Here is a 139,520-nt window from a genome sequence, read left to right on the forward strand (position 1 = left end):
AAGACTTGACATCAAACTTCCGGAAGCCTACACTGGTCAACGCAATCGCCGAACAGTTGACCAATGGCTCGCAAAATTGCGCATGTATTTTGATACTGTTGACCTCACTGAAGGCAAAAAGATCGCCTTGGTAGCCTCCCTCCTCAAGGATACAGCTTTTCTATGGTGGCAAAGAGGCTTAAAGGACGGCAAAAGTGTGTTAACCTGGGAACGTTTTGAACACGTGCTCCGTAAGCAGTTCATACCTGCCAATGCGGACTTCCAAGCACGTTCAAAACTTTGACAGTTGGAGCAAACAGGCTCCCTCTCTTCCTACATCTCTCAGTTCACCACATTGGTGCTGGAGATTAATGGTTTAACTGAGGATGATCGCCTTCATGCTTTCATCTCAGGCCGAAATCCCTCGTTACGCATTGATGTCCTTAAAGCAAACATCACCACCACAGCTGGCACTATTGCTTACGCAGAGCACATAACAGATTTCCAAAACACAGGGAAGCAGAGTGCTAATCGAACACAGAACTCTACTATGGCCAAAGGTGCTCGCCCTTAAGATAACCCCAAGTTTAGAAAAAAATCGGGTAATCAAGGTCAGCGACAGTCTCAAGATCCCCACAAGTCTCAGAAATCGTATGCTGGATTCCAACAGAAGCACTCCTCCAAGGATCACGCCTCTTCTTCTTCACAAAGTCATTACCGTCATCCCCAACATAAAGGTGCGGCCACTGACAAGAAGAACAACTCCAGCACAAAAGGACTTTGCACCATTTGCACAGGCGACCATAGATGGTTCGATTGTCCCAAGCGACCAAAGCAAAATTTCAATATGGAACCTAGCACTTCTCAAACAGAAGATGCTACCTCAACACAAGACAAGAAAGGCAAAGCTGTTCGAATGGCAAATACCATCCACATGAGCCTTGCTAGCAACCCCGAACCTTCCCTGGCCACTCAAGTACTTTGTGTTCAAGGATCGATTCGTGGAACAACGGTCACTATCCTCATCGACAGTGGCTGCTCTCATAACTTCCTAGCTAGTTCTATGGTCGACAAACTTCGGTTGACCACCAGTCCTAGTCTCATGGACTATCAGATTGAACTCGCAAATGGAACTACCTTCTTGTGCAACACCAGGATAAAAAACTTGTCTTTTCGCATCCAACATTATACAGACAAGTTGAACTTCGACATCATGTCTCTTTCTCGGTACGATGTCATACTTGGACAACAGTGGCTCTACGACTATGATCCATCAATCAGTTTTCGCAGCCATACTATCCAATTTGTCCACCAGGGAAAACTTATTGAGCTAACTGGTTCTAGGGACTCTCCTTTAATCCCAGTTGCCTCTGCCCTACAAGTAAAGAAGTGGGTTCGTAAACATCAAGTCAAGACTTCACTTCTGTTGGTTACGGCAGTAGAGGAGACACCAACAAAGGATCCTCCTGAATACCTCAACCAACCTTTTTTCCAGCCCTACCTGGATATTTTTCCACAGGAATTGCCAAAGCAGTTACCACCTCGACGACCAGTGAATCACCCAATCGAACTTATTCCCGACAGTAATCCACCGTCAAAACCTCCTTATCGGGTTTCTTACACTCAAAATGGAGAAATCCAAAGACAAGTGACCGAACTACTCGACAAAGGTCACATTCGGCCCAGTCGTAGCCCTTTCGGATCTCCTGTACTACTTGTGGAAAAAAAGAATAAGTCAGTGCGCCTCTGCATCGACTACCGAGCCCTCAACAAGCTCACTATCAAAAACAAGTATCCATTGCCTCGCATCGATGACCTCTTCGATCAACTTCTACACGTAACACAATTCTCAAAGATTGATCTTCGTTCAGGTTATCATCAAATTCACATACGAGAAGGCGATGAGTACAAGACAGCTTTTCGAACAAAGTATGGACACTATGAATGTTTGGTCATGCCTTTTGGGTTAAACAATGCCCCGGCCACATTCATGACACTAATGAACGACATCTTCAGGCCTTTCCTCAATAAGTTCGTCACCGTTTACCTCGATGACATCCTCGTTTTCAGCAGATCCCTACATGAGCACAAACAACATCTTCACCAAGTTTTTGAAGTTCTCCGCGCAAATTCTCTCTACATCAACATTGAGAAGAGTGAGTTCTTCAAGACCCAACTCGAATATTTGGGACACGTTATTTCAGCTCAAGGCATCTCTGTGGATCCCAAGAAGGTCGAGGTAATCCAAAACTGGCCTACTCCTAAGAATGTTCATGATGTCCGCTCTTTTCTCGGATTAGCAAACTTCTACCATACAAAGGTCTATCAGTTTTCCAAAATCGCAGCTCCTATGTCCGAATTATTGAAAAGCACAGCAGTTTTTCAGTGGCTTTCCGAAACCGAGTTTAGTTTCCAACAACTCAAGCAAGCACTCACTACCACACCAATTATGGCTATTGCTGACCAAAACCTTCCATTTGAGGTCATGACCGACGCTTCTGACATCGCTACAGGAGCAGTCTTGATGCAAGAAGGCAGAGTTATTGCTTTTGCCAGCCATAAACATTCTGATATCCAAAGCCGATACCCGATTTATGATAAGGAGTTTCTTGCTGTTGTACATGCTTATCGCTCTTGGAAACATTATCTCATGGGAGCCGACTCGGTGGTCAAGACAGACCATCACTCTCTAAATGAGATCTGGACGACTCCGACGCTACTTGGCAATCTAATGAAGACTTACAGCAGTACCCTGACATTTTACAGCAGTATTTTCAAAATTTACCGTGATATTTTCTACATCAGTTCATTATCTCCACCAAGGTCTTATTTTGAGTGGGAGGGGATGTCACGATCTGTGACGTATTCCTTTCTCTATATCTAGACTTATGGATGGTTTGATGAATGGACACTTGTGGAAGGGTATGCCCTTTCGACTGGACACTTCCTATGAGGCACAACCCTTCACAAGAGACATTCTATGGAAGAGACACTCCTATTGTAATGTACCCTCTCATCAAGGGTCACACCCTTCACAAGGGGTACACACCTCTTCATGCACATACACTTTGGAGTACACACCTTTTCATGTGTGACTCTTCACTCTCTATATAAGAGAGGCCCAATTGTATGGATGACACACTACAGCTACACTACAGACACTCAAGCAATACAATTATTCCTTGTTCTCTGCTACTTCAGTCTCCTTTCTGTTCCTTAGCACATTTCTAAATATAGTAAATCTAGGATTTCTTACATGGGTCAGGGTTGTCACTAACCTGTTGAAACTCGTTAGAAGTTTACACAACATTAACGCTCGGACCTTGACCAGATGATCACTCACCTCATCACCTTCTTTTATCTTTAGCATGAATAGCTGATTTTTGGAACATACAACGTGACCCATATCTGTCGTCTATACAAGGCCTTCAAGATCGTCCATGGCTCATTCAAAGTCACTGCCAATCAGAAGCACTAAATCTGCAGCTGTCTTGATGATCTTTGCTAATGTATCAACATCTTTCTGCATCCCTTCTTTGACATCATCTGGATCTACCACCCGAATCGCCTTCCCTGATGCATCCCTCTGATTCTCTAGTTTCAATTCCCATCCTTCAGTTATCTCCCATACTCCACGTGCAACCATGTGACTCCAAATCTTGATCTTCCAGATCTGATAGTTGTCCCACCTAGCATCTCCGTCACACCAAAGTTTGGAACTGGCATAGGCATGTGGGACATGATCTGCAACCGTGAGATTTACTGGAAAGGGAATTTCACACTCATTGACCTTCTTGCCCCACCTCTACATTCAAAAGTCCCCTTCCTCTTTCAGTTGTTGAAATCGAAGTCTTACTAGATGGCTTGATCACCAAGGCAACACCTCTCGCCTCAATCTCAGCTTCCTATAAAACCACGGTCTCTCAAATTTCTCTTCCAAGCACACCACTGTCTCATGGCTCTCCAAATATGCAGCTTGGCTTTGATACCATGTTAGAAACTAGACTCTTGGTTAGTTTCTCCACACAGTGAAAATAAGGTGTATACAACGCAAGAATCTTGAGAGAAGAGAAGGGAATTCTTTAATTCAAACATCAAACTTTTTGTGTCCACGAGAGAACTCACGAGTACCAAATTCACGAGAATACAGTGCAAATATCTGAGAGTCTATTGCACAAAACTGAGTCAAGCACTCCTCCTAGAAAGCTCAACCAGATATCCCAAAATATGCAGCAATCCGCTGCCCTGGATGCTCTATGGTGAGCAGAATTTGTTACGCTCAAGTTGAGGCAACATAACCTCGGAAGGGTCAGTCGACATTTTCCTTTAAAGGATCAGTGTTTGTATTATATTTGTTTGAGCTTCACGTAAATGATCACAAAGGAATCAAGGTCAAGGTCCTTGGTGAGGGTGACATGGCACAAGACTAGGTGGATCTAAGGCTAAAGGGTCTAAAATGCATTAAATGTGCCAAGGGGCAAATGATTTCAATGATATCCCAAGAGAGGGGTAAATGATGCATTTAGGAGGTACCTTAGAATGAAGACATGTGGCATACTAGATCCATCTAGGGAATTGGGGCTCGGTGGTACTTTGCAAGCAGGAGCTTTCACGTAAATTGGGTATTCCGAGTTTGCGACCACCGAGGTTGGCTGGGAGGATAATCTCTGTGCCTATGCCCGTGATTGGTGTGAAAATTAGGCGTTAACAGTTTTGGTCCTATCATTTTGGTATCAAAGCGCAGTGTTTGGTGATTGTCGTGGTTTGAAGCTGTACGCCGAGTTGACAGACTAACGATGAATTGAGGAAGGATTTGGTGTTATCTCTCGTCGTTGATTTGAAGTGCGTGGAAGACACAAGCAGATAACATGACGTCGTCTCACTCGCCCACGCTATTCGAGAACATGCATTACACCGCAGGGTAGTTTGCTAGTAAAAGGATTGTGCGACGCCCAAATTTGCCGACGGACAATACGGAGCACAGATCGCTCTAGTTTCAGCAGTAGCTCGTCAACGTTGGAGCTGCATTGAGCATCAGGGTGGCACACGCACTGGTCACGGCTTATTGACTTCAGGACTCCTTGGCATCGCGGGGGCTAGCTGTTGTTATATTTCAGTATCAGATGGAGCGCACGTCATATTGAGCGGACGTAGTAACTAGCTGACGGAACTTTGGTTAATACCAAAGATTGCCTAGTTTATTTGCCTTTGGTTTTTGAGTTATTTGAGATTGTAGATATTTCCCTAGTATAGGGAAAAGATATTCATCTTGGTTCTCAGTTATTTTCAATTTATGGTTACGCCTATTTAGACACCTTTTGTGGTTATGAGATTGAAAAGCAGTTTGTAAATACAGTTTTAGGCGGTGTTTTATTTATTTATTTATTTATTAAACACCCATTGACCTAAATGGAAGTAGAAGAAGAAGCTTCTAGGGTGGATCCCGTAGAGTCGGGAGTCCGGCCGACCCCGCAGGTGTCGCGCCCAGTAGGCCATACACTATCTGGTAGAATTGCATTATTGGAGGATGCCTTGCAACAGATTTTAGTGCAACAGTTACAAGCAAATGTAGGGCAATCTGAGCTCAAGAAAATGGTACATAGTATGTCTAGCAGACCATCTCGTGAAGAGAAAGGTAAAGCTCCAATGAAGCCTGAATCCAGTGTTCATACGGTCGAGCCTAGGAGGGCTAAGGTGCCTAATATTGCCAATTATAGGCCAAAAAAGTATTCTGGTTGGATGTCTGACCATAGTTCCGATATCATAGAGACCTGGTTACAAAAATGGGACGAGGCCTTCGCCATTTGTAAAATCATAAATGATATGAAGAAAATCCACGAGGCCACCCATATGTTTAATGAGGCAGCGGATCAGTGGTGGATAAAACAGCAGAAAGATGGAGTGGCATCCACTACTTGGGAGGGGGTTAAAAAAGAATTTAGAAAGCACTTCTTACCTCGTGACGAAGCATCCCGAGCTTGGAATCAATATCGAAACCTTCGTCAGAGAAATTTATCAGTGGCAGAATACACTAATAAGTTCAAAGAAAGTGTAATGAAAGTTTATGACCCTCTACCTCAATCAATCCAGGTAAAAGATTTTATCTTTGGACTGAATGATCGGATCAAGATGGAAGTTCGGACTAAGTATGCGAACACGCTAGATGAAGCAATTGCCATACGATAGCCCTGAACTATGAGGATGCAAAAGGGAACAGACCAAGTGGGTTTGTGCAGGTTGGAACTCGGTATGAGTACCCAAAGAAAACTAGGTTTAAGAAGAAGTGAATTAGCAAAGGGAGTGCCTCACAGCCTAGTGGTCAAGCCAAGCAGGCGAAGCCAGTTGAGACTCCTAAACCAAGTACCACCATTGGGATGAAAAGAAAAGTAACACCAATGGCAGCCCGGGCTTGGTCGAAGTCTTCTTTGAATCCAAAGCAAAGAGAAAAAGCGAGAGCTTGTGTTTTGGATGCCTTCAGCCTCATTAATGGAAAGATTATCCACGGAACAAGGATTGTCGGATGGCTGAGATGGTAATCTCATAATGCGACATGGAAATGGAGGGAAGTCCCAGAGCAGAGCAGATGCAAATTCAGCTAGCGGGATCTTCTCAAAGGTCAGTACCTGTTTTGTTATGTGTGTGTTGCTAAGCTGGTAACTAGTGCACCTGACAATGTCCTGTCAAAACCCGCAACAATGGGGTATACAGCCTTTAACGATACGGAGTTAATTAAGATGAAAGGGCAAGTAGCCAATCATGATGTCATTGTGTTGTTTGACTCAGCGTCAATGCACAATGTAATTAACTCCAAGCTTGTAAAGAGGCTAAAATTAAAGACTAGCCCATCTGACTATGCATATACAGTCAGAATGGCAAACAGAAGTTCAACTGAAGTATGGGACCAAAGGGTTACCCAGTTGAAACTTCGAATTCAAGACTATGCTGAGAAACTTGATTTTGAAATGACAAAGCTTGCTCGCGCTGACATAGCCCTGGGTAAGGCTTAGCATTCTAGGAAGAATCCAACCATAGATTGAAAAAAGCACATTTATCAATTCAAGATGAATGATGTGATGTATGTCTTACGAGGTGAAAAAGATATACCTCAAGGACCGTTGGTTTTCATAATGGAAGTTCGAAAAGCTCAAGAAGAGTTTTTGTTTCTTTGTACAGCATCGATAGAGTCGATTGATGATCCTTCGACTAGCACTGATGTTACCCAAAATGGAGAAATGGCCAAGCTGGCTGATCAAATAGCAGAGGAGTTCTCTGATTGTTTTAGAGATGAGTTACCTTATGGGTTACCTCCAGAGCTAATCCCGGGGGCAGAACCTCTGAATAGACCTCCCTATAGGTTAAGTTTTACCGAAGAAGCGGAGGTACAAAGACAACTGGAAGAATACCTCAAGCTAGGGCAGATTCAAACCAGTTTCTCACCTTTTGCTTCGCCAGTGATATTTAAAAAAAAGAAAGATGATACTTTTCGCCTCTGTATAGATTACAGAGCATTGAATAATATCATTGTTAAGCACAGGTATCCGATGGCTCGGATCGATGATTTGCTAGATGCATTACATGGGGCCGTAATTTTCAGTAAGATAGATCTTAAATGTGGCTACCATCAAATCCGTATTAGAGCCGAGGATGTGCATAAAACCGCTTTTAGAAGCAGGTTTGGACATTATCAGTTTTTGGTAATGCCGTTTGGACTTACTAATGCTCCAGCTACATTCGTCATGCTTATGAACGATTTACTACGTCCGTATATCGAGAAGTTTGTAATACATTTTATTGATGATATTCTTGTGTTCAGCAAAAGTATTGCTGAGCATCACGAACACTTAAGAATAGTGTTCAATACTTTGAGGAAAGCCAGTCTTATGTAAATAAAAAGAAAACTATACTGTGTATGGTAAGACTTAAATATTTAGGATTCATTATTACTCCTAAGGGGGTAGAAATGGATCCAAAGAAAGTGGTTGCGATACTCACTTGGCCAATCCCTCAGAGTTTAACCGCCTTGCGATCATTCTTGGAATTTGTCCAATTTTATCAAAGGCATATCAAAGGATATTCCGAACGGTATCGCCATTAACTGATCTGACCTCAGATAAAGTACCTTTTATATGGAGACAGAATCAACATGAGAGTTTTAACACCATAAAACAAGCTATGGTCTCAGGACCGGTGTTAAAAATAGTTGATCCCCAGAAACCGTTTTTCCTTGAAACTGATGCAAGTTGCATTGCGGTAGGAGCAGTTCTCCTCCAAGAGGCAAGGCCAGTAGCCTTTGAAAGCAAGAAGCTTTCTCCCTCTCAACGAAATTGACCAACTCATGAATTAGAGTTGTATGCTGTTGTCCATGCTCTGAAAACATGGAGACATTATTTATATGGGTCAAAGTTTTATGTTGATGTTGATCATGATACTTTGAAACATTTTTGTAAACAACCTGACTTAAGAGGCCGCCAAGCTAGGTGGGCAAAACTCATGCAGGAGTTTAACTTGACAATTCGGTACCGAAGAGGGAAGGATAATAAAGTTGCTGATGCGTTGTCACGCATTATGCATAATATGAGTTTCACGGTATTAGAAAGTGCTCTAATAACCGAGATAAGAGAAACTCAAAAGGTGGACGAGTTCGTCCAGAGTCTTTGGCCTAAGGCTCATGTATTCAAACCCGGGAAAAGGGTGACGTGGCATCCAGAAAAGGCTAAACTTATGCAAGATATACCATAAGAGATGGTATGCTAAAAAGAAATGGCAAGGTAGTACTACCTAATCAGAATGATCTTAGGCAGAGAATCGTTCAACAATGCCATGATAGCCCATGTGCGGGACATCCAGGAGTCGAGAAAACGTATGATCTCGTGAAGCGAGATTTCTTTTGGCCAAAAATGCAAAAACATATTCATGAATATGTGACACGTTGTTTTTCGTGTCAAGTAAGGTAGAGCGGGTGAAGCCACCCGGAGTTTTACAGCCTCTGGAAATACCACTAGGTGGGAGAGCATTTCCATGGACTTTATTGTAGGTCTGCCTACGACACAAGGTGGATATGATTCTATCCTTGTGATAGTTGATCATCTTACCAAGATGGCTCACTTCATTCCAACTAGAGAGTCTGTTAGTGCCCCGCAAGTGGCGGATTTGTTTATTAAACATATATTTTGCTTGCATGGATTACCCAAATCCATAGTATCAGATAGGGATGTCAAATTTACAAGTCATTTTTGGACTGCGGTGTTTGACACACTAAGGACTGAGTTGGGAATGAGTAGTGGAAACGGATGGTCAGACAGAAAGAATCAACCAAATTTTAGAAGATATGCTTAGAGCATATGTGTCATTGAGGCAACATACATGGGACAAGTGGTTGCCATTGTAAGAATTTGCCTACAATGATAGAAAACATTCCTCTACAGGGTTCAGTCCGTTTGAGCTGAACTATGGTTATAGACCAGCGAATCCAACCACAGTTGGAGTATCTCAGAAAGTGCCCAGTGCCGTGAACTTTGTGGTTCAGATGCGGGAGATGCTAGCACTTGCGAGAGCTAACATCCGCCAAGCTATGGATAGAGCTAAGGCGTATGCTAATGAAAACAAATCCGTTAGAGAATTTAAGGAAGGAGAAAAAGTTTTTCTCATAATTCCTTCGCACTCAAAGTCTTTGACTGTAGGAGAGTGTGCTAAGCTATCACCCCGATATTGTGGGCTGTAGTTAATTCTAAAAAGAATAGGCAAGGTAGCCTATAAATTAGAATTACCACAGGGTTGTAAGGTGCACCCAGTGTTTCATGTTTCTCGTTTAAATAAATTTTTGCATACAAGTGACTCACTAATCGAGGGTGTTGTTTTGTTTCAGGAGATAGAGGATAATGCAAGACGCAAACCAACAAGAATCCTCGACCGAGGAACAATGCAAGTACGCAATCGGAAGATACCCATGGTGTTGGTTGTATGGCATGGTTTACCTCTATCAGAAGCTACCTGGGAATCCGTATACCAATTACGGAGAGTATTCCCAGACTTTATCATCGAGGACGCTGATGCCTGAAGAGGGAAGGAATGTTACGCTCAAGTTGAGGCAACGTGACCTCGGAAGGGTCAGTCGACATTTTCCTTTAAAGGATCAATGTTTGCATTATATTTGTTTGAGCTTCACGTAAATGATCACAAAGGAATCAAGGTCAAGGTCCTTGGTGAGGGTGACATGGCACAAGACTAGGTGGATCTAAGGCTAAAGGATCTAAATACATTAAATGTGCCAAGGATTTCAATGATATCCCAAGAGAGGGGTAAATGATGCATTTAGGAGGTACCTTAGAATGAAGACATGTGGCATACTAGATCCATCTAGGGAATTGGGGCTCAGTGGTACTTTGCAGGCAGGAGCTTTCACGTAAATTGGGTATTCCAAGTTTGCAACCACCGAGGTTGGCTGGGAGGATAATCTGTGTGCCTATGCCCATGATTGGTGTGCAAATTAGGCGTTAACAGTTTTGGTCATATCAGAATTACTGCTCCTACTTCAGTCCTTGCACTCCTCGGGTTGCATGCTCCTTAGTGAGCTTCAGTCATCCATAGTGTGAGTTCCTTGGACAACACCCCCCAGCAAACATGTGTCCTCCTACTGGCTGTAGGTGTGCACCAACTATTGCTCCTGAGTGGATGAGGCTTGCCTCCAATCTGAAGTACAAACAGCCTCCACAATGAGGCCTATTTATAGGGCTGCCCTCTGGACTGGTCGACCAGTGTGTAAATCAGCTGACCAGTCTGTAAAAAAGACAGAGTCGGCCCAATCTGTGCTGATTCTGCTGACTTGTCAGGCCTTCATAAGGCCCCTTTCTGCAGTTATTTGCTGCTGGATCCTGGTCCAACCCGGCTGTAGCCCCCAGGCAACCTCCTACAGCTGCTGCCAGCCTTGCTGTACCCGATCTGCGCATCTGCCGACCGTATGTTCTCTTCCATATTGTTATTGTACTGACTACTGCACTTGAAGTACCAGCCTATGGCCCTCTTTCAGAGCTCCTGTCCACCTTTGTCAGTGAATTGCGCAGCAGCCCATTTGGCAATCTATAGTGCTGCCCACATGTGGATACCTCCCTCGACCTAGATCTGCCCATGTGGCATCCAAAACATTCACACACAGTTGACTCTCATGCCCCCCATTCCTATACTGGTACTATGCCCTTGTGCTCTCATCATATGGAGGCCTATAGGTGGGACAATGGACCCTACTTTCCAACAGTTACCTGCATCCATCCAAAAACACAGACAAAGTGAGAACCACACAGTGTGCATGCGTCTAGACAAGTGTCATGAGGCCGGACTACTCTCGCTGTGAGGAGTACAACAAGGACACAGCTGAAAACTTTGAAGAAGAGTTGCGATAAAAAAACATGGATGGATGGTGGTGATTGGAATTTTGGGCTAAGCTATTTTGCATATCCTGCCATTAGTTGACAGTATGCCTCCGAATAAAGGGCACTCTTCAAGCATTGCGAATTGCAAGCAGACTCACAATCAGAATCAAGCAAAAAGACAACTTTGGACGTGCTGACTTGGGAGCCAAGCCCGATTCATGCTATTACCCTAGTACATGCAGTCATATCAGGAAAAACATGGAATGCATGGCTGTCCAGCATGTCTTACAAATTGGCCTGAAACTGTAATGATATATCTCTCTCTTGAAAATTGGAATAATACAGTCAAACTACAATAGTAGTCACATTTTCTCTCTTAATGCGGACAGGCATACTGTCCAATGCCAGCATAAACCCCAAATCAGAGAGTTGATTACATCATGCCCCATACTGCATTCAGATGCTTTGGGCCATTGCCCCTCTCAATTACATACAAGCGTCTGTCTTCATTGGACTGCTATTGTAAATCCATTAACATTGGATTTTAAGCATTCATGTTTTTATCACTCATAAACACAGTTGCTTACAGCGCATCTCTCAGTCTTCTTTGCATGCTGTGAAAGTTGCACGATGCTTGAGCTCTGTTTTTTTCCACTTTACGGTGAGAGCTATTAAAGTTATCAAGCTGTTTACCTACAATTTCAAAACAAACAACAAAATAATTAGGTGTCTAAGTTGGATCAGCTCCAGAAAAAGGTAAATTCTTTTTTATATCCATTACCATCAAGTGAACTGATCACATCTCACCAGGATCACACATGAGATGCAAAGAAGCGGCCCTGACCAAATTGTTGACAGCAATACACCTTGATGGTCAAAATAAGGGTGACGTGCAAAAGTTGCCCAATTATGAGTTAGTAGCATATTCAACCTCTCCGCAAAGTATACACCGAAAACTGGACACAAAATATCAGTTCGTTCAGATAACCTTGACCTTCTAATGAGAATTTGGATTGTACAGCAAATATAAGCTTTTTACTTTTGAAATTGAAAAATGCAGATCCTTATCAATTGACAATAACATGACAAGCCACATGCCTTGGTCACACAAATCTCGTCTGTGAAACCCATAAAGAATGAGATCACAGGAGGGCCCTGGTTGGTGAATTGTCCCTTCGTATCTCCTTGGAGAAACTGAAAAGGCCTGGACTGATATGTACCAAACTTACAAAAGACTGGCTACAAGAAGCCAAATGTTTGAGGAATACCAGTCTTCTCGAGATGATTGCAATAATTTATGTGGTGTTGCAACTTGCCAAAGCTACTTCTAAGGCTTATCTCCAGGAGTGAAACTCCATGTACGCAAATTGCATAAGAATGTGCGACCCTGCATCTTTGGATCTATCAGACAAAACCTTGCTTTAAGTTGAAAATATGATAGTGTGCATATTTATTTGTGCCCTGATGCCACCTGCAGTCAGCCCGTGAATCTACTTGAGGACCACCAATGGAAAGACACCTGATGGTCGCCAATGGCACCGCCGCACCTGTTGGCTCTCCTTTCTCAAGAGAGATTCATGGAAGCTCGATAAGAAGCTCCCTACGAATACTCTTCACAGCAGCAAAATGATTAAGCCCAAATATATCGATGCCCATGTAGCATCCCAGTAAAACATACAAATTAGCCCTTCCACATCCAATTGAAGCCAACAATATTATCCCAAGCATGCGCATCCAAAACACCAACCAAGGTGCACCCATTGATTTCGGCTACCAATGCAAAGCAGAAAGTCATATGGGTTGCTCTAAAAGGCCACTTCATGTTCCATGTTGTGCCCTTCAAAAGGAATAGCTCTGCAACTAGAAGATCCTCTCATGAAGGTAAGAAGAGCATACAACCCATCTTGGAGGAAAGTTAACTTCCCGTAACCCTGCCGACAAAAGGACAAGGTTAAGAGCTAAAGAGCTGCACTCTTCAATCTGAATTAAAAAACAAACGATGTCATCTTGGACCCCTTTAATGATCACCTTGCTACACTTGAGAATACAAAACTGAGCAGCCCTGATCCAAGCATCTAAGAAACCTGTTCCTTTAGACTCTTTGGCCCATCTTTTTACATCTAAATGTGTTATTCATACCACACATGTTTAAATTTATGTATAGCCTCTTATTTCTGGCATCCTTTAGGTATCTTGAACATTATCATGCGGACTCTTTAGTCCATCTTTTTACATCTAAATGTGTTATTCATACCACCCATGTTGTTTAAATTTATGTGTGGTCCCCCTCCAGAGAATGCCATTGGCTAGAGCAGGGGTTTATTCCCATTTCTGGCCTTGGACGAGCTTGCGCCGGCGCAAGGTTTTCTATTTCTTCTAGTTGATGGCTCACGGGGGTCTGCCCATTGGCCCCTGGCTGGAACAGATGCGGGTAGATGGCAGATGCATTGGCTGCGCGGAAGGAGCTTTGGAGACGATTTCCCATTGCCTATAGGGCTTCCTAGTCGCACAACGGATATAGTTGGCAATGGGCATCTCTTAAGATTGTGGCTAGCAAACAAAGGATGAGGAGGGACTTCACTTGCGGGATGGCGGCCTGGTTCACGGAGGGAGGACATGCCTTCTCGATTGATCTTGTCTCACCAGCATACAGGATACATGGATAGCAGATCTCTCGGATAGAGATCCATGATGCATCTCAGCCCTCCAGATGACGCCCACCACCTCTACCGGAGGAGTGTGTGGGAGACAGTATCCAGCATTACTGGTGATTTCAAGTGTTATTAGAGTTTACCTTTTTCTAGACTTTTTTTTTTTTAATGTGTAGCATATTATCCTTTAGGTAGCTTGAACATTATTCATGGTTTGTTTTCAAGAGCAATTAAAGAAGCTAGGCAAGTCCATGAGAAAGATATCATTTTACTGGTGGCAACTTGAAACTCTCAATACGCAGCAATGGACAGCAATCCTTTCAAGTTTTTTTTATTGAAGCATAAAGGACAATTGTTTACTCTAGAGGCATGAACTTTCAGACCTTCCTTACAACCTCTTGCCTCCTTTATCCCTCATGCACCCCCTAGCTAGCTGCACCTACCCTCTGTAGCCCTTACCTCCAAGTTGTGGCATGACCTCTCACCTCAGAACAGCTCTTCCCTACGTGCCATTGGCCTAGGAGTACACCAACCGTCTCCTACCAATCTGCCCTTCATTTGCCCTCTCTTCCATGGACTCACTCCTACATACACAAGCCACATGACGTAAATCCATTCAAGCATCTGATGGCAGTGTGTATCTTAAGGGATTCTTATAATTCAAGTCCAGTTCTGCGATCTGCTCCAAAGTGACTGATGAGCACTCCCCTCTGTGCACGGCCTTGCTTTACCCGCCTCAGCCCCTTTCCCCTCGCTTCCGCTCTTCTCCCTTTCTGCCCTTCCTCATGCCTCTCCCTTCTCCTTTTCAACCTCTTTTCGAGCCTCATTTCGCCTTTTTCTGTTTCACCAGCAGCTCGTTTCTTGGGCGCCTGGCTTTCTTGGTTATCTGGAGCAGTTGAGGTGCACAAGCACACCCAGGAGCCTCCCTTCAGGCCATTCTCTGGTTCGTGGTCTCTTCTGAGCAGTCCACCTGCTCAAATGCCCTCTTCAGCCTGTCGCACCAGCTCTTGGTCTGTGGACGCAGCTCCAAAAGGCCCTTTGGATCGCTTCTCCAACCTCAGCAGCTCCAGGAGGTCTCTCTGCTCAGTTTGCGCCTGGCCCTCAGTGTTTGCAGGTGCTTTTTCGGTTTGGGTGTCCCTGGAACAGCCCTATAGCTGCTGGTTGTGGTCGCCCCTTTCTTTGGCTTGTTTGGTGGTGGCTATAGCCTTCTTTCCAGCCCACTGCTGCAAGCTTATTGGCTCACCTAGACCCAATTCCAGTGAGTTTTTTGGTCAGCCATTTCAGTACTTGGAGCGGCCTTTTTCCTGAGCCCTTGGCTAGTCCTTTTGAAGGGACCCTTGTCCTCGTCCCCCCCAGTTTATTCCTTTTTCCCTCCTTGTTTTGCACTTTTGCTTTGGCCTCAAAGAAAAGAAGCTTGGTGGTGACCTTTAGTCTAGCAAGAGGGGCTCTTATGGCAGCAGCATCAAAGCCCTGGAGCCAGTTTTTCCAAATGTTTTAGATACATGGGGATGCGCTTCTGAAAGCAAGAGCTGAAAACCTATATGAGCCGTCACTGACATTGAGATTATTCTTCTAACAACCATTCACATCATGATTTCTATTACTTACCAGGTTTTATTGCTAAAAATATCTCTCAAGAGAGCTTGGAAATTGAGCATTGTTGTGTTCAAAGAATACATGATATTCCACTTACGTGTAAAGATGAAAAGACCCATTTGCACATTGTTATTCTTCCTTGTATATATTGCTAATAGAAGCAATATGAAGTGGAAGGCCATTAGTGATATCAACCATGGCTCCTGCCAAAAAAACCAGGGCCCTAAAAATTTATCAATCTTCATACAGATCCTTAGCAAGGACATTCAGTGAAATAGTTCTTAAGAAAGATAACAAAGCTCAAATATTCAAAATGAAATTCAAGGCTTCTAACAACATCAACTCAAAGGACATAGGCATCATAGTACAGCCAAGGTCATCAGTATATGTTAACATGCAAATGAGATATATTCAAATTTGCAAGTCTGAACTTTATGAGGGAAATTAAAATCAGGGGTGTAAAAATAATATCATGATCAAAAACCCCCGTTAATTTCAAAATAGTTACGAGAGGCTAAGAATGTAAACAAATTTTAGAATTTGTATGTCCTCAATCAATGTAAGATGTTAATAGTGGGTTAAGTACCATGTTTTGTTTCAACCCTGCTCACTGAACTCTCTATCCTTCCACCTTTCTATCATTTGGTATCAGAGCAAATTGCTCTTGCCCACACTCGGGGAGCACTTCTATCACACAAAGAACTTCACTTCGTCATCAAGAAACCTTGTTGCACAGCACGTTTGAGCTCAGCTGCCACCTCTACAGGCATGGTCACGTCCCCTATTGTGAAGAAAACCTGTTTCAGAACAGGCTGCTCTGTTTCAATGATAGTTTGGAGCTCATTTCAAAGTCAAACAGTGCTCGTCAACTGCTTTTTGATGGCTGAGAGCTTGGTTGCTGCTGTTTTCATTGGGCAACCATTAATTGCAAAGAGTCTTTTGGGCTTTGTCACAGGTGACGAGGTCTGCCAAGCAGATACAATTACTGCTTCTGCTACACCTCAGCAACAGTTCCACTTACGCTTCAAGTGCTAGTGGGACTGTTATTGCAAAACATACACTCCCCCATCTATCTGTGAGTTTGCACTTTGTGCACTGACTCATTCTCAACCATAGCCACAACTTGCTGGAAGCATTGGAAGACATTGGACTTAACTTTTAGGCAGTCCTGCAGACATCTGCAGGCCCTCCAGTACCTGCTGTGCCACATGTCCACCCTGTACCTGCAGTACCATTTGTACGTGCTGTTGTACCAGCCCAGGTACCTTCATAATCTTGACCCTAACGGTAGATCTATGTGCTGCCCATGTGGCAGCCAGTGCCCTTATCTCTCCGTCTGTCCCATATAGTATAGTACGTCATCCTCCCCCCTCATATGAGAGGTCACAAGTGGGGAGGTGAACCTCGTATTCCAACATAAACCTCTTCCGTTACCATTCTCTATGCCTTTTTAACCCTCATAAATAACCTTAAATTCCTTCAAGCTCAAGATTCTGTGATGACAAGACTTGATGCTCAATTAGACTCTCACCAACCTCCATCATTCCTAAAATTCTTAGAAGGCATCCTTTATTTTCATAAACCCCCATTTCGGTGAGACTTTATGATCCAAAATCAGTCCAACGTCTTTACCTTCACTCTTTTCAATACCATCTATTTGACGGTCCTTTGGGTTTTGCCAAACTCAGATCTATACATTCATATCTACATGAAGTCAGAGTCCATTACAGCCACCGAACTCTTCGAGCTCCTTGCCTATGAGACTACTGGTCCATTTCCAGTTTCAGATGCAGGTAGTTCTTACATCATCGTGCTTACTATGTCACTAGAAGGACAATTGCTCAAACATCAGCATCAAATCGGGCCTCCAATGTTGCCAAGTTCCTCGTCCAAAGTACACCCTAGCTATTCAGGGTTCTAATTTCAAGTCCAAAGTCATGAAGATTGTGGCAGACAAGCTCAATGTGAAACAGCAGTTCACCATTCTGCTCCATCTGGATTACAATGGATTAACTGAGCGCTTAAATCAAACAAGTGAGCTTATGTTCGACATGAAAATTGACTCGCAACATATCGCAATGGGATGTTTGTCCACCTTATGTTCTGGCCGCACATAATACAGCTCTGCAAGAATCTGCACAGCTTTACACAGATGCCCATTCAAAGCCTTGTATAAGCAACTTCCCAGGTTTCCGGCAGAAACAGGAAGAGTGAACTAAAAGATGCAAAGAGCCTGGACGCAATACAATGGTCGCTGTACATGGCAGATGCATTGCTATTCATGAGACAAATTGCAGCCTCACATCTTCAGAAGGCACAGAACAGAATAAAGACACAAATTCATAGGGAATTTGGCGATGTTGTATTGCTCAAGCAGAAGACATGCCTCGCAGAAAAAAATCATTGCTAAGAGCGTTGGCCCGTGTCAGATCACAGCAAGAATTGGCAACACATCTTATGCATTGATCAGATGTTCACTTGGCCGAACGACCAAGACTACTGCCCATATCTCCCGCATCAAGCCTTTCCGTTCCCGCACAGTAATTTTCTCGCAGGGTAGACGTGACATAAATGTACACGTGGATCATTCGCAACCTGCTATATGGCCAGCTCATTAAGTAGATTGAGGGCCCTAATGTAAATGGGAATGATGAGAACGGTTGTTTACCGTTAGATGTAACCGCCTCAGAAGGGGATACATTAGTCGAGGTCGCGCGGTCTTGCCTGGACGCTCGTCTCTCATTCTTGGTGTTGACTCATGCACTGCATTCTGTACTCAACGTTTGTCGTTGTTAGCATCGTAGTTTGTTACGATATCGAAGGTTTTACGAATAGTGCCAGTGAAGCATTATCGGAAGGAGGCAAGCATCAAAATGTAGCTTAAAATGCTCTGCGGTCGCCTTCTAGTTTTGACGACCGTGATTATCGACCGGCATTAGTTTAAGCCAAAGATTGTATTAAATGTGGAATCTGCTCTGTACAATGCCGACAAATGATCTTAAAACTGATTCGCACACGAAACAAACCAGGAAAGCCTCCTACGCATGATGTGAAAGAAAATGCAGATGAGTGGATTGGATGTGGAGAGCAAAGAGATGGACGTACCGTCCAATCAAGGGCACCGAGATTGAAGGCGGCGATGGTTGATGAGAGAAATTTGTTGGCGATGGATGATGCGTGGTGGCAGAAAGCGGGCAGGTGATGAGGCAGACGCTCCAAGGCGTCGGAAGTGAAGCGCTTTACAAGATGCACAAGATGATGATGATGATGATCCATGCGAAGAATGCGGCGGGAACTGCGGTGCCACCAGAATTCAAAGAGCGTAGTACAACAACAACAACAACCAGTTTGCATGAAAATTGCGTTTATCCTTGTCAACCCCAACAGCGTACACCCTTACACTCTCTCCCCACCAGATTGCTGACACGCTGTCCGCACCCACGAACGGGTGGCGACGGATTCCTGCCGTTTGAGCATCGGTGGCCAATCCTATCAAGCATCACGAGCAGGGATTCGTTTTCGCACCCTCTTGCACATCCGAGCTGTCCATCTCTCGGGACCGAGCAGTCGCGCCTACTTGTTGGTCCCACAAATCCAATTTGCTACTGCGGTGAGAGCAACCACTTGACATTTCTCTTGTGGTGTAGATGCCACTCATGCCATCCCGTGGCGCTCTCCATACTCGAGGAGTACTACTCGCATCTCCCAGTTTCTCTCACCTAAAAGGAATGCATTAATGCACAAATTTCTGGTTCTGAGCATCACCCCTCCTCCAAAGAAGGGGCAAGACCTTCGCGTATTGTATTAATGTTGCAATCAAAGATTCAAACATCACAAATTTGAGAAGCACGGGGATGGTGTAACTGCTCTCTTACCAATGCCACTACCTCGCATGTGTGCTTTTTCCCCTTCGTGACACTTTTTCGGATGTTTTTCATGACATAGGAACCAAGTGAAGTGGAGAAGGAAGTACAGATCTCTCTCTCTCTCTCTCTCTCTCTCTCTCATATGTATTATTTGTAGATCCTCCACATAAATTGCTATCGATATTAGGTCTGTCATCATGATCTTGATTCTCCATAATTCTATATGTTGTGGTATTGCTTTTGCAACTAGTTTAGGCTCATTATTGATATTATTTGGTTTTATGATAATTTTTATGTCTTGTTTTACTTTTATAATTTACTTGTCTCCCCTTGTTGAGCTAGCAATTAATGTAGAATGTGATTAATGTCTGCTAATCCATTTAAGAGAGAGTGAGCAAAAAGAAATGCTATGGAAAAAGAAGTGGTCAGGTTTTGATAGGGAGTTAGGTTTTGTTAGGGTTAGATAAAGGAAAATGAAAAATAGTTTTGAAAAAATGGAAAAAAATGGAAAATTTTAGGACAACTAGGAGGAATTATGAAAAAATAAGGGAGATTGAGGAAAATTACAAAGAAAATTAGAGACAAATTAGGGGTAAATAAGGAAATCGAGGGGGGAATTTTAGGAAAATTAAGGGGGAAAAGAAAAAGATTAAGGGAAACTAAGGGGAATTTAGGGGAAATAAGATAAAATTAAGGAAAATTAAAATAAGAATACAGTCAAAAAGGAAGAAGTTAAGGGAGATTAATAAAAAGAAGAGAGATAATAAATAAATAAATAAATAAAAAGAAATTAAGTGGATGCAAAAGAAAAAGGAGAATAGTAAGTGTGTGTGTGTGTGTGTGTGTGTGTGTGTGTACCCACCTTTGCCCTACTGTCTACCCAAAAAGGACTAGTAATGTTTTAGAAGTGTCAAATAAGCAGTAGAAAAAGAGAAAGAGAAGTGCTTGAGTAAGACATACTATTTTGGAGCAATGGGAGCTGTTCGCTTTGCAAGTAACCAGGGAAAAAAGAGTTTAAATGATAGCCATAACAGGGATGGAGTGGGCTATCTAGAATTGTTTGGGGTGGAAGACTTCTTAGAAAGAAGAAAAAGACAAAAGAAAGAGAAAATTGCTCAGCGAGCAATGACGTGAGTCAACAGGCAACACCATGATGACTTAAATGTAATAACTACAACCATCCAAAGATGCCTGGGATGAGGAAGAAGGAGTCAGAAGAGGCTTGTTGAGAGCTTCTAATTGGAACGAAACATCCCATGGAAATTACTGGTAAAAAAAAACACAACACAAGTTAGAGAAAGGAGTCAAGATGCCAAAAAAGGCCTTAATAACTTAATTGTACTATGTGCGGACAGTCCAGAGTTGCAGGGAAAAGGACGTGTGTGTGAAAGGCAAGACAACAACTCCTTTTGCATACTGAAAAGACAAAAGAGTAAGTGTAAAGGCTGGAAAGAGAATGTTATAGAATTAAGGAAGAGTTTAAGTATGTAGGTAAAGCACCCACGAAATTGCATAAAAAGGTATATAAGAACTTTGATAAGAAATGACAATAATGTTTTTGCAAAAAACATTTTTGCAAACAAAAATGGATTGATGACATCTTGATAAGCATCTCTTTCTGTGGGGATGAGCTTAATAACCCCCCCATTAATATGTGGAGGTAAAGTTCCATTGTCTAAGCTTTCTTGCCATAATAGGAGCAAGTAAGGACTAACCACATCCCAAAAGGCTTTGTAGAATTCAATGGGCAGTCCATCCTCACTTGGAGTTTTCCCCTTTGCCATAGCTGAGACATCTTCCTTAAGCTCTTCTAGTGAGAGAGGCCTCTCTAAATATACCATATCAAGAGGAGAGTTTGCATACCTGCCACCATCCAACAAGAAAACATGCTTAACTTTAGTTGGGAAGACAGGTGTCATAACACTCCTCCCGTGTTATCGGGGTCACAATAAATTAGAAGCTTAGCCATAAACTTAACCAGCACGATGTAAAATATTAATTGTAAAAGATGGGTTTTTCAAGTGTGGATTAGGTTGAGTGGTTAGATAAAAGGTTAGGTCAGGAGTGTTTTCCTATATAAATAGGGAGAGACAAAGGGGGAAATTATAGGAAAAATAGGGAGAGAAAGGATTTTTTAAGGATGAAGGTAAATAAAGTATATTAAAAAAAGTAATGAGAAGAAGGGTGAAGGATGCAAAAAGAACCTAAATGAGAGTTTAAAATACGGCACTTGAACAATGAAAAGAAGTGAAAAAAGAAAAAAACAAAATGTAAATAATCTGTTTGAGGGAGCATAATGGGGAAAAAGAGAAACATTAGGGGGAAGGAGGGGAAGAAGGAATAGAAAGTTATAAGGGAAATTGCTAGGTAAGGGCCATAGCAAATTAGAGGGGGAAATGAGGAAATTAGGGAGGGATTTGAGCAAAAATAAAGGGAGGATAAAAAGTGGGAATGCTAATAGTGATGTGAAGGTCTTAAACAAATGTGAGGGGAATTAGTAAAGAACTTAACCAAATGTGATCAATAAATTAATTAGTAAGGAGATAAGGGCTAAATAAAGTGAGGGTAATAAGCAAGAATGTCTATGGGAAAAATAAAAGAGTTAAGGGGATGGAGGAAAAACAATTTTGGTTAAGAGTTGGAACGAGATGAATTAAAAGATAAAGAAATTACAGGGGAACAAAGGAATTATGCTGATGTGGGGAAGTGAAGGGAAATAAGGGGAGGGGGGGGGGGGGAGAAAAAGGGGGAAAAGAGGAAAAAATGGGGGGAAATGTAATAAATTTAATGATATTAAATATGAATGTAAAGAAGAAATAAAAAATGAAGAAAGTAAAAAATAACTTAATTGAAAAAGGAGGGTAAAAGCATATAGAAATAAGTTTATTAGTAAGGGGAGAGGATCTTTTAAATGACTAAAGCAATGGGAGGAAGTGCTAGAGAGAGAGAGAGGGGTTTGGGAGAGGATAAGAAAAGAGGGGATAACTGGAGAGAGAGAGAGAGAGAGACAGACAGAGAGACAGAGACAGAGAGAGGGGGGGGGAGGGGGAGGGAGGGAGGGAGAGGGAAAAAAAGGGGGGTTTTGACAAGCGGCTAATAAATTAGCTGATAGGAATAAAATGAAAATTAAAAAAAGGGGAGGGGGGTAGATAAGAGAGTAAGAATAAAGGATAGATTAAGAAAATTGGAAAAAAGGGTGAAAAGAAGTGTGGGCAAGGGGGGTTAATGAGACAACAGAGGGTTTAAAGGTTTGAGAGGTCGTAGTTAATGCACAAGGGGGTAGCAGCACACATACGGGGAGGTAGTGAGCAAGATGAGTAAGTGAAAGGCAATAGGCAAAGTGCCCGTGTAAAGCCAGTCAATTCCACCAATTAGTTTGATTGAAAAGGGAGAAAGGGGGAGGAAGGACCTTGGAATCCATGATGCATGTAGTACACGTGTGGACAGAGAGGGCATAAGAACGGGGTAGAGAAGTGGGGATGAGGAGACTGTGTGCAGTGAGTTTGTGCAATCAGTGTAATCCGAGTGGCGAACCAAGAGTTGGTGCGATAAGTGAGGTCTGTGCAATGGTGAGGCATTCGAGGTAGAGCTAGAGGCAAGCCACTATGCGTAGAGAGGTTGGGAGCTGCAGGCCGCAGCAGCAGTGGCAGAGTAGTAGAAGGCAAGGGGAGGAGGTGTCTTTAAATAAGGGAAGTACTCAGTTGGGAGAAGAAGGTGATAGGTCAAGGTAGGGAGGGTTGGTTTAGTCGGGTTAGGAAGGGAAAGGTGATACGTCAAGGTAGGGAGGGTAGGAAAAAATTTGATGTAGGTAAAAAAATTAAGGAAAATAGTGAAAAAATAAATTTAATTACTAAGAAAATTAGGGGAAAGAGAAAAGAAAAGGAAAACTAAGTGACAATTAAGCAAAACACTAAATAATTACGAAAAATAAGGGAATTTTAGAGGGATTAACAAACGAAGGTCATTAAAAACTTGAAAAAGGAAAATTTGGGAAGAATTTATTAATTTTATTTTATAAAAAAAGAAATTAGGGAGAAATTCAGAGAAAAAAAGGAAATTAAGGAAAAATAGGATTGGGAACCCAAACATGGAACAAGAGAGTCATGGGTCGGGTAGGTCAGGTTTTGATAGGGAGTCGAGTTTTGTTAGGGGGTAGTTAGGGTTAGATAAAGGAGTAAATTAAATGAAAAATAGTTTTTAAAAATAGTTAAAATATGATAAAATTTAGGACAACTAGGAGGAATTAGGAAAAAATAAGGGAGATTGAGGAAAATTACAGAGAAAATTAGAGATAAATTAGGGGGAACATAAGGAAATTTGAGGGGGAAATTTTAGGAAATTTAAGGGGAAAAAGAAAAAGATTAAGGGAAACTAAGGGGAGATTAGGGAAAATAAGATAAAATTTAAGGAAATTAAAATAAGAATACAGTCAAAAAGGAAGAAATTAAGGGAGATTAATAAAAAGAAGAGAGAAAAAATCTACGGAAAAAATGAAACTTAAGAGATTAAGTGGATGCAAAAGAAAAAGGAGAATAGTAAGAGTGTGTGTGTGTGTACATATATATGTATGTATATATGTGTGTGTATATGTATATATATATATATATATATATATATACATATACACACACATATATACATACATATATATGTACACACACACACACACACACACATATATATATATATAATTTATATATTTATATTGTATATATATATATATATAAATATACAATATTTACTTGTATTGTTTTTTCCATGTGCTCAAGTCATCCATGGCCATTTAGTTCAAGGGAAGATGCTCATCGATCATTCTTTTTGTGAAGGAAGCATTTTGTTATATGTCTTGGTTCTTCAAATTTTCTCTTATCACATTGGTTACTTGTCTCCTTAGCTTTGCTTTTACTGACGCCATGCTTCGATTCACCATTATGTTAGTTTTCTTGTATGTCTCTCTATTTCTATTTGATATAGTCATGGATGTTAGCTATCTTAATCGGTTTCATGCTGAAGCAAAGGTGAAGGAAGATACTTTAAATTGTTAATCGTTCTCTTAGTGAAGGGTTTGCTATGTTAAGGCATTTCGTTGCATCCCTCGAGTCTTCGATAGCGCTATATGCACACACAAGCACACACATGCGCATGCATGCATGCACACACACATCCCTTCAACTACATGGCCATTGATGACCTGAGCGCATTTGGGGGGGGGGAGGGGACACACACACACACACACACACACACACGAGAGGGGACACACACACACACACACACACACATCACACACACACATCCGCTCCCCCCCCCCAATGCGCTCACGTCATCAATGGCCATGTAGTTGAAGGGAAGATGTTTGTCAATCATTCTCTTGGTGGAGGAAGCATTTTTTTGTATGTCTCAAGTCTTCAATTGTTCTCTTGTGTCATTGGTTGCTTGTCTCCTTAGCTCTCTTTTATTGATGCCAAGGCTTGGATTCCTCATTTTGTTAGTTCTCATGTATGTGTCTCTATTTTTATTTGACAAATTCATGGATGTTGGCTACCTTAATAGATTTCATGTTTGATCATTCTCTTGGTGAAGAAAGGTCGTGTTAAGGCATTTTTTATTATATCCCTTGAGTATTCACCAGCTATGTTGTTGAAGGGTCGTTTTGTAGGTCGTGTGTATCTAAGATGGATAGGTGCCCGCTCAACAAATGAGATAAGTATGGGATGGGCTACATCGCTTGTTGATGCGATAGGTTATGTTCCTGTATGTGCTTAAAATGTCACTTGTCTTCTTGTCGACTTCTTTAGTGACCATTTTTATTATGCGGTTTGACTTTTTTTCTCTATTGGGTTTGTTTTTGTCTTGTTGCATTTATTCTAGGCCAATTTTGTTTCATTGATGGATTGGGCAAGTGAGGAGTGATAGTCATCAATTAAGAGAATTTCTTTTAGGTACACTTTTTATGCTTTGATGTTGGATTTCAGGGTATGTTGTTTGTTCTCTACACCATGCAACTTCTCAGTGCTAGTGAGGACTTCCATCCTAGCTTCTACTATTTCCTTCTATAATTCATATGGACTTTTGCTATGTAATTTCATCTTATTCGTATAGAGTTTGGTGCTGGGTGTATAGAGGTTTTGTCATCTACATACTTTGTTTCAGTCTTCTTCTAAGATCCACATCTCTACTAGGAAAGTACCATCTAGTATAGTTAAGGTGTTACTTCTTTGCTCCAATATGCCTATCTTTTGTGCAACATACATTGTTGTACCTCTTTCTTGGAAATCATTCACAATGCAGTGGTATTTAGGGCAACGTTCAGCCCAAATGACAACCTCAAGACATTAAAAAAAAGGATTTAATGGTATCAATGCCAATAATTGCTCAATCTATCCTCCATTCGCTTTTGAGATTATGTAGGTTGAGTATGTAGGTACAATATGTAGCTTGCAAATTAGTGTGTAGGTTGAGTATGTCTCTACAGTGAATGCAAAAGAACTAGTTGAGTTGGCAAGGATTGCATCAATTCTACCATGAATGCTCTTAGCGAACCTACTTTCCAAGCAAGAATTACTTTGCGTGATAACACATAGACAAATGTATTGCTTTATGGTCCGAATGTGGACAAAGTTCTCTACCTGGAGGATCCTTTTCTATCTATTTATTCCAAAAGTACTATGAATGCTAAGGCTATCTTGGTTTGACATAAGAAAAGATGGTGCATTCTCCATTAGCCATGATGTGTACTTTTAGTTCGATCAAGGAAGCTAGATCTATTACAACGTATGCTTCAGATATCTAAGTCAATAGGAAATGCAAATATCTAAGTCATGCAGAGTTACAATTAGAAAATCTTTTGTAGCCAACGTCTGCTTCAGATATCTAAGTCATGCACAGTTGCAATTAGAAAATCTTTTGTAGCCAATATTTTATTTTTGTAATATGTATAAACCTTCTTGAACACTATCATGTTTTTAGCTTGATCAAGCAAACTAGAATTGTTATGCTGTATGCTTCTTGTATGTAGCTCAGATCTGTAGCAACTACAACCACATCCATAATGAGAGCTCAAAAAACCTTTGTAGCCACATTTTTGTTGATACAATATGGAATATCTTTTATTATTTTCATTACAATCATGCTCTTATTTGAAAATAGCTATAATATGAAGTCATGTGATCCAAATTGTTGAATACAGTCACCATTTTATGGCAATGTTGATTATTGAAGGAGTTGGCACTTTACACATCGAATGTAATGTTTTTCAGTCATTCTCTTATAATAGAAACATATTCTTAGCTCTGACACACCTCATGGATGATCAATATTGTGTAGATAGACTAGAACGAATGGTTGTTTCAAATAGACTTGACGTATTCAAACTTAGACTGAATGTTTTAAATAGACTTGATGGTAATTTCAAATAGACTTGAAGCGTTCAAACTTAGACTCTATGATACCAAGCTTGTTTGGTATTCTTTTCTCCAAGAATCAACAATAAGACAAAGAATTTTTGTGTTGCTTCAATCAACTACCAACTCTAAAATGTCAATCCATCATATCTTTGATCTTACTACGAAGCTCATGAATTGGGCTTTGTTAGTAATACTTACAAGAAACTTGAGAGGATACAAGATCTAACTCATAGTGTTGATGCTAGTGAATTGATCCCAAGGTGATTCTAATGCTTGATGGTAATTTCCTGTATTCCTAGCTCAAGTAATGTTAAATGCCACAAAAAACGTGCATAGTGGGTTGTAGAAGAAAATGATCCAAAGGCTATAAAAACATTTATTGCACGAAAAGTTTTCACTCAAATCAAAATACTTTTTCCAATGCCAACAATGTCATACAAACATATCCAAGATAACATATATAGACTATGCAAAAAATAAAGAAAATTAGAATTTGCTTCAAAAACACATGAGCCAGGTGAAACAACTATTCAAACGGCTCCAGGAAAGAAGCTGAAATATTTCACTAGAACAACCCGATACACCTTACAATGCATGCTCCCACTAGTATGGATGCTTAATCACTTAAGAACCATAGTAATGCTTGTTGTGCATCTTCTACATTGCCATCCCATTTATCCCACAATTTCGAGCAGTCCATATTGCTACTCATACCAATAGTGCCTCAACTAGATTAATCTTTTGAATGTATTCACTAGAACTATTCGTTTGCAATATGGAACTTGTAGAACAACTTTGGCATTCTACTAAGATTGAAGGATTGGGTGCATTTCTTGCATATACATATGCTTTCTAGACTAGAGTTTTGATTATTGCAATCACGTACAATATTGAATGTAGCGAGTCCAATTTCATTTAGTTTTTGGAATTGCTTCTTGAAGACTAAATTTTTGCAAGACACTTTATAGAGAGAGCAATGTAAATCCTAATCATGCATGGATTAAACACATCACTTCGCTGTAGCAAAACCAACAACTAATTCCTATATCTGTTGGAGTTACTGAGGAACCTTCTAATGAGGACGACAACTTGCAAACATACATATTACTTCATGGATTCTATACTTCACAACAAGTTGTTAACCACAATTATTCTATCACACATCTCGTGCCATTTGGAGGTTCTTGCTGCTCAGTCTATACAAGGATGTCTTTTGTGAAGAATTGTCATTCCAACATCATTCTTTGGACAATGAAGAATATACCATAAGCTATGTCATCACGGTTACCAAGCAATTGCAAAGTGGTAATTAATGAATGAAGGGAGAAAAGTTGCAAGAAACATAGAGAACCTCTCTTCAAAACAATGAAAACAATGATCTTAAACATCCACATGGGTGCGTCTACAAAAAGTACAATTTCATGGAAAACAACTTAATACAAAAGATGTCGAGGAGGATTAAAAAATTGATCAATTGCTAAATTCAAAGATAAGATGAAAGAACTTTCAAGCTTTCTAAACATCAAGAGACTACAAAGCAAAATTGAGGAAGAATGTGTTTGCAGTTTTGACCCCCTACATTCTGTCACATTCTCATGCACTAAAACACGCTGGCTTATCCTCTTAGAATGTATTTAAAAAATCAATCCAGATATCGAGTATTCAATACATAAAGTAGAGGCATCATATATTCACCATCTTTTTCGTTAAAGGAGAGGCGTCATATATTCAATAGATGATATATTCACCATCTTTTTCATTAAAATCCCATCACAACAAACAAATATTATGTCCATCATCTTCAAGCAATCAAACAAGAATTATGACGAGTTATCATGATTTTAAGAAGATGATTAGCTTCCTTCTTTGTCAAAATTTCCAACACAATCATTTCTTATTATGGATTGAAGATGCAGAAACTTAGGCAATGTTCAAACATAGAGATAATCAACTTCATTGCCATATATATATCTGTCTATAGTGATGACCTACATGGAATGCTATGCGATGCACAAGTGCACCACCATTGGAGAGGTTGCAAAAAAGCAACAAAACATGCTTTTCGAAGCCACCTTCATGAAAAACTTGCATTTTGCAGCCAATTGACAAAGATAAAACTTCGCCAACTAAATCTTAAAGTACTAGCAAACAAAAATTGCAAAATGTCTACGTGATCTTTAATATGACACAATAATTTCCTTTGACAAATGGCTTGAACTATTAGACATAAAAGAAGAGAAGTACATATAAGCATTGATAACCAAAGAACATTTCTTGCTTGTGGGATGCAAACATAGACATACAATTCATTTTGAATGCACAAGCTATCCACCTCTTCTTGATTAAGAGCACTAGTATAGGAAAAACATAAACACTATGCATTATAGTCCAAGGGCTCATTCGAAATTATGCATAAACGGTTGAGAACGACATCAGCCTACCAATAGCTCTACTCATGACCTACACAAGAAAAACTGTATTCAATGTAGGCAGCACAACAATCCAATCGGCTCTACACCTTCCACTAGTAACATCCACACACAAACATACTGATGGGTGAGGAACTCGACAACCTCAACACGTTGGTAGTTGTTTTTTATGAGGCATCACTTGTTGGCCGAAACATGTTAATTTGATCAATACTCGTCTTTGATAGCCATGCAAAAGGATTTGGTAGATTAGATGTAATATTTGTGGTGACCTTCACCAAGCAAGTCCAATTAAAGATAATTGGATTTTCAAAGACCCAACGCACTCAACTAGTCTTATTGAGCAATCATATAAGCAAAATAAAATTTGATACTATGAGTTGAAGTCAACAATGCAACAAAGAGATAATAAACTAATAGACGTCCTAAACAAGATCAAAATTGAACAACAAACCAATGAAGACTCGGACGATATAAATAGATGTCCTAAACAGGATCCTAAACTAACTAATAGACGTCCTAAACAGGATCAGAATTGAACAACAAACCAATAAAGACTCGGATGATATAAATGACACGCTCCATAGCAAACTAGACCCAAAGCATAAGACAAGTAATAGACAAATCAAGACTCCCAAAGATACACAAGCAACAGCTGGACTACATGAAACATTAGCATTGAAGAAAGGAATGATAGTAGAAATATGTGGAGTATTGGTATTCTTTATGGACTAGTTAACGGTGCACTAAAGAATGACAATCTGTAGTCGACATTCATTTTCAAAACAACATGATGGTTCAAAAACTCAATATGAGAATCAACACTTACATGACAAAATAATACCACCAACATGGACACCACCACACCCGCCAAGGAATTTTAAGGAGGGAAAATTCCTTAAACATAATCACACGAAAAAAATTCCCCATACAACTAGTCAATGCAAGAACGATGCACAAATCCCAAGGACTAACAATGGCAAGTGTAGCATTCGATCCAACAAAATATTCCAACTCATGGATTCACAACAAACTAGAAAAAAACGCATCAAATTTGATAACATTGTTCGCAAAGGATACACGCCTAAAAACAACAAGAGAGAATGCTTCTAAAAGAAAGTACCAATATATAACAAATCCCAAATAATCATAGAGTCTTTAGACATTGTCTAATTTAATGCACACAAAGACGATATACTAGAGGACAACAATCTTTTTGGTTGCCAATATTTTATGTTTGTAAGAAACAAGGAATAAAAGAACAACACAAGCTCTCCTACCTAGCTTCAATGAACTATCTTGCTTTGACAACTACAGACAAACGGACGACAAAACGTATGTAACTAGAGCATACAAATCACCTAAAACAAAGATGAAAGACTTCATAAGTATTCTCAAAGAAGTTTTGGTAAGACTAGACAATAGTCAACCAATGATCATCATCAAGGACTTGAACATCAACTGGAAAGATACAACACATCCATCCAACATTCTCTCACTAGCACTTTAAATTAATATCATGCATTCAAGCAATCATCAAACGAACAATATTTATCAATCAACATTGGATCAAATTTGGACAAACATTAACATAGAAAAAAGCATGTAACCCTATTTATCAATGGCTACATAGTTTCATCATCGAGAACTACATCAATTTCAAATAGCCACATCAATTTTATGCTATCCCTATGATTCCCCTTAGCAGGCCCTGTCAAACTTTTCATTGTGCCTTAGCATAAGGTGGCATCTCTTAGTTATGCAACAAAAAACCTATAATATCTTTGTCCTCAACAAAAGAAGAATATAGAGCTCTCACAAAAAGAGTATATGAAGCTACATGACTTACAAAAGAATATTGTTAAGTGATATTATATAAGTTTGCTAAGATAGAGCCAACTATTATATGTAGTGATAACTACTCAGTTCAAGCCCTAGCACAAAACTAGGTAAATCACATAAGGGCAAAGCATATTGATGTCAGAGAGTATCTCATATACCAATGGAGATATCACACTATAATGCTATGCATGCAAAGATAATGTAGCAAAGATATTTACCAAACTGCTTTGAAAAGAGCTTTCTAAGAAACATTGACAAGCTCTTGATTTTTCTCAGAGGAAGGACCTTCCCATTAAGGGGATATGAAAGAGCAGTAAAGGTTAATCCACCTTCAAACATCATCTTGAGAAAAGGCCTACTTCACGATGCTGATCTTTGAGGGAATACTTAATCCCATCATGTTTTAGAGTATCACCAAGTTTCATCCCAACTTGATTCACTAAATCCATTCAATCAAACCAAGCAGAAGACTCCTTTGCCTTAGCCTAAACGTGAGCAAGAGCATAGGCAAGCATCACCATCAAGAAAGCCAAACCACCACCACCAAATGTCAAAGCAAAGCAACTGAACCACACAACTAGCGTACATCAGTTAGCAAATCAATGCCTACTTCTCCCAAAGTCCTATATTTCCAAGCACATTACCAAAATTATCATGAGCATCCTTAAAGGCTCAGTAAAACCTTGCACATTTCCAATAGAACATGAAAAACCATACCCAAATGCTTAGGCCAACCCCAGTTTAGCCGAACATGCTAATGATACACCCATGTCTAGTGCCTAAGTAGGATTAGGATTTTAAAAATGGCGACATACATTGAAAGTTGGGTGTGTCTAAATCCTAGTAGGACCAAACTTAGTACTGCACTAGGTTCAATCATGTTATACATTCCCATCAAGTTTTGTCTCACTTTAGTTCCTCTAACCCAACATGGCAATAGCACACCCTTGTTTAATGTCTGGATGAATATTATCATCAATGTAACCATAAAAAATGTGCATACAAAGTGTTGATATGATCATTAAAAATTTGCACACAAAGTCTTCAAAACATGGCACAAAAGGTGTTGATATAAGTGAACAAATTTCCCAAAATGTGTTCCAATGTTTGTTTTATTGCTACTATGCAAAATTTTGACATTCATATTGACGCTATGTTTAAAAATACCTAATTTGCAAGAACCCCTCTTTTCTAGACACCGCAACTCTTCCTCCTAGCTTTCTTCACACATCCTCCCACACACCATCCTACCATTTTTGTTTGTAAAGGAAGAGAAAACCTAAGTGGAGAGACAAACAAGGTATGCTTGCTTCTCATCTCTGATCTTGTCATGGTCTTCAAGCATATTTGGAAATTTCCCTCGTCAAACAACTTTACACATATCTTGCATTCGAGATGAATGCTAGGCATATTTTTATAAAAGCTAGCATATATATTTGTGTGCGTGTTTTAGTTTTCAAGTTTTGAGTTTGTTTTAAGTCTCAAGTTTGGGAAAAAAAGTTTTTGAGATTTGCAAGAGGCTCTCTTCAATTACAAATTTGTAAAATTTAACGTATTAAGAGTGCATGGAGCAAGGCGTGTGTTGATGCACACATGCGCTCCACAAGTTCAATAGATTTGTGCATCCCATGCATATCTTTCAAAAATGCACAACCCTTTAATGTATAATACTTATATAGTTAATTTACACCTTGAACTTGTTTACTAAAGAATCACTTGTAAATACGGATATTATAAATTTTATAATAGGTATCCATTTTCTTGCTAGTATATGAGTAGTTAAAACTTAGCAATTTTGTTGGAAAAAATCTCAAACTACTTGAAGTCTATACCACAAGCATGCCAATAGCATTCAAATTCTATTGTATGTTTTAAGATCATCAAATATTAGAAGTAAATTTAAGCATAAACAACTAGAGTTTCAATCTTCAAATTGCAAATTTATAAAATCCATCACTTTTAATAATATTACTTTCAATCTTAAAATTGAGAAGTTATAAAATCCATCATTTTTAATAATATTATAGATCAAAGACTAGCTATTAAAATGTCTTTTTACTGAGACCTAGCTATTTATATATGATTGTGTGTGTGTGTGTGCACATGTAAACATGCATATGTGTGTACACGCATCGCATCGTATGCTATTTATATATAATTGTGTGAGTGTGTGTGTGTACATGTAAACATGCATATGTGTGCACACGCATCGCATGGTATGTACATTTGACATTGACTCAAAAGAGGCGACTCCTTGTTATAGCTTCAAATATTTTTATATAAGACGTTTTGTGGTTTGAAGTATGTCACCCAAATACCACGAAGAGAATTGACATTGGACTTCAGTGCTTTTAAACTTCCTTAACCCTATGCCAAAGTAGGCCAAACTCTATTTCAATTGGAATTGGTGTTCTTCTCAATGGAAGGAGTTCATTTGCAACGTATTGATGGATCAACCATTCTTACAATTGTAATCTCTTCCTCCAACCTTTCTTTATGTAATGCTTATCATTGTTCATAGCTTCCGGGATTGAATGTATATTATCAATGCAAGCTTGTACAATGGAATTTATGTTTGTATGTACCCATGCATGCACATTAGGGTGGGGTTTTTTTTTGGGGGGAGGGAATATGTATGCATGCATATACCTAGATGAATCCAGGAACATTCCCAAACTCATCCTCTAAAAACACAACATAGTGCAGTTTCAATCTCATGATAGTCACTCACAAGGTTGAAAACCATAAACTCCATCATGCATAGCAAGGACTAGCTACTATGACATCCCCACTGACGTCATCAGCGCCCAGCAGTGGGTGTAGACCATAGTATAAAAATATGCTCTCACACATACAAATCCACACACCCACACATACTTAAGCATCCATTTATACAAAGTCTTCGTACTGAGTTTCTGTCGGCACTCCGGAGGTGAAGGGCAGACTCAACCATGATGAAGGCTAGCACTAAAGGAGAAGGCTAATCAAAAGGTAGTCCAAAATCTCTTCATTCAAGCTACAACTGCTTGTGAAGTCTAAACATTTTCATTTTAGTCTCTCCCCAACGAGCATCTAAATCTAAATCTAGCTGATAGGGCAACGCACCATGTAAGATAGAAAGAATTATCACAATACCAGCGGCCGCAACTTGGACGAAAACTTCACAGGGTGAAATCTGCATGTCCGCTAATACGGCAGAAGCATATACCTAGATGAATCCAAGAACATTCCCAAACTCATCCTCTAAAAACACAACATAGTGCAGTTTCAATCTCATGATAGTCACTCACAAGGTTGAAAACCATAAACTCCATCATGCATAGCAGGGACTAGCTACTATGACATCCCCACTGACGTCATCAACGCCCAACAGTGGGGTGTAGACCATAGTATAAAAATATGCTCTCACATACAAATCCACACACCCACACATACTTGAGCATCCATTTATATAAAGTCTTCGTACTGAGTTTCTGTCAAGAGCATCCATTTTATACAAAGTCTTCGTACTGAGTTTCTGTCAACACTCCGGAGGTGAAGGGCAGACTCAGCCATGATGAAGGCTAGCACTAAAGGAGAAGGCTAATCAAAAGGTAGTCCAAAATCTCTTCATTCAAGCTACAACTGCTTGTGAAGTCTAAACATTTTCATTTTAGTCTCTCCCCAACGAGCATCTAAATCTAAATCTAGCTGATAGGGCAACGCACCATGTAAGATAGAAAGAATTATCACAATACCAGCAGGCCGCAACTTGGACGAAAACTTCACAAGGTGAAATCTGCATGTCCGCTAATACGGCAGAAGCATATACCTAGATGAATCCAGGAACATTCCCAAACTCATCCTCTAAAAACACAACATAGTGCAGTTTCAATCTCACGATAGTCACTCACAAGGTTGAAAACCATAAACTCCATCATGCATAGCAGGGACTAGCTACTATGACATCCCCACTGACGTCATCAGCGCCCAACAGTGGGTGTAGACCATAGTATAAAAATATGCTCTCACACATACAAATCCACACACCCACACATACTTGAGCATCCATTTATACAAAGTCTTCGTACTGAGTTTCTGTCGGCACTCCGGAGGTGAAGGGCAGACTCAACCATGATGAAGGCTAGCACTAAAGGAGAAGGCTAATCAAAAGGTAGTCCAAAATCTCTTCATTCAAGCTACAACTGCTTGTGAAGTCTAAACATTTTCATTTTAGTCTCTCCCCAACGAGCATCTAAATCTAAATCTAGCTGATAGGGCAACGCACCATGTAAGATAGAAAGAATTATCACAATACCAGCAGACCGCAACTTGGACGAAAACTTCACAAGGTGAAATCTGCATGTCCGCTAATACGGCAGAAGCATATACCTAGATGAATCCAAGAACATTCCCAAACTCATCCTCTAAAAACACAACATAGTGCAGTTTCAATCTCATGATAGTCACTCACAAGGTTGAAAACCATAAACTCCATCATGCATAGCAGGGACTAGCTACTATGACATCCCCACTGACGTCATTAGCGCCCAACAGTGGGTGTAGACCATAGTATAAAAATATGCTCTCACACATACAAATCCACACACCCACACATACTTGAGCATCCATTTATACAAAGTCTTCGTACTGAGTTTCTGTCGGCACTCCGGAGGTGAAGGGCATGCATGTACATAGGTTACATGCATGCATTCACACACCTATGTGATGAATTTGAGAAGTTTAGAACACAGAAACTGGCACTTTAGTTGCAGAATCCGCTAAGCCTACCTAGGGATGTCAACAATGACTACTGCTAAAGATTTCTGGTAAGAACGTGTGTTTAAGCACCTGAATAAAAGGGGCAACAACCATAATTGTCTGAAGGAAAATTTCTGCCAAACCATTTCAAAATTTCAGATTAATACACTGAAGCTTGCACAGAATTTCAACAAAATGATACTGCTTTAAATGCCATACTTGAAGCATTGCTCGCAATTTACAAGCAGAAAATCCTGTAAAATATACCTGCTTTGCAACAAATGCTACTACATGTCTTGCTTAGAGCCAACAGTTTATTCAATATATGGAGTGAGCCGAGCCAGACGTATATCATGCAACAACATGCGCGTGTAAAAGGCAGTCTCTTCTGGATTTGCAACCCATCTGGCCAGCCAATCAAAGGAGTGTCAACAGCATTAGAAAAAACAAAAACATCATATCTAATTCAGGCTGCTCGTGAATCCTGAAAAACTATAGAAACAGGTACAAGTATAGTAATTCAGATAACCTGTACGCAAAGAGACCCATTAATCAAGGTGCCCAGCCTTGATGGAGCCAGCAATTGCCTGAATTTCAACTTGAGAGTATAATTTGGTCTTGTTGGTTAAACTAACTTATGTACCTGCACCTAGCAGCCTCAGGTACCATGCACAGTGGCCACTAGTTGTGGGAGGGCTGTCCACATTGGGGGATCCTGGAGAGTGGTTTTGTCATACACATCAGTAGACAATTCAATTAAGCAGCAGGTCCCAATTGTCTTTCCCCAGGTTCGACATGGTTTTGATCCAATCATAGGCCACAGAAGCTTCTGGCGTGCAGCGCATGGGGGGCTCCCCATGATCTGTGGCTGGGATAGATAAGGAGAGATGGTACTTTTCAATACAGCACAACAGGTGTTCAGGAGCCAATCCAGTACTATGGTAATGCCTTGCAGTCCTAGATAGTTGAGATGCACACTTAGGACATCTGGAGGTTCACACACAGGATCATCTCTTGGGCAGTGATATAGATGTCGAGTTCCAAAAAAACAGAAAGGGCCAGAAGGGGGAAGAAAAGGGGTGGAGAGGGGGGGGATTTGCATACTACACATAGGGCTGCATTTCTAAATCTTTCATCTCCACCCATTACCCTTGGCATACACCAACTCACAAAGACATGGCCAGGTGATAGACCTTAGCATATTTTCTTCTGATTCCCTTGTTCCTCAAAATAAAGATGGACTTGGAAATAGCTGATCCATATATATGCCTTTATCCCTAACGTTTTAATTTAGTCTCCAAAGCGGCACACAAACACGTAAGCGTCACAAAATAGACATGTACGCCCCTGGTCTTCATTCAAATAACCAAAGTGTGCATACAGGGAGAATCACCTCACTGAATTAATCTTCTTGAAGCACCAAATTTTGAAAGAAGCAGGATGAAGATTACTTTTAGTTACTTCATTCCAAATATTCAATACCAGCGCACAAGAGAATGATTAATAGGAAATTTGGTTGCCGTGCGTACTTACAATATGGGACATTTTGACCTTGTTGCAGAATCATTTCCACTCACAGTGAATCTATCCCCCACATGCAGTGTCTCATTTGGCTGTTTTTCCAGGTAGGTCATAAGTGCTCCCAATCCAATGGATTTGTTTCCTATTACACAGAGAAAAGCCTTTACATCAATGCACATGTCTTAACAAAATTTAAACTATGGGCACATCTGCAAATATTGATATAATCCTGGGACAATAAATCTTCCACAACAAGAAAGAATAGACACAGATATTTCATGCGCTTTCAAATGAAAGAAGTAATGTCCAGCCTATCTGCCACCTCTTTAGGCATCTCAGCTATTTTCATATTGACATTTCACTCTCCAATGTCCAACCATAACCTTTCGTTTGCACTAGCATTGCTAAGATCTTCATCAGAATTACAAAATATTAAGTTGTTCACTCAGCTGACAGTAACTCTCTTCAGAGGCTACAAAACAATTTCTTTGTGCATTTTGAGTTCACACTCCCATAAGAAATAGACCTTTCCTATTTGCACTATGTTTTAAAGCAGTATTACTCCATCCTTTACATGATATTTTAGTGCACCGAACCGGCAAGGATGTAAACATTGGCATCGATATCCACTACTTCATCTGCAGAAATCGTAGGGTGCCACAAAATAGAACCTTCTGTGGGTATGCAAACCTTTGGTGACCATATTGCATCAGTCTCCATCATTTCTTTATGTTCTTCCTGGGGTAGTGGAGAATAGATGTTCTCTTGATCCACAAACCTAGGGTAGAAAAAATGCAATACAACTTGTGACCAAAGATGGTCATAGCAACCTAGAGTACAAAATCTTAAAATGAGGCCTACAATCATAGGGGGGAAACACACCCAAGACAGATAATATACATTGCTAATCTTGAGCGGCTAAGGAGTCACAATTTTCGTCGAATACCACAAAGGACCAGAGTGAACCAGGTGGACCTCACAAATTCTTGAGTGGAGTATGCCATCCTCTTGCAGCTGAGAGCAGCTGAGAGCAGCAGCTGGCAACAATACCTACATAGTGTCTATGGCTTAAGCAGGAGAAAATGTCAGGTGAAGCAATGGATCCTCACAAATCTTATATCCTCTACCTTCGTATAGGCACGAGGCTATCCCTCCGCTAGTACCCACTGCTATCCTCTGGGTCATCAACCACTGATAGAATGGAATGTATGGAGACAAACATGGGCCGAATTCTGCATTTCCTTACCTAAACCTATTGTCCCATCGGGGAGCTGCTGGATACACAGTACTTTCAACGCTCTGCTTCGTGGGCAGTTCTCTTTCCTTCCCTAAGTTCCAACTCTTGGCCTACCCATACACCAACGTGAGGGCAAAGCCAGAACAGAGAGACTCAACAAGATCACCTGCTCTTCCTTAAATGTCACCAACAGCATGCCCACAAAGCATCCTTTGCAATAGTTTCCCCTCAACTGAGAAGGAATTACACGATCAATCTCCATATGTTGCATTTCAATACTAAAGGTTACATATACACAAAGAAAGCAAGAGAGCTTTGGAGGAGACAACACACCTAACTGAACGAAATCAAGCACAATAAAAGCTTATATAGTAAGCCCTCAAATAGTAAAGCAATACAAGTACTACTATAGGTGCATGTGAAGGCCCACCATGATGTCCTACCCTTCCATTATGCATCATTCATGTCTGGAAATGACTAGTAAAATCAGTGGTTGCAATGTACAAAGAAACCTTGCTGGTTACTGCTAGTGGTTGCGTGCTGCTATGACGCTGCTCGAAAAGTTATTTTCTGCTCTTCATAACCAGTGTAACATATGTGCCCATACGTGTTGTAAGAGGAAGTAGACAATGGTGTAATAGCCATCCTAGATGTGGCCCAATCTGTCTCGGCCTCCAACACAAAGCCCTTCCTCCCATGGTATGCGCTCTTGTCTCTATATATGCTGATGGATCATCTCACATCTTAGGTGGCGTGAGTCCAAATGAAGGCCACCACACTCTCTATCTCCTGGCTGCATCCCCCTTGGGGTGTGGTCTATGAAGTTCAGCAGCTACTTGATTCTCTTGGCTTTGATAAGGTAAAACATCGCTGATACGCTGCAAGCAATCAGAGGATGGCTCGCAGGTTGGATTGTGTGCTCCCTAAAAGAAAACAAGAGAGGCCTGCTAGGAATGTTGCCTTGTATACACAAACTATGGGCAAAGGCGCTTTGGGCTTTGATGGATCTCTATGTAGAAGACTATATCTAGTCTTGTGTTGGTCCTAGAAACTCCCTAGATCTGACTATAAGGTACCATTACAGTTCCAAACAGTGCAGGTCAGCATCTCAATACCTTGAGTCTCATAGACCCGGTCCCCTTATGTCGGAGTCTGTGGGATCTTGAACCACCCACTTCACCTCCTTGGGGCTGATGTCGAGCTGGCATAGGATGGTACACCTCTCCTCTACCTAAACGAGCATCATCACCCATGCCAAATGCTAAAATGTCACATACTCATAGAAGGTAACAATACTACACAGTCCTCACATCAAAATCTACATCATCGTCACCATCATTGTGTCAAATCAAATCCAATTCCAAGTCTGGTTTGGTGTATATGGAAGTAATTGGGAGTCTCCTAGACGGGAGGTCATGAGGGACCCAATGACTAGCGTGGCTATGGTGGTAGAAGATTAGAGATAGAGCGCTGATGGCTATCTATGTGTGTGGGTTGGCGTATCCTCCTGGTTATGCCTCTACATCTAACTAGGTTGCGGTAGGCAGCCTTTTTGTCATGGCTCTAACTCCAAATTGGACCTGAATCCTCACTATTATCCAATTGGAGTTTCAGTAGCAAGGTCGTGAGCTTTGTCCAACAATTACGCAATCAAGTGATGGCAAGAAAGAAAACATGCAATTATCTCCCTCCTTATATAATAGATTTGCAGGAAGAATGAATAAAAAGTATGCTTTTGGGTCAAATTTGGAAGGAGTGTTTCAGTCATTTAGTACAATCTAAAATCAAGGGCCTAAAATTGTACACGTGGCTTAAGGAAAGCTCACAAAAGTTTTGCTTTTTTAGAAAGCGCGTTTCAAACCCTTGGATCTTCATAAAGATCAACGCCTATAATCACGACACATGGCTTAACGAGGGCTTAGAAAAAAAAAAAACTTCCTTCTAGGCTGCCTACCGTAACAAGGGCCACTGTGGGCCTTCCTTGCCGACTACTCATGGAACCGTGATCTGTGCGATGTGGCTCGCAAAACTCTATGATCACGCTCTGTAATGACTCCTGTGTCCCCTGTCCCTGACTCTGTCTCTGTTGTCTGAGTAGATGCTCCCGATGCTTAACTGCCTCATGAATGAAAGTAGCTAAGCATCTGATCTGGATAGGAGAGGATGTGGGCGAAGCTATCTCTAAAGAGACAATAGTAGCGGCCTCGGATCTCATAGTACATTGGGAACCTAAAGATGAAATGCTCCTTTGACTTGATCTCCTGTAGATCACACAAGGTACGAATGCGCCTCTCTCTGGGTACTACCTCAACTCGTCCACTCTCAATATAGAGTAAATGGCATGAAATCCAAATCTGCCCATTACAGATCCTCAATGAGTGGGGGAGATGAATTTAAGTATATATCGGAGGATCAATGAAGCCCTCATCGGAAATGTGCTAGCAGTGATCGAGCTCACTCGGTGCCAACTAGGTCTTGAATGTGTATAACTATAGGAGATCCTCGCGTATGACTTGGTACCTCATGGTACCCGAGCAGGAGAAATGGTGCATCGATGTATACTGAAAAGGAGATGTCCATGTGGAGCTCCAATAACCACCTGCATGTGTGTGCATACCAGAATCTCTAGTCACCCTCGACTGCTAAGGTCATGGAAGAGGATAGTGCTAACCATGGTAGTCTGCATCACCCTGAAGTGTAGTCATCGTATCCGCTAACCCGGTATAGATAAGTGATGACCTCGAATGCTGCATCGAGCTACAGTGGATATGACCCAAACTCTTGATGGATTATTGAATGGGAACCGATGACTTACTGTGTATCATCCTTGATAGCATGAGAACGTTGAGACGCTCCACTCCAACCCACTTTGCATCAGAGAGATCCGGTCCCAAACCTGGGCTACCATACATGCCTGCTGGCCTGACCAAGGAGTCGAAGAGGAGAGACCTAGTCCAAGGGTCCTGAAAATGTGAATGGAAGCATTGTCTCTCTAGTCTGGCTAACAAGGCATATCCTTTGCTCAAAACAGGCCTACATCGCCAGCCTCATCATGAAAATAGGACCGAAGAATAGAACCCCTGGATAGGTGTATGACGAAACAATCTCAACCGGTAATCCATCAAAGGTGAACTGAACACTCTATGCATAGCTGCTCGTGATGTATTGAAGATCATGACCTTGGTTTTACCAAGGTTGACCTTCAAATCATGCGACTCGCAAAACGAGTGTAATGCATCTAAATGTCTCTGGAGGCCCTCTATAGAGGCGGACAACAAAAGAATGTCATCTGTGTACAACAAGATCTAGATCAAGGAACTAGCAAGAGAACATCTTGCCTCCCCTAATGTCTCGAGCTCGTCTATATAGAGGCTAAACATGGTTGGTGAGAGGAGACACCCTTGTTTCTCCACGATAGTGCTCATGTTCTCCTCTGTCCACCCAGATAATGTCTGGACTCTGCTTAAAACCCTCTCGTAGAGTGCCATAATAGCCCACATGATCTCCTAGTCATAACCCAACTACTCTTAGCCGTCTAAAAAGGCGGGCCCTCGTGGATTATATAACGCCTTCGACAACTCTTTCTTAAGGCTTTTGCTATAGATTTGCTTGTGGGTAATGCACATCATGGCATCATTTTACCAGCCCACCTATCATTGATGACCGTTGCCAAAACAAATTTTCTCTATGCTTTGTGTTGCCTATCTATAGATTCCTTGGGATGCAACACGTGTCTGCACCTATGTGTTGTGCGCCTTCAATTTGTAGGTGACTCTTCTATTGCAGATCTGCAACAAAGTCCGTAATTGATCTGTCCATATTGCAGATCGTTGCTTGCAAATCTTGTTGAAGGAGCTTGTCGCCATTTGTCTTTTGTTTACTTGTAAATAATGCTATGCCTTGTACATGTGTCACTTCTCTACTCTATGCATGCGGCCTATGCATTTGCCCTTGTATAGAATTCTGCTTGTGCAAATGCTCTGTCAATCGACAATGAAATTGTCAACAAAAAAATGTACCGCCCTTTCTCTGCTTCTTTCCTTGCAGGCCTTCAAGCTGATCATCAAGCTTCTGAAGTAGAAGCCTGCGCCTAGATTTCCTGCTGTCTTTGTTGGAAAGGTCACCTCCCCATCTGTAAGCCCGCATATGAGGAGAGCTTGGGGGTGGGGGGGGGGGGGGGGGAAACTAGGGTTTGAGAGACTGACACATGAGCAGCAGCATGGCTGCCATGTGGGCAGGAATCAAAGAGAGAAATAAGAACAGTACGGAGCTGTTATGGGCAGATCAGAGGGCCAAAATAGTACGGAAGCATGGCAGATCTGTACAGATTCCAGGCGCCTGCTGTACGGCTGGTTTCAGGGATATGTAAGGACCTTGGGCAGGTGCCCTAGAGCTGGAACAAGCCTGGAGCAGAGGTGAGATAGTCTGGGACAGATTACGATGGATCTAGTACATGAAGGCGCACTGTTTGCAGCAGGTTGGGGGGGGGGGGGGCTGGACCCTGAATATATAGGAGGGAATCTGCCCTTGAAGTGAGGGCCAAAGCCCTAGCGTTGTGGGCCAGGGGCCCTTGTTATGAGAGCCCTGTAAGGGCAGTTTTTTCAGCAGACTGGTCAGCCTGTTTGGGTCGGCCAGAATGATGCTGCTGGTCGGTTTTTTGGAGCAGGCCTTGGGCCTATATAAAGAGGCGAGTGGGCCTCATTCATTCATTCAACAGCTCGGCCATCAGAGGAGCAGCAGGAGCAGCTATACTCACGCCCTCAGGCCTAAATCCAGGAGGCAGAGGAGACTAGGAGTTGCTGCAGACTGAGTTCATCTAGGGCTGGATCTTGGCTGTCTTCTAGGGCAGCAAGGTGTTTGGATCTTTGGACGGAAAGTCTACTTGCGCTCAAGGTGGAGCACGAGATAGCCGGCAAATAGGAGGAGGAACTTGTGGTAAGATCAGAGGACCACACCATTGGTGGGACTAGGGATCTATTGTGTCCATAGCTTTGGACGGAAATAGATTTTGGTGTCTTCTATATCTGGCTGATTCATTGTCTATTGATGAGTCTGTACATCTATGCTATGCACATAAGTTTAAGAAGTATGTGATTCCACTCCCACACCAAACTGTGTGAGCTCCAGGGCTATTCTATTAGTCTTCCACTGTGCATACCCTCTATTGACCCATTTCTAACATGGTATTAGAGCCCAAGTAGGAGGCTCTTGGGTGTGGGAGCTTGAAGGCAAGGACCTTGCTGAAGGACGACCCTGATTCTGAAGCTCTAGGGAATCGACTTCCACGACTAGAGGATAGTGCCCTTGCGAGAAGAAGGGTGACTCAGGTTCAATCGGGTGCGTTCAGATTTCTGGTCTACTGAATGTTGAGTTTGTTCGACTTTGCTGTGTGGTTTAGTAGCACAGATCTTCAGCCTCTTCGGCCCTTGCTCTCCCTTCCTCCTCCCCCAAATTTCTTTCTTTCACTACCCCTAACTTTGGAGAGTCTGGGAAACTGGATGGGTCAAATTACCCAATCTGGAAGGTGAAGATACGGAGTCATTTAGTGGCTCGGAAGCTATGGAAATTGAGAACGGGAGTGGAGGCGAAGCCGAAGGATATGGTGAACAAAGAGAGGAAGATACTCATGCCAATAGATGGAGAGGAGCTCGAAGCTTGGGAAGAGAGAGATGCCCATGCCCTGGCATGGATCATAGGGATTACGGTGGGCTCCCTGCTTCCTCACATCTAGATGGCCAAGACGTCAATAGAGACGTGGGTTACTCTGAAGGATCTGTACGAGACAGACAACACATCCCGGATCTTGCTTCTTCAGCATCAGCTCTACAATCTTGATATGGATGAGGGAGATTTGGTACATGACCACTTTGACGAAGCTCAAGGTGGTGAGGGATCAACTAACATCAGTTGGTCAGAAGGTGGATTCGTGCCATTTGGCCTTGATGGTACTAAGGAGGCTACCTCGGAGTTTCAAAAGCTTTGTTACGACTATGACAGCAAGACAAAGCACCAAGCCTCTGACTTTTGAGGAGTTGGGTCCATTACTGCTACAAGAAGAAGCTAGGGAGAAGCTCTACCAACGACAAAGATGGCAAGGCGTTGTTGACGAAGGATTACGTTGGCAAAGGAAAGGGCAAGCCTAACGATGGCAAGTCCGAGAAAGACGACTCTGATGACGAGGACACTTCCAAGAGGAAGCAGCAGAAGTGCTTCTATTGTGACATGCCAGGTCATTTTGCAAAGGACTACACAAAGAAGAAGGCGGATCAGAAAAACAAAAGGAAGGAGTCCGACTCAAATTCAAAGGGTGATACAAAAGCCAAAGCAAATGTGACCTCCCCATCTATAAGCTGCCATATGAGGAGAGCTTGGGGGGGGGGGGGGGTTGAACCTAGGGTTTGAGAGACTAACACATGAGCAGCAGCATGGCTGCCATGTGGGCAGGAATCAAAGAGAGAAACAAGAACAGTACGGAGTTGTTATGGGCAGATCAAAGGGCCAGAATAGTACGGAAGCACGGCATATCAGATTACAAGCACCCGCTGTACGGCTGGTTTCACGGATATGTACGGAGCTTAAGGGGTGCCCTAGAGCTGGAACAAGCTTGGAGCAGAGGCGAGATAGTCTGGGTCAGATTACGATGGATCTAGTACATGGAGGCGCACTGTTTGCAGCAGGTTTGGGGGGGGGGGGGGCTGGACCCTGAATATGTAGGAGGGCATCTACCCTTGAAGTGAGGGCCAAAGCTATGAGAGCCCTTTAAGGGCACTTTTTTCAGCAAACTGGTCAGCCTGTTTGGGTCGGCCAGAATGATGCTGCTGGCCTCATTCATTCTCAGCCATCAGAAGAGCAGCAGGAGCAGCTATACTCACACCCTCAGGCCTACATCCAGGAGGCAAAGGAGACTAGGAGTTGCTGCAGACAGAGTTCATCTAGGGCTGGATCTTGGCTGTCTTCTAGGGCTAGGGCTGGATCTTGGCTGTCTTCTAGGGCAGCAAGGTGTTTGACTTTGGACAGAAAGTCTACTTACGCTCGAGGTGGAGCACGCCAGCTGGAGTCTAGAGATAGCCGGCAAATAGGAGAAGGACCTTGTGGTAAGATCACAGGACCACACCATTGGTGGGACTCTGGATCTATCTCCTTTGTATTGTGTCCAGAGTTTTGGACGGAAATATATTTTGGTGTCTTCTATATCTCGCTGGTTCATTGTCTATTGATGAGTCTACACATCTATGCTATGCACATAAGTTTAAGAAGTCTGTGATTCCACTCCCACACAGACACACTATGAGCTCCTAGGCTATTCTATCAGTCTTCTAGTTTCTAACTACTTGCCAATGATAGGAAACCATTAGGTCGCCTAACCTAGCACCTAAGGTCTAACTACCACTCTCTTGGAACCATTAATAATTCTAACCACCAAATAACTCCAAGGATGGGTCAATGAACTAAACCCATGGTTACATTTCTCATTTATCCAGCACGCTGGTGATGGTGATCTGGCACTGTGCTTTCTACCCATATAATGAACCTTTATTCGGAACGGCTAAGATGATGTGGAATTTCTTTGGGTCCATCCATGGCAAGGGGGAACAAAATAGATTCCAAAAGCTGATTTAAATTGAGAGGAAGTGCCATCTAACCACACACAATATTGTTTTATTGTTTCTTTTACTTCGGGATCACCTTTGGTTAACCAATCCCAAATGCAAGCATGCTAGCAGCTAGACAAATAGTGTGTCACGTTCATTGTCGTGTTCGTTATTATGCGAAGAGTTCCTTTTGTTTTCAGACCATCCCATTTAGCATGCTATGCAAGGGGTCCATGTCCATCCATGGCAGGTGCCTACCCATTGGCTAATCTCCTCTGACCATTCTCATTTTTGTCCGCCACTATGATCTCATTCTTGGCCTTATCGTCTATCCTATCTCTTCAATAAATGCTCTTCAACATGCTCCCCTGTCTGATACTTTATTGCATGGAAGCTTTTGGAGAATTTCTTTGGTTATAGCTAGAGGAATTTGTTGAAACTTGAAAAGCAATCATTGGACTGGACAGTACAGGTGGGTTGAGGATGATGAAATGGAATGCTAGGAGGAAGACGAAGAAGATCACACCTAGCAGGAAGAAGTTGAAGATCTAGCAAAGAGGAAGCTCGCTAGCTCCAAGAGGGACTTATAAGGACTTAAGGAAATGACACGAAACCGAAGATAACAAGCGGTTACAAGTGCAAAACATATTTATCATAGGAGCTTGAACATCTGATATTATCAAGCCTTGACATCCTGAATCTCTCAAGTATGTCTGCATATCTTCAAATAATCCTAAAACAAAAAAGATCTTTGATGTCAATTTTTCTGCAACTACAAGAAGAAAATACATTCATTGCTGCGCATTAGCCAAATAAAACGAAACCCAAAAAAATCACTAACCCTAATAATGGAATATGATTTACTCAAATACATGTCACTTCGTGGGCCAAAGTACCTCAAAGCCACGATATGAGATGCCTATGACATCCAAATATATTCATTTTGTAATATTTAAAGAAACTGTGCAATGAAAAGTTTGAATGCATGCACACAAAACTCCCCAAATTACAGAGAAATTCATAAACCATTATTTACAGCATAAAAACTAAAGACAGAAATCAACATTTTTACACGTGCAGGATATATTTGCTTCAAAACTTGGATGACATACCCACGTCCACGAACACGTCTGCAAAACAACGATACAATAAAGCTGTCAAAGCTATGCAGTTTGAAAAGTACGAATATTAACATTCCCATTTGATTACAAACTTCTAGAATTTGCAACAAAGCGGACTTTCAAAATGTTTCCATGGGGCATGAAGTACAAGCAAGCAAGTAACATTAGTCTTAAAATAAAAAACAATTTTAGCTACTGCCTTCTAAAGGCCAAACCAAAAAAGAAGAGAGAATTTAAAAAAAGGGCATAGCCAGGTTCTCTAGGGGTTTTCAATGCATGAACTGGATCAATGCAAGGCATCATAACAACGGAGGGGAGAGACCCCATGTGGAAGGATGAAGTGGAAGAAGATAATGAAGAAAGAAAAGGATGGAAAAAAACATCGAGGGAAGTCACTCATATGGGAAGACAACTATTCACTTTGTGTGGATGCTTTGGGCTAATGGTACAACAAATTGTCAAAACACGGAAGGTACACATGCAAGACAGCTCAAGGGTCAAGTGTAGGCAATTATGTGATCACAAGCTCACATGCAAAACAACATCAAGATTGAGGATGAGACTCTTGAATCAGGCCATAGAGCACATGTCCATAGGCATAATAGGGACAAGCAATGCTGTGAAAAAACAGAAAATGATTGCACATCCCATGCTAAGAATGGACTACAAAAAAGCGCATAGTTATGAAAAGGAGCTAGGGGAGGCAATGGCACAAGGGCAAATGCCTTCCACATAGCAAGAAATCAGCAAATACATAAGAAATATGCTGCTCTCAACAGCCCATACATGTTTCACTAAAAGCAAGGGGAGAAGTGCCCGGATGCCATGTAATCATTGGTACGACATCGATTGCAAGGATGCAAATAGGGCTTGGAAAACAACAAATCCAAGAGAAGAGGAGGACAAAGCCCGAAACATATAAACACGTAGTAAGGCAAAAAAAAAAGAATATATCTCAAAAGCAAGCCGCTTGAGAGCTTTAAGGAGTTGAAACAAAATCCCAGAAAGTTTTTCTAGAAACTACATGGCAACAAACCCCAAGAGAGGAAGGCATAATGGGACGAGATGATATGACTTGTCAAAAGCCTCTATGAAAAAATACAAGGAAGAAAAGATCAACCACAGCTATACTATCAAAGCAACAAATGGAATCATAACAGAGGAAGACATGGACAACGGCCCAAAAAATCTAGCTAATGGGAAAGCTCTAGACACACGAGGGCTAGGGGCAGAAATGTTAACATGGGGAGGTGAGAAAACAAAGAAAATTCTTACCAAGCTTATGAATATGGCTCTAGAGGAAGGGTTTCCATTAGATTGGCAGATAAGCAAGATTGTACCGATTCATAAGGGGGGAAAAAGCAAGATGACAAATCAGCAAATGGGCAGAGGAACAAGTAGTAAGGGCACCTGCCGCCATCGCAGGCAAGGTTTCACCCCAAGTACTCACGGTTGATCATTTGATTGCCATAAAGGCTGCAACTGAAGGAGTCAAAGGAAAAAAAGAGGCTGTCTACTGTTGTTTCATACATTTCAAGAAAGCCTTCGACACAGTGCTGCGTAAGAGGTTATGGGAAAGACTGGAAAAGCTCAAAGTTCCTTAAGAACTCAGAGAAGCCACATACCGACTCTATGAGAAGGTACTAGCTGAGTTAGCACAGCCACTAGTGGACGAGTTGTGCTCCAAGGGGGAAGTTATAATAAAGAGTGACATACGGGTTAAACAAGACTGCCCCCTCTCACTGACATAGCCATTGTGAACCTTTGGGAAGGGTGTGAATATGCCAAGGACTCTCACCAAGACATCTGTTCTTGAAATGCCTTTGACAAGGCTTATGATAGGTTGGATGGCAAGGCTTGCAGGTTGGAATGGGTCAACATTCAGACTTTGCAAGACATGGGGCTGGGACAAGGATTTGTCTCTTTTGTTGAACTACTGTTGACCAATGCCTCAGTTAAAGTCTATGTATGGGCAGATGATAGAACCCCTTGCCCTCAAAAGGTCAATAAGGCAAGGTTGCCCTCTAGCTCTCCTGCCTTTTGCCATTGCAGTTGACTCTTTAGGGTGGGAAGAGGGTGAAACCGGCCTCTAGATAACTTAAGGCCAGTAATCCATTATAGGTTTGTCATCCACATTCATCACAACCATAATGCATCCCTTTCGACCACTTCCTTTAGTTAAAAACCACTGAGAGATAAACTTTAAAAACACTGGAAGGGAGGCTAGAAATCGAGGGCCCAAAAGATCACAGGGTAGGAGAGAAGAGCCGCTCATCCAAGAGAGAACCTCAAAATGTGTGCTAGAGAGAGAGGACCAAAATTTGCTATAAAAAAGGTCACGCAATAGGGAGAAGCAGCTACTCAGCCAAGAAGGAGCCTCGAAATGGGTGCTAGAGAGAGAAGGAATGCATGCAAGCACATGCGAACGCCTGGACTGCCACGTGGCAATTTACCTTGCCACCTCCTTAATGCTTCTAACCCTCTCTTTTTAGCTCACACTTTTCCTTGCCTTGGGCCCAACATTTGGTCACACTTATTCCTTGTGCGCAAGTCCATCCATCTGCCAATGCATCATCTGCGTGGAGTGACTAGTACACTCATCATAGAGGTCCCGTGGCACAAATACTGTCAACAATCAGTACCTTGGGTGAGACATGCAATGTCACCACGTGACCTCTAGATACCTGAGCCTGTCTATCCTGAGGGAGTGGAGGTGCTAACCCCCTTTGAGCATCAAGCAATGCTCTAGACCTTTGCTCTACTAAGCCTGAACGAGCCTCAACCGCAGTCGGCTCAAGCCAAAAATGCTTCCAGGTAGTGTTGCAATAACCCAAGTGAATCTGTCGGTTCACCTTTCTCCATCCACTTGGCATCCAATGCAGAATAATTCTGGAACATCAACAGATAGCATCCGGAAACTCTACCTCTAATCTTTCGTGCCAAGATCTGCTCTAGGACCAAGATCTCATCCTATTCTTCCACTTTGGGCTGTTTCTCATCAGGCATCTCTTCAGGAACATCCCCATGAAAAGGTTTCAATAAACTCACATGAAGAGCATTGTGAATTGTCAAGAGTTGTGATATGCAATTGTGACAGCTGAAACTTGTGGTTTTGTAGATATTGCATCGGATATTGGCTTCCTTGAAAGTGCATCAGCAACAACATTTTTCTTGCCAGGCACATGCACAATCTGAAAATGGAACATTGAAAGGAAGTTTGCCTACCGCATATGTTTTACTAACAGCTTTCTCTGATTGAGAAAGTAACTCAAGGATTGATAATCTATTTGCACATGAAATTCAGCACCTAAAAGATATGTTTCCAAGTGGAAAGAGCATGTATGATAGCCAACATCTTTTTTTTTTTTGTGCAAAACTAGACTTCCATAATATGAATAAACTTGCCAGAGCAAGCTCAATGCGATAATACATCATGGTGTGCATGAAAAAAAACTTCTCAAGAAGAGGTACAAAATAACCAAGGTTGAGGCTGAAAGTGCCATCTCAACCCTGTGGAAGACTCAGAGAAGAAGGGAGAGCCCCTCCATTCCCTGAGGAAAGCAGCCCTCCTAGTAGAAGCTGCTAAGAGGACCCCTACATGCCCATCCAGATGGCCATCAGTGTATGTATAGTGTCTATCCATATACTCGCCATAGTCTCAGAGGGGTGAACATGGGATCCATCCAATGCCTCTGTGCAGCTGGCTCTCCATATATGCCACGCTGATATACTCGCTAGTATCTCCCAAGAAGAGTACACTGAGGTACGCACAACCCTGAAGGGTGAGGCAGGAACATCGTCCAGAGAACATGGCTGAATCAAGTATCGTCTGATAGCTATAGCCCGTGATGAGTTATGTCTCTCAAAGAAGACCTTAGGCCCTGAAAGGGAAAGTCAAGCAACTGAGCCCCAAGTCATGAAGAAGGGGAAATGTGCAAAAGAATTGAAAATCCTGGCAACCCCCTTTCATATAGCCCTTGCATGTCTGTAATCCCATAAACAATGCTGAATAGTCTCCACAGCAACATGGCAAGGGGGGCAAGTAGGATCAGCCCCGAACCTAGATCTCCATAGGTCCATTGCAATCCCACCACAAATAGAAAGCCTGAAAACAAGTGATTTTTCTGAAAACTGTGGGATTCCCAGAGTCTCCTCCATTTTATTTTTTTGCAGATCAGCAGAAATATTGAAGGCATCCCAATGAAGAGCTCTAAAGGACCTCCAATCTCTACAACCGAGCTGAAATCTCTATCTTCTCACCCTGCACCTTCGACGCGCACTACCAGACCACCTCCAACGTCACATTCTGCTTCAGCAACGCGCCCAAGACCCTCAATAGCAGTGCGTCTTGGACCCTCAGCTAGGCCCGCACTGGTTTCCTATTGGGCACCGATCACGGTTTCGGATCCTCCATCCTCACAGAAGGACCCCCCCCTCCCCCCCCCTCTTCAGACTCAAGAGGGTGATGCTATGGGTGCCTCTGCCCCCGTCCCACCAGCTGTAGATCAGGAGGGGCCTTCCGATGCTTCACTCCCTGCCAGAGATACTCCGGATCCACCACAAGACAGGACCAGCGATGATGCTCATTCTGATTTTCAAACTCCCGGTTCCTCTCAAGTGTAGACTCTTGCAAGTTGCCTCTATTGCTCCTCATTCCACCTCCATTGATAGAGGCAAGGGGATTGTCCCCCTGTCACCCTCACCATCCTCGAGTGTAGGCATTCTTTGTACTCCTAAGCTAGGCTTGATTTACAAAAACTCTTTCTCTGTACTGATAGATTTGGCGAACATCGAGGAGGATCCCTCCACCTTTGGAAATGCTTTTTTGGGAATCCCTAATGAATAGCATCCCCCTCCGCAGGTGTAATGACAGCCACACCTCTTTCTCAAAAATCTGAAAATACATTTCAGCATCTCTGAGCACCCTACTCTCATATGCAACCACTCTTCCGTTCTGCATAAGCGCTCCTCCTATCCTATTTCCACAAGCATCACATTGGACAGCAAAGGGTTTGCGTAGATCTGGCAAGATAATGACGGGATGGGAGCCTAGCTTTCCCTTAAGCTCTTCAAAGGCTGCAATTTCCTTGTCACCTCATCTGAATGGCACTCCTTTCTTCTGTAAGGCATGAAGGGGCGATGCTATCTCAACAAAATAGCAGATGAACCGCTGTAGTACGAGCATAACCCAAAAAGCTACGTACTTCACGAATATTCTTCAATGGTGGCCACTTCCTAATTGCTTCAACCTTTGGTGGGGTTCATCCTCACTCCATCTTTGGACACTTTGTGTCCCAGAAAGTGGATCTCATGCATGAAGAACTCACACATCTTAGCATTGATAAACAACTTGTGCTTCCTAAGCTCTACAAAGACATTGTCTCTTAGACTCTTACCAAAGTAGGAGTACAGTTGCCATATTTCTCCCACCAGGAGACAGGTTGCAACTGTGTCTCTCGGAGCCTAGCCGTAGGTCGACCAAAGGAGAGGCTGTGATTGCGGAACAATAGAAGTTCATCCTCAAGTCTTCGTTGCATCTCCAAGTCACCACCCGTCCAATTTTGTAGATACTGTTGCATCCCCTCCTCCAACTCGTCATTCTCATATTGCTCTTGACTGTGCCAGAGCGGATGCAATACATGTGCCACCGCATGGATTGGGCGGTGGAACCAATTCCACCGCTTATTCCATATAGCACGGATGGACTCAACCCTAAATCATGCCACAAGAAATTAGAATGCATTATGCATGCAAAATTCATAGACTATAGATAATAGTACATACATAATATATATCTGCAAATTCCACGCTTCATGATAACAAATTGCCATTTAGTAACTGCAATAATTATACATATTACAAAAGTAAAAAGTCTTACTTATCAGGCGATAGGGAAGTGTTTCTGTTGAGGGCCTCTCCAATCTTGTCCACAAACTCGTACAAGAGCCCTAATGTGCTTCCCTCCATGTCTGTGATGCGAAGCACCGTGTAGATAGGATAAATCGATTTGATTAATGCCTCCGCCTGATTCCACCAAGACTCATCCATGATCATGCGAAAAAATTTGATAGACTTTGCTTGGCCTCTATCATCCCAATCTCCCCACTCCCGAGACACAACCGTGCGCAACAAGCCCTGGCGCACTCGCACAAGCCTCTCCACCACTATGAACATGTAAGCAAACCTTGTGGTTGGAGGTTTCAATAGCTCAAGGTCACTGTAAGCCCGATAGATGCTGAGGACTTTGGGTCTCTTCGTGACAAACTTCACGATACTGCAGGTTGTGGAGAAGATGGCATCAATCCAAGGTATCTTCGCTAGGTCCTCGATCAAAAGATCAAGGCAATGTGAGGCACAGGGTGTCCACACAATCTTAGGGAACTCATCTTCTAATATGGCACCCATTGACACACAATTGCTGTCATTATCTATCACCACCTGCACCACATACTCAACACCTATCTCCATAATGGCTGCCCGTAAATGCTCCCAAATATACAGCCCTGTAATCACTGTACCTGCAGTGGAAGCGTCTATGGCTCTCAAGAACATGGTTCCCTTGCAAGAAGATACTAAAATATTGTACACATTCCTCTTGCGTGCATCTGACCATCCATCGCATAAGAGTGTGCATCCATATTTTTTCCAAGTCTCTTTCAAGGGCTTCATTTGGTCTTCCACACATTCCCTCTCTCTTCTTAGCTCTCTTGTCCGCAAGGCCTCATATGTAGGCCCTTCCCATTCATACCCAATGCGGCTTACGGCTCTCATGGCCTTCCTCCATCGTGTAGTCTTCGCCACATGAAAGGGTATTGCACATTGTATGAAGAGCTTTGTGAGCTCACTAGTGGCCTCCTTCACTGCTTGCTTTTGCAAGCGTGCTTGAATGCTAGACCTTTGCAATGATCCTCTTTTCCCCGCACTAGCATCCACACTAATTGATCCATGTGGCAAGGGTGTTCTTGTGGCACTAGGACCCGCGCTCGATGTAGTTGATGCCCCTCTACTTCTCTTTGCAGAACCCAATGTGCTGGCATCATCCAATGGCTCAGTGTCAGCAGCCTCTTCTTCATCTTGCAGCCCTTGTCCTCCACTTTTTGCAACCAAGGCTGCCATACGCGCACGCTTCCATTCTATTAGGCCACCTTTCACTGCAATAGGCACGAACTCACAAGGTCCTACATCCTTGCAGGGAACACCTGCTAGATGGTCTTTCACCCGTGTGACTGACCCCGTCTTGCTTATGCCGCAATAGTTGCATCTCCACTTCTTGGAGCCACCGCCTCCTTTATAACTATCCAGGAGGGAGACATGGACCCAATAAGCATCTCTCGGCATTGAGGAGGATGGAGAGGTGAGAAGGAGGATGGAGAGGTCACAAGCGACTCGTGAGAAAGGATGGGAGGTAGACCGTAGAAGGAGGATGGAGAGATAGAGGTAAAAGAGGATGGAGAGGATGGAGAGGTAGAAGTGAAGGAGAATGGAGAGGAGGAGGATGGAGAGGTAGAAGGTAAGATTAAAGAGAGAATGGAGAGAAGAAGGATGGAGGGATGGAGTCAGGAGAGCAGGCTGCCAAGCTGCAGGCTGCAGCTTGCAGGATGGAGAAGATGGAGCAAAGGATGAAGAGGATGGAGAGAGCTTTGGAGCTGTTCGCATGCTCAGACAGTGTGGAAGGGAGCCATGGTGATCTTAGCGAGGGCGGCACCCGAGCTAGGACCGGTCACTTGGGGAGCTTTTTGTTGGTGCAGCACCGAGATGGGACATCACCTCGCCTACGAGTTCTCTCGGCAGGATCCAGTTTTCTTCATCATGCAGGCCACCTGGGCACACATGGAAAGCTTCCCTTGGCACCTGACAAAGACAGATGCAAGAGCGATGACTCGGCACCTAGTTTGGGAGCTCATTGGGAGTATCGTAGGCTGGCACATCTGGACCTCCAGATGCGCGCAGACCCTAGGAGATCAGGCTTCTTCTGCTACCCAGACCTTCGCGGACATCTGGAGCACAATCATTCACACACTCAAGGGTCAGTGGGATCAGATTCAGGGGGACTCCCAGGCAGGGAAGGAGAATAGACAGCGCTTCCTTCGCGATTGGGACCATCAGGAGCTCTTCTTCCAGTACTTTGCTCAAAGTCTTCAGTGGCATTACTCGCCCCCACTGTGGTTGTTTGTCCACACTCAGATGATTATGCCCTGAGAGGCTTGTAATTTAATTTTTGTTTACCCCGGGCTGCATCCGTTTCGTGATTGCAGCCCGCTGGCCTTTAGGCCTTCTTGTACTCTCGTTTTTCAAGTAATATAACAAGCACTACTTTTTGCCAAAAAAAAAAAAGTTTTGAACGAATACATCCTTGAATTATTCACACGCTTTTTACAAGACTCTACAAAATATGTGCTATAGCTGTGGTCTCATTCAAAAAAGAAAATAAAAAGAAATCATAACACATGGAGTATCAAGACGATCACCTTTTCCTCCATTGAATGCACAAAACGGAAGTTTTGCATCAATTAGTTGTACTTGCACCGTTAAAGCCATTTCTTCCAAAACCTAAATTTAGGGATGAGTTGTATGAGGTCTAAAAACATGCCTCTCTCTCTCTCTCTCTCTCTCTCAACCCAACTCAAACAAAGAGCCGTTGAACTTACCAAAGTGAACGAATCCAAGAAAGCAAGCAAATGGGCGGTCTATAGGGAGGGACAAGCACTGATTAGGGGATCCAAATCTAAGCCTAAAGACTCTCAATCTTAAAATTGATGTAATGACGGCCATCTTATGATTGAACCTAGAAGATAGCTATGTTTTATAAATATTTTAGAGTGCTTTATGCACTCAACAAGAGCATCCATGTGCGCTCCCCAACTCTCTGGTGCCCACATGTATTAGCTACTTCTTTTTTGTTGTACTTAGTCTTATAGGTCCATGAGGCCTCTTGAAGACATTAACATCTCTTAGGCCCTTGAGGCCCCTGAAGACGTTAACAACTCTCTCTCTCTCAAGAAGGAAATACCACAAGTAGAGTGGGATGAAAATGATGTCAACTGTGTCTCTCAAACGGGAATGCAAGTACAAGTGTTTTTCATAGAGAGGGAAAGAACTAAGATCCTTTGACAGACAAACAAGTTGAAGCACACAGATTTGGATCTCCGAGGAACTCACCCCAACTCAGCTGAAACAAAGGAATGTCAAGCTTACCGAAGTGAAAGATGCACGCAAAGCTAGAAAATTGGCTCTGTATTGAGATGGAATAGCTTTAATTAGAGATTTCAAATCTAAACCCAAAGACTCTTAGTCTTAAACTGATGTTATGAAGGCCTTTTTTATAGATTTAGCCGTGTTATAATAATCAAGCTGAGATGCCATGTGGACTCTTCGTCTCTCTGGTTTATCCAGATGATGTAGACCATTTTGACATTCTGTCTTTTGTCCCATAGGCCCGTGAGGCCTCCCGCAGACGTTAATATGTCTGCCAAGTCTACCATGAGATTCAAGGTGGGTATCACTACCTCTTTCAAGAGGGGCATGGCTTTGGTCCGCTTACACGGTTGATCCATTTTCCCGACCAAGTTTGTGTTGGGCTCTATTTGATTGAGATGCGACGTCAGAGAGATACACTGATGCGACAGACCAAAGAGCAACAGGAAGCGATGCCACAAGTCCCCGAGATCGACAGAGCACAAACACGTGTTACAGATTTCTATGCATCTGAGTTGGCCATCCTTCCTCCCAACCCTCGGTCCCAACCCCCACCCTTCTCCGAGCCCCCTGCCCTAGCTCCTAGCCCCCCTCCGAACCATCTCAATGTTGTAAACCATTTTGAAGGGGGGGAGGCCAATGGCGACTTTGTATGAGGTACGGAGGCCCAGAGGGCGGAATATACATTTTGATCCCAGTCGGTTCGGTTCTCATTTACTACCTTCTAGATGAGCTTATTGGATAATTCCGCCTAACCATTGGCTTCAGCATAGTAGATATGAAGAGCTTATGGTCAACCATGTGCCATTATCTTGCCTTTTCCATTGTTGCTTATTTGTTGTAATTTGCAGCAGCAAACGAGATTGTTTGCTGTCTCAAGAGGGAGGTATGTCACGGGGACATGAATTTCATGTGCATCTAAACCTATGGCTACTCCCGTGGATATTTTGGCCGCGAGGGATTGGCCTAGCGGAAGTGTTTACTTCCTAGAATTCCCTACCGGCCATAGGGATAGGCCTAAAGGAAGTGTCAACTTCCTAGAAGTCCCTAGTTCGATTTCTAGAGCACCCACTAGGCCCAAGTGGTGAGTCAAGGCAAGGCTAAGAGGGGTCTAAATGTGGGCCCAAGGAAAAACCAATGTTTCATTGGTTGGAGAGGGTTAGAGCTTTAATGTGGCGGAAAGCCAATGTTGCCATTGGATTTGGGGGTTAGACTTTAATGAGGAGCCACGTGGCAATTCCTCATGCAAGCCTCCTCTCCTTCCAAGCAAAAGTACGGACTTTTGGACGTCTTTTTAACTGCTCTCTTTTTCTTTTTCTTTCTCACGTATCCCGAGGCCTTTTCCCTCCACCTTTGTCTCTAAGGTTCACGCTTTCCAAAGCTTTCGTACGGCTGTACGGAAGCATTAATTGCTGTGGTGCGGGCAAACCTGATTGTACAGCTGTTGCACGCTTTCCAAGGCGAATTGCACGACTGATTTCCATTGCATTCGACCTGTTTTTGTTGCTGTCACACATCCCAGGCAGCTCTCCTGCACCAAACTGCTGGCACGCAGTCCAAGACCTGTTCCCCGGTTGGTACAGCACGTTTTCCTGATTGTTTGGACTATTCTGCATCTCCATAGATCCTGTTGCAGATGTTTTAGCCTTTCTCTCACTGGTTTCTGGCTTCTACACCCTGCTCTTCCTTCTCTTTTCAGCTCTCAGAATCTTTATCCTCACTTTCTCTCTTTTTTCCCCTTGATTGGAAGCCATATTTACACCCCTAGGGGCCTCGAGAGAGGATAGGTGCAAGACAGAGCTTGCCCCTCTGCCATGGACAGCGGATATGGATATTTTGACTTCCTTTTGGAGTTCATTTGTCCTCTTTAAAGTTTATTATTGCTCTTTTGTTGTTGGAAGCCCCCTGTTGGCCATTTAGGCTGTGAATGGACACCCAGTTACAGAGGGTGTAACCAAATTGGAGCTAGAGGGGCAGTGTGTGGATTTCTTCTTGTATTGAGGTCATTTGCTTAGTGTGATGATGCATTGTCGCCTTGAGAGGCCGGTTAGAAAATTGTGGGATCGCCAAACCCTTAGAGGGACAATTTGGATGCATTTCAAGCCTTGAGGCTGTTTGAGCATTTGTTTTGGACTTGTGGAATATATTGCCACTCTTGGTTGGACACAAATGTGAGAAATGCCTTAGCCTGGCCTGGCAGTTGGGTGCTAGTGGGTGCACTAGAATTGGATGCATTTTGAAGCCATGTGCTGGCTTGGGCAGTTGACTGCTAGTGTAGCAAAGTGCAAGGGTGAGCCCTTGGTGTAAGAGCACTATTTCCCATTGCCAAAGGAATTAAATAAATACCAAAAGGGGCGCCAAAGTATTTGGGGCCAATCAGTGTCTCTGTGTTTGGTTGCTTTGAGCAGGGGCACTCTAGCCTCCATCCAATTTCTTTTCAAAGTTGTTTCTAAGTGGTTTTGTGTTTAAAGAAGTGGTTGAAAGATATGCAATGCGGCTGTAGATGGCATGGATGCTAAGTTAGTTACAGTTTACTGCCCTTTAGTTAACTGAAGGCAAACTATAATAGGAGCATAACAATAAACTAGTATGATATCAGCCTACACAGAAGTATTATGCACGTTATTCATCCGTTCAAAATTCACACACGCGAATGCCCATAAGTTGATTATCCATCCTGCCAAACTAGATCGTAACAATATATTTTTTCTAAAGCGTGAGCATGACCAACCCGCTTAAGATCCCTGAATATTAACAAGTAAAAGCAAAGCAAGGCACGCATGATTATTCAAAGACAAAAGCAGCCATCTTTTTGTATGTCAACCCCATAAAACACCATCATGTACCTCGTAAATGGTGGGCTCTTTAGGAACAGCGCCAACAGCCTTTGGTTTTCTAATAATTTCCACAGGAATGCGCAGGCGAGCTGCAGCAGACTTTAATGCACATTCTGCATCACTTAAGAGTGTCTGTACTTCCATCTCTGACCATTCCAGCATGTCCTGAGACTTCCATAGTTCATCCGGAATAAACTCAAGCCGGTATCTTTGATTGACTTTTAAAAGATAGTTGCATTCACCGCCCATTATATGAAACAGAGATGTAACTACTTGTGGTAGCTGCATTTCCTCAAAAGCTGCAAGCAAACCAGCCAGCCTATTCTCAAATCTCTCTGGCTCTCCTGGATAGCCTGCAACCAAGCACTGCTCATGTCATCAAGGTAAACAATGCCACACTTAATTGTCCCTGTTGTCTTCCCATGTACTCCAACTATTCTATCTTTACAGACTACAGATGCATGTGCACAATAACATGACAAAAAGTAATTTAACAAAAGGTCAACCCCCCCCCCCAAACTTAGAAATAAGAAAGACACTAGAAAAAGTGATTAGGGAGCCCACTTCTGCAACTGGGGATATGTGTTGTGTTCTTTAGACAACTGCTTCAATTTTCAAAGGTAGGTAAGACATACCCTGAGGGTTTCTATGTACCAAAAGCCCTAATACTAAAGAAAACCAAACAGGATCAAAAGCTAATAGAGGCAGACTACTATTGGTTCACATAAAACACTCGAGAATAAAAGAAAGTATAATAGGAGGTTAGCACTTGCCTATATGATAAGAAGAGGTTCTTTGTTTGACATACAAAACCACAACTTGGCAAGAGGCTCCAACAACTTACATTAGAATAATTCACATTTTCCATTGGCAACACTTCCGGGTGAGAAATCGATAGTACAAAGTGGGGCTGTCCACTGAAAACCTAGGCGACTAATTTCTAGATTAGATTGCAATAAACACTCTGTCATGCTCATGAAATTAATTAAATTATGATGTCGATTAACAATTCGACTACATTATGTTAAGCTATAGAAGCACTTTTTTTAACCTTTGTTGCTCAATCTGACCGGAGAAGACACTCTTTAGCCCTTTGTTGGTAAAGCAAGACGTTTTCTATGGATTTGCTGCTACAACCTAGTAATATGCCCACCAGAGAAAACAGAGTTGCCATATAGCGCATCTCCAAAGTATTCAAAACTCCTGAAGGCATTGCAAAATACTTTAAGTGGTCACCTCCCCATTTGTGAGCCCCCCAATGAGGAGTGTGGTGGAGGTGGACCAGGTTAAGATAGTCAACATATGGGCAGTGTTTGAGCCTGCCACATGCACAAAACTAACAGAGAAAGCAAGGCTGCCACATGGACAGCACCTGAGCTGCCATGTGAATCACACAGAATAAACAGGAAACAGGGCTGCCACATGGGCAGCACATAGGCTTTCATGTGGGCAGCACCCAAAGATGTACTTGGCTGCCTGGAGAGTCTGGAACAGATTAGGAAAAGCAGCAGTACATGGAACCCTGCCAGCAAGTGCTGCAATGACACATGACAGGCTCTGGAGGATGCTCAACAGTTGTACAGGCCTGGAAAACTCCTGGAACAGATCGCCCATTGGGAATAGTACGGAAAGGTGGCGCCTGTGTACAGAATAGTATGGGTGCTTGGAGAGTGTACCGAGCTCACCCAGGAGCAGCAGATCTGGATCAGGTCTAGCAGACGGGCAGGGTGCAAGGGGCATATATGAGACTACAAGGCATGGAGGTTTGGCCAGGGAAAAAGCCTGGAAACAGGCTGGAACTGCGTCAAATCACTCTGGGCGAGTCGCAGGCTGCCACGTGGCCAGAATCCTGCAGACCAAGTCGGTTTTACAGACTGAGAGGTCGGCTATTTTACTCATCTATTGTGGGGCTGGAGCTCCAGCCTATAAAAGGGAGCCTCATTCTGTCTATTCAGTGAGTCTTTTCCAGCCTGCTTCAAGGTGCCATCCAAGAGGATATTGGTGCAGCAAGGGAAGTGGCTGAGTGCAACATACAAGGAGCTCATAGGTCTTCATCAAGGGCTGCCCTCACAGCAGCAAAGGAAGACGAGATCACGGAGGAAACTTGTGCCTCAGTTTTGGCTGCATTCAGAGCAGCAAGGAGGTCAAGGTTCCATAGCAAGCACTGCCTTACAAGAGGCTGTCCAAGAGGATCAGTCGGAAGGTGTGATTGCGGGACACACATACAAGACCCACACAAGCTCTAGGTGAGCAACGCAGGCAAGTGTTTTGGAGGTGCCAAGGAGGTAGGAGAACAGCCTTTTGTATGTACAGATGTCCACATCTAGTCAGCATTGGGCTGATAGAGGGTGGTACACTGGACATAGCTTTAGAATATGATTGTGTCCACCTTGGATGAAATTTTATTTTGCTGGTTCTACTTGTGCATTGTCCATTTACTTACTGCACATCTACATAGTACACACTAAGGATAAAAAGTTTTTGGATTTGAAAATATACCATTGTGTAATTCCTGGGCTCAATGACTATCTTCTGTTGTGTGTATCCTTTGTTGTTCTAGGATTTGTGCGCTTACACTGACAATATTGCAGACACTTGTGATTTGCCAGACTACATGACAAGGCTATGACTGTGATTTGTTGATTTCACCTTTCAACCATACAAGGAAACTACTCCATATAGTAGCTGAAGGGCCACTTCCCCTCCCTTCGTAAGCATGCACAGGAAAAATCGCATGTTGATATGATAAAGTTTTAATTCTTAAGAATAACAGAACTTACTATTAGCTTACATTCAATATACAACTATCAACAAGCATTCTAAATCAGATCTTCTAATGTGAATATTGAAAACCAATAATCAAGTAATGCAAAACTCCATGGTTGAAGGTTCTGGACATTCTTTGAACTCCTGAAACATTATTGAAGCTGACATTTCTCAGAAGTTCTCAAACCTTCTACCCTAAACCAGAATACGCCTTCCTAAGTGTAGAATATATCCATTCTTTTAAATTTAAAAAAAACTAACAAAAGAAAGAGAATAAAGAAACTGAGAGAGAGAGAGAGAGAGAGAAAGAAAGATTTATTAACTTCTGCATAAGGCCAAACAATCATATGACACCATGGAATCTAAAATCATTATGGAGAGTACACTCCCCATGGGAGGAACTAGAGGTATACCTCTACAAAAAAACAACTGATGATACTACGAAATGCAGGAAAAAAACTCCGTGTGTGGAGCCCCTGTCTTGTGCCCTATATCATGTCTTGGCATGATTAACATGAGCTCTTTGTGGGCCTGATTGGGATCCCATCTGGAGTCACGGTGTCTTTTAACATGTCCTCTCTATAGGATGTACCCATGGACATCGTGAGGAAGAAAATGCATAAGAAAGAGAGAAGGAAAAACAGGTCCACAATGGAGATGGCCAGATGCATGCTTAAGGCCAAGTCTTTGCCCAATAAATTTTGGCTTGATGCAGTAATGTGTGCAAACTATGTGCTGAATAGATCACCTACACGGGCATTGAAGACTATTACACCTTATGAAGCATGGAAAGGCAGGAAGCCTTCACTTTCACACATGAGAGTTTTTGGGTCTCTTGCATATGTTCATGTACCATCTCAGCTGAGACATAAGCTTGATGACAAGGCAATCAAATGCATATTTATTGGTTACAGCCAGGAGAGCAGAGGGTATCAGTTATACCAACCAAATACTGGGAAGATTATTGTCAGTAGAGATGTAATCTTTGCTGAACATTCAGCTTCTCCTCTTGTGGACTGCAAAGCTAAGCCAGATGTTGACATGTTTGATGCCTTTGAATCTTGGTTACCTCTGCCATCCTCAGAAGAGGACTTTGACCAGCAACATGAGCCTCCTACGAGCCCTTCACCAAGCAATAATCAGCCACTACCTCATGCTGATTTGCAGGTTTCTCTTCCGGCACAAAATGATCCCACTATTCATGATGCAGTCACTGAAGAAAGAGCTGTCAATAGACAGCAAAGGCAAGTTCCCAGATGGCTTCTTGATACATTGAGGGACAGCAAACAAGATCAGACTTTTGCTGCCCGGACAAGATCAGGGAATAGACTTTCTTGAGTTTGCACTCCTTGCTACAGCTTGCAATGAACAGCCTCTATGCCATAAAGATGCTTTTGACAGCAAAGAGTGGATGGATGCAATGAGAGCTGAGCTACATTCCATTGCTAAAAATGACACATGGGAATTAGTAGATCTCCCTCCTAGCAAGCATGCCATTGGAACCCGGTGGGTCTACAAATTAAAAAGGAAATCTGATGGCAGCATAGATCGATACAAAGCCCGTCTTGTTGCAAAAGGGTATGCCCAACAACAAGGCATTGACTTTGAAGAGACATTTGCTCCCACATCCAGGATTACTACCATTAGATGTGTCATTGCCATTGCAGCCCATCATCATTGGCAAGTGCACCAACTTGACATCAAGACTGCTTTTCTTCATGGGGATCTGCAGGAAGAAGTATATGTCACACAACCTCCTGGTTTTGAGGAGGTTAATTCTGAAAATAAGGTATGCCGGCTTAGAAAAGCCCTTTATGGTTTGAAGCAAGCACCCACGGCATGGTATGCCAAATTTCATGCACACTTACTATCCCTTGGTTTTCAGAATAGTCCCACAGAACCCACTCTTTATGTCCGTGGAAGTGGATCTGATTTTTTAGTGCTGATTTTATATGTGGATGATATGCTCATCACGGGCCCAGATACTCAGCAAATTGCAGCTTTCAAGGCTGATTTGCAGCAGATTTTTGACATGTCAGACATGGGACAGCTCCATTATTATTTGGGCATTCAGTTTGCTCATGTTGAGGGGGCTAGCATGATGTCTCAATCCAAGTATATTGGACAGCTCCTTGATCGTTTTCAGTTTGAGGATTGCAAGCCAATCTCTACTCCAGTGGACCCTAGCTTCAAATTCTCAGCTCATGATGGGAGCCCACCATGTGATATCACTCTTTATCGGCAGGCTGCTGGATGCCTTATTTATTTATGTCACACCAGACCTGACTTTCAGTATGCAGTATCTCAGCTCAGCAGATTCATGCAACATGCCCAATTCACAGCATTGGCAGGCAATAAAGAGAGTCTTCAGATATCTCAGAGGCACTCAGGATTTAGCCCTCTTCTATGGTGATCAGGGTTCACTTACCATGCATGCTTACACGGATAGTGACTGGGCAGGATGTTCCGACACCAAAGTGTCACATATTGGCAATTGTTTTTTGCTTGGCAATTCATGTATCTCTTAGCTCAACAAGAAGCAACCAACAACTAGCTGTGAGGCTGAGTACAAGGCAGCTTTCACCGCTACAGTAAAGTGTGTTTGGCTTCGACAGTTACTTACAGATCTTGGTATTCGCCAAACATCCTCCACTATTGTCTACACTGACAGCTAGAGTGCTTTGGCCATTGCGCGTAACCCAGTGTTTCATGCGCGTACCAAGCATATTGAAGTTATTATCATTATGTTCGAGAGCAGTTGTCAACAGGAGACATAGAGTTGTCCTATCTTCCCACAGAGAACAACATAGCAAATATGTTTACAAAGGCACTTCCTCGTCCCAAGTTCGAAGTCTTTCGACAGGCTTTACATTTGGTTCCCTTTGTTACATGATCTGACATCCCTTGTACATTCATAGGTGGCTATATCCTTTTGGATGAACATGTGCCACCATGACCAGAAAATACCAGGTATTCTCAGACGTTTCTAGAGTACTTCAGCCCATCCCATGGAGGGGGGTTTGTAGGCCATCTCCTGGTGGTTCTAGTGATGTCCTATAAACCATGGTATGTGCCTTGTAGGCATAAATATAGGCACTTGTAGTGTTAGTGCCTTTTAGGCCACATAGGACACTTAATCCTATGTGACACCTAGGACACTTAGTCCTAGGTCTAGGTACTTGTACCTTGTACTCCTTTTTCATTATCCAAGTTTGACGTGACGGCTAAGACTTGTGCGACGATTTGCTACCTGCACTCTCTCTCTCTCAATCGATCCTACAGACAGGTGGCTATAAGAGATAAGGCCATGAGTACTTGTAGAAAGTTCTCTTTTGTAGAAGACTTGTCTTTCAATTTGATTCGTAACCGTTTCTTCTTGGACATTGTCAAAGCAATAGGGGGGATTGGACCTCCATGGAAACCTTCTCCATATGAAACCTTCCGCACAAAAGACCTCAGAGACGATGTTAAGTCCATTAAGAAGAAGCTTCAAGTAGTGAAGGAGAAGTGGCTAAAGGATGGTTGCAAAATAGTGTTTGATGGTTGATCAGACACTAGAAGCAAGCAAATTGTAAATTTCACTATCCACGAGAGTAATTCGTGAAAGCAGTGCACACTAGTGGCTACATGAAGACTATCCCTACAATTGTGTGCTTGCTGGAGACATGCTTGAAGCGGACTATCCCTACATTTTTTTCATTCATTGTACTTGCCATTATCTTGACTTGCTATTTGAGGACGTCGGCAAGTTTGATTGGGTGAAGCCTGTGCTTGACTAGTGTAGATGATTGTAAGATTCATCACAAGGAAGCAAAGATCTTTGCATATGTTCCGCTCTTTGAGGGAGCACGAGTTGTTGAAACCCCGTGACACTAGGTTTGCATACATTTACATGGTTTTGAGTAACTTACTAGATGTAAGGCAAGAATATGGTTGTAAGTGAAGAATGGCCAAAGCAAAACAAAAAAAGGCAAACAAATGGAACATGTCCTTGATCGTGCATTTTGGGAGCAATGTTTTATCATAAAGAACTTGTGTGCTCCCATCTTGAAGCTTCTTCGTCTTGTAGATAGAGAGGGTGCAACCATGGGATTTGTGTATGAACTAATGGACAAGATGGTGGAGGAGCTTGATTCCATGAAGAATATTTCAGAGGACCGTGTGAAAAAAGTAGGTTTTTATGAGTCACTTGTGATATTCTTTTTATGCATTTTCCAAGTAGAGAGTGACTCATATTTATCAATGATGGTTTGTAACTCAGGTAGAATATGATGCACACTCCCTTGCAAGCTATTGCATTCGTCCTTCATCCAATTTGGAGAGGCAAGGATCAAGAAACTGAGCAAGAGGTACAAAGTAGTTGGATGACCACCATTGAGCGGTATTGGCAATATTTTGCAGCTTGCAAGCTCTACTTTGTAAGCTGTTTTCTGAGAAAAAGGGTTCCATATTTGACTTTGTATTTTTGTTTTCAATTTATGGGCCTAAGCCCCAGCTTCAAAGCTTTGTAATTCAACTCTTTGAGAGTCAAAGCTTAGAATGGTGACTTGGCCGGTAGTGGTAACTGTTTTTTGGTCTAAAAGTCTAAATTTTAATGAAATTTGTAGCTTGTAAGTTGTTGTTATTATATGTAATGATAGCTAGCATGTTGGATTTTTTGTCAAACAGCTTTATCACAATTCGTAGCCAAAATTTGGATACTATCGTTACATTGGTGTGAATATTGACAATAGGTCTAATTAAGTATGGTCCTTAAATTGTCATCCTGATCAATGATACTTTCCCTGTCTCCATGTGGTATTTGTCAAAACGTTTGGGTGCTGACAACATGCCTCCATTAATGGGAATCTACACAACAAACCCTTGGAACTGCCACGCAACATTAAATACTAGCAATAGGAGTCCCAGCTCATACCTAAATGAAAGATTATGCAGTACCTGCAGGGATGAAATTATGTATCACCCTAGCTAACCAGGAATTATTAACATTATTTGACATTTGGAGGCTAAAAGAATGGTGAAATGTTAATGATAAGTAATAATATTCTTTGCTAAAGGAGAGCAATCAAGTCAGAAAGCAGTTTCACCTACTTAGCTGGGCAATAAATAATAATAATATGGCAAAGTTGTGAGCCCACATCAACTAGTGCATTGACAATGGTACCCAAGAGAAGAAAGGCAGCTTAATAAGCTTTCTGCAGTCTATTGAAAAGGCAATAACACCGATCTTTCAGCTTAAGCTGAATTGAGAACTAGCTTCTTCTATCCCTAGCAAGTTCAATATATATTTCTCTTATTTTAACTCCTCATCAAAATTATGGTGGTAGTACAAATTGTTGTTACGCTATTGATGTATCTGATACTCAATCACAGAGAGTATATATTGATTACCCGCTTTGTCTAGGCATTACTTGGTAAATTCAAAACAAACAGTCTTTCCACTACACTATTGCGGCCACCAATATCTCTGGGATCATACAGCAAAGCAAGCTCAACGTAACATCATATATTCCTGGCTTTACCAGCTGCAGTGACAATGGCAACGTGAGCACCATGTTGCATCAGCTTGATAATATGTCCTATCATTTTGTTGTCCCCTTCTATATGATGTCCATCAGCATATAAAGTGCCGTCAGCATCAAAAGTAATAAGGGTAAGCTCCTCCGCTACAGCATGGACCTGTCAACAACAAACAGGATCAAAAGGAATTTGTGGCACTCAAGCTATAAGTGTACAGAAAGATGTGTCCTAAACATACACTAAACAAACACTCGCCCAAAAAACAACCAGACCTCAAATGTGAAGATTAAAATAAGGTGTATGATAGCCAAATGATGCTTCTTGCCTACCATACTAGGATCATATGATCAAGAAACCAGTCGACAACCAGGTGGCCCAAATGAATTAAAGTCGTATGAGATTGTGCATGATCTAAATGCGGGAAGGCATTGTGGGTATTACAAGTACAGTTTGAAAACCCAGACTCAACCCATGGGCACCAGTGCAAATAATAAAGAAAAAGACAAGATGTTTATAGATCTACATATAGTCCTTGATATTGCGTAGAAAATGGAGCTTAAAGTATACCTGAGCTATGTTTAAAACATGCCGAACTTCAGCAAAGTTGGGTGGTACAAATCTTCTTCTAGAAAGTGAGGAAAATTGATCATATTCTCGCAGTGCCTGGACTAATAGCAAAGGTGAGTAAAACCGGCCCACTGAAGGCACAAGCCTCTTTAATGTGCTCCGCCTTGGGTCCTCAAAATGCTCCCTCACCCATCTCTCCATTTTTTCCATTACCTGCAAAAAGCTACAAAAGGGATGTCAACACCACCCCTTATGTACAACAACAACATTAGTACTCTTAGCAGTGGCTCTAAGCATTTATTTTGTTCTATAATAACAATTGCATTCCAACGTTGGCTTTGATAAACCAACCAATTCACATTTGTGTAGCAACGATGTCCATTATTCTCTTTTACTTGGCAAAGATAATTTTACAATGGCCAGCAGCAATATGTGTTTGTCCGAAGGGGGTACACACTATTTTTCCCATTCGCGCCAGTGCACGCGGACACACACACAAAGGTGGGAGCACACACGCACACATGTCAAAAATCAATGTAGCAATGGCTTGGTTCCCATTTGACCTTGCTAATAAGGATTCATGTCAAGATTTTATAGCTTGCTATTTGGACTTATTCATCTTAAGCAAGATATCAATAGACATAAAAGAAGCAGTGCAAGCTGCAGCATGCTAAACAAAGCAGCAGGTAATATAATGCCAAGCAGACATGCCCCTATCCCCTTGGGCCTTGGTTCGTGAAGCCTTCTTGGCTGTCCATTGCTGCTTATTGCTAGCCTTGGTAGCCAGAAGGGGTGTCCAATCTCACCTAGTTGGCCGGTTTTTCTCCCCTCCCCTTCATTTCTTCAGTCTCCCCTCCCCCCCATCACTATTTTCCCTTCCTTCTTCACATTTCCCTTCCTCGCATCTTTTTCTCCACCCACAGCTTTCCACATAAAGACATAGAGGGAAGTCCTGTTGTAGAGGCCATCAATGCATGCCGCATGACTTCTGTCAAGGACAATCATGAATACTTCGAGGAACATGATTAGCTGACAGGGAGACAAGTTTCTGAGGCTTCTTCAAGGCTCAGTTGTAGGATACTCCAAGCATGAGAAGGTGAATCCATTGAAGCCTCGATGATGAAGAATGGAACATCAACAAATCAAGAGGGTATATTGTCATTGGTAGATTACTCAAGTGTGAGCTCATTTGGAGCTTATGAACCACGATCTCTGGAGAGATACTTAGTGATGGAAATATATGTGGATCAGCCACAAGGATCTCATTGCTCAAGTAGGTTACTTGGTTGCGGATGGTGCTAGAGTGCTGACAGGGTGATATAGACCTTAGGAGCATGGCGCTTGCTGTCCTTGGATTCTAAGGCGAACAGCTGGATATACCTGACGTTTGTATTAGGTGTAAGAAATCCTAGATTTACTATATTTAGAAATGTGCTAAGGAACAGAAAAGGAGACTGAAATAGCAGAGAACAAGGAATATTTGTATTGCTTGAATATCAATAGTGTCATCCATACAGTTGGGCCTCTCTTATATAGAGAGTGAAGAGTCACTCATGAAAAGGTGTATACTCCAAAGTATATGTGCATGAAGAGGTGTGTACCCCTTGTGAAGGGTGTGACCCTTGATGAGAGGGTACATTACAATGGAAGTGTCTCTTCAATAGAATGTCTCTTGTGAAGGGTTGTGCCTCATAGGAAGTGTCCCGTCGAAAGGGCATACCCTTCCACAAGTGTCCATTCATCAAACCATCCATAAGTCTAAGGTATAGAGAAAGGAATACGTCACAAATCGTGACATCCCCTCCCACTCAAAATAAGACCCAAGTGGAGATAATGAATTGGTGTAGAAAATATCACGGTAAATTCTGAAAATAATGTTGTAAAATGTCAGGGTACTGCTATAAGTCTTCATCAATTGCCAAGTAGCATCGGAGTCATCCAGATCTCGCCAAAGAACAAGGAATTCCATGATAAGTCGATGTCGAGTCTCTCGCTATCAATGGTCCACAATACGCTCAGGGATAAGGAGAACATAATCGTCTTCGATTTTTGGGACATAATCACTTGCAAGAGGAACTGCTTTATCGCCTGGAATGTACGTCTTTAGCCAAGAAATATGAAATGTCGAATGGATTTTACCCCATGATGGTGGTAATTCCAATTTGTAACTTAAAGGTGAATTTTTCTTAACGATCCGGAAAGGTCCATAGTATCTTGGTCGCAACTTAGGAAACACAGAATTAACCGTCTTGTAGCGATGTGTCTATGTTTGTTAGCAGACTGTTGATACCACTCTTGCGCTTTTCGCATATGATCCCTGACTTGAAGTAGAATGTCTTGCATTTCTTGAACCAGTTGATCAGCTAGGGCCACTCAATGTTGAAGTACAAAATTCGTTGGTACAATCGGAGTGTGTCCATAAGCTGCTTGGAATGGAGTCATGCTGATGGCACTATGGAAAGAGTTATTATAAGCAAACTCAAGGAGTGGTAGATACTCTTCCCAAGCTGCTAGGCGTGACTGAATATAATGTCGAAGCATTTCTTCCAAAACTTGGTTGTCTGGACATCTGATTCTGGGTGGTAGGCTGAACTGAACAGTAGAGTTGTACCCAAAGATTCGATCAGTGAAATCCAAAAGTGACTGGTAAACTTAGGATCTCTATCGGATATGATATTCTTGGGCAATCCATGGTGTCGGAAGATGTGTTGTATGAAGAGTTTGGCGATATCCGGAGCCTATGCACTTCTTTTGCAAGCAACAAAGTGTGTCATTTTGGACAATCGATCAACAATTACCATGATCTGAGTGTTACCTCAGAAGGATCGTGGTAGTGTTGTAATGAAATCCATGGAAATACTTTCCCACCTTTCAGTTGGAACTGGAAGAGGCTGAAGAAGTCCTACTGGAAGTCGTCGGCTTGCTTTCATTTGTTGACAAGATAAGCAAGATGTAACCATTTTGATAATGTCGCTTTTCATCTCAGGCCAGTAGTATGTTGCACTGAGTAACCTGTAAGTCTTATTGATGCCTGGATGGGCAGCATAGGGAACTACATGATGCTCTTTTAACAAAAGACGTCGAACATCCTTGTCATGTGGTACACAGACGCGATCTTGATAATACAGAAGGTCATCCATATAAGAATAGGATGAGAAAATCTTCTGTTCCGAAGTCGAAGGTTGATCTTTTGAAAGAACTTGTACTGCTGTGCCGAAGTCTTTATCATTGAGATACTTCCCTTTGAATGAATTCGGAACATCCACAGATAATGTAGAGATTACCATAGATGATGCTGGAGTTAACCTACTGAGAGCATCTGCAACTACATTGCGTAATCTTGGAATGTACGCAATGGTCATGTGAAAGTTGGCCAGAAACTCAACCCAACGTGCTTGTTGAGCGTTCACGACAGGCTCAGTAAAGATATACTTTAGAGAATGATGGTCTGTCTTGACCACCGAGTCGGCTCCCATGAGATAACGTTTCCAAGAGCGATAAGCATTACAATGGCAAGAAACTCCTTATCATAAACCGGGTATCGGGTTTGGATATCGGAATGTTTATGGCTGTCAAAAGCAATAACTCTGCCTTCTTGCATCAAGACTCCTCCTGTAGCGATGTCGGAAGCGTCGGTCATGACCTCAAATGGAAGGTTTGGTAAGCAATAGCCATAACTGGTGTGGTAGTGAGTGCTTGCTTGAGTTGTTGGAAATTATACTCTGTTTCGGGAAGCCACTGAAAAACTGCTATGCTTTTCAATAATTCGGACATAGGAGCTACGATCTCGAAAAACTGATAGACCTTTGTATGGTAGAAGTTTGCCAATCCGAGAAAAGAGCGGACATCATGAACATTCTTAGGAGTAGGCCAGTTTCGGATTACCTCGACCTTCTTGGGATCCACAGAGATGCCTTGAGCTGAAATAACATGTCCCAAATATTCTAGTTGGGTCGTGAAGAACTCACTCTTCTCAACGTTGATGTAGAGAGAATTTGCGCAAAGAACTTCAAAAACTTCGTGAAGATGTTGTTTGTGCTCATGTAGGGATCTACTGAAAACGAGGATGTCATCGAGGTGAACGATGACAAACTTATCGAGAAAAGGACTAAAAATGTCGTTCATTAGTGTCACGAATGTGGCCGAGGCATTATTTAACCCAAAAGGCATGACCAAACATTCATAGTGTCCATACTTTGTTCGAAAAGCTGTCTTGTACTCATCCCCTTCTCGTATGTGAATTTGATGATAACCTGAACGAAGATCAATCTTTGAGAATTGTATTGCGCGTAGAAGTTGATCGAAGAGGTCATCGATGCGAAGCAATGGATACTTGTTTTTTATAGTGAGCTTGTTGAGGGCTCAGTAGTCGATGCAGAGGCGCATTGACTTATTCTTTTTTTCCATAAGTAGTACAGGAGATCTGAAAGGGCCGCGATTGAGCCGAATGTGACCTTTGTCGAGTAGTTCGGTCACCTGTCTTTGGATTTCTTCATTTTGAGTGTAAGAAACCCGATAAGGAGGTTTCGACGGTGGATTACTACCGGAAATAAGTTCGATTGGGTGATCCACTGGTCGTCGAGGTGGTAACTGCTTTGGCAATTCCTGTGGAAAAATATCCAAGTAGGGCTGAAAAAAAGGTTGGTTGAGGTACTCAGGAGGATCCTTTGTTAGTGTCTCCTCTACTACCATAACCAACAGAAGTGAAGTCTTGACTTGACGTTTACGAACCCACTTCTCTACTTGTAGGGCAGAGGCAACTGGAGTTGAAGGAGAGTCCCTAGAACCAGTTAGCTCAATAAGTTTTCCCTAGTGGACAAACTAGATAGTATGGCTGCGAAAACTAATTGATGGATCATAGTCGTAGAGCCACTGTTATCTGAGTATGACATCGTACCGAGAAAGAGGCATGATGTCGAAGATCAACTTAACCGTATAATGTTGTATGTGAAAAGACAAGTTTTTTATCCTAGTGTTGCATAAGAAGGTAGTTCCATTTGCGAGTTCAATTTGATAGTCCATGGGACTAGGACAAGTAGTCAACCGAAGTTTTTCGACCATAGAACTAGCTAGGAAGTTATGAGAGCAGCCACTGTCGATGAGGATAGTGACGATCCTTGGACACAAAGTACTTGAGTGGCCAGGGAAGGTTCCGGGTTGCTGGCAAGGCTCATGTGGATGGTATTTGCCATTCGAACAGCTTTGCCTTTCTTGTCTTGTGCTGGGGTAGCATCTTCTGTTTGGGAAGTGCTAGGTTCCATATTGGAATTTTGCTTTGCTCGCTTGGGACAATCAAACCATCTATGGTTGCCCATACAAATAGTAACAAAGTCCTTTTGTGCTGGAGTTGTTTTTCTTGTCAGTGGCCGCACCTTTATGTTGGTGATGATGGTCGTTACTTTGTGAAGAGGAAGAGGCACGATCCTTGGAGGAGTGCTTCTATTGGGATCCAGCATATGATTTCTGAGACTTGTGGGGATCTTGAGACTGTCGCTGACCTTGATTACCCGAGTTTTTTCTGAATTTGGGATTATCTTAAGGGCGAGCACCTTTGGCCATAGTAGAGTTCTGTGTTCTATTAGAACTCTGCTTCCCTGTGTTTTGGAAATCGGTAATGTGCTCTACGTAAGCAATAGCGCCAGCTGTGGTGGTGATGTTTGCTTTGAGGACATCAATGCGTAACGAGGGATTTAGGCCTGAGATGAAAGCATGAAGGCAATCATCATCAGTTAAACCATCAATCTCCAGCACCAATGTGGTGAACTGAGAGATGTAGGAAGACAGGGAGAGCCCGTTTGCTCCAACTGTCGGAGTTTTGAACGTGCTTGGAAGTCTGCATTGGTAGGTATGAACTGCTTACGGAGCACGTGTTCAAAACATTCCCATGTTAACACACTTTTGCCGTCCTTTAAGCGTCGTTGCCACCATAGGAAAGCTGTATCCCTGAGAAGGGAGGCTGCCAAGGCAATCTTTTTGCCTTCAGTGAGGTCAACAGTATAAAAGTACATGCGCAGTTTTACGAGCCATTGGTCAACTATTCGGCGATTTCATTGACCAGTGTAGGCTTCCGGAAGTTTAATGTCAAGTCTTTTAGTTTTGGAAGCTTGGAGTAAGCGGTAGAGGGCACGAAGTTCAGTGTTTTCTACCTCTGGTGGGAACGAGTCCACATAGTCGTCCGGTGGCGTCACGTCATCCTCTGTATGTGTGGTACTGCAAGTCCTGGAGTTGTTGGACTTTCTGGACCAAGTCGGAGATGCTATCTTGAAGCTGGGAAATTTGAAGTTGAAATAGTGCTTCGCCTTGTAAGTTGACTTCAGGGGTCTTTTTGGGACTTGAGTCGCTGATCTCCGGAGAGGCTGCACGCGAGCATTGCGACATATCTAAGGTCCCTGTGAGAAGAGCACAAACCTGCGCTCTAGTTTGTACCATTCCTGAAAGAAGATCCGGGCTGCTCCTTGAGGTTGCTCATGTTGGAGGGGACAGGCGAGGCAGGATGGAACCACCCATGGAAATCTAGTAAAGGAGGTCCTGTCTGAGGTAACACTGGTGATGCCGAAGTGGGTGTTACTGCTCGTGAGAGTACAAGGGTAGGTTGCAGAGTCCACGGATCTGAGAAGGGATAAGGAGCTGCTGTCGGGAGTGGAGGATATCCAGGAGAAGGAGTACCTTCAGAGTGTAAATACTATCTTGGGGAAGGTAAAGCCTGTGCAGGAGGATATCTGGGAGCTGAAGGACGTGGAGAGTACCCTAGAGATGCTGAAGCTGAGGGGTAAAAGTCTCTCCAAAGATGGACAGCAAACTCGTGAGGAATATCGGGTTCTGGGTATCTACGTGTCTCGTGAAACACAACCGGGACTGTGCTGAGGAAGTAATGTAATTGAGGTGCCTCACGCAGAAGGTATAGGATGTGGTCCAAATCACTGGAAGGGCACGTGACATAGAAGACCCACGATGCAAAAGCTCCGAAATGGGCTGGTTGTGCACTCTGAACACGATATTGTGTGATAGATGATGCCTGAGGTGTCCTTGAAGGGACTGGGGCATTACCAGGGGTTTCCATGCTTTAAGGAGGGGGATTTCATTTGCTGTAATTTGATAATGAGCAGCAAATAACAATATGAAAGAGAATCCTTAGAAATAGAATGGAAAGAATCCACCTGGAATAGATTAGATCTGCCAGACTATGCTGAAAAGCATGTGCCAACGGTGGGCTTTGGGCTGGAAAAAAGTACAGCATCAATTGCGAGTTGAAGGAGGTCCTGATGTCGAGTTGGTAGAAGACAATAGTCAAGCTTCAAATTTCGAAATTAGGGTTTGCTGTAGAGGGAGGCGATTCAGCGACCAAACAGTCCGGTTGTGGGCAGAAATATGTCGCCAACAATGGCACAATCAACCAGTTGGGGCTTGAGCTGTTGATAGAGGCGAGGTTTTCTTGTACAAGAGGGGCTGGCTGAGGGAATTTGCTGTACAACAAGGCCTCTATTCACAGGCTGAGATGGCGAGGTGAAGAGATCTAGCAGGCTGTGCAGACATTGGCGTCAGGCTGTCACTCTTCAAGACGATGGAACGCATCCATGGCTGAGCAGAGGCTGGCGAACAGATAGAAGGCTGAGAGCATGATTGGCGTGACTATGAAAGGCCGCCAAAGGCTGAGCAAAAACCTGCAAACAGAGATCGGCACGCTTAACGTGGGCTTGGCGTGGGCTGGCAAGCAGGCTTGGCATGGGCTGGCAAGCAGAAAACGGCAAGGGAGGGGCAGAATCGGCCTGATAGACTGTACGGAACAGCAGGCGCAACTTTCGAGAAGAGGGTGCGACTTACGCAACGCCAAAAACCGATTTGTGAAGGCTGCAATAACTGCTAGGCCTTGCTTTTCCCAAAAATTAAAGGTTGGGTTACTTGGACACAAGGGTAATCTTGGGTTGGGCCTTAGGTTTAGGGCTGGTTGCCCTTTTTAGGCCCTCTAGGTACCCTTTTGTAGGGTGGTGCTTGGTGCCAAAGGGTGTGCCTATTCTAAGGGGTGTGACCCTTGGAATAGGTGTACCTTTTCATGAAGGGGGATAACCCTGTTTTAAAGAGGGGTGTCCCCACATGAAAATATGTGTCCTTTTTTCCACGATGGGATGTGTCCCTTGGGTGAGGAGTCAAAAACTCTTCATCAAAAGGTGTGTCCGATGGTGGAAAAGGTGCGTCCCTTGGTTTTGGGACAGCCCAAGCACATCAAAAGACACAATTTTTGTCGTGTCCATTCACATCAACTCGTGATGTGAGGGAGATGGAGAGGTCACTGATGACTTTAGGTGGGGTTGGCGCTAAAAAATTTTACGCTCATCTCTTCCATGCACAACGTGCGTGGATATCCTTCTAGCAAAAAGAGATGTATCAGATAGGCGCTAGAAGGTAGGGGGCATTTCCTACAGGCAGGAGCAAAATTTGCTCTGATACCACTGTAAGAAATCCTAGATTTGATATATTTAGAAATGTGCTAAGGAACAGAAAAGGAGACTAAAATAGCAGAGAACAAGGAATATTTGTATTGCTTGAATGTCTATAGTGTCATCCATACAGTTGGGCCTCTCTTATATAGAAAATGAAGAGTCACACATGAAAAGGTGTGTACTCCAAAGTGTATGTGCATGAAGAGGTGTGTACCCCTTGTGAAGAGTGTGACCCTTGATGAGAGGGTACATTACAATGGGAGTGTCTCTTCAATAGAATGTCTCTTGTGAAGGGTTGTGCCTCATAGGCAGTGTCCCGTCGAAAGGGCATACCCTTCCACAAGTGTCCATTCATCAAACCATCCATAAGTCTAAGGTATAGAGAAAGGAATACATCACAGATCGTGACATTAGGATTGCTGGAGTATGTTGGTGTATTCGTGATCGATGAGGGTGGTACCACAGACAAATGGTGCTACATGGATTGTACCTATGTTCCTCGATGGCTTACCTTGGTGGAGCTGGACTTGGAGGAGCAGGAGCTGCGGGTTCAAAGATTGGAGATACAGGATATCTCCGACTTGTTCCAGAAAACTTCTCTACAGGAGCTGATGCAGTTTCAGCATCGACAAGCGGGTGTTGGCAGTGGGTCGAGGATGTTGGGATTATAGGGGACGACATGGGGGAGGTAGACCAGCAGCATGTCTAGGACAAGAGAGAAGCCACGTGGGTAGATTCAAGGTGCTGCCACGTGGATAGATCTGACTGAACAGCGAGCATGCCATATAGGCAGTGCATGGAACAGCTGTAGCAGGTCCTAGACATGTACAGGGCAATTCAGAGGCCAAGGACTGGTCAGCAGCAGCATGTGCACGTCAGGCATATGGCTGCAGCCCGTGCAGCAGCATGTGGAGAATCAGAGGCAGACGGATGGAGCAGAAAACCAATCAACAGTAGAAGTTTGAGTGGGCAGTAGGCACCTGCCACATGGCTGTAAAGGGCAGCGGACTGCAGTCTACAGTCAGGTCAACAGGACAGTTGGTTGCGCCAGTAGGGGGCCGCCACGTCGCCGTCTGGTTGGCTGTTACAGACTGGGTCACCCCAGTCTGTATATCTGGTCGGGTAAACCATACTGTGGGTCATCCAGATCAGCAGGGCTTGAGCCATGGAAAGGGCCCCATTGGGGGGGCCTTGGAGGTCACTATGTAGCAGCAGCAAGGTCACGGTAAAGGGTGCAATGCTCACCGTTGGCTGCTTTGCAGAGCAGCAAGGAGGTCTGTTGGTGCGGCATCAAAGCAGCCCACTGAAGCTCCCCTAAACACACAGGCTGCCAGACGTTTGAAGGTGCCAGGAGGAGGTAGAAGACAGCTCTGAAGATGACAAGGGTCCAGATCTATGTAGTATCTTCAATGCTCGATGGTGGTGTGCCACTGAACACACTTAAGAGTGTTGTCCATCATTGGATCATTCTTACATGTTTTGCTGTTCTACTCTACTGTGTGCTCTTCAAGATCTGTGTCCGTAACACACACACACACACTCACACTTGTGCGCACAAAACAAAGGAGTGAGATTTGATTTTAGCATTGTGTGAACCTTGGGCTACGTTTCTATACATTCTTCCACTGTGGGAGCGTTGGCTACAGCAAGCAACCTCCGTCATCGTTTTCTCACAAGAAGAGTGGGAGAAAAACAATGCAGAGTGTTGTCGATGATCATCGGAACGACAACAAAATGTGGTGATTCTCAGTTGGCGGGTATGTTGAAGGAAGCATGGGATATCTTGAAGGACCTATACAAGAATAATCCTACGAGGATCCTCAACCTCCACCTCACAAACGTGAAGCTAGTGAGAGATCAATTGGGAGCAGTTGATCATAAGGTGGACCGAGTTCAGTTGCCTATATTCGTGTTGAACATACTGCTGAAGAGATTCAGAATCTAAGAACTAGATTTCTAGATTTCTCAAGAATGCAAATGTGTGCAATGCATACAGAATTTGAATGCCGATTGGCCCTCCAATGGGGGAAGAGGGCCCTCGTGAGAGTACTTGTTTCTCTTTTCAACCTACATGCCAGCTGGGAGAGAGATGGTGGATGACTGCAAGGTGAATAGAGAATGCTACGTGAGATTCACAATGAAGGGTGATACCCCTTCATCAATGTCCCTTGAGATCACTCAAGTTCTATCTTCCCATTTAGACCTACCCCTAGCCTACGACCCATGCATCTACCATTCAACGCACCTTAATGTACCCTTCCCTTCCTATTGCCCCTAGGACCTAGACACGTGGGTGCACATCTTTATTAATAAAATAAGTGTTACATGTCCAAATTTGGTTCCATTTGAAGCAGTAGCTCCAACTTGATGAGCCCTATCTATTCAGATGATTCACCATAACAATTTGGTCCGTCTCCATCATAAATACAAATACATGTTACACCATTAAATTGGCGTATGATACATAATAATGTTCTAACAATTTGGTCGGTGTCCATCATAAATACAAATACATGTTACACCATTAAATTTGTGTATAATATATAATAATGTTTTGATATCTACTAATCACAAATTAGTGATTTCTCTTGTCATGACACTCGTCAATAATAACCTACTCAATAACCTGAAACATATTCTCAACAAACTGGTCAGTATTAAAAAGATTCTCTCACCCATGTGTTATTGAGGAATTTGGACTTTTGATGTCAACTGTGGACGACTTCATTTTCTTTGAGTAGTATAAATGATTTTTCCAAGTAACCAAATTTGCTAAGGAGTGACATTCCCTCCATCTGTCATTCTGTTGTCCTCAACTGAGCATCGAAGATCTCAGGAACTTCCAGTGGTGAAGTTATGGAAGATGATCTGGTCCAGGATCAAAAGGATCTCATTGTCTTTAAATTCATCAAGACTCGGCTCTAGAGGTGGATCCCTAACATAGGGTTTGATCAACCTGATATGAAATGCATTGTGTATCGTCCAGTGAGGCGAAGGCTCAACCGAACTGTGACGTTGTTAATCACATATAACACTTGGAAAGGGCCATAATACCTAAAAGAGAGTTTGTGATAGATTCTTTTATTATTCTTTCGTATGTCCCTTTTTCACGGATTGCCAGAAGTTGCTTGTAAACTTAGAATCTCTATCAGAAACTATGGATTGGGGGCATCTTGTGGTGTCTAAAGATGTGAGGAATAAATAAATGTGCAACTTCAGGGGCTTTGAGGTTCTTCCTACAAGGAATAAAGTGGGCTTGTTTGCTGAAGCAATCCACAATTACCCAAATCATATCATGGCCTTGGTTTGTCCTTGGGATTCCAAGGATGAAATCCATAGTGATGTGTCCTCAAGGTCTTTCTGGAATTGGTAAAGGCTGAAGCAAACCTTTGGTTTTTTCCTCTATCAAGCTAAAATAAAGGCAGCACTGTCCTTTTTCATGTCAGGCCAATAAAAGAATTTTTCCATGGCTGCAAACATAGTTGCATCCGTACGCGTACGATCCTTTTTTCCGTATGGCCGTACGTACAGACGTCCATACGGATTTCCGTACATGACTTCTTCTTTTTTTCTTTGGGAGGGGGGATCGAGATGCGTACCTTATAGTATTACTTGGCTCCTATTTTCTAATCCGTACGACGTCCTTGTGAAGGCTCCTGAATCCCAAGAAAGGCCGTATGTACTACAGTCTACGCCCATGAACCGACTCTCTGCTTGCACACCAACCTTGCTGCCTCAAGAGCCTATTTAGGCAGCCGTTTGTCCTCTTCTTCAGCACCTTGCTGCCCTCTATTTAGGCAGCCCTTTGCCCTCTTCTTCAGTCCCGACTCCCAAGTCCCCTCAGCCCTTCGCTCTTCTTCAGTTTGTCCTCTTCTTCAGCACCTTGCTGCCCTCTATTTAGGCAGCCCTTTGCCCTCTTCTACTTGCTTTGGAGGTGAGTGGTCACCGTACAGTTGCAGCCCGCAGCCTACCTCTACACTCTACCTACTCCAAGCATCAAGGTAATTGCAATGGCTGCTCTTTTTTCCCGTTTTGCAGCAAGTGCTCTCTCTTTAGTTTATGCCATCTAACAGGGCAGCCTGCAAAGGCTTCAAGCCCTCTTTGGAAATTGTTCCTTTGCCCAATGCCTTATTTGCCCTCTTTTGCAAATATGCAGCTTGCAGATCTACAAATGGGAAGACAAAAAGCACCAGAATGGGAATTTGTAGAGGCCTTAAAGCCTTTGGGGAAGGGCCAATACACTTGCAAATGTAAATATTGCCCTCATTCATGGGATGGAGGACCAACCCGTATAAGGGCACATTTTCTTGGGCTCACAGGCTTGGGGGTTGACAAGTGTACCGCTCCTCCCGAAAATGTGAAAGATACTTGTCGAAGATTGCAGGCAAAGGCGGCCCTGAAAACTGCTGCAAAACAGCTTGTTGAAGATGTGGCTGATTTGGGAGATGCCTCAGTGAGTGGTACTGCAAGTGGAAATGCATCGGGCAGTGCATATGAGCCAAAGCAAAAGAAGTTGAAGATGTCAAAGGGAACCTTGGCCAAGACATGGGAGTCACAGGCACGGAAGGATGCATACATTGCTCTCCGTCACTTTTTCTTTGCAGAGATTCCTCATTGGAAGGTGTGGAGCCCTTATTTTTGGAGATGGTTCGTTCCATTGGCCAAGTTCGGCCTACCTTCAAGCCTCCATCCCACAATGTTTTGTGCACAATGGAGCTAACTAATGAAGCAATATGCATAGATCAAGAGATGCTACAATTCCGGGATAAGTGAAAAAAATATGGCTGCACCATAACTTGTGATGGCTGCTCTGACACTCGGCAAATGGCTGCTCTGACACTCGGCGCCGGCCTATAATCAATATTATGGTCTCATGCATATTTGGTTCAGACTTCTTGAAGTCCGTGGACACAAGTGGGCAGTATAAGTCAGGGGAGTACATCTTTGGGATACTGAAAGATGCCATTCTTGATGTTGGGGCTGAAAATGTGGTGCAGGTGTGTATGGACAATGCATCTAACTGTGTGCGGGCAGGAGAATTGGTGGAGGAAGAGTGGCCTCACATTTTCTATACTAGATGCACATGCCATTGCCTTGACCTCTTGTTTGAGGACATTGGAAAGCTTGCATGGGTGAAGCCAGTGTTGGTACATGCTAACATGATTGTGACATTTGTTACCCAAAAACACACCGTGTTGGATGAGAGGCTATACAATGGATTGCGCCGCATGGTTGTCAGTGATGAGTATTGCAAGAAGAGGGTGTCACGCACTGTGAAAGCACAACAGGTGTCTTCTATTATATTGGGTGCTTCATTTTGGCAAGATGCAAGACTCATTGTGAAGCTTTATGCACCTATTTTGAAGATCCTTTGTCTGGCTGATAGGGAAGGGGCTACCATGGGACTATATGAACTCACTGATCGGATGGTCGAGAAGATGGCAACTATTGATGCGATTGAATCCTCAAAGCTGGCTGATGTTAGAGCCTTGTGTGTTGACAGGTGGGATATGATGCATTCTCCATTGCATGCGGCAGCTTTTGTTCTCCATCCTATTTGGAGAGAGAAAATTCTAGATAGTGACAAGGAGGTGCACGATGGGTGGATGGATGCCATAGAGTGGTACACCAAGTATGATGTTGACAGCCAAGGCACCTTATGTGATGAATTGGATATTTACAAATCCATGTCATGCACATTTGCTCGTGCGATTGCAAAGGATGAAAAGAGAATGCACCAAGGGGTGAAATGGTGGGAGACATTTGGGACTCACACACCAAATTTGCAGCGGTTAGCTCTTCGAGTGCTCTCGCAAGGCACATGTGTTTCTCCTTGTAAGAGGAATTGGAGCACATTCTCTCTTATCCATACTAAAAGAAGGAATAGGCTGCTTCCAAAGAAGCCCGAGAAATTAGTATACATCCATACTAATTTGTGTCTCATTTCCAAAATCAAGGAAAGGGGATTTGAGAAGATAGAAGTGACCCTAGAAATTATCTACAAGGAGAAGGATGATGATAGGCTGCTAGCGAGGCAAGCAGATACAGAGGGAGAAGACATTGCAGCCCCTATTGTTACACTTACAAGAACGATGGATGTTGCTGCAGCTTCAAGTAGCTCTAGTCTTTTGGAGTTCCATGGCGAGGCAGATGAGGATGATAGTGATGAGGAGGAGGAGGAGGAGGGGCATTGATACAGATGATGATGAGGATGAGGATGAGCAAGAGATGAGGATGAAGATGCAGCTTGAAGCTTGAGCCTCATTGGTTGTGAATTGTCATGCATGCTTTATTTCCGGGCTGTGGCACACTGGCAGCCTTTTCTTTATGATGTTTTGCCTTTCATGTTTTGGTGTAGTTACTAGTACCTACTTCCTTTGATCATGATGTTTTGGTGTAGTATTGATTATTGATCTATGATCTATGATTCCATCATTTGACAGTGGACACTATGTATGATGTATCAAAATCTAGAATCCAGCTGACTACGGTCTCTGGAGGCTGGAGTCTTTCATGAATGATGAATCACGATTCACGACTCATGAGTGATGACTTTAAAATTAATTACAAGTTTCAATGGGTAAGATTAGGGTCACGTATGTTTCAGCCCCAAGGGCTGAACCATACTCCAATCATACTTCCGTACTCGTATGACGTATGCGTATGGTAACATATGGAAAAAACTATGGCTGCAAATGTAGCCACAACACCCCTATGACCAGCATAAGGTGAATTATGACTTTCTTCCAACACTTTGGATCTACCTTTGTTATGCATAGCTGGTTTTGCATAAACAAGTATCCATATCTAAGTTGATAGGCAAGATGAGTACCTCCAGTTATCAGATGTGCCCATATTTGTGAGAACTCAACATCTCCCGCATATGAGTCTTTAAGGGCTGTCAGCTCATCATGGTAATTGACTGAGATGTGATGGATCTTTGGTCTACGGGAGAGAGTGTATGCCACTACATTCTCTTTACCAGGGGTGTATTGGATCTGAAAACTGAAATGACTGCAAAAAGGTAGACCATTTCAGACGTCTTTCTCTAATCAGAGGCTGCTTTAGGAAATATTTGAGACTCTCATGATCAGGCTTTACAAGGAAATCTATCTCTAAAAGATAGTGCTTCCAAAGTTTAGTGTAACCATCCTTCGCGATCCCCAAAGGGCAATGAACAGATAACAACCAGCAAATACTTATTTACCGCCACTTAGAACTTTCCACAATAAACCAAATCAACTAAGAACACAACACTTGAGAGCTAGATCGCCCCCGGCATGCACCGGACACCAAATTAGCCCTAAACTTAGCGCCCCTTTCTATTTCTTTATCTTTTATTCAAAAGGCTTGCAAATACAAGAATAGCACCACAGTCCATTAGCCCACAGACAGCCAACTGAATAATCCGATTACAAGCACTTCCGTCCTACTACACAAGCACAAAAAAGGCATCCCAGTCCAGTGCAACATTCCATAGTGACCCTTCTTTCGAATCTGGCTGAGGGTTCTAACCTGGCAGCTCTAATACCCACTAGGGTAGTCCTGGCAAGAGAGAAATCAGCCCAATCTGTCTTGGTAGCTCCGAATACATGTCAAGGGAGTTCTAGCAAGACAGAGGCCAGCAAAACAACTCAATCTATCTTGGTAGCTCTGAATACCCGTCAAGGGAGTCCTAGCAAGACAGAGGCCAACAAAACAACCTGCTCCTGGCAAACAGAAAGGCCAGCTGCACAAAGCAAAAGAATCTGAAGGTTCTGAGGTAGTAGGAAAGCTCCCAAAAAGCAATCACCGATCAGACAGCTCGGGAAACCCTAGGAAAATCAGCAAACATGGAAACGCAAAATTCCCTAGCAAGATCTCTGGCACCTGGTAGGTGAAAATCAGCAAAAGCAACCCTCAAAAACCTGCTCGAAGAGAATTGCCAAGTCTTAAAGCAAATCGAGTTGCCTAAAAGCTCCAAACTGCTTGGAAAAGTGCAATTTTGATAGAGACCTAGCCTGGAGAGCTCCTAGAAAAAGAGCGAATCAAATTTGGGCCCTAGGAAGGCATGAACACTAGGCATGCAGCAAAAACGAACTGATCTGGGGCTCCTTACACAAAAACGAATTTCGTTTTTGAGCTTCTGGCAGCCCACCAACAGCCCACAGACTGCTTTGGTAGTCAAAAATCAGCAAGGCGATGTGATAGAATAGCCTGAAGCACTTTCCCAGCCTGTGACTTGCCTCTCCCTGTTAATCTGTGGTCTAGAAAACAGCCATGAAAGCAAATTTCGACTTTTTTGCTTGCTTTCCAAGCCAGGTAGCCAAACGTGGCTTCTAGAGCTTATTTTAGCTAAAGGGCCTTCCGTCCCTTGCCTTGGCCCATGGAATTAATTGCACAAAAGTGTCCTTTACAATTTTAATAAAGGAACCGCACACTCTCCATAGAGATGACCACCCCTGCCTACTCGGTAGATAGGGAGCGCACCATGAGCCATGAGATTCAAGATTAAGTGATTCCCTCCCAACAATTCCCCAGGCCCTCACCTGCGGAGGACAGAATTTGGGAGATAGTGGCCAGCATCACCACCTGGAACAGTTGTGTTTCACATTGCCAACTAGTGATGGAGGTTCGTTCAGCTGAGAGACAGGAGCAGTACAAAGTTACGGATTGAAAAATTCGTTGGTTGTATACTCCACCTTCCAGGGTACCCTAGGCAGTGAGCTGGGAACCCGTGAAGCAAGGCTGCAAGACAGCTAGCTTACTCTAAGCCTAACTCTTTGTAATGTTTTGACATTTTCACCTTTGTTTTTTTTAGGGATTGGAAGAGGGGGGGCGGGGGGAGATCTCCACTTTGTGATCTTATTTATATCTTTGTCCCAAAAGATTCCAATTACACATCACACGCTTCATAGTACCTCCCAGCCATAGACCAAGACAATTGCGAAGGGGCTCATAACCACAAGCGAGTCTTCATGCCAAATCTGTTAGTGCCTAACCTGGGAAATAATCGTGGAGCTGCAACACTAGACGATTGGAACCGCTTTTGGTATTATTATGCATTGACTTCACCGCTATAGTCTCATTCACAACTCGCTTCGGTTGTTGTGTCGTTCACCGCCCCCCACTAGTCCTCCAATTGTGAGATGTCTAAGCAAGAAGACTTCATGATATATCAACCTCCAAACATCACAATAGTAAAGCACGGAACATTCATACAACTGGCACCATGAGACGAATAATGTAGGCATTTTGGCAGCCATAGTGCTTCACATGTAAAAAGCTTGTAGACAACCAAGCTTCATCAGGAGTCAAATCCTTAACATGAGCATAGCAATGCAGACAAACTTGAAGGCTGAGAAAAGTGGTGCAGCTTAATATAGTCGGGAAAACTGCAGCTTCCTCTCTGTAGTAGAAAAGGGACCTAAAGCATAAAAATGGATTGTTTAGCCCCCCATTCTTCCGGATGCACATGAAAGCCTGTACGCATATGCCACTACAGCAGCTTGGAGCCGAGACTACAGGACTCTAGACAGCAGCTGTTCAGCCACTGCCTATTGCTGCCCATACGCATGTTTTTGTACCATGAGAGTGAGAAGGAAATGTGCGTGAACACCAAGATTTAATAGCCGACGCACAGAACCAGTTCAGAGTCTACGTAAGGTGCTTGAACTCAAAATTAACGGTTCTTCAACTCTCTTTCCGAGCTCAAAGTGATAGCGCTTGTTTTATTACCACCCATTGTTGCTTCCAACTGCACCCTGTGATCCAACTCTGCTAATAACAGACGACATGTTTAACCATCAAGCAGCCTCCCATTATACTTTTTCCAGGGCCTCCCTTTGTTTATTTATAAAACGGCCTGTTCCTTGAGAGTAAATGCAGAGAACTGTCATTGGCATAATTGCATGCCTTATGTACGGTTACCATTAGTCATTTTTCAATGTTGAAGTTATACCTTGTAGTTTTTTGAGGTTACAAAGTAGAACTTTGAAACCGTGAGCGTAAGTTACAACGTACCTTCGTTTTCTAATCCTACATATTCAAATAAAAACCGTGAGCGTACTTTTGAAAAGTTACAAAGTAGCTTTGTTTTCTAATCCTACTTGATCGAGAGAAGTTTTGGTTTCAGCTCGAAATGGTGAGATTTGGAATGAAAATCTATAGCCTTTCGTACGGTTAGAAGAATGTGGTTAGAAGAACGTAGTTCCAGTTGATCTAGCAAGATGATGTCGCGCATGCAGATGTTGACAACAAATCGACGGAGCCACTGCAGAGTTGTTAGTGCAAACCTCCAAAGGAGAATGTGTAGCATGCATGGAAATTATGAATTCAATCAAGCCGTCCTGCTCCTTCAGACGCCCTTTGCGCCGTAAGACATGAGCATCAGTGACGCTTCCGGCGCGAGAAATCTGTGCATCTTCTAGTGCTTCGGTACTAAGGAGCAGACTCCACTTCAGTTTATACTCGTGTCCACGTTTTTCTGCTGGTGGCGAATCTCCAGGCCTCAAATCTTCTGACCGCGAGAGGGAATCGGAAGCACTCTCAGCGGCGGCTTCGGCCGCGCTGCTACTGGAATCAGCAGCAAAAACGCCCCGGAGGACGGTGAAGTCAGGTTCAGGCTGGCAATAAGTGTCGCTAGAAACGTCAAGGGGAGGAGCTCCACCCAAGCGAGTACGATGGGAGTCGGAGTCGACGAAAGGTGCATGGGGATGATGAGCCAAACTTGAAGAACAAGAAGAGGTGGGGTGATCGGTGAGAGAGGCTCTGGCATGGAAGGCAAGGAGGCCATTGAAGTGGAAGTGATGTTTGGGATGAAAGCGTGGGGCGTGAAGGGAGCAAGAAGAAGAGCAAAGGAGAAGGAGAGGGGGAGAGGGAGAGGGACAAGGGCAGGGTGGTGATGCCTCCATTTCTTTGATTCCTTTTCAAAACACTAATGGCTCCCTGGATTTTGTTGCCTCACTCCCCTTACAATTGTGGGCTTACATAGTTACTCCTACTAGGGACTAACCCTCCCACTCCACCCGCACCCACCCTTTTTGCTTCTACAGCACAACGTGCTTGGACCTGGAAGCATCAACAAGCCCGTGTGCATTGCTTGTTCTTGTGTCACCCCCATAATTTCTCTGAAGCTTCCTCGAGATTTTAAAAAACGAGCGCTAGTGGTGGACAGCGTAGGAGCTACAGAGGTTGCCACATGGCAAGTCCTCCGTGCCACTTCTTGCGATGTTTCTTCGCTTTTTTGGCCTACCCCATGGGACGGTCTGATTGGAGGAGATATTTGCGTGCACTTGGTATTTGGTGTGATTTTTCTCTTACAGGCACTAGCATTTGGGATTTTGTTTTATTTGCATCATGGTATCCTCTTCCATGTTTGAAAAGGAGTTTTTCAACATTAAAAAGTTTGATGGGACAAACTTTTCTTTGTGGAAAGAACAGATAAGGGATGTGCTTATTCAAAAGAAGGAGATTAAATCTTTGGTAAGGATTGAAGCTAAGCTTGCAGATATGTTTGAGGATGATTGGAATGAGTTGGATGCATTAGCAAAGTCTACTGTTAGACTTCATCTTGTAGAGTCACTTTATTTCACAGTAGTAAATGAGCAAACTACGGAAGATTTGTGGAAGAAATTATGTGCCACTTATGAAAACGAAACTGCCTCTAATAAAGTTTACCTCATGAAAAGATTGTTTGAGCTACAGATGAAGGAAGCAGTCTCTATTTCTTCTCACTTGAATGAATTCAATATGATTTTCAGCTAGCTTTAGGCTCAGAAAATGAATTTTGATGCGGATACAACAAAGGTACCATCCAAGTTGAAAAAACCCAATCTTGGGTAAGTTATCCAATATTCTATTCTTCGAGTTCAACATCCAATAGAGGTGTTGCATTTGCTATTCTAGACTCACAACGAGTCTTCAAGCAAGGTATTGCGATATTGTGTGAAGAGAGAGCTAGATAATGTAGAAGTGCATGGGGCTATTGTTTTGCCTGCTAAAGGAGAAACAAGTGAAAGAGTCGAAGGCAGAAATCAAGTGACGGAGGGCCCAACTGCAAACTAAAGAGCCCAATGGTGGAAAGTCCCAGCAAAATTCCGATCAGCTGGAAGGCATAATGATAGGTGGAGGACCAACTTGGAGATAAAAGGATTGGGAATCCTTGGTAGAGGAGACGTAGCTCGCATTGGATTCAACAGAAAACAAATAAAGGGAATGACAATGAAGAAAACCTCAAAGAAACGGTTACAACATGGGGTCTCGGAAGGAGGAGAGATGTGAGGGGCAAAGCTAGGGCATGAATGGTAGGGGGGATGAAGATGAAGGAGTGTGCCCTCGCAATCCCTTGCATGTTCCTAGTGTTGATCTTAGATTCCCCTAATACACCATCGTCAACCTCTTGTGAATAGCCGATGGCCTCCTTCCCTTTACCTTTACTTTTGATTCCCTTAATGCACCATCGTGAACCTCATCCAAACAGAAGGTCTCCTCCATAGTTTTGCATTGACCTGCACACAATCAACTCACTACATAAGCACTCCAAAGATGAACCAAACATAACCAGTGAAAGATGAAGGTAGAATTATGAACGAGAAGTAGCATCATCGCCACATACATGTGTCTCCAGGTCCCCATACTGCAATAGTTCTACAGACGGATATGAACACAAAGGAATTAAACAAGACGAATAGATGTGAACATAAGAGAAACAGAAAGACCAAACTGAATGTGTATCAACAAACGTGCAAGAAGACGAAAGAATCAATTGACACCTTTTTGAAAGGCGTTGCTCTCGGTATCCATAGAGCCAGCACAACCTTCAAAGCCGGCCATGATTGCAGATGGTATGTTACCAATAAGTTCAGGCAATACAATGTCAACGATGCGAATACCTATTAGACACCACTTCCAAGTCCTTTATAGGGAAACCACAATGACGAAATCCCCAAGACTCCACCGTCATCAATGCCTCCCAGCCAAGACAACCCGCTGTGTGTTCTTCTTTTACCCATGAGCTCCTTTTGGAGTGCTGATTTGTATGGTTGATTCTAAAAAAAGCTCTCTTAGTTAGACTAATGGATCCAAGGTCAACCATCATAGTGGGAAGTGCTACACGTGTAGTGAAAGGAACATGTGACACGCCTTCACCATGGGTCAAGGTGAGACCAAGTTGTCACCTGAAGGTCTAGTCGTTTCCAAACTCTAGTACTTTCTTTCTATTCATGCAACCATTGGAGTTTGGCTACCACGATGTTTAAATTTTAGATAAAATCATTGTTGTCAAGGGTGTAATGAATACATGGTCTCTATAGTGTGATGTGATGTGCAAACCAATGATATGAATGCTTATCTGCCATCCATTAATCATCAGAGAAATGTGCTTGCATTACAGGCAAGCAAGAAACATGATTGTTTCCCAAGATGGCCAACTTTGGGGAAAAAATTGTCCTCCAATCGATTCACTTAGAGATTTGTAGCGGCATGAATACCCCATCAATTATTAGGAGCAATGGCTTTTATAACCTTTATATCGGTGTCTTGAGCAACAATAATGTAGCTCTTCAAGAAGTTAAGCATTTGAAAAATTCAAGAAGTGACTGGCAATGGTGGCAAATGAAACTAGAAAGAGATTGAAGACACTGAGGATTGAGAGAGGAGAGAAATGTCTATAGCAATGTTTGGCAGAGGAAAGTTGTATATTCAGTAATATTATCATGTATGAAGTGTATTTATTTTTCCCTTTGATCATGTACTTTGTGACTTGGATCAACAAGTGTAATTATTCAGCTACTAGTTCATGTACTTTGAGGAATGGATCGTGAAGTGTAATTATTTAGTTATTGGTTCATGTACCATTTTTTCACAAGTTAATCTCTACTTTATTCCACATATGTTGACTACTTTGGTAATGCTTTGTGAAAGCTATGTGAGTGCTTTGTGAGTGCTTTGTCAGTGCTTTGCGACTGTTATGAGATTGCTCGGTAGTGATTTGTGACTTCTTCATAGTGCTTTGTGACTATTACGTGAGTGCTTTGTGATTGTTATGTGACTGCTTGGTAGTGCTTTGTGAAAGCTATGTGAATGCTTTGTGAAAGCCCAAGACAACCCATAGATGTCCTTTATAGGGAGCCATAGAAGAACACACAGCGGGGCAGAGAAATCCACAAGCTAACTTGCTACGTAGCATCTTCACAAGCATTGCGACAACCACAAAGAGCTCCTGCTACCAAGAAAATAGCTCCAACGCACAGGTGGGCATGACCTTCGCCCCAAGGATCTACATGTAGAGGAATTTGCAAAACGACGTCGCAAGGTAAACAACTTAAGAAGAACACATGCCATTGAGAAAGCAGCTCAAGCATCCCTGCCTTTAGGACAAACGTAATCCTAAGGTGGTGCATCACTGAGCCAGCAACACGAGCCAACAATAACTACACCTATGTGAGGCCAAGGACATCTGCTGTTGCCAAGTCAACAAGTGGTGAACAGTCGAAAATGATGGCTTTACTAAAGCGAGAAAATACCCATGCAAATTTCGGAGATTAAGCATTTTTAGCTTCTCGGACCTAATTGCTAACATGTACCAAGAATTGACCTTTTGACTGTGCGTGTGTGCGTGCGTTGTGGTATATCGTGTGTGTTGGAGCACGTTGCTTCGTTTCCTCTTCCGTATGAGCCTGTTTGTTCAGCTGCATCCCCTTGCTAGATCCTCAACATTCCTGCAATCCACAACTGCGTCCCGAACTTGCGTCCCTGCGCTAGACCGACAACTGTGTTCCCAACATGTCTATAAGCTTGACGTTTTGCTTCCTGCTCTTTCGTTCTCTCCCGTTTCAGATGACCCTCATGCTCCGTTTACCTTCCAGTCTCCTACATTTGTTCTGCTTGCTCTAGTCCAACGTTCTGGCAAAAACAAGAGGGCTGCTCCGTTTTTTCGTTTCTGCTCAGCCGAATAAAATTTCAGAAGTTAGGTAGTTTTCCCTTTCATCCCTCCAGCTAGACCTCCTTCGTCGTCTCTGTGAGCAGTCCATCGTGCAATCGCAGGATTCCAATATGTCTACGTCTCGGTTTCTTTCTTCGGATGGAGGGTAATATCACCAAAAACTCAAAGCTCAAAGCATCAAAAAATTCATCTAACTCATGTGCATATACTATGCATCCGTGTGAGCAAATTTGGCCCAAAAGAAAATGTCAACCTGCAATGACAAAACAACGGCAAACCCAATGCCAATAAGAGCCAAATGCCTCAAGCATAAATACCATCCATGGGCATAAGCACAATAATGTCTCATCCAAGAGAGCATAGCACTATTAGTGCATCAACTGCAATGTGTCGAACCTATCCCTCAGCATAAAATAGCATCAATGTGCTAAACGCCCATCGATAAAGCATTCCACAAGACAATCTGGGCCTATCAATGCATCCAACAAAGATCAAAATGCATCCGAATGGCCTACACTGCAACCCAATGCAAATCACGAATGAGCGCACACGGCTCAGACTGCAACCAAAGTGATCTGCATAAGGTATATCCAAGAAATCATGACCCCACGGCAATGACCGCTAGTGAAAATAAAACCTGGGATGCCTCAAAACATGGGTGTCATTACATAGTCAAACTCAGCAATAAAATCTACAAATATCTATCTTCTGCTGGAACTCCAAAATCCCAACCGATGAATGGGAAACGGGGAGTCAACCCTTGCAATCAATCTATAATCAAAAAATAAAAGGTTTGAACCTTTGAATGGATTTTTGACAGAGAAACATATGATTCAACATCTCAGAGAGACGGAACTTGTCTAAATCTCCACGAAATCGCGCAAGAGCTAACAAGTAGGGGTTTTTGGGCCTCCGGAATGCAATGGAACAAATGGTTTTGAAAATCGTGGTCCCAATCACCGAGTCCAACACACAGATCAAAAAACGCTTTTGCAAACATATCTATTTGTAAACACCATTAGAGTGTGAATGATGAGCAACACATAAATTTTAGGACCTCCTGAGTCCATTGAAATTGACATATTTGCGAATGGTTGCTTCAAACTTGAGTTCTAACACACTGGTAGAAAAACGTTGAAGCAGAGACAGTGAGTCATAAATGAGAGTGCTCTCAATGAAAGTAAAACGGAAGAGGGAGAGAGAGAGAGAGAAATAGAGAGCCCCACAAGTTTTTGGTGGGTGCAAAACACCCTAATCTTCTTTATATATGTGTTTGAGTATTGTACATAACCGGGGTAAAGGCACAGTGACCTTTAATCCCCACAACCTCCCACTTAAAGGACAATGTGCCTTTAAGGGAGAACAACTAGTGAGCATACTATCCAATGCCCATCAATACATGACAATACTCAAACCGCTAACTAGGTAGACTCTTCGTCAGCATATCTACAGGGTTATCATCTGTATGAACCTTGACAAGCTCTATGCGCTTGTCCTCAAGTACCTCCCTAATGAAATGGTACCTGACCTCAATGTGTTTGGTCTTTGCATGAAAGACCGGATTTCGTGCTAGCTGAATAGCACTCATGGAATCACTATGCAATGTCGGTACACCTATATGAATCCCCAAATCTCCCACTAGCCAATCAAGCCATATAGCCTCCTTGCAACCCTCTATGGCTGCAACATACTCAGCCTAACATACTCAGCCTATGTGGTAGACAAAGCAACGCACTTCTATGCGCGAGACATCCACGACACTACACCACCTACAAAGGTGAACACATAACAAGAAGTGGATCTCCTACTATCCACATGCCCTACTTAGTCTGAATCTATGTACCCAAGTACACGCATGTCTCCTCTACCAAAGCAGATGCACATCTCCTTGGTACCCTTCATGTACCTCATGATGCACTTAACTGCCTCCCAATGCCTCTTTCTTGGATTAGCCATATACCGGCTAACAACTCCCACTACAAATGCAATGTCTGGTCTAGTAGCAATCATAGCATACATAAGACTCCCAACTGCTGATGCATAAGGAACATTGGCCATCATGGCCCTCTCCTCATCTGATTTGGGACTATCATTATGACTCAGTTTCACATATGGAGGCAATGGAGTACTCACTACCTTTCCCCCCTCCATATTGAAATGCCGCAATACTTTTGTAACATACTCATTCTGTGAAAGCCAAAGGAGTTTCCTACTCCAATCACGCATGATGCGCATACCAAGAATATGACCTGCAAGTCCCAAATCCTTCATATCAAAGGCCTCATGCAACTTGGCCTTTAATGCATCTAGCTCATAAGTTTTCTTGCTAGCCAATAGCATATCATCCACATATAGTGCCAGGAGTATCAGGCTATTATCCTTAGCCCTTTTAGTATAGAGGTAGTGATCAATTTCACTCCTTCTAAAACCCTGGGACCAAATGAAAGCATCAAACTTCTGATACCATTCTCTAGGTGCTTGCTTAAGACCATAGAGACTCTTCTTCAACTTGCAAACTAAATGCTCTTTTCTTCAAAGCCTTCCAGCTGCACCATGTAAATTTCCTCATGCAGTTCCCCATGCAAGAAAGCTATCTTGACATCCATCTACACAAGCTCCATATCCTCTGCTACCACTAGGCCAAGCATGCATCTAAGTGTGGTCATCTTCACAACCGGAGATAATATCTCATCAAAGTCCACACCCTTCTCTTGCTTGCACCCTTTAGCGACCAAACAGGCCTTGTACTCAGGCACATCATCACCTATGACCTTCATCTTGTAGACCCATTTGCATGGCAATGCTTTCTTTCCATGTGGCAAAGAAACCAAGTCCCAAGTCTTATTCTTCATGAGTGAACTCATCTCTGATTGCATAGCATACTCCCACTTGTGTTGATCCTCGCGCATCATAGCCTCTCTGTAGCAAGAAGGCTCCCCGCAATCAGTAAGCATCACATAGTCTACCTTTGGAACAAACCTATCTGCGGTCTAGACACTCTATATGATCTTCTCAAGGGCATTTCAGCTTGTTGTCCCACCTGCATATCAGCCACATTTGGCTCATCATTTCCACCAATAGATGATCCATCATCTACCCTTGATTGTATACCTATGGGAGTACTTGGTGGTACCATTTCTTGCACATTTGGTGCATGGACAACTTGTTCTCTATCAACATATGCAGGTGGATTCATGTCCTGGAAAGTGATTCTCCTCATTTCCACATCCCTCACGAGTGCCTTATGCATCTTCTTCTCATTAAAGGCTACATCATGTCTATGTATGATCTTCTTGGCTTCTGGATCCTAGAGACAATAGCCCATCTCTCCACTTTCACCATAACCCAGAAAGATGCATTTCCTAGACTTAGGATCTAGCTTCTTTCAAAGCTCTTTTGGCACATGTGCATATGCCTCACCCCCAAATATACGCAAATGAGAGTAAGAGGGCTTCTTGCCACTCCATGTCTCTTCAGAAATACTACCATCCAAACTCTTACTAGGTGATCTATTGATCACATGCACTACAGTCTTCATTGCCTCAGCCCAAAAACCACCAAAAAGACTTGCATTGGAAAGCATGCATTGCACTTTCTTGAATGGTAGGGTTTATCTTTTCTGCAACTTGATTTTGCTCTGGAGTAAGAGGGGATGTGAGCTCCCTCTTAATCCCACGTGTATCACAAAAATACTGAAAGTCATGAGAGAGATACTCTCCACCATTGTCAGTCCGTAGGCATTTAAGCGTTCTACCTGACTGATTCTCAACCAAGGCCAGCCATTTCTGAAATATTTAAAACACATCACTCTTTCGAGCTATAGCATAAGCCCACACTTTTCTAGTTGCATCATCAATGAATGTCACATAGTATTCAGCCCCGCCTAATGACCGTGTAGGCATAGGACCATATACGTCTGAATGCACCAAATCAAGCTTTTTAAATTATTTCTTTCCCCTTCTTTTATGGGCTGATTTAGTCTGCTTCCCATAGAGACAGTGCTCACAAAATTCAAAATCGAAGAAACTCAAATGCGGTACATAACCCAAACGGCATAAGATTTTCATCCCATTTTGGCTCATATGGCCCAACCGGCAATGCCATAACGAAGTGCTTGGCTACTCGGTTATTGCAACAACATGATCAAACACCCTTGATACATGCAAGGGATAAAAAGTCCCACACTTGGCACCCCTGGCCAAAAGCATACAGCCCTTCTGAATTTTCCAACTCCCTGAACCAAAGATGGTCTGAAAACCAGCATCATCTAGCTGACCCGTTGAAATGAGACTCTTGGTCAGCTTAGGCACATGTCTCACATTTTTAAAAATAAATGCAGACCCATTTGCAAAAGAAAACTTTATGTCACCTACTCCCACTATGTCACATGCATAGTCATTTCCAAGATACACACAACCTGTCTTTTCACTATCATAAGTGGAGAACCATTCCCTATGGGGAGTAACATGGAATGAAGCACCAGAATCCAAAATCCAATCCTGGGAACATGCATCATTTGAAGTGGCAAAGCAACTCTGCAGATAAACTAGACATGAAGAGAATGTCATTGTCACTATCATGTGTGACTGCATTGATCTCCTCGATCTTCACTTTTCCTTTGTCCTCTCTTGGACTCTTTTCCTTCTGATTTGCACCCCAATTTGCATTCTTTTTCTTATTCTTTTGATCTCTTTTAAGCTTGTAGCAATCCTTTTTCATGTGGCCCTTCTTGCCACAATAGTGACACTCAATGTTCCATGCCCTAGACTTGCTACCGGACTGCCCTCTTTCTTGAAACTTCCCACTGGACTATGATCTACCACTTTGCACATTTAAGGTTGCATCTTGCTTCTTGCCTTCCATTGACTTCTGTCTAATCTCCTTGGCCAACAAGCTACCAACCACATCATCAAAGTTCAATACTCCACCAGGTGCAGAGTTACTGATAGCAGTACGGAAAGTATCCCATGAGGATGGTAATGAGCATAAGAGAAATATTGCCCTCATTTCCGCATCGAAATTCAGCTTTTGAGCTTGAAGCTGACTAAAAATGATATTAAATTCATTCAAGTGCAAAGCTATGGATACTCCCTCCTTCATGTGCAGCTCAAACAATCTCTTCATGAGATAGACTTTGTTTGAGGCAGTCTCTTTCTCATATGTAGCACACAGCTTTTTCCATAAAGCTTCCGTAGTCTTTTCAGTGACTACTCTGAAATAAACTATCTCCCCAAGATGAAGTCTAATGGTAGACTTTGCCAATGCATCCAACTCATTCCATTCATCTATGGACATAGCTATAAGCTTAGCTGCAATCCCTTGCAAGGGTTTTATCTGCTTCTTTTAAATAAGTACATCTCTTATCTGTTCTTTCCACAAAGAAAAGTTTGTCCCATTAAACTTTTTAATGCTAAAAAACTCCTTTTCAGACATGGAAGAGGATGCCATGATGTAAAATAAAGCAAAATCCCAAATGCTAGTGCCTGCAAGAGAGAATCACACCAAATACCAGGTGCACCCAAATGTGTATGCCATAATAGAGTGAAATATCACCAAAACTCAAAGCTCAAAGCATCAAAAGATATAACTGACTCATGTGCATGTACTATGCATCCATATGAGCAAATCTGGCCCAAAAGAAAATGCCAACTGCAATGGCAATCCAAAATGCCAATAAGTGCCAAATGGCTCAAGCATAAACACCATCCATGGGCATATGCATCAACAATATCTCATCCAAGAGAGCATAACACTATCAGTGCATCAACTACAATGTGTCAAAACTGTCCCTCGGGATAAAATAGCATCCATAAAAATAGCATCCCACAAAGCAATATGGACCTATCAGCGCATCTAATAAGGATTGCAATGCATCCAAATGGCCTATAAATCATCCACTGCAACCCAATGCACACCACGAATGAGCGCACACGGCTCAAACTGCAACGACAGTGATCTTCATAAGGTATGCTCAAGAAATCATGGTCCCATGGCAATGACTGCTGCTAAAAATAGAACCTGAGATGCCTCAAAACATGGGCACCATTGCATAATCAGACTCAGCAAGACAATCTGCAAATATCTCTTTTCTGTTGGAACTCCAAAATCCCAATGGATGAGAGAAATGGGAGTCAACACTTATCCACTGCCATGTGGCATAAATCTAAGGTTTCAAAACCTTAGAATGAAAAAATGCATAATAGAGAGACGAAATCAAGTACATAGAGATCTATAACTCTGAAAATACTCCACCAAAATTGCACAAGAACTGACAGGAAGGGGTTTCTAAGCATACGAAATGCAATGGGACAAACAGTTTTAGAAACCGTGGTCCCAATCACTAGATCCAACACACGGACTGAAAAACTTTTTTGGATATTGAACTATTTGTAAACTCCATCGAAGTGCGAATGATGAGCAACATAGAAGTTTGAGGACCTTCTAAGTCCATCGGAACTGACAGATCGGCAAATGGTTGCTCCAAACTTGAGTTCCAACACCCAAGCAGAAAAACGTTGAAACTGACACAATGAGTCAGAAATCCAACGAAATGATCCCAAATTCAAGAATGAAGGTGTTTCCAAGCTCCTGAAGTGAAATGGACACCAAAAGCAGGCAATGGTTGCCTCTACAAGTCAATATAGAGTTTATGTCGTCAAACGGAACAGGGAAAAGCTTAAAAAATGACTTTTTCTTTGAAAACACTTAACAGGCTCTCAAAACCACTTCGCAAAACCAAAGTGACTTTTCCAAAGGTTCCTTCAAGGTCTTTGCATACTCGGATGCAAGTAAATTCACCCACAAAGCTTCCCACAGAGCTTCTCCTTCCTCCCACAAAGCTGTTGAGCTTCCAAGCATTCATGCATGCTCAGCTAAATCAACCTGGCTCTAATACCAGTTGAGAGTGCTCTCAACGAAAGTAGAATGAAAGAGGGAGAAAGAGAGAAACAGAGAGCCACACAAGTTTTTGGTGGGTGCAGAACACCCTAATCTTCTTTTTCATTCATTTATATATGTGTTTGAGTATTGTACATAACTAGGGTAAAGGCACAGTGACCTTTAACCCCCACAATAAATCCAAAAAAATCATCCCAAACTTAATAATGAAGGGGTTTTTGAACTCTCGAAGTGCAATGGACACCAAAAGCAGGCAATGGTTGCCTCTACAGATCATTTCGGACTCTCAATCATCAAAAGGAACAGGGGAATCATCAAAAAACGTCTTTTTGCTCCAAAACCACTCAAAGAACTTTCCAAAGGTTTTTGCACACCATGATGCATGTAAAGTCATCCAATAAAGCTTCTCCTTACTCCCACAGAACTATAGCAATAGACTTCATGCTCCAGGCACACACCCGAACACCCGTGCTTTGATACCAGTTGAGATATCTCAACAATGAAAGTAGAATGGAAGAGGGTGAGAGAGAGAGAGAGGGAGGGAGAGCAGAAGAGAGAGCCATACAAGTTTTGGTGGGTTCATAACACCCTAATTTTATGTGTCATCCATATATATATGTGTTTGAGTATTGTACATAATTGGAGTTAAGGTACAGTGGCCTTTAACCCCCCACACACTATGGGTTAACGTTAATAGCATAGTGGGTCAAGAGTCGTTGCGTTAGGCTTATTGAAGTGACTAAAGCAATCATCTCACTGCATTAGCCTTAAAGTGGCAACTTGACTTTTTGTGACATTTTATGGAATTTGATTGACTAGCTGACCTTCTTGGACTCTGCCTATGTGAGTATGAGTGCATGTGGAGTTACATGGATGCTACGATAGTGAAATACTGACCTTATCATTGTGTTGAATTGGATTGTGTGCTTTTGAGCTAGAGACTCTATGAATGGAGTTTGTGCATACTCATGGAACCTAATCACCTTATTGGACTGACGTTGAACTAATATTCACCGACGAGACCATATCCAAGAGTGCCAAATCCAACTCCTCCGGTAGTTCCAATACAACAGCTTCAAGCTAAGAAAGTGGATTCACCATTCGAGTACGAAGCTGAGTACCCAATGTACTAGGTGGAAGGAGTAGAAGGTTTAATACCAGTTTATACGAATCAAGTTTGTCCCAACACGTATCGAGCACCAACCAAGTGCTATGGGTGTGGAGAGAATCATTGGATTGCAGAGTGCCATCATCGCGGTAGCCCTCCTACTTTCCAACCACTCTATAGAGATTGTGGCATTGGCCATGCTTGTATGGATTGTCCCATGAAAAATAAGGTCCTGCAACAAACTAAGACTAAGCTTGACATCCGAATCGACATTATTGGGGTGGACCATCAAAGTCTAGGGTTAGCAAGCATAATATCACAACCTATGAATGTAATTACATGCCAGCAAAAAGAGGCCACCAAGGACCCTAATGTTCCAATTCAATCAAGAAGACCTCTTCCAAAGAAAACACATGTGCCTATACCTCAGCCAAGCAATGAGCAGCCAAGCTCATCCACATTAGCTCCTGAGCCTCAAATAAAAGAAGCTCCATACCCTAATGTGGAATTGGAGAAGGCTCGATTTCAGGCACTTCAACAATGGGTACAAAAGGAACAAGCTCAATTTGATGCTGAGAAGAAGCACAAGATCCAATCCCTGACTTGGCCCCACTGAGTATTGATGCTGTACTCAAGCCTCAATTCCAACAATAGAATCCACAACATAATATACCGCCATGCCAACTTGAAGGAGCTACACTCTCTAGCATTCTAAGTTTCCCTATGTCAATTCCCATTGGAATCCTATTATGAAATTGTCCCAATCTCTAGGAGAGTTTCAAAGGCTGGATTAAACTAGCAAATCCCCCTCCACCTATGGAAGACATAGAAGATATCTCTGTGCAGATGGGTGAGAGAGATGACATATGCAACATCACTATGCCTTTGATCCATAAGGCATATGATGAAGTCCAAGCCATAGTGGATGGTGGAGCAGGTGAAAATGTCCTATCCAAGGAGCTCTAAGATGAATGGGATCTCCCACCAATGCAAAGGCTAATTTCAACATACGCTTTGTTAATGATTCATGGGCAAAGCCCTTGGGAATAGTGAATGACATGTCAATCAAAGTTGTAGGAGTCCACTTTTTCCTCCAATTCACAATTTTGGATCTCCCTAAGAAATTCTATCAAATCTTGCTTGGACATCCTTGGTTGCATGAAGCATCAGTCCACTATGATTGGGGAACTGATAGGCTGACAATCCAAAATTGTGACACCGAAGTAAGAGTCAATGTGGGAACAGGAGCAATAAAACCAATTGTGGCTAGAGTGTTGGATGAAACCTCTTCAATGACAATCTCAAGCAAATTAGCCCCCCTGCAACAACATGCCATAGTGGGCGATACACAAAGCAATGTCAATAATTGGATCCAAGCATTAGCCAACCATTGACAACTACCATTCACTAGATCCCATCTTCTCGTAGATTGATGCTAAGGTCCTGCAAGTAAATCCTCCCCTCACACATGAAGAACCAATCGATCTAGAGGTTCCATTCTTTATGGTAGATCTTGAATGGGACAGGGAACCTGAAGAAGCTATCCATTCCAATAAGGACTTAGATTTTTCTTGGGATCTTAAAACTAAGGTTGAGAATGCTTAATTTGAAGATCAAGTCTTTGACAATGACTTAGCCATTCTGCATGCCTTAATGGCAATTGAGCTTCCCAAAGTTGAAACTTTAAAGTTGAATAAAGAAGAAGTCCCATCTCCCCTGTCGCACCCCCCACTCCCCGAGCACCTGTAGTGTCTCGACCTCCTGATGCCCTGTGCCATTGCACACTTGCATCACCCTCCAACCCACCCTCACACATGCGTTGCTCTCGGACCCCTGTGTCATCCCCTCGAGTTGTCACATTGACCTCGATCTCATAGCATACTCGTGTCGTGCCCATCATCGCTCACTTGCTTCGTGTCTGACCCTTGGCGTGCCCCTTGACACCCCATGCACCCGAGCCATCCTATCCCCTGTCACACACTAATCCCCCTCTTGACCCTGACGGTTGCACCCCTGATGCCCTACACACCCGCAATGTCCTGACCCCCCATTGCACCCTCGACATGACATCTCGCATACCTGCAATGTCGTGTCCCCCGTCGATGCCCCACACACCCGCGATGTCTCGACCCCTCGATGCTCTGAGCACTTGCATCATCTCATCCCTTGTCGTGCCTTAAGCACCCGCACCGTCTCGTCCCCCTATTGTGCCCCTTGATGCCTCGAGCACTTGCACCGTCTTGACCCCTCAAGCACAGTCGATGCCTCGAGCACCAACACCAACCCATCGACCCCCCATCCCATGACGATGCCACATGCTACTGAGTCGGGTCAGGACTGTGTGGTGCCCTCGAGCACCCCCGTCACCCTAATGCATTGTGCACCTGAATAGCATTGTGCCCTTGTCCCACAGCGGTGCCCTGGGCTCTCATGTCGGGTCGAGACCTCGTGGTGCCCCCGAGCACCCCCGTCACCAAGATGCCATGTGCACTTGAACGTCACTGTGCCCTCGTTCCACGGTGGCACCTCGAGCTCTCGAGATGAGGTTGGGACCTCGTGGCACCCCTCGAGCACCCTCGTCATCTCGATGCCTTATGCACCCGAATGCTACTGTGCCCCCGGTGATGCCCCAGATCTCCCACATCAGTCTTGACCCTTGTCGCACCTCTGTCATCCTGATGCCCTATACACCCGAATGCCACCAGCCCTTGACAACGCTACCCCCGATCTTTTGCATCATCTCGATGCCCTGTGCATCCAAACACCCCGGTCCTCTATCGAGCACCCTCATCATATCCTGATGCCCTATGCACTCCAATGTCATTGCGCCTACGGTGATGCCGCCCCTCGATCTCCTGCATCATCTCGATGCGCTATGCACTCGAACATCCCCGTCATCCCTCGAGCACTCCCGTCATTCCGATGCCTTGTGCACGTGAATGCGGCCATGCCCCTGTCCCATGGTGGTGCCTCGGGCTCTTAGGTCAGGTCGAACTGCATGGTGCCCTTGAGCACCCCTCGTCATCTTGATGCCCTACACCCTCGATATCCCTCATTGCACCCCTGACGCCCCAAGCACTCGCCTACAACTTGACCCTCTTTGCATCCTGATGCCTCGCGCACCCGTTGTGGTGCGCTCACATATGTTGATGCCCCAAGCACCCACATGCACCATCCTGACCCTCAATGCGCTCCATCCATGTTGGTGCATTGAGCACCCGCACACATCATCTCGACCCCGCTTGCACCCTCGATGCCTCGAGCACCTACACTGCTCGATGCCTCGCACACCTGCATCCTCTTGTCCCCTCGTTGTGCCCTGATGCCCCACTCCCCTGCACCATACCTTTCCTTGTTGCACCCTCGACACCCTGATGCTATGTGCCCCTCGTACCGTGCCATCCCATGTCATTCCCCTAGCACCCACACCATTCCGTCCCCCATGTTCCCCCCATGTGCCCCCTGACACACCATGCACCCTCACCGTCCTGACCCCGTTCGCACCCCCTGATGCCCCATGCACCCCTCTCGATGCCCCGCACACCCGCACCGTCTTGCCCCCCGTTGCACCCCCCGATGCCCTGCACACCTGCACCATCCCATCCCTCATTGCACCGCCGCACCCACACCGTCCTGTCTCTCTAATGCACCCTCGAGCACTAGCACCATCTCGAACCTGGGTGTGCCTGCGACCCCCTACTTATTCGCATCGTCCAGTCCCCCATGCCTCCCGAGCCCTGACGCCTTTCGCATCGATCTGAACCCCATCACGCACCCCTGTCGCCCCCGACCCTGAGTCTTAACGTCATGCCTCCCACTATGGCTTGGGCTCCCGCATCATTCTAGCCTCACGTTGTGCACCTTCGCCCCTCGTGCGCCCACGTTCCTCTCGGGCCTCAATTTGCCCTCGATGGTGGCAGTGCCCCTTATCTTCAAGAGGTCATAACTTTCACATATGAGGTCAAATTCAGGCGAGGCTGCAATGGGCACGACACTCTCTATGAGATACGAGCATGTCTTTTCGAGACTACTCGTCCCAAACATTGATTTGGGATCAATTTTGTCTCAATGCTTGTGCGCATGTCTTGTACCCCCCCTTTTGGATGCATGTCATGTACCCCCCCTCATGTCCCCCCCGACCAACCCACCCCCTTGTGTGCATGTCGCGTTCCCCCCCCCCTTGCACGCATGTTGCACACTGCCCCCCCCAACACCCCCCCTTGCATGCATGTTGTGTACCCCCCCCTCCCTAACACCCACCCCCTTGTGCACATGTCGTGTACCCCCTCCCCTCCCAACCCCCCCCTTTGTGCGGATGTCACATACACCCCCCTTGCATGCATGTCATGTACCCCCACCTTGCGTGCATGTCGCGTACCCTCCCCTCTTCCCCAACACCCCCCCTTTGCACGCATGTCGTGTACCCCCCTTTGCATGCATGTTGTGTACCCCCCGCCCTCCTTCCCCAATAGCCCCCCCTTGTGTGCATGTCGCATACCCTCACCCTCACCCTCGCCCCCCCTCCTGACACCCCCCCCTTTGCGCGCATGTTGTGTACCCCCCCCCTCCCACACCCCATGCCCCCCCTTTTGCGTGCATGTCGCGTTTACCCCCCCCCCTCTCCCCCCTCCCCAACACCCCCCTGCTTATATACATGTTGTGTACCCCCCCTCTTGCATGCATGTCGTGCCCCCCCCTCTTGTGTGCATGTTGCGTACCCCCCCCTCCCCTACACCCCCCTCCCACACCACATGCTCCCCCCATGTTGCATACCCCCCCCTCCCCTACACCCCCCATGCCCCCTCCCCACCCTGCCCCCCCCTTTGCATGCATATCGCATATCGTACCCCCCCCCCTTGCATTCATGTTGCGTACCCATCCCTTTTCCGCGCATGTTGCATACCCCCCCCTCCCATGCCCCATGCCCCCCCCGCAACCCACCATTACCCCCCCCTTCCCTCATCCCCCCTTGTGCGCATGCACCCCCCTCCCCCCCTCATCCTCCATTGCTCCCCCCCCCCCCCCCCCCCCCTTCATCCCCCATTGCTGCCCCCCCTCCCCCCTTGTGCGCCCATTGGCTCCCCCCCCATCCACCTTTACAAAATAAGACAATACTAATTTCTCACGGCTATTTTATGTGGTGCAGTCACACCAATGCTAATACACCAGATCCCATCAGAACTCCGTAGTTAAACACGCTTGGGCCAGAATAGTATTGGGATGGGTGATGTTCAGGAAGTCTTAGTGCTGCACCCTTTTTGCCCGCCCAGGTTAGCAGTCATGCCACACCTTGGTATCCCTGACTGCCAACCTCACCCAATGTGCTCGGCCCATGCCCTCCCATGCCCTGAGCACCCATGTCAGTCCCAAACCTCGTTGCATGCATTGGTGTCGGATCCCTGTCATGGTGGCTTCTTGAGCTACCACATCGAGTTGGGACCTTGTCGTGCACACCCTCATGTCACCCTCGATACCCGCACACATGCTTTGCCGAGGCCCTCCTCGCTAGCACATTCCTGACCTCGTCGTGCACCCACATCGACCCCGACCCTCGCGTTGACCCCGTCGTGCCACCGATGCCCATGCTTGGGTTAGGTCAGGCTGGGACCCTATAGCACCTTCGAGCACCCCTGCCATCTCCATGCCCTATGCACCCGAACTCGTAGTGCCCTTGACAGTGCCGACCCCTTGATGTCCCGCATCGGTCTCGACCCCTGTTGCACCCCCCGATGCCCGGAGCACCTGGAGCATCTTGTCTCCCCCATCATGCCCCTCGAGCCCTGAGCACTTATAGCATCCCGACCCCCTGACACCCTATGCCATCGTGCACTCGTGTCACCCTCCAACCCCCCCTTGTACATGCATCGCTCTTGGACCCTTGTGCTGTCCCCTCGAGTTGTCACATCAGTCCCGACCCTATCGCACACCCATGTTGCGCTCTCCCTCGAAGTGCCTCCACCCACATTGGCACCTCGGGCTCTTGGGTTGTCACATTGGTCCCGACCTTATCACTGCACACCCGCATTGTGCTTGACCCCTAGCATGCCCCCTGACACCCCGTGCACCCAAGCCATCCTATCCCTCATTGCATCACCGACCCCCTCTTGACCCCGACGTTCGTGCCTTGACACCCTATGCACCCACAGCGTCTCGACCCCCTGTCACACCCTAGACGTGACATCCCGTGCACTTGAACCATCGTGTCCCTCGTCACACCATCGATGCCCCATGCACTCGCGGCGTCTTGACCCCTCGATGCTCCAAGCACCCGCATTGTCTTGTCCCTCATCGTGTCCCTGAGCATTCTCACCATCCCGAACCCCAAGCACGGTTGATTCCTTGAGCACCTGCACCATCCCATCGACCCTCATCCCACAGTGGCGCCACGGGCTCTCGAGTTGAGACTGTGTGGTGCCCCCAAGCACCCTCATCACCTCAATGCCCTACGCACTCGAATGCCATCGTGCTCTCGTCCCACGATGGTGCCTCGAGCTCTTGTGTCAGGTTGGGACCTTGTGGTGCCCTTGAGCACCACCATCACCTTGATGCACCCAAACGCTATCGCGCCCCCATCCCACGGTGGTGCCTTGGGCTCCCAAGTCAGGTCAAGATCTTGTAGTGCCCCTTGAGCACCCCCGTCATCTTAATGCCCTATGCACCTGAACATTGTCGTGCCCCCGGCGACACCCCCAATCTCTTGCATCGGTCCTAACCCTCATCGCACCCCCGTCATCTTGATGCCCTATGCACCAGAATGCCACCACGCCCCCGACGATGCTGCCCCTGATCTCCCGCATCATCCCGATGCTCTACACACCCAAACACCCCCGTCATCCCCCAAGCACCCCTGTCATCCCGATGCCCTACAGACTTGAACACCCTCGCACCCCCGACAATGCTGCCCCCGATCTCCCACATCATCCCGATGAGTTGTGCACCTGAACACCCCCATCATCCACCACTGAGCACCCCCGTCATCTCGATGCTTTAGGCACTTGAATGTGGCCATGCCCTTGTCCCAGGCTCTCGAGTCGACGGGTCGAGACTGCATGGCACCCTCGAGCACCCCCCATCATCCTGATGCCTTGCACCCCCGACGACGTCGACCCTTGATCTCCCTCATCTCGCCCCCGATGCCCCAATCAAATGCATGCTGAAATATGTAGATGGGCTTATCAGGGTTGCTCTTTTTTTCCACATTATGTCATCGAATATATGCCGTCGCTCTATTTTGAGCTTGGGGTAATGAGATGTCAGTTGATTGGTTTATTGTGTAGTTGTGTAAATGTTTCATCCCATACGCCATTGTTTGCAATTGTAGCCATCTCATCTATTTGGTTCTCGAAGTTTTGCCAAGCCTCAAGATCTTGGTTTTTTGAGCTTACATAGAAGTTGAAATTTTCTCTAATCTTAGAAATCTAGTCTGCAGCTCTACAGTAAGCATCTTGCCAAGTTTCTTTCGTTTTCTTTAGGGCTTCTTCTAAATTACAGTAAGGAGTATAAAGCATGAGCTACTCTCTATAGAAATTGTCAAGGTCTTGTTGTTGGTCATAACATGTGAATCTAATTATTTGTGGTCTTATTTTTTCTATATAGGTTTTCTTATTATATTCTAAAATAAATTTTACAAGGCATATTGAATCAAGTGTTTTTGGTCTTGCCATGTATTGATTACTAATTGAAGTGCACATTATATCAGTTGAATCGTCTGGGAGCGTTCGCAATATTTTATGAGGTTTCAAGACAGCAACGCGTTGCTGTAACGGTGCTGTGTTTATAAACTATGTTGTCTTGGAGGCATGGTGCAATGGTAATGAGAGTAGCGTGTATACTCCTTGCTACTCTAATATTTATTGGAGGTTTAAGAATGTAGCCCCCATTTTTTTAATGTGGTCAATAGCATCGCTGCTCTCATCATTTTCTTTTTTTATTATGTTGTGAAATGCCTTGGTTATTATGTTGTCTACTTTTGTAAGGTATGATGTGTAGTATGCGGCTCTTGCATATGGATCTAGTATAAATTGAGCATCAATATTGGCAGTCCATAATAGTGCTATTAATTTGGGAAATGGGTTTTTCCAAGCATCTAATGGCTTTTTTTTCAAGGACAATGTTGGTCACTTTAAGTTGGCTTGCAAAGATAATATATATTCTTCTTTGGTAAGTTGTAATTTCACTAACAATTGCTCTAAGCTTTTACAATGGACTTGGGATTGTATCGTTCAGCTCTTTGTATACTTTAGTGAGGGTGATATTGGGGTCTTAGCATGGGAAGGTGACACAAAAAGCACTATCTGGGATATTTACTGCTTTTAGTGGTATAGGACACCTATTTCAAACCTTAAAAATTTATTGCAATGATAAAATGTGCTTTTTGACTCTTACAATATTACATTGATATTTAAATTTTTTCATATATTAAGGTACATAATTTGTGCTATAAGTAATGTGCCATGTGCTTTCATAAAGCACAAAAAGCATGTCACCTAACCATGCTTAGACCCATTGTTGTAACAAAGTTTTTCCTTTAGAGACTTTAGGATAGTTGTTTTGTCCATCAGTGGCAATAGAAAATGGAATCTGCATATTGCTCTCCCATTTTTTCTACATGTACGCGTATGTCTGTGACATTGTGCTGCCTACAACAATTCAAGGAGCAACGTGAGGTCGCAGGATATGTATTGGTTAACGAAATTTGTAACAATTTCATTTGGTTCCTTGTTATAAGCAGGAGCATTTCTAATCATACCAAACCATGGTCGTGCTCGCTCCCACAATTTTGAAATTCAACTGCAATGCAAAAATCTTGTACTTGCTCAAAAAACCAGCTAACAGATTTTAGGAGTTTCCTTAATGCTATGATATAGTGATCGTAATAACGTGCACACATCATAGGATCATCGGGTACAACTTGGTGGATTGGGGTGTTGTCATTGATAGTGCCGCATTGGGCTGGGCGCAACTTTTTCAATGCATTTGTTAATGCCACCCAATTACTTTCTCCACTTGTGAATGTTACAATGAATGTTGGGGGGCCTAGTTAGTGAATCATTACAAATAATTGTTTACATAGACGTTGCAAGCAGTGCAAAGATGTTATAATTCTTTCAAACTCACGATAACCCACATTTGATTGTAAAAGAGAATTCAGTTTGGGTTTAGTTTAACATTTATAGCTTTACCATGTAATTGTGCTTTCCACATCCGGATCCACACTGAACTAGCAATGAAATGAATAAATATTTTTGTTGCTTTGAAGAAAGGATTTTGAATGTGCGTTGCAAAGCACCAGTCCTCTTGCACGATCTCCCATTGCATAACTTTTTGGTAGCTTAGGATTTGAAGCATGTACTTGTGTCTCGTTGGCAACGTTGGGTAGTTTAACTCTTTGTAGTATTTGTCTTTGTATATACCTTAAGGTTTTTGTTCTTGCTAGGAGCAATCTCTGTGGTGACACTTGAGGCTCTTTCAAAAATTTCATGTGCATAACATATATGTAAATGGATCGTCAATTTCATCTTCTTGTTCTGCAATAGTTGTTTAAGTTGAAAATGTTTGTATTAGTAGTTGATGTACGTCACCACTGTTTTGTTATGCCTGTGCTTTGAGCTAAAAATGTAGGAGCCAAAGGCACAATATTGTCACACACTCTTGCTTATACAAGGATTTTTTGACAAACTATTTCAGTGCCTTCATAACCACATTAGGAAAAAGAGAGCTCATTTTGGGGCCCTAAGAGGCATCGGGATGATAGGGGTGCTCGAGGGTGCCACGTGGTCCGACCAATCCCGAGAGCTCGAGGCACTACCATGGGATGGGGGCACGATGGTGTTCGAGTGCGCAGGGCATCAAGATGATAGGGGTGCTCAGGGCCACCGTCGTGGGACGGGGGTGCGCATCGAGGGTTGACAGGATGGTGCAGGTGCTCAGGCATTGGAGGCATGCTCAACGTCAGTCAGAATGATGCGGGTGCTCAAGGCGTCGAGGGTGTGCTAGGGGTCAGAACGGCGCAGGTGCTCGAGGTGTCAGGGGCACGATCGGGGTTGGGACGGTGTGGGTGCTCGGGGCACCGGGGGGTGCAACAAGGAGGTGCACGTCAATGTTGTCTATTGTGTGGAGACACCACTCAGTTACATGTGGACATTGTTGGAGAGCTGATCTTCGTGGTGTTGATAGGAGCCGCTGATGGAGTGACTGAGCATCCAAAGGTTGCTAGTATGGTGGTGAAGACACGTTGTGGGTAGTTGTGTTCTAGCTGAGGCTTTTGTTGATTGTGAAGGTTGGAGGTTGGAGATGCAGGTGGGCACAGTCAACGGTGTCGATGGAGTGCCACCTCAGCAGTTGTGGAGCTACATTGCCATGAGTTGAGGCCATGAGCACTAGGTCTCCTTTGGTCGTTTGAGGTTGTAGACAGCTCCTTTGTTGTAGGCTAGTAGCCTTTGAGCTGCACTATACGCTATAGTAGGCCGTCCCTTGCTTGCAGAGTGCTTGTAGAGAAGTTGGCTAGATAGGTCACATGCATAGTTGTAGGTCATGAGCTCGCCCATGATTTGGTGCAGTAGCTTCTTTAGATGTGCCTTAGGAGCCGCTTAGTCGATTTGCTTGACCAGTGCTTTGCTTTTGGGCCCGCATTGCGTAGTTAAAGCTTCAATTGATGTAGATAGAATAGCTTCTACTCTTGGCTGGTTGCTGGCAAGTATGAAAGAGAGATTCTGACAAAGCGCTCTCCCACAAAATCTGATCTCTCTATCTATCTCAATGGAGAAGAACCTCTCTCACCAGCCTTCAAACACAAACCTATGAGGTACACATTTAGATAGTTGGGTTATGGCCAAGGACACCAATGAATTTCCACCACCTACAAAATTCTCTTTGCTAGGGACAATAGCTTTAGCATTGGATGAAAGGTAGTGGGGTGGTGGTTGTGAATTGTTATTGCCATTAGGTCCATTATAGGAATTCACTTCATAATCATTTTGTTTGGGGAGAACATGCTTGTTAGCTGCAAATCGAAAAATAAAATAATGGGAGTTTGATTTTGCGTGCTATGTCATAATTCATATAATTTATTGCCATAAATTTGGTTACTTAACGTTAAAACCATAATTATGAGATTTGCAAAATTTAAATTTAGATTAATGAAAACAAAAACATTTAACTATAATATAGACAAGATGATTTTTGCTAGCATGATAGCAATATACTTATTAATATCACAAGCAGCTTTCCAAAATTATTCCATATTATAATGCGTCAAAGTAATACAGTGTACTTGAGTCTCAACTCCATCATATAAAAACAACAATAATTGACTCTATTGCTATTCAATCTGAGTCTATATTAATGATGTCAATCATGCCACTTTCAGTAGGGGAGGTGCATTTCTTTGCACATTTGGCACGGTCCTTATTACTTGAACGAACCACTCGTGCGCTAATTTTACATCTAAAATCAACATACTCTTGATATTTCTTTACGAGCTCCTTCACTGATAAAAAACACAGCAAAAAAAATATAAAATAAAACATCAAACCAAATATATTTTCAAAAATAATAATGTGGCTACCTTGGGTATACGTTTCTTGTGCCACTTCTTGGAACGATCCTCTCAAGGAACATCTAGAAGTAGTCTTTTTGATAGGAGAGCTCTTCAACAAATTTTCCTTTAGAGGTCTTATTGGGGATGCAATTGCAATTGGAGATGACTCCAAACTATGTAGAGACGGCGGCCTATTGTCCATAAAAGAACATGCAGAATGGGTAGGCACACCTACATGACATGGTTTAATAAGCAAATATTTCAATAATATATTAAAGACCAAAGTTGTATCTTTAAAAGAGATCATGGTGTGGGGGTTAAAGGTGTGCCTTTACCCCGGTTATGTACAATACTCAAACACATATATAAATGAATGAAAAAGAAGATTAGGGTGTTCTGCACCCACCAAAACTTGTGTGGCTCTCTATTTCTCTCTCTCCCTCTTTCGTTCTTGCTTCCGTTGAGAGCACTCTCAACTGGTATCAGAGCCCGGGTGATCTAGCTGAGCGTGCGTGAATGCCTGGAAGCTCAGTAGCTCTGTGGAAGGAAGGAAAAGCTCTGTGGGAGGCTTTGTGGTGACTTTACTTGCATCTGAGTGTGCAGAGACCTTGGAGGAACCTTTGGAAAAGTCACTTTTGGTTTTGCAAAGTGGTTTTGAGAGCCTGTTAAGTCTTTTCAAAGAAAAAGTCGTTTTTTTGAGCTTTTCCATGTTTCGTTCGATGACAGAGACTCCAAATTGACTTGTAGAGGCAACTATTGCTTGCTTTTGGTGTCCACTTCACTTCATGAGCTTGGAAACACCTTCATTCTTGAATCTGGGATCATTTCATTGGATTTCTGACTCACTGTGTCAGTTCCTGCGTTTTTTGCCCGGGTGTTGGAACTCAAGTTTGGAGCAACCATTTGTAGATCTGTCAGTTCCGGTGGACTCAGGAGGTCCTAAAACTTCTATGTTGCTCATCATTCGCACTCCGGTGGAGTTTACAGATAGCTCTGTTTCAAAAAACGTTTTTCAGTCCGTGTGTTGGACCCAGTGATTGAGACCACGGTTTCCAAAACCGTCTGTCCCATTGCGTTCCGGACGCCCAAAAACCCCTACCTATCAGTTCTTACACGATTTGGTGGAGGGTTTTCAGAGTTATAGATCTCTGTGTATTTGATTTCGTCTCTCTGTTATGCATTTTTCATTCTAAGGTTTTGAAAACTTAGATTTATGCCACATGGCAGTGGATAAGTGTTGACTTCCATTTCTCACTCATCGGTTGGGATTTTGGAGTTCTGGCAGAAGAGAGATATTTGCATATTTTCTTGCTGAGTCCGATTATGCAATGGTGCCCATGTTTAGAGGCATCTCGGGTTCTATTTTCAGTAGCAGTCATTACCGTGGGACCATGATTTCTTGAGCATACCTTATGCAGATCACTCTGGTTGCAGTTTGAGCAGTGTGCGCTCATTTATGGTGTGCATTGGGTTGTAGTGGATGATTTATAGGCCATTTAGATGCATTGCAGTCCTTATTGGATGCGTTGATAGGCCCATATTGCCTTGTGGGATGCTATTTTATGGATGCTTTGAACATGGATGCTATTTTATGCTAAGGGACAGCTTTGACACATTGTAGGTGATGCACTAATAGTGCTATGCTCTCTTGGATGAGATATTATTAATGCATATGCTAGTGGATGGTGTTTATGCTTGAGTCATTTGGCACTTATTGGCATTTTGGATTGCCATTGCAGTTGGCATTTTCTTTTGGGCCATATTTGCTCATATGGATGCATAGTATATGCACATGAGTTAGATGTTTTGAGACATGAGTTTTGGTGATATTTCACTCTATTGTGGCATACACATTTGGGTGCACCTGGTATTTGGTGTGATTCTCTCTTGTAGGCACCAGCATTTGGAATTTTTGCTTCATTTGCATCATGGCATCCTCTTCCATGTCTGAAAAGGAGCTTTTTAGCATTAAAAAGTTTGATGGGACAAACTTTTCTTTGTGGAAAGAATAGATAAGGGGATGTGCTTATTCAAAAGAAGCAGATTAAACCCTTGGCAGGGATTGAAGCTAAGCCTGCAAATATGTCCAAGGATGATTGGAATGAGTTGGATGCATTAGCAAAGTCTACTGTTAGACTTCATCTTGTAGAGTCACGAAACATTGAGTGTTACCACTGTGGCAAGAAGGGCCATATGAAAAAGGATTGCTACAAGCTGAAAAGAGAGCAAAAGGATAAGAAAAAGAATGCAAATTGGGGTGCAAATAAGAAGGAAGAGAGTCCAAGGGAGGACAAAGGAAAAGTGAAGATCGAGGAGATTAATGCAATCACACATGATAGTGACAATGACGTTCTCTTCATGTCTAGTTTATCTGCAGAGTTGCTTACCACTTCAGATGATGCATATTCCCAAGATTGGATTTTGGATTCTGGTGCTTCATTCCATGTTACTCCCCATAGGGAATGGTTCTCCACTTATGACAGTGGAAAGACAGATTGTGTGCATCTTGGAAATGACTATGCATGTGACATAGTGGGAGTAGGTAACATAAAGTTTTCTTTTGCAAATGGGTCTGCATTTGTTTTGAAACATGTGAGACATGTGCCTAAGCTGACCAAGAGTCTTATTTCAGTGGGTCAACTAGATGATGCTGGTTTTCACACCACTTTTGGCTTTCAGAGTTGGAAAATTCAAAAGGGCTCTATGCTTTTGGCTAGGGGTGCCAAGTGTGGGATTTTGTATCCCTTACATGTATCAGGGGTATTTGATCATGTTATTGCAATAACCGAGTAGCCAAGCACTTCTTTGTGGCATTGCAGGTTGGGGCACATGAGCCAGAATGGAATGAAACTCTTATGCCGTTTAGATTATGTACCGCATTTGAGTTTCTCTGATTTTGAATTTTGTGAGCACTGTCTCTATGGGAAGCAGACTAAATCAGCCCATAAAAGAAGGGGAAAGAAAGAGTTTGAAAAGCTTGATTTGGTGCATTCAAATGTATGTGGTCCCATGCCTACACGGTCATTAGGCGGGGCTTAATACTATGTGACATTCATTGATGATGCAACTAGGTAAGTGTGGGCTTATGCTATAGCTCGGAAGAGTGATGTGTTCCAGGTATTTCAAAAATGGCTGGCCTTGGTTGAGAATCGATCACGTAGAACGCTTAAATGCCTACGGACTGACAATGGTGGAGAGTATCTCTCTCATGACTTTCAGCATTTCCGTGATACACGTGGGATTAAGAGGGAGCTCACATCCCCTCGTACTCCAGAGCAAAATCCAGTTGTAGAGAAGATGAACCATACCATTCAAGAAAGGTTGCAATGCATGCTTTCCAATGCAAGTCTTTCTGGTGGTTTTTGGGCTGAGGCAATGAAGACGGCAGTGCATGTGATCAATAGATCACCTAGTAAGAGTTTGGATGGTGGTATTCCTGAAGAGGCATGGAGTGGCAAGAAGCTCTCTCTCATTTGCGTATATTTGGGTGTGAGGCATATGCACATGTTCCAAAAGAGCTTCGAAAGAAGCTAGATCCTAAGTCTAGGAAATGCATCTTTCTGGGTAATGGTGAAAGTGGAGAGATGGGCTATCCTCTCTGGGATCCAGAAGCACAGAAGATCATACGCAGCCATGATGTAGTCTTCAATGAGAAGAAGATGCATAAGGCACCCATGAGGGATGTGGAAATGAGGAGAATCACTTTCCAAGATGTGAATCCACCTGCATATGTTGATAGACAACAAGCTGTCCATGCACCAAATGTGCAAGAAATGGTACCACCAAGTACTCCCATAGGTATACAATCAAGGGTAGATGATGGATCATCTATTGGTGGAAATGATGAGCCAAATGTGGCTCATATGCAGGTGGGACATCAAGCTGAGATGCCCTTGAGAAGATCATCTAGAGTGTCTAGACCGCCTAATAGGTTTGTTCCAGGGGTAGACTATGTGATGCTTACTGAATGCGGGGAGCCTTCTTGCTACAGAGAGGCTATGATGCACGAGGATCAATGCAAGTGGGAGTATACTATGCAATCAGAGATGAGTTCACTTATGAAGAATGAGACTTGGGACTTGGTTTCTTTGCCACATGGAAAGAAAGCATTGCCATGTAAATGGGTCTATAAAATGAAGGTCACAAGTGATGATGTGCCTAGGTACAAGGCCCGTTTGGTCGCTAAAGGGTGTGGACTTTGATGAGATATTCTCTCCAGTTGTGAAGATGACCACACTTAGATGCATGCTTGGACTAGTGGCATCAAAGGATATGGAGCTTATGCAGATGGATGTCAAGACAACTTTCTTGCATGGGGATTTGCATGAGGAAATTTACATGGTGCAGCCGGAAGGCTTTGAAGAAAAGAACAAAGAGCATTTAGTTTGCAAGCGGAAGAAGAGTCTCTATGGTCTTAAGCAAGCGCCTAAAGAATGGTATCAAAAGTTTGATGCTTTCATTCGCTCCCAGGGTTTTAGAAGGAGTGAAATTGATCACTGCCTCTACACTAAAAGGGCTAAGGATAATAGCCTAATAATCTTGGCATTATATGTGGATGATATGCTATTGGCTAGCAAGAATACTTATGAGCTAGATGCATTAAAGGCCAAGTTGCATGAGGCCTTTGATATGAAGGATTTGGGACTTGTAGGTCATATTCTTGGTATGCGCATCACACGTGATCGGAGTAGGAAACTCCTTTTCCTCCATATGTGAAACTGAGTCATACAGATAGTCCCAAATCAGATGAGGAAAGGGCCATGATGGCCAAGGTTCCTTATGCATCAGCAGTTGGGAGTCTTATGTATGCTATGATAGCTACTAGACTAGACATTGCATTTGCAGTGGGAGTTGTTAGCCGGTATATGGCTAATCCAGGAAAGAGGCATTGGGAGGTAGTTAAGTGCATCATGAGGTACATGAAGGGTACCAAGGAGATGTGCATCTGCTTTGGTAAAGCAGACATGCGTGTACTTGGGTACACAGATTCAGACTATGCAGGGCATGTGGATAGTAGGAGATCCACTTCTGGTTATGTGTACACCTTTGCAGGTGGTGCAGTGTCGTGGATGTCTCGTGCACAGAAGTGCATTGCTTTGTCTACCACAGAGGCTGAGTATGTTGCAGCCATAGAGGGTTGCAAGGAGGCTATATGGCTTGATCGGCTAGTGGGAGATTTGGGGATTCATACAGGTGTACCGACATCGCATAGTGATTCCATGAGTGCTATTTAGCTAGCACGGAATCTGGTCTTTCATGCAAAGACCAAACACATTAAGGTCAGGTACCATTTCATCAAGGAGGTACTTGAGGACAAGCGCATAGAGCTTGTCAAGGTTCATACAGATGATAACCCTGCAGTTATGCTGACGAAGAGTCTACCTAGTCAACGGTTTGAGTATTGTCGTGTATTGATGGGCATTGAATAGTATGATCATTGCTTTTTCTCCTTTAAAGGCACATTGTTCTTTAAGTGGGAGGTTGTTGGGGTTAAAGGTCACTGTGCCTTTACCCCGGTTATGTACAATACTCAAACACATATATAAATGAATGAAAAAGAAGATTAGGGTGTTCTGCACCCACCAAAACTTGTGTGGCTCTATATTTCTCTCTCTCTCCCTCTTCCGTTCTTGCTTCCGTTGAGAGCACTTTCATGTGGGATCTCTACAAAAGGTCACTTGCTACATGCAAATCTAAGAATATACCAAACAGAGAATAGTAAACTGTTTTGGAATCGATTCAATAACCAAAACTTGTAGAGCAAATATATATTTGTCTAGTCTAACTTTTGTTCAAACCGGCAGGGCAAAAACAGACGTGGTCCATCTACAACTTCAAATCACACATGCAAAAACCACACTCTCTTCTAATTCCTAGTCAAATGAAACAATAAAATATGCTTAGTAAATAACTATTCTTAGCTTATCTTTGACTGGGGATGTGCATGCCAAAAATACATGGCCCACTACACAACTTGAGAACCTACATCAATAAACAACAGTTTCATCTAATCGCAAAAGATTTTACATAATAGAATGCAGAAGAAAATATATCCCTCAGGATGCATCTCCACGCTAGAAGCAATATTACGTAGGGTAGCAACAAAGGTTCGTAACAAGTGACAAAGTCCAGGTCTCTCTCCAACCTCTAAATCACATAGAGAATACGAAAGAAAGAAACGTCAGTTTGAACTGAGAGATAACCAAGTCGATACTTTTGACTCCAAGACTAGTTCCCACATTTTAATAAGCCTCACTAAGCTTGGTCTCCACAAGAACCTTCATAGCTATCGAGGTGGCAAGTGATTGACATACATCAGGACACACCTTCACAAGACCTACATGCACACAGATAATAGTTAGCACTAGATAATGCATGCACACGAACACGTAATACACAAAAGTCTATGAAAGAAAAGAAAGAAGTTAAAATAGAAGGAAAAATGAAGGAAGCAAAGAAAAGTCAACATTAGTGAAACCTTACTCAAACGCTCCAATATCAGTGTCCATGTAGTCGATGCATCCTCCCATACTAGCCACCATGAAAACAAAACCAAGAGCTCCTAGACAGACAACCGAGTGGGAAAGGCTCTAAAAACATCCACTTAAATAGGTAGGAGAGAAACCAAGCTCACGAGAAGGTTTCAATGAGGTCATCATGGAGACAGGCGATGGGAAATCCTCCCCAGATACACTGCACAAAGAATGTAATAAGCGAGACAAATTCTCACTGCCATCGCCATCAAACAATGCCGCCAACTCCGAAGCCTCCACCGCGTCAAGGCCTTCCTTGTAATAAACTCTAGTTTGCGCCATGGAGGCCTCCCATCTCAGCAACATAGTTCATGTAATGCATGAACCAAGTGCATGCAAAGCTTGCAAACAATGCTTTTAATTTTGCTAATTGAAAGTTAGCATTGAATCTCCCACGCTGACTATCAGTTAGCATTTAGAACTGCCATGTGGCAACTACGAGAGGGTAGCCAACCAAATAGTAGCCCATGCTAACTATTAGCAGCAGTTAGCATTCAAAACTACCACATGGCAACTATGAGAGGGTAGCCAACCAAACAGCAGACACGTGGCAATTCATTGAACTGATCCAATCATAAAAAAATGATATTCTTAATTGTTAAAAAAGCTTTTTTTTTTTCTTTTCAAAAATTGCCTCTTTGCTAGGGCTACCCTGAGAAGGCAGGCCAATAAAAAATGATGCGTTCAAGACCCTACATCTTAGGGTGGGTTCAAACCATCTGCCTGCCCATTGTGCAACAAGTTGCATGACCCATCTACAATGGGATTGAAGCTCACCTCCATTAGTTTTGAAGGTTGGGATCTAAGGTTGCCTTGAAATCGGTCTTAAGGTTGGGATCTAAGGTTATGTTTAATTTCAAGGAACAAAATGAGCACAATGGTCTACTTACATAGGATCACCAAATGGGTAGATCTTATATTTCTCACCTAGGGTCCAAGCTTGAGAACGGACGTCCCCAAGCTTTGGCTTGTTTAATAGATCTCTCACATCATAAATCTCCCCTTGCAACTAGACATTGGATCTCCTCTTCCACGTAGACATTGGATCTTGCAAACTTAACTCGAAGAGCCTTGATTAGAAAAAGAATCAACTTATAGTTGCATTGAAACTTTACAGATCACCTAATATATGTACATAATTTTAAGGGCAAACAATGATGAACTATATTTATGAATCCTTCAATTTATGAAAGATCTTAACAACCATGTTAAGGTATGCATCATTGGAAATTATTAATGATGACTTGCCATCCAACTCTAGTGCACATGCTTCAAGTTGCTTTTGGAAGCTGCTTAAGTGATCGTGCTTTACCTACGTTCTACTTCCTTCTCCACTCCCAAAGTCGTCGTAACCTTGCAACACATAGCCCTCCCATTAAATCCAATTAAACTATAAGCTTGAATGGGCCTACCTCTGATCCTCTCTTGCATGGACTCTTCCCTAATTGTTGCATCTACTTCCCCCTCACTTTTTGTCACTTGCCTATCTGCCTCGTATCTTCTTATTCAATACTAATTTCTAAGTCATTATTAGAATTCTGCTAAGGTCCAAACTTCCTTTTGATATGCCCACCACCTTTGGAGGATCTCCTTCCTTCTTTCTTTTGTTCTTTGCCAATGGCAATCATCCCCTTCACCTGCACAATTCCTTCAATCCATGAAAGATCAAGCCCAAGCTTTCATGGCTGTCAAAAAGCCTTATGTAAAGCTCGGGCATCCTTCAAGCAATTATCGAAGCTCCTTTTTGGGTAGTTTTGTGAACATCTCATTGCACCTAGTTTTGATTAGTTCGAAGGGTTCCTTGACTTGGTGCCCAATGTTTTGTACCTGCCACATCGCATACAAAAACATACCACCTTTTGTAGATGATTGGAAACCTTTTGCATACATAAGGCCTCTCATCCTTGATCCTGACACAAAATGGCAACATGCATAATCAATTCTCATCATATGATAACCATAGAATTGCATGAGGAGCCAAGTAGCCATACCCATAGTCCTTGGTCCGTCAGCCAGTGGCCCTATCAGGCTAATCAAAATCACTCCGCCCAACCTAAAATGATCTTCAAAAGACCAAGTGTGCACGGTCGATCCAAAGTCAATTTCTCAAATACCTCTCTCTCTCTCTCTCTCTCTCTCTCTCTCTCTCTCTCTCTCTCTCTCTCTCTCTCTCCGCGTGTCAAACACATTATCTACCACGTGTGGTGTGCCCGTCCTCATCCACCACATGCCACACTGGCCATGTCTTCACCACATATCACTCATCTAGAACCTGCTAGGGACTCATGCCACGTTAGTTATGTGGTATGCAACTCGTGCCACATCATCGAGCACGGGTAGTCTTGGGCGATAGGTAGCACCCTTTGCCACTTCGCACATGCGATAATTTTGCCACATCATCATGCGATAGGTTGGCCTAACCCCTCACCTCCCTTCTTCTCGTATCATGCCACATGGCATCATCTAGTGGTATGGGTTTGTCATGCATCCTTCACACTCATCGGCACTCGCACTATGGAGTCTGGCTCTGGTCCACTGTATCAGAGCCTTTGCATGCTGTTAGTGGATTGACTCGGCTTTGCCTCTGGTCCAATGCAATCCACACCACATCACTAGGTCGACACTCTGTCTCTGCCCTCGCCCGCACACATCTCCCAAGCCTATTTCATGATGGCAACGGCTAATTGAACGGTTGTCCTCTCTTCCCATTCCATCCTGCCTTGATCTAATGATGCACAATCTCTCAAACCTCCCAAAGCTCCCCTCGACTGCCCTGAACCTCTATGAGCCTCCCTCGAGCCACCCTCTCCTTAATAGATATAGAGAAGGAAAGTATACATATGTAGACCTAAATGATCCAATCATTGATAAGGGCTCAGACATAAAGGGGAAAAATTAATGGGCGACCCTAGAGGACCATGAAGAGAGAGAAAAGATGCCAAGTGCACTCATTGGGTATGAAACTCAAGCCATCTGACTCCAAAAGATTCTTTACACCACTGAGCAAATCACCCTTTGATGCAATAAAGGGGCAGCCTCTATTTAAATCATGACCACCAGGTGAACCTTCCTCTCCATTTTCCTTCTCCATAGCTGGGTGGCAAGTGGTGTGAACCCGGCCTTACTTATTTAAGGTTGTGCCAAAGAGATGCCCATGGCAAGGATTGGTAAGAATGAAGGAATCTCCTGTCAAAATTTCACTCTCATGTACACATTAGATTAGGGCATTGTTTTAAAATTTGCACAAGCTTTTTCAATGTTTTATACATGGGCTTCATGTGGGTGGAAGTCCTTTGATGGGCTGATGACCCAATCTCTCGAGTAGTAGGAGATGCAATTCTCCAAGGTGGCTTCTCCCTTTGTGGCTCATTCCTCGCCTCTATCCTGAGTGTGTCATCATTATGATCAGACACAGATGAGTAACTCAGCTTCTACACTAAAGCCAAAATCTTTGTGCCCAATGTCTTTACCATGCCAGCTTGACTGCCATCCCAATATTCTCACCCCAAAGTACCGGTGCCTTTGAGCAAAGTTCTCATAGACTTTGACACCTAAGGATACATTTTGGGGTGTTTGATTTGTCCTTTCTCTAGGTTGGAGCATGTGACCCAATGTGAACATCGAAATTTGACAAGGCCTTGGCTTTCACAAGTGACTTTGACATATAAAATGAAGAAATCTTCACATGCAATATAAAAAATCCGAATATACTAGAGAAGATGGCAACTCATACAATGATTTTAACACTTAGAGGACTTGTTGTGCAGCTCGACTAGGCTTGTAGCAGCTTATAAGGACTTTGTAGGTAGTTCTAAACCTAGCTAGCAAGACTCCTACACACAACAATAAATGGAGCTCCATAAAATGATAGAATACTATGTGAGAAACCTGTCACACACACAACAAAGGAGATTTCCAGACAAGGAAGGACTATTGTGACACATGCCACTAAGAGCTCACACACGAGAAGCCTCTCAATATATAGATGTCAATGATATCATAGTATAGAGATTATGTCATGAAAATCAAGTGCATCAGAGTTCAATTTAAGTATGGTGACTATCTCTATAGACTTGGGAGGGAGGCTTGTGAGAAGGATGGCCTTTGCATCATCGTTGTCAATTCTACATTTAAATCTTGAAGCTGATTCATAACAGATTGCATCTTAATCAAATGAGTGGCAAGAGAGTTGACATCCCCTATTTGTAGTCCAAACAATTCTTGCTTTATCATGATCTTCAAATTCTTTACTCTCAACCCGAACAATGTCTCCAATATGCTCCAAATCTAAGTAGTAGTCTTGGTAATGTCGATGTGATGGAAGAAATCGACCCCAAGTGCTCGACCAAGGAGCCCTAAAGCCTTCTCATTCTTGAGGTTTGAAGCATGCCTCTTCTCAAGACCTTTGTTATTGGCAGATTTCTTATTTGTACCAGATACAACCCCCCAGAGGCCTTTCTCCATAAAGGGTAGTCGCATAAAAAGTTGATAGGATGGGAAGTTCTTCCCATCAAATTTTACTACTGACATGTCAGGCAAGCCAGTCTTTGAGGTTTTGCCCCATGCACCCATGGCGACTGCAATGTTAGGAGACATTTACTACACACGTTAGCAAGGATGTCTAAGGCTAGGACTTTGCTTCTTTGAGAGCTTCGAGGCTTCTTAAGAAAACTCAGTGCTCTAAAAATATCAAATATGGGTGACCTTCTTTGAAATGTTTTCCCTTGTGTACGCAAGAGCATCTAATCACAAGTAGCACCTAAACCTACTTTGATACCAATTGTTGGCTTTGACAATTGACCTCAACACATAAAATGAATAGATTTTCACATGCAATATAAGCAATTTGCATATATTAGAGAAGATAGTGCCTCATACAATGATTCCGACACTTAGAGGACTTGTTACATAGCCCAAACAGGCTTGTAGTAGCTTATAAGGACTATCTAGATCCAACTAGAAAGACTCCTATGAACACACAACTGTGGGGTTAAAGGTCACTGTGCCTTAACCCCAGTTATGTACAATACTCAAACACATATATAAATGAATGAAAAAGAAGATTAGGGTGGTTCTGCACCCACCAAAACTTGTGTGGCTCTCTGTCTCTCTCTCGCTCTCTCTCCCTCTTCCGTTCTTGCTTCTGTTGAGAGCACTCTCAACTGGTATCAGAGCCCGAGTGATCTAGCTGAGTGTGCATGAATGCTTGGAAGCTCAGCAGCTCTGCGGGAGGAAGGAGAAGCTCTGTGGGAAGCTTTGTGGGTGACTTTACTTGCATCCGAGTGTGCAGAGACCTTGGAGGAACCTTTGGAAAAGTCACTTTGGCTTTGCGAAGTGGTTTTGAGAGCCTGTTAAGAGCTTTCAAAGAAAAAGTCATTTTTTGAGCTTTTCCCTGTTCCGTTCGATGACAGAGACTCCATATTGACTTGTAGAGGCAACTATTGCTTGCTTTTGGTGTCCACATTACTTCAGGAGCTTGGAAACACCTTCATTCTTGAATCTGGGATCATTTCATTGGATTTCTGACTCACTGTGTCAGTTCCTGCGTTTTTTGCCCGGGTGTTGGAACTCAAGTTTGGAGCAACCATTTGTAGATCTGTCAGTTCCGGTGGACTCAGGAGGTCCTAAAACTTCTATGTTGCTCATCATTCGCACTCCGGTGGAGTTTACAGATAGCTCTGTTTCAAAAAACGTTTTTCAGTCCGTGTGTTGGACCCAGTGATTGAGACCACGGTTTCCAAAACCGTCTGTCCCATTGCGTTCCGGACGCCCAAAAACCCCTACCTATCAATTCTTGCGTGATTCGGTGGAGGATTTTCAGAGTTATAAATCTCTGTGTATTCGATTTCGTCTCTCTGTTATGCATTTTTCATTCTAAGGTTTTGAAACCTTAGATTTATGCCACATGGCAGTGGATAAGTGTTGACTCCCATTTCTCACTCATCGGTTGGGATTTTGGAGTTCTGGCAGAAGAGAGATATTTGCAGATTTTCTTGCTGGTTCCGATTATGCAATGGCGCCCATGTTTTGAGGCATCTCAGGTTCTATTTTCAGTAGCGCTCATTACCGTGGGACTATGATTTCTTGAGCATACCTTATGCAGATCACTCTGGTTGCAGTTTGAGCAGTGTGCGCTCATTCGTGGTATGCATTGGGTTGCAATGGATGATTTATAGGCCATTTGGATGCATTGCGGTCCTTGTTGGATGCACTGATAGGCCCAAATTGCCTTGTGGGATGCTATTTTTATGGACGCTTTGCATATGGATTCTATTTTATGCTGAGGGACAGCTTTGAAACATTGTTGGTGATGCACTGATAGTGCTATGCTCTCTTGGATGAGACATTATTGATGCATATGCAGTGGACGGTGTTTATGCTTGAGTCATTTGGCACTTATTGGCATTTTCTTTTGGGCCAGATTTGCTCATATGGATGCATAGTATATGCACATGAGTCAGATGCTTTGAGCTTTGAGTTTTGGTGATATTTCATTCTATTGTGGCATACACATTTGGGTGCACCTAGTATTTGGTGTGATTCTCTCTTGCAGGTACTAGCATTTGGGATTTTGTTTCATTTGCATTATGGCATCCTCTTCCATGTTTGAAAAGGAGTTTTTTAGCATTAAAAAGTTTGATGGGACAAACTTTTCTTTGTGGAAAGAACAAATAAGAGATGTGCTTATTCAAAAGAAGCAGATTAAACCCTTGGCAGGTATTGAAGCTAAGCTTGCAAATATGTCTGAGGATGATTGGAATGAGTTGGATGCATTAGCAAAGTCTACTATTAGACTTCATCTTGCAGAGTCAGTTTATTTCACAGTAGTAAATGAGCAGACTACGGAAGATTTGTGGAAGAAACTGTGTGCCACTTATGAGAAGGAAACTGCCTCTAATAAAGTTTACCTCATGAAGAGGTTGTTTGAGCTGCAGATGAAGGAAGGGGTCTCCATTGCTTCTCATTTGAATGAATTCAATATTATTTTCAGCCAGCTTCAGGCTCAGAAAATGAATTTTGATGTGGAGACTAAGGCAATATTTCTCTTATGTTCATTGCCATCCTCATGGGATACCTTCCGTACAGCTGTCAGTAACTCTGCACCTGGTGGAGTACTGAAATTTGATGATGTTGTGGGTAGCTTGTTGGCCGAGGAGATTAGACAGAAGTCTATGGATGGCAACAAGCAGGATGCAGCCTTAAATGTGCAAAGGGGCAGATCACAGTTTAGGGGGAAGTCCCAAGAAAGAGGGAAGTCATGTAGCAAATCCAGGGCACGGAACATTGAGTGTTACCATTGTGGCAAGAAGGGCCATATGAAAAAGGATTGCTACAAGCTGAAAAGAGAGCAAAAGGATAAGAAAAAGAATGCAAATTGGGGTGCAAATCAAAAGGAAGAGAGTCCAAGGGAGGACAAAGGAAAAGTGAAGATCGAGGAGATCAATGCAGTCACACGTGATAGTGACAATGATGTTCTCTTCATGTCTAGTTTATCTACAGAGTTGCTTACCACTTCAGATGATGCATATTCCCAGGATTGGATTTTGGATTCTGGTGCTTCATTCCATGTTACTCCCCATAGGGAATGGTTCTCCACTTATGATAGTGGAAAGACAGGTTGTGTGCATCTTGGAAATGACTATGCATGTGACATAGTGGGAGCAGGTGACATAAAGTTTTCTTTTGCAAATGGGTCTTCATTTGTTTTGAAACATGTGAGACATGTGCCTAAGCTGACCAAGAGTCTTATTTCAGTGGGTCAGCTAGATGATGCTGGTTTTCACACCACTTTTGGCTTTCAAATTTGGAAAATTCAAAAGGGCTCTATGCTTTTGGCCAGGGGTGCCAAGTGTGGGACTTTGTATCCCTTACATGTATCAGGGGTATTTGATCATGTTGTTGCAATAACCGAGCAGCCAAGCACTTCTTTGTGGCATTGCAGGTTGGGGCACATGAGCCAGAATGGAATGAAACTCTTATGTCGTTTGGGTTATGTACCGCATTTGAGTTTCTCTGATTTTGAATTTTGTGAGCATTGTCTCTATGGGAAACAGACTAAATCAGCCCATAAAACAAGGGGAAAGAAAGAGTTTGAAATGCTTGATTTGGTGCATTCAGACGTATGTGGTCCCATGCCTACACGGTCATTAGGCGGGGCTGAATACTATGTGACATTCATTGATGATGCAACTAGGAAAGTGTGGGCTTATGCTATAGCTCGGAAGAGTGATGTGTTCCAGGTATTTCAGAAATGGCTGGCCTTGGTTGAGAATCAGTCAGGTAGAACGCTTAAATGCCTACGGACTGACAATGGTGGAGAGTATCTCTCTCATGACTTTCAGCATTTCTGTGATACACATGGGATTAAGAGGGAGCTCACATCCCCTCGTACTCCAGAGCAAAATCCAATTGCAGAAAAGATGAACCGTACCATTCAAGAAAGGTTGCAATGCATGCTTTCCAATGCAAGTCTTTCTAGTGCTTTTTGGGCTGAGGCAATGAAGACTGCAGTGCATGTGATCAATAGATCACCTAGTAAGAGTTTGGATGGTGGTATTCTTGAAGAGGCATGGAGTGGCAAGAAGCCCTCTTACTCTCATTTGCGTATATTTGGGTGTGAGGCATATGCACATGTGCCAAAAGAGCTTCGAAAGAAGCTAGATCCTAAGTCTAGGAAATGCATCTTTCTAGGTTATGGTGAAAGTGGAGAGATGGGCTATCGTCTCTGGGATCCAGAAGCAAAGAAGATCATACGCAGCCATGATGTGGTCTTCAATGAGAAGAAGATGCATAAGGCACCCATGAGGGATGTGGAAATGAGGAGAATCACTTTCCAGGATGTGAATCCACCTGCATATGTTGATAGGCAGCAAGCTGTCCATGCACCAAATGTGCAAGAAATGGTACAACCAAGTACTCCCACAGGTATACAATCAAGGGTAGATGATGGATCATCTATTGGTGGAAATGATGAGCCAAATGTGGCTGATATGCAAGTGGGACAGCAAGCTGAAATGCCCTTGAGAAGATCATCTAGAGTGTCTAGACCGCCTGATAGGTTTGTTCCAGGGGTAGACTATGTGATGCTTACTGATTGCGGGGAGCCTTCTTGCTACAGAGAGGCTATGATGCGTGAGGATCAACGCAAGTGGGAGTATGCTATGCAATCAGAGATGAGTTCACTTATGAAGAATAAGACTTGGGACTTGGTTTCTTTGCCACATGGAAAGAAAGCATTGCCATGTAAATGGGTCTACAAAATGAAGGTCACAGGTGATGATGTGCCTAGATACAAGGCCCGTTTGGTTGCTAAAGGGTTCAAGCAAGAGAAGTCTGTGGACTTTGATGAGATATTCTCTCCGGTTGTGAAGATGACCACACTTAGATGCATGCTTGGACTAGTGGCAGTAGAAGATATGGAGCTTATGCAAATGGATGTCAAGACAGCTTTCTTGCATGGGGATTTGCATGAGGACATTTACATGGTGCAGCCGGAAGGCTTTGAAGAAAAGGGCAAAGAGCATTTAGTTTGCAAGCTGAAAAAGAGTCTCTATGGTCTTAAGCAAGCACCTAGAGAATGGTATCAGAAGTTTGATGCTTTCATTCGGTCCCAGGGTTTTAGAAGGAGTGAAATTGATCACTGCCTCTACACTAAAAGGGCTAAGGATAGTAGCCTAATAATCCTGGCACTATATGTGGATGATATGCTATTGGCTAGCAAGAATACTTATGAGCTAGATGCATTAAAGGCCAACTTGCATGAGGCCTTTGATATGAAGGATTTGGGACTTGCAAGTCATATTCTTGGTATGCGCATCACACGTGATCGGAGTAGGAAACTCCTTTGGCTTTCACAAAAAGAGTATGTTACAAAAGTATTGCAGCGTTTCAATATGGAGGGGGGGAAGGCAGTGAGTACTCAATTGCCTCCATATGTGAAACTGAGTCATACAGATAGTCCCAAATTAGATGAGAAAAGGGCCATGATGGCCAAGGTTCCTTATGCATCAGCGGTTGGGAGTCTTATGTATGCTATGATAGCTACTAGACCAGACATTGCATTTGCAGTGGGAGTTGTTAGCCGGTATATGGCTAATCCAGGAAAGAGGCATTGGGAGGCAGTTAAGTGCATCATGAGGTACATGAAGGGTACCAAGGAGATGTGCATTTGCTTTGGTAAAGGAGACATGCGTGTACTTGGGTACACAGATTCAGACTATGCAGGGCATGTGGATAGTAGGAGATCCGCTTCTGGTTATGTGTTCACCTTTGCAGGTGGTGCAGTGTCGTGGATGTCTCGCGCACAGAAGTGCGTTGCTTTGTCTACCACAGAGGCTGAGTATGTTGCAGCCACAGAGGGTTGCAAGGAGGCTATATGGCTTGATCGGCTAGTGGGAGATTTGGGGATTCATACAGGTGTACCGACATTGCATAGTGATTCCATGAGTGCTATTCAGCTAGCACGGAATCCGGTCTTTCATGCAAAGACCAAACACATTGAGGTCAGGTACCATTTCATCAGGGAGGTACTTGAGGACAAGCGCATAGAGCTTGTCAAGGTTCATACAGATGATAACCCTGCAGATATGCTGACGAAGAGTCTACCTAGTCAGCGGTTTGAGTATTGTCATGTATTGATGGGCATTGGATAGTATGCTCACTGGTTGTTCTCCCTTAAAGGCACATTGTCCTTTAAGTGGGAGGTTGTGGGCTTAAAGGTCACTGTGCCTTAACCCCAGTTATGTACAATACTCAAACACATATATAAATGAATGAGAAAGAAGATTAGGGTGGTTCTGCACCCACCAAAACTTGTGTGGCTCTCTGTCTCTCTCTCGCTCTCTCTCCCTCTTCCGTTCTTGCTTCCGTTGAGAGCACTCTCAACAACCATAAACAGAGTTGCATAAAATGATAGATAAAAGCTCACATAATCCTCCCAATATATAGATGTTGATGATGTTGATCCTTGCCAGCACATCCCAAGAGCCGCTTCCTGACAACACCTCGAGCCAATTAAGTTTCTCCTTCTAAGGTGTCGCCTATCATCGACTTGTCTCCCAGATGTTGCCAGAAGGCAAGAGAGATGACTTTCATTGAGCTGAGAGGATTCCACTAACCAACCGTGATGGGGAAGAGAAAAGACCCTTCATGAGCCGCTTGTAGAAGACCATGCTCACCTTTGCATGTAAAACATGCCAAGTGCGATGTAATTGCCACCACTCGAGAACCTTAGGGAAGGTACACACTCTCCACAATGTTTACCATTTCCATCACAATGGACCCATGGTGTGACGATGATACTTGACATTCAAAAATCCAACGAGAAAAAGGATTCAAAAACATATTTCAAGATTTGAATCAAGGGCGTGGCTGCCCACATTCAATGCTCCAAGATGAGTCCAAATCATTAATCTATTACGCCTATGAACTTTGTCTCCAACAACCTCATACGTAGTTAGCAGAGTCATTGTGACTTACAAACCCCCACGAAGTGAAGAGATTGTTGCTCTAGTTTGAGATATGCTCATAGTTTTGTTGCACCATTTATAGTGTATGGTGTTCTTGGATTTGATTATGCATGAAGATGATTTGCAGATAATTGCTCTTAATAATTAGTGGGTACATGTTGTGATTTGTTGCTGCTCATACTCGATTGTTCACTATACAATTGTAAATCACTGTGGGGAAATCATAGTGTTTAAGTAGTTAGTAGATTGTGAAATTTGTGTGGAGATAAATAAACGTTTCGTAAGATGCATTTCATACACCATTTCACTCAAGAAATGATGAAGCTACATCACTATGGCTGCACTACTCAAGGAAGTCAGGTAGTTAGCATAGGTGATTTTCCTTGTTGGTTGGACAAAGACATGATGAACTCAAGGCAGTCGGGTTCTCAAAGTGAGGTTGTATTTGGATGCAAGATTATCCCAAAGGGTCTTCAACCATCATTAGGGAGAAGACTCCCTTGGTACACTAGCACTTGAAAATGTGATAGAGATAGTCGGTGTGGGGATACAAAGCACCCTATTGAGATATTTGTAGTGTAAGAGAAGCACTCATTATTTGGCCATGATGTAGGAGATCCCGAGCAATATACAAGTTCCATGTGACCTGCATTGTATGTGTGAGAGGTTAGTTTGTGTTCGGGATTCATCCAAGCTCTGCACTCCGATGTAGACAATGATGGAGAAGTGATGTGCAAGTATATATATTTTATAGATTGGTGATGTGCAAGTATAGATATTTTACAGATTGAACAAGACAAAAATCTAAAAGGCATTTTGGAGGACATTGGCAAGCTGCAAGAACACCCTAGAAACTTTTGCTTAACATGCAATAGATTAGATCAATTCCTCTTAAGGGAGTAGGCTAAATTGTCAGTTTTCAATGGAAATACCGATAAAAATTACTCTTTTTTTTTGTGAGTGCAAAGCATCAATAAATCATCAATGTAAGCATCTCAATGTGCATTGGTGTTAGTGTCAATATATACCAACACTGGTAAGAGCATCGGTATATACTGACAGAATGTATAAGCTTTAAAAAACACTATGGGGCAGAATAGGGCTTGTTTTAGCCCCATTCAACCCCACCATTATATGTGTTTTATTATAGAAGGTAAGAGTTACAACATGCCATCTGAGATAGTAATGTGCAAAATTGCCTAAAACTCTCAAATCATCATTTCTTATTACAAAATTTCCCTTCCAAAGAGGGTAGTACAAAATTTGAAGATGCGATACAAAATGGCATACTAATCCTCCTTCAAACTAATGGACTTGTCCTTGCCTCTACATGATCCCTTGGTCTCTTTGCCTTTGCCTGATCCCTTGCCCTTCTCTCTCTCCCTCATGTCCCCACTACAAGCTACTCCTCCTTTGTGTCGCATGGGGTTTCCACATGGCCACCCTAAGAATGAAACAACTTTCAAAATGAGGTCACAACTTAATTGTAAAATCAATGTTATGATCAAACATGATTGAGAACAATGATGATTAGAGTAGATTTACATGATGAGCAACCATCACAACCTAATCATTGTCATATCCTTGACTCTTGAGCTCCTCAAAAAATGCCCTTGCTCCTACTCTCCATATGCATCTGTACTCTATGTCTATATGATGACGATTAATCACAAAATCCTATGGACCCAAATTAAGAGAGTTAGATGAAGTGCCATATATGGGTAATTAAATAAGTAAAACAATAAATTATAAGAGAAATAGACTTACCACCCATGCCTCCTAGCCTACCCTTCTGCCACTCCTAAGGTGTGAAGCATCTACAATGTTTAGCTATCTCCTCACTGTCCTCCTTTGATTCTCAAACTTGTATGGCATTTCTTTGAGCTCTTTCTTGGCAAGCTTCCAGTCTTGTTTGTGTGCCAATGAAGGCCTACTTTGTCTTGCCTTTAGCCTAACTCTTATCTCTAACCTACGATGTGGGAGTACGAGGCCCATGCAAGATTTCATGCAATCATCATAAACTCGTATCTTGAGGGGAATTCTACTTCGCAATGATCGGAAGAGCCGACATTGAAGGATCAAAAGCCAACGTTGCTATGAACGCTTGGCTGCCACAAGCTAGTTATCCTTGTGGTAACTTTTTTGACACCTCTAGCTTCAAATTCTAAAACACTACAGGATCGATAGGCCATGCTTTCACAGTTTGTATTCGTACTGAAAATCAAAATCAAATGAGCTTTTGCCCTTTTGTTCCACACGAGATTTTTGTTCTCGTTGAGCTCATCTTAGGACACCTATGTTATCTTTTAACAAATGTGCCACCCCAGCCAAACTCCCCACCTGACAATGTCTTTCACCTAGATCAACATGCGGATGCACCTTAAGACGAGAAGCAAGGGCCGAGCTGATCCGAGCCTCATGGAGTAAGTAAAATAACGTTAAAAGTAGTGGTATTTCACTTGCGCCAGAAGCTCCCACTTATTCTACACCTCTCAAGTCATTTCACAAAGTCGGACTAGAGTTAAGCTCAACAGGGTTTTCTTTCCCCCCACTGATTCTTCCAAGCCCCTTCCCTTGGCTGTGGTTTTGCTAGATAGTAGATAGGGACAGTGCTAATCTCGTTAATCCATTCATGTGCATCACTAATTAGATGACAAGGCATTTGGCTACCTTAAGAGAGTCATAGTTACTCTCGCCGTTTACCCGTGCTTGGTTGAATTTCTTCACTTTGACATTTAGAGCACTGGGAAGAAATCACATTGCGTCAACATCTGTAGCGAGCATCACAATGCTTTATTTTAATTAAACAGTCATATTCCCCTTGTCTGTACCACTTCTGATATGGATGTTCATAGCTTAGGGAGGGCCATCCCACAAGGGACGACATTCTGCACCTGTCACCCAGTCGACACGTGGAGGTCCACCCTCACTGCTAGTGCAACTCATCACTAGTTCACAAACCCCTAGACCCAGCCCTCAAACCCAATCCTTTTCCCAAAGTTATGGATCGACTTCTCTTACATACATTGTTCTATCGACTAGAGGATGTTCACCTTGGAGACCTGATGCGATTATGAGTACAACCATGCATGATCCGCAATTGCTCCTCTAGATTTTCATGGGTCATCGAGGGCGCATCGGACACCACGAGACATGCAGTGCTTTACTAGCCGCCGCTAGACCCTATCTCTAGGTGATCTAATTTCAGGGTGGGCACCTCCGTGGGTTTGCCACCCACTAGCTCGCATACATGTTAGACTCCTTGGTCTGTGTTTCAAGATGGGTCAAATCAAAAGCCCAGAATGCTAGTGCCTCGAGTGTGCAGGTGCGTAAAGCTCGCCATGAGTGGCATGCATTTTGTGCCTCCATCGACACGATAGCATAGGCGGGCCATCAAAAGCCCGCTCTTGTCTTGTTGCACCAACCCACATTAACCAGTGCGCCACGTCGAGCTCTTGCCATTTTGCATCTGATTGGGGTGCATGCACAACCTCCATTCCTCCCCCCCCAGCAATTTCAAGCACTTTTTAACTCTCTTTTCAAAGTCCTTTTCATCTTTCCCTCGTGATACTTGTTTGCTATCGATCTCTTGCCCATATTTAGCCTTGGATGGAATTTACCACTTGCTTAGGAATGCATTCCCAAATAGCCCAACTCACTGATGCCACCTCACAAAGCAATAGGGTTTGAGCTTGATGAGGCTCTCACCCTCTCTGATGCCCCTTTCCAAGGGACTTGGGCCCAAGGCCGTTGCAAAGGACGCCTCTCCAGACTACAATTCACATGGTGAGGCTACACGATTCTCAAGCTGGGCTATTTCTAGCTCGCTCGTTGCTACTAGGGAAATCCTCGTTAGTTCCTTTTCCTCCACTTAGTGATATGCTTAAACTCGATGGGTAGCCTTGCCTGATTTGAGGTCCATGTTTCAATCTGGGGGGGAGCACATCGGCACCCCCCGCGAGCCTGATCTCATCGTGTGCACCTCCAAGCGATTCGTCTGCAAACTACTGCCCTGCGAGGGGATGGACCAAGTTTACGACGCCTTGCCACTCGGTGCCACCGATCCATTTCAGTCGACCGTGTCGCCTGGAGGGGCATCGCAGACGGTTAGCTCCGTCAATTGATCACTCTCAAAGAGGAGGGGGAGGGGCATGGTTGTGGTTGTGGTTGTGGTGAGGACACTCAGACACACATGCCCTTGGGCAAGCCGCGGGCACAAGTTGCATTCAAAGACTTGATGATTCACGGAATTCTACAATTCACACTACATATCACATTTCACTACGTTCTTCATCATTGCAAGAGCTAAGATGTCCATTGCTGAGAGTTGTTTTTACTTGTGTTATGTCCTCCACGAGGAAGGGAGATCAGACCGTTGTGTTTCTTTGGTGCCTCGCACCCCTCGTGAGGGGGGCAAAAAGTTTATCATGCGGCCCTGTATTGAGGCCCAGAGGAGGGGGATTGACCATGCGATGGACAAGGGAAGATCCCTGCATCCGTCATGCGACCGATGGGTCACCCTCGCTCGATGCCATGCCCACTAAGGGGAGGACCTGGAACCAATCAAACGACTATCGTGTGCTCTCTCAATCAAGAGCTATGACATTGGTATAACAAAAAACCCAATTCGGATCCACTGAAGACCAAAATATTGAAAATGCCATACATAGGAAGAGTTGCATACAACATAAGCAATGCAACTCTACATTCAGCAATAGGCATACCAATAAATTGCAAAGAGATGCAGCAGTTACCCACCGCCACTGAGAAATTAGAAAAACTCACAAAAGAATACATGGAAGTTCAAACAATAATTATCGATGAGATATCACTAATTGGTGAGAGGATGTTCAGCTTCCTCGATAAAAGACTGTGTGCCATTAAACATATTTATAATTTATCGTTTGATGGCTTGGATGTCATAATAGCAGGTGACTTATGGCAATTTCCTTATGTACATGAAAAATAGGTGTTCAAGAAAAAAACCCTTTGAAGAAAAGTTTCTGGAAAGAAAACCTCAAATGTTACTAACTCAATACCATTACGCGACAAAGCGATTTCTTCCTTACTAGCATTCTAAACAAGTTTCGAACAAACACACAACAGGCGGAAGACATTAGCACAATCAACTTTGTAAGCTTCCGCAAGGTGCCGCTGGCCTTAACATTACCTTACTTATTTTGTACGAACAAATCAGTCCGCGCCCATAATGAATACAAATTCCCACACACCCCAATGGCAGTGATGTTTATGTTTTTTCTACCAACATAGACAAGAAAAGTAGCAACTGTCCTCATCCATTGTCTCTCTCGAATGATCCCAACAAAACTACAAGGCTCAATAAAGAAATAAAACTAAAAGTGAGCATGGTCGTCGAGCTATGTGCAGGAAACTATGATACATCCGATGGTCTCATAAATGGAGTTGATGGGCAATTCAAAGCAATGACAAGGTCTAATTCACTTGCAGTTGTTTAGATACAATTTTCAAATCCCAACATAGGAGCACGGATACAGAAACAAACCGGATACCTATACGAGAATTCTATCGACCATCAATGGACTACAATACTTCCAACTACAAAAGAAATTTAAATAGGAAATAATACACACCATGTTGTAACACGAACACAATACCCAATCCAATTGGCCTCACCAAGAACACTGCATCGAGCACAGAGTTCAATGTTGGAATCACTATGCTTTGATCCCACAGGCAGGCCACAACATGGCATCACATACATGGCACTTTCAAGAGTCCATGCCAAGGAAAATCTCTACCTCCTAAAACCCTTAAATAGTACTAACTCCATGTAGATTCGACTGTTGCTATAGAAATGCAAAGACTTCTTACATCTGCAGCTTGGCGATTCGATGTAGTGCGTCTTGAAAATTGGAGTAAACACATGTTACCTTACAGACATTGAACACACATTCGTTGCAATTACTCACGGTCGATTTAAATTATCCAAGCATCTGACTTGCTCTATCTCACCGAAACTAGAACCACAAATCCAAGAGACTACATAAACAGACAAAAGTACATTGCAATCACCACGTTCCAAGGAATGCGTACATCGCTCCTATACAACCGCAAACTTTCCCTCTCATCACATAAAATGTTCACAATCCCTGGTTATAGCATATTTCCAACCAAATCCAAGGCCATCAATTCAACATACCAAACTGAGGCGCGCCACCTTCACACTTTCTTAGAGTACTTATCACAAGCATTACTCACAAAACCATCTAGTTACCTGACTTTCGCTTTAGGGGATTTCAACATCAACATGCTTGAGCATTCACAAAAGCAAGTGCAACTAGCAAACCTCATGGAACAACATCATTTTCGACTGGGGAACAAAGACCTGACAACTATGGATCTCAGCTTGATCATATCTGGACAAACGTGCCACTTATCAATAGTTACGTAGGGACAACTCAGGCATATTGGACTGATCAATAGTTACATTGGGACAGCTTAGGCATATTGGACCGATCATAGTCCTATTTACATTGCATATCAATTCCCACCGTGCCTATCATCATTTGTAGCACCTTACAATTCCAAACACAAAAAGCTAGCAAAATTCAATCCCAATAGTTGCTTTGGAGCAACTCAAGCATACTCCAATGCACCCCCCATTATTTACGACACCCCATCCTTAACTTCCCAAGCTCAAAACAACCACTACACGCATCTTTGCAACAACAATGCCGGTAAGTACTTTGTGTGGTCTACTTACTAGCCTTGTACTTGGTTATTGTACTTAATTGTCATTCGCTTGGCCAATCATTAACGAGGACTGCTACAATTAGCTACCACAACGGATGCGATGTTGTGGGCCAACTTGTATTTCCCAATAAAGTACTTGGCATGAAATTATCACGGCTTTTCCTTTTGAGAAAAAGCTAGTGCAGTTGTGCTCTCTTGTTTTCACAGAGAAGAGCCATACATGTTGCTAGTATATTACATGAGTCCTATTTTACCCATTTGTTCCTCATCATCAAAAGCTACCCTATTGTAATCATCTCAGACTAAGAGCAGGGCTTACAATAGCCAGAAGATCCTCTCACATAGAGGAAGAGCACTAGTTTCTTGAAGGTGGTTTGGGTTAGAGGAGGAGCGTCATCATTGTTGGCTAATCAACTTCAATAGAAGTAATGGCTTAGGCCTTATTTCAATTTGGTATTCAGTTCAATAGTTCTTCAATTGTCTTTACTTTCATTTGATTCATCTACACTCACATAGTCCATGTGATATGCCAATTAAGGCACAATGAGTCAAACCAATGAATGATGGGACTGAAAAATGTTTAAGAGAGAACTTCAAGATTGATGATGAGAAGAGCCAATACGCTCACACTCTTCATAAATCTGAGCATCGAGGATAACATAATCCCTATCGTCAAAAACCTAAAAACTCCAATTGAAGCCTACAAGACATTGCAGACCACCCTTGAAGATTCTAGTACACACAAAGACTTCGTTATTAAAAGAAAATTGAGTAGGGAGATGTTATCTCATCACTGAGGAAACCAAAAGGCAAATCAAGAAGCTAGGTAATGGGGATGATACAACCTTTATGGCTAAAAATAAAGACAAAATCAAAAACCTCGTTTTAGCCCTAAACCAACCAGAATTTTACTTTATAGTGTCAACATGATCATCATGAACAGAATGACACAAAGAAGAAAGGACCTTGCTTTTACTGTGGGAAGCCCGAACACTTTTCTTCCAAATGTCAGAAGAAAAGGCAAATATGCCTAAATACAGGCGTAAAAGACACTGAGAATCTAGCCATGGATCAAACTAGTAATTCTAAGAAAGCCTTAGCTATCTCAAAACCAAATAAGTCTAATGAGTCATGGATCATTGAGTCCAAAGCCTCCAATAAATTCACTCCACACAAGGAGTAGTTCACTTACTTAGAGAAAAGTGACAATGACCATGTAGAACTAGGAGACTCCAGAGTCCATCAAATCAAGGGGAGACTGGTAATACACCAATACAAATGCTGAATAAAGCTATATGGGACATACATAATGTTCCAAGTATGAAGAAAAACCTTCTATTTGTTAGCGCCATTACTAAACATAACAAGAAAGTGAAATTTGATGAAGGGGAATGTCTCATTCGAGACAAGGCAAATGATCTCAAAATCATAGCCAAGGGAATTGAGGAAGACTGACATCATCTATACCCAACTTTAAGGCCTATATCTCTCAAAATCATAGCCAAGGGAATTGAGGAAGACTGACATCATCTATACCCAACTTTAAGGCCTATATCTCTCAATTAAGTAGGAAAGAAATCATCTGGCATGAAAGGTTTGGCCATTTGAACGTACAAGCTGGTCCTCATGAATTGGAAAGGTCTTTGTGAATGGCTTGCCACATCTTTGTCAAGAGAAGATTATTTTTATCATGGGAAGTCATAGCCATGAAAAGTTTCCAAACAAAGTTTCAAGAAAAAAAGATATCCTTGAATTGATACATTCTTACCTATGTGGTCCTTTGAATGTCAAATAATTATAAGGTAAGGTTTACTTCCTAACATTCATAGACGATTACTCTAGGAAGACTTCTTGAAGCAAAATCCGGAGAACCTTACGTACCTTGAGAAAATCATTGCCATGGTTGAAAACCAAACTGGAAAACATGTTTGGGCTCTCAAACCAAAAAAAGGAAAATAATATGAGTCCACAAAATTTATTGAATTATGTAAAGAGTAGGGCATTGTAAAACAACACTCTACTTTTCACACTCCCTAACAAACGGTGTTGCTGGCCATACTCAGGTGAGAGTGTGTGGAAAGCCCATAAGATAGCAAACTACTTGTGGGCTAAAGTAGGAAATATCACTACATGCATTCATAATCAGAGTGCTATGAAAGAAGCCTTAGCACGAGTAAAGCATAGAATAGATCACTCAAGAATACTTGGCTACACGACTTATGCTTGTATTCCTAATGGCAACATAAGAAAATTGGCTAATAAATCAAACGATTCACAATGGAGGATTGTAAACCCATCAATGCACCACTGGAACCAAACATTGCATATCCAATCAATGCAATATTCCAATATATGGCTCATCTGAAAGAAGCCCATCAAAATGCAACCAGGAGGATACATAGGTGTGTAAAGGGAACCCTTGACTCATAAGGTTGAGGGTACAAAAAAAGCAATCACCTAAAATTGTGAGGATTCACTAATAGTGATTGGACAAGATGCTCAGATAACAAAAGATCTAAATCTAGATATTGCTTCAATGTGACTTGATATCTTGGAGTAATATAGAGCATCCACTAATGTAGCTTGTGGGCCTATCTTTACACTAACAAATCCAAGCTTGTTATTGAGTGATAATCAAAGCTATATTGCATTGGCTAAGGATCTTGTATTTCATGCTCAAATGAAGCACATTGAGCTACAACGTCACTTCGTACATGAATAGATACTGAGCAATCAAATTGAGCTTATTTGCTGGTCAACAAAAGATGAGGTGGCTAATATCCTAACCAAACCTCTTACTAAATGAAGCAATAGAAGTTCTCTAACCTGATGTGAGTGAAGCCTAATCCATTACTCTTCAAGTATATTAAAAAAAGTGAGAAACTATGGACTTAGTTCATTAAATTACCCTAGAGCTAATTTTTGGGCTAGGATTAGTAAAAGGTAAAAAAGAGTGATATGTAGACCTTAGTTTTTAGGATACATCCATGACACTGTCATGCTAGACAAGGGCTAGAGATTTTTAAGCACATGGTGTCACAAGCTCCCACATACATCCATCATAGATGAAAGGGATGGTTGCCACTTGGCACCATTGTATTTATCTATCTCTTGTAACCTTGCAAATGCACCATCTCTCACTCCCTCTAGGGCAACCAACGAGATGCCGGTATTGTTCTAGTACATGTGTTTGGTGCATTATGATTGGATCAATGTACCACATAGGATGGGACTAAAGCTCTAGCTTTTGTGAGAAACCACTTGAGTGCTTCTCCTTCACTTCCTCACCTTTTTAGTTGGTGTCTTATATGTCGGGTTTATTGTGTGATACCATTCAATCGCTGCCTCGTGCTTCTTCAATCTTCTTCTCAAGATGAAGCACATTCAATTGTATGATTCCATTCTAGTTAGTATTAGCATTTCCATTGCAACAATTCACATGTGTGTATCTATCCCTACCTTTGTCTGAAGGGCATTGAAATCTAGCAAGCCTCCCATTTCTTGTTTTCTTTCAACATGGTCTTGACTTGAGCAAAAGAAAGGATATTTAAAGGGCCGTATTTTTCAATATGGTGATGTGTAGGATATTAAAAGGGCCATATTTTTCAATATGGTGATGTGTATTATACTACTTGAGCTAGAAGACATACT

At 43.2% G+C, this 139,520-nt stretch overlaps 2 protein-coding genes and 1 non-coding gene across 9 annotated transcripts; all 3 read right to left on the reverse strand.

Annotated features, from left to right (window-relative positions):
* Nucleotides 1–11,579: 11,579 nt before the first annotated feature.
* LOC147893409 (uncharacterized) lies at nucleotides 11,580–18,893 on the reverse strand. Of its 3 annotated transcripts, none has more exons than XM_087386276.1 (5): nucleotides 18,698–18,893; nucleotides 18,261–18,362; nucleotides 15,690–15,795; nucleotides 12,153–12,211; nucleotides 11,580–12,038 (listed from the first exon to the last, which is right to left on the reverse strand). In XM_087386276.1, exons 1-5 carry the CDS (start codon nucleotides 18,866–18,868, stop codon nucleotides 11,943–11,945), a joined length of 534 nt encoding a protein of 177 aa, XP_087242402.1. In that variant the 5' UTR covers nucleotides 18,869–18,893; the 3' UTR covers nucleotides 11,580–11,942. The 3 variants fall into 3 exon arrangements, with proteins under 3 accessions (XP_087242402.1, XP_087242401.1, XP_087242403.1); XM_087386275.1 differs by having other exon boundaries at nucleotides 12,153–12,301; XM_087386277.1 differs by lacking the exon at nucleotides 18,261–18,362 and having other exon boundaries at nucleotides 12,153–12,301.
* A 17,044-nt stretch (nucleotides 18,894–35,937) lies between these two features.
* Nucleotides 35,938–87,572, reverse strand: LOC147893410 (uncharacterized). 5 transcript variants are annotated; one of them, XM_087386260.1, is made up of 9 exons: nucleotides 86,941–87,572; nucleotides 68,229–68,441; nucleotides 67,664–67,820; nucleotides 59,385–59,728; nucleotides 55,812–55,893; nucleotides 47,335–47,352; nucleotides 37,406–37,535; nucleotides 36,140–36,277; nucleotides 35,938–36,006 (listed from the first exon to the last, which is right to left on the reverse strand). In XM_087386260.1, the coding sequence occupies exons 1-8, from the start codon at nucleotides 87,556–87,558 to the stop codon at nucleotides 36,187–36,189; spliced, it is 1,653 nt and encodes a 550-aa protein (XP_087242386.1). In that variant the 5' UTR covers nucleotides 87,559–87,572; the 3' UTR covers nucleotides 35,938–36,006; nucleotides 36,140–36,186. The 5 variants fall into 5 exon arrangements, with proteins under 5 accessions (XP_087242386.1, XP_087242385.1, XP_087242389.1 ...); XM_087386259.1 differs by lacking the exon at nucleotides 35,938–36,006 and having other exon boundaries at nucleotides 36,056–36,277; XM_087386263.1 differs by lacking the exon at nucleotides 35,938–36,006 and having other exon boundaries at nucleotides 36,056–36,277; nucleotides 68,229–68,451; nucleotides 86,941–87,103.
* A 45,738-nt stretch (nucleotides 87,573–133,310) lies between these two features.
* On the reverse strand, nucleotides 133,311–133,463 carry LOC147893411 (5.8S ribosomal RNA). Its single transcript, XR_015542299.1, has one exon. It is a non-coding gene; the product is annotated as a 5.8S ribosomal RNA (ribosomal RNA).
* Nucleotides 133,464–139,520: the final 6,057 nt, after the last annotated feature.

Source organism: Dipteris shenzhenensis, chromosome 15 (genome assembly GCF_047967505.1).
Source record: "Dipteris shenzhenensis isolate YYH24624 ecotype China chromosome 15, Dip_SZ_1.0, whole genome shotgun sequence".
Classification (NCBI taxonomy): Eukaryota; Viridiplantae; Streptophyta; class Polypodiopsida; order Gleicheniales; family Dipteridaceae; genus Dipteris; species Dipteris shenzhenensis.

Bases quoted from the DNA above. Each gene is read 5' to 3' on its own strand.
- LOC147893409 (XM_087386275.1), bottom strand. From the start codon at position 18,868: ATGGATCATCATCATCATCATCTTGTGCATCTTGTAAAGCGCTTCACT. The intron at 15,796-18,260 runs GTAAACAACCGT...TTTTTTTGGCAG, and splicing joins TGAGGCGGTTACATCTAACG to GAGCCATGGTTGATATCACT. The intron at 12,302-15,689 runs GTAAGTGGAATA...TTTTGTGTCCAG, and splicing joins GGGTCTTTTCATCTTTACAC to TTTTCGGTGTATACTTTGCG.
- LOC147893410 (XM_087386260.1), bottom strand. From the start codon at position 87,558: ATGGAGGCATCACCACCCTGCCCTTGTCCCTCTCCCTCTCCCCCTCTC. The intron at 67,821-68,228 runs GTATACTTTAAG...TGTTGTTGACAG, and splicing joins ATGTTTTAAACATAGCTCAG to GTCCATGCTGTAGCGGAGGA. The intron at 59,729-67,663 runs GTAAAGCCAGGA...GCTTGGTTGCAG, and splicing joins TGCCATTGTCACTGCAGCTG to GCTATCCAGGAGAGCCAGAG.